The sequence below is a fragment of the Carassius auratus genome, chromosome 38 (assembly GCF_003368295.1).
Source record: "Carassius auratus strain Wakin chromosome 38, ASM336829v1, whole genome shotgun sequence".
Taxonomy (NCBI): Eukaryota; Metazoa; Chordata; class Actinopteri; order Cypriniformes; family Cyprinidae; genus Carassius; species Carassius auratus.
This window is the reverse complement of record NC_039280.1, coordinates 15798552-15924414: the sequence shown is the minus strand read 5'-3', so window position 1 is coordinate 15924414 and position 125863 is coordinate 15798552. Positions and strand designations below refer to the sequence as shown.

General features: G+C 38.1%; 2 protein-coding genes across 3 annotated transcripts; one reads left to right on the top strand and one right to left on the bottom strand.

Moving 5' to 3' along the window:
* Nucleotides 1–15020: 15020 nt before the first annotated feature.
* Nucleotides 15021–26632, bottom strand: LOC113057226 (suppressor of cytokine signaling 5-like). 2 transcript variants are annotated; one of them, XM_026224456.1, is made up of 2 exons: nt 25967–26632; nt 15021–21228 (listed from the first exon to the last, which is right to left on the bottom strand). In XM_026224456.1, the coding sequence occupies exons 1-2, from the start codon at nt 26044–26046 to the stop codon at nt 19518–19520; spliced, it is 1791 nt and encodes a 596-aa protein (XP_026080241.1). In that variant the 5' UTR covers nt 26047–26632; the 3' UTR covers nt 15021–19517. The 2 variants fall into 2 exon arrangements, with proteins under 2 accessions (XP_026080241.1, XP_026080240.1); XM_026224455.1 differs by having other exon boundaries at nt 15021–21226; nt 25958–26630.
* A 3619-nt stretch (nt 26633–30251) lies between these two features.
* On the top strand, nt 30252–124806 carry prkceb (protein kinase C, epsilon b). The gene is made up of 15 exons (XM_026224453.1): nt 30252–30599; nt 53753–53816; nt 82665–82827; nt 84555–84589; nt 84913–85001; nt 85519–85648; nt 86807–86949; nt 87129–87222; nt 89746–89936; nt 90575–90748; nt 106485–106639; nt 116092–116230; nt 117632–117820; nt 118530–118676; nt 122023–124806. The coding sequence occupies exons 1-15, from the start codon at nt 30252–30254 to the stop codon at nt 122167–122169; spliced, it is 2208 nt and encodes a 735-aa protein (XP_026080238.1). The 3' UTR covers nt 122170–124806.
* Nucleotides 124807–125863: the final 1057 nt, after the last annotated feature.

Genomic DNA, 125863 nt, shown 5'->3' with positions numbered 1-125863 from the left:
ATGAAGGATCAAATTGGTTCTGCTAGACCAGACTGAAGACCCTTACACAAAATAAGTTTATTCAAGTGTGCTGTTAATATACTTATTTTAAACAAAAAATAGCAAAGTATGCTTTTAGTTTATGTTTTATGCACTTCTTCAAAATGGGCTTCATGTACTACTAATAAATATACTTAAAATGACATTCAATTAAATTGACATTCCCGTAGCTCAATTGGTAGCGCACTGCCTTATCAAGTGCAAGGTTGGGGGTTTGATTCCCCGGGAACACATTACAGGTAAAAATTGATAGCCTGAATGCACTGTATAAGTCGCTTTGGATAAAAGCGTCTGCTAAATTTTTAATTTTTGATTTAAGTATACTTGTCATATACTTACAAAAAGTCTAAATATATTTGAGCTTTACTTGTGTTCCTACAATTCGTGTTTTCATTATTATACAGTAGAGGGCGCTGGCACACATCTTTTGTACAGAATTTCCAAAAAAAAACCACATGAAGAAAAAAGAAACAACAGATACTAACACATGTAGCACGATCATCTGACATGAAACAGCATCAAAACTGTAACGTTATGGAATAAAGGTGACCGATGAAGAGGTAATAATTACAGTCAAGCTTTGCGGTGTTGATCGACTCCATCTACGTTTTGATTATCATTCTGAATCCAATTCATAGCCTTTTTTTCAGCTTTTAGTTCAAAATGTTATTTCTTTATTTTTTATGAAACACATTAAAGTGTTTTTACAAAATATTCAGTATACCTAAAAGTTCACTTAATTGCAGTACAAACTACAAATACAGAGGTAAACTAGTTGTGCACTCAAGGTTGGCTACTTTTATATTTAAAGTATACTTAAAAGTATACTTTTATATAATAGAAAGTGGGCCAATTTAGTCCCAAGGAGTATTGAAACAGTACACTTACAAGTATACTACTAGAACCCTGATATATGTATACTTGTTGCTATATAAAGGATACTTAAAAATATACATGAACTTTACTTAAGTATACTTAGTAAAATAAACTTGAAGTATACTACTTTTTCGTAAGGGGAGCTCTGACAGACGGGATAAAAGTCAGTCAGGCCTCAGATTCAGAGACATGGCAAGTATGGGTGTCATTTTTGCCAAGGTGGGTGACTTAAGTGTTCCTGAGGGAGTCTAGAGTCAACCAGACCCGGACTGCCAGGATCTGCCTGTTCTTTTCCACAGATGAAACATGATTTATTCAAGGAGAAAAGAAAGTGAGTTGCATTCACATGCTGTTCACCTCAACATTAAATCTTCTATTCATCTGTCTCTCTGTCCGTCCGTCCATCTGTCTATTCACATATCTATCTATCTATCTATCTATCTATCTATCTATCTATCTATCTATCTATCTATCTATCTATCTATCTATCTATCTATCTATCTATCTATCTATCTATATCCATCCATCCGTCCGTCTGTCTGCTATCTATCTATCTATCTATCTTTCTATCTATCTATCTATCTATCTATCTATCTATCTATCTATCTATCTATCTATCTATCTATCTATATCCATCCATCCGTCCGTCTGTCTGCTATCTATCTATATCTATCTGTCTGCTATCTATCTATCTATCTATCTATCTATCTATCTATCTATCTATCTATCTATCTATCTATCTATCTATCTATCTATCTATCTGTCTGTCCGTCCGTCTGTCTGCTATCTATCTATATCTATCTATCTATCTATCTATCTATCTATCTATCTATCTATCTATCTATCTATCTATCTATCTATCTATCTATCTATCTGTCTGTCTGTCTGTCTGCTATCTATCTATCTATATCTATCTATCTATCTATCTGTCTGTCTGTCTGTCTGTCTGCTATCTATCTATCTATCTATCTATCTATCTATCTATCTATCTATCTATCTATCTATCTATCTATCTATCTATCCGTCCGTCCATCCTCCCGTCCGTCTGTCTATCGATCTAAATTTGGCTACTATCTTAAATATTCCTTATAATTTATTTTCTTATTTCTTTAAAAGTTGAAAGATAAAGATACTTACATGTAAATTCTAAACAATGAAAGCACACGTTAACGTTCTTATTTTTGTCATATATAACCATTGTGCTGTTTATACAGAGTAGAATTAGTAAGGCTTCTGCTGTACTAATGCCTAACGTCTATGGCTGCTGTTAAGCATTCAAGCCTTGTGTAAGAAAGAGCTGAAATGAAAAGGAAGCAGATGGGTGTGTATGAGCAGGCAGGGTCAGCCCAAGGGCCTGTTCCCAGAGCTGGAGAATCACAGGGACTTGCCAAACTCTGCAGACCCCCTGAACGCTGTGGTCAGCCTGCCCCCTAACACCCCCCCCCCCATCCCCCGCCCCCCCCAAAGGCCTTTGGGAATTTCCAAAAGTCTGAGGAATTCTGACTCAGACTAGTCCCGGTACAGAACTGGGAGGAGGTTCTGCCTGTGAGGCCCAGACTTTAACCACAACCATTCACTCACAAGCACAGACTTGCACATATACACAAATACACAAGCATACATGTGCATGTAACATTTTATTGATACTCAGAGAGGAACTTCTCTTTTCCCATTTTTCCTGTGGCTGAACTAAGAGTGACCTGGCTGGCTATCCTTCAGCCCCGATGGAAGGAATGTAACCCAACACTCTCTGCCCTGTCTTGGTGCCTTGCATGTCTGCATATGTGCGCGCACACAAACAACAGGGTGATGGAGAAACAGATTTACCTTTTTTCCATTTACTAAGGAAATAGCTACAATTTGAAAAGATATGAAAGAGTACATTATTTACCAAAAAATATATTAGCCATATACAAATGTAAATTACTTTTGACAAATATGTTTAAAATGGTGTCTAAAATATTGTTTCATTCCATCAACAATGGATTCCTATCATACCAATGTAACAAAATAAAATACACTATAATAATTGATCACTTGTTACAAAAACATCTGATCAAATATCAACAATATATATTTTGCTTATTTAAGTAATGCTATCAGCCAAACTTTACCCCTTAGTTGGCCCTTATGGTGTCTGCTATGTTAAAATCACTTGACCACTGAAATATCCAGTAGCCCCTCTGTAGAACACAAGATCCAGGGGTTGGATCCACATCTAGGGGGTGGAGATTGGTAGGTTTAGGTACATGTAAGGCGGGAGGAGTTATCTTGTGTTTATCTTGTGTTCTGCAGTTAGGACCATCTCTAAATATCACTCATTTTATATTGGTAATCCCCCCACCCCCCAATTTTCACACCCTTTGAGTTGGGGAATAAACTCCTCAAGGGAGACAAACATGCCTGGGAGAATAGGGTATTTCTACAATGATATTTGAAAACTGCCATTGGCCAGCAAAAAAATAAACAGAAAATGGCTTGTTAAATGCACTGGAGACTGAATGTTCTTAACTGATTACAGTTGTTTTTGTGGTTTGTGGAAATGTCATTTTCGTGCAGTCTCGCACACATGGTCTTCATGAAAGATGTCAGTACTCTGACATCAGACAGATATCTTTAAACTACTGGACAGATTTGTGTCGTGCCAACATATATCTCCTTGGTGACTCTCCCATTCGTTTGTATGAGAACACAGACTCGTGTGCAAGGTGAAAGAGAAAGTTTTATCAATGGAGACTCGTGTGATAACAAACAGGTTTATATCTATAAAGGAGAACTTTATTAGCCAATAAAAGCTGCTCCCTCTGCAGCTAGACAGGCAATTATCCAGCTGTCTGCGTTCCCCCTCCCACAAAGTATACACTTTTCTCTTGGAGGGAGAGGGAAAGCAGATGTATAGTCTGCTGAGGCTCGCTAGGGTTGTCCATATGCTTGTGTCTGGGGCATGAAATGCTGTAATTGAGTGGCATAGTGGAATTTTCACCCATCCCAGCGGTGCTGACCTCTCAGTTTATGTCTGTAGCTGTCTGGAGAGAGAGGAGAAACACAGGTGCTTCCACGGGATCTCAGATGGGACTGCACGAAACAGGATACCACCGTCGCTCACAGGCATTCAGACAACACCGCGGCAAATCTACCCTGCCAGACAAACTTGCCAACAATTCGCACACACACACCACGCCAGCTCCGGCTCATTTTCAGGAACTTTCCAAAACAGAAAAGGGGAGATAATTTTTTTTTTACTTGTGTAAAAAGCCCATTTCTTTAAACAAGCAATTTTTGTCCATACCACACACAATGGTTGAGTTACATATCAATGTTTTATATTTAGTGCAATGGTTTTGTAAAAAATCATTAGCAAAAATAATAAGCTCTGTCCCATTTCAGGGGCTGCATCCTTTGAAGGATGCATTCAAAAGCTACTGTGGCACGATAAATGCTGTCCCAATTCAAAGGTCACCCTCAAACTGCGGCGTTAAAATGCATGCTTTGTTTACCAGGCAATGAAGAATACAACGACTGGATCCTTCAAGACCAAAACTCACATTGTGGTTACCAGTTCTACTGTATAAACTGAGAGATGATCTCTCATTTTCTCATTTTGACAGTTTCCTCACATTGTGGGATGTACACTGCAGTTACTGTGCTACCACACACACAATTTTGCTGGATCTTCTTCATCCTAGTGGTCTTAGTGTTTATACTGCCACCTGTATGTGTGGATGAATGAAGCTTGATTATTAAATTGTTCTGGGTTACAGTAAAGCTGTTTATCTTTATCTTTGTACTGTATATTTAGTTTTTTCTTCTTATTCTGCAGAAAATAAACCTCCGTTTCTAACAAAGTTTCACAAATGTAGTGTTTTATGCTGGTGATGCTTCTGTTTCTGTCACAGCTCAACATGTCGGGTCTGTACAAACTAATCATGGATCATATGATTTCAGTTGTGTTTGAAAACTTGGTCCCAATTTGCTCACATTTTCTCCCAGTCTAGACATCTAATACGTTTTATAATATAGGTTCATAAAAATGCATTAAAACAATTTTGACAGGATTGGCAACCGATCAGGCTTTTTCTGGGCAATTAGTCAATCAGAACTTGTAAAAACGAGTAGTTGTGCAAGTCCTAGTTTTGCTTGTGATAGCATTTGTCCTTGCTCTGTGGGTCGTTGTAGGTTTGTTTCATCGCTCCATCAGGGACTGCTTGTTTGGACATTTTATTTTTTCATGCTGTGACTCAGATCATAGCCTGAAGCACGCACAAACACGACCACACACAAAACATATTCACATGCATAAACACACATAATATCAAACACTACTGGAAATGGCTTTCAAGAAGACCGAGCATGATGAAGACATGCCAAGAAAATCACAGGATGCATGTGTTACATTTGTTCACGCACAGACACGTAGCTCACAGAACGTGTGCAATTGTGTTTATTTCTCAGTGAAAACATTCCCAGTACACAAAGTTCATTTAAAGAACATAGGCCATAATTTCTTCCACCCTCAAAAGCCCTTGGTACATTAGAGTGAAATCAGCCCAGAGGACCAGGGTATGGCGTGACTGTCAGCCATTTTAAACTGCAGCCACAGCACAGCCCTCTGCGGTGAGTAAGAGTGTGTGTGATGTTTGTGTGTATGAGAGGGACAGAGAATGTGTCATTGTGGGTACTCATTGGTTGCAGGATTAATTAGAACAGCATCTTCATTTTTGTGCAAATCTCCCATCGTGCCAACCACCACAGCCGCACCCTCACAACTAAAGCAAGCAGCATTACAATCATACACACACACACACACACACACACACACACGTCAACTGTCTAATATTTCAAGAGTTCACACTTACATATAATTAGCTGAAGTTTTATAATGCATATTTGGCATGCTGTCCGGGGAAGGGGCTCCGAGCTCGGGAATGGCCCGAACCTAGAGTACCCCTGTATATAAAAGTGTAAAATGAACTCTAGTGAAGGAGATGGGGTGGAAGGGGGATGCTGATAAACCATCAATGGAGACAGGTAGGCTAATTCAGCTGTATTTATACCCTAAGTTTGATTATCTTAAGTGGTTCCACCTGTGCTAATTAGGCTAAGTATCTGACGTGCTCCCCCCGAACCTTGTTATGAAACTACATTTAATTACATCAGTCAAATTTAAAATATTTTCGATATTCAAAACAAATCATTTTAAAATAATTGTGTTTGAAAGACAAAAATCTTTCAAAGACATAGTAATTCATGGTAAAATAGTCTTCTGGGTACTAATTGGAATAAAAATGAATGTGTGAAATAATGTCCACAAAACTGGAAGACCGGAAAACTGGTCGGATATTTTAGAAAGGAACACTTGAATGATGACAAAGAAGAATTAGGAAGAATCAGACAGTTATAAATGATTACGATGTAATCATGGAATCAATAAAAGTAACTATAGTACATTTAAAGTGTAATACAATTAACTACAAGTACTTATTTTCTGTAGCCTGATTACATAATCCAAATGTCATTATGTTTATAATAAGCCTTTTTTTTCCAAATGAGAACAACAGGCCCTTTGTTTCAGGTTTTTGACAGTAGATTAGTGTAGCCAGACTTTCGAATTTCATCATAAAATCTAGTCCACATTGCAGCTTACTCCGGCCAAGAACCTCTTAGACAGGAAGAGGCAGTTTGTTTCCTTTTTACATGCCATTTAGGGGTTTATCCAAAATAGTTTACAGTCAGTAGTTGACTCATTTAAATAATTGCACACCTAGTTCACTTGCTATTAAGTGCCTCAAACAAACTCTGAACATTGTTAATGTCACTTGATTAGTCCCTCAAGCACATTGAATCAGTTTGGTAACTTGTAAGCACAACATACTGACCCGTTTCCAGACAGACTTTTACACCTCAACTGCTGGTACTTGCTACAGCTAGCCAAAAATATTTGCGCTGACGACTGTGCTTTCTGGATTCACGCGCTATATTAATCAGGTCAGTGACTGTAGCCCGTCTAACTAAGACTGCAATGTAGAGTCAGTTGTCTTAGTTGTAAGAAATAGTTGCAATTGTGAGATATGGTCACTTTGTTAAATGCAGTCAAATATTTTGAGATACAAAGTTGCAATTTAGAGAATTAAAGTCGCAATTGTGAGATATGGTCACTTTGTTAAATGTAGTCACGTATTTTTAGAAACAAAGCTGCAATTTGGAGAATTAAAGTTGGGATTGCGAGATATGGTCACTTTGAGAAATATGGTCACATATTTTGGGATATAAAGCTGCAATCACTCTGTGAGACCCAACACCACATGAAAAAATGCAGTATGGAGAGATAAAGAAACTATTCCAAGATTTAGTCATACTGTGAGACATGAAGTTGCAAATTTCTTAGAAATAAATCTCCAGTTGTGAGATATAAAGTTGCAATTATAATATATAGTCACACTGTGAGATAAAAAAGTCTAAATTTTAAGAAATAAAGTTGCAATCAGCTTCAGTAAAAATCTCTGCCACTACAATCCTCATATCAGTCCAGCTAAACAGTGTGTAAATAATAATGTAATTAAACAACTGAATATATTAAAGCTCTAGCTGTCAATGTCTACTACAGGAGTGTTTTGAAATAACAGAAAACTTACCAAATGATGTAATTCTGGGTTTGCTCTGATGTATTATAGATTTGAGTAGCAACCGTTACTAGGTAGCTGTTTGAGGACATGACTGTGGGCGCTGGTGCAGAGAACAACCATGCATGCAATTCTCAATGAACCAGAACTGAATTGGCAGCTTCTCTCTCCAACTCTCTCCCTCCCTCCCTCCCTCCCTTCATCTCTGTCTCTGCCACATTCTTCCAAATTCCTGTCGAACTTTGCCCTTTGCAGACTCATGCCAAGCCACAAGGAACCTATGGAGGCCATGACGTCATTCTGAAGTGAATGTGCAGAAAAAAAACCTAAAATAAAAAAAAGAAAGCAAGACTGTGGAATAATTATATAAAAGAGGGAGTGAATCAGGAAATAGCTCTTGGTTTGGGAAACACATAGAGCGAGAGGGAGTGCTGCCACAATTTAAATCAAAACAGGGTTTGAGAAAAAGCAGGGAGGAAATAATGTGAGATGGAAAGGCGAAAGAACAGCGGCAGCATAAGCAGTCAACTTTGATTGGAATCGGTTTCGTTTTTGGCTTCTCCTCATTGCGCCCCGTGCCTCCTCTCACTCGCACGCTACACGTTTACACGTTTTTAATGGGTGTCTTCCCAATCAGGCTTTTACTGCAGGAAATTTCAGTGCACCACATTGCGTGAGGCGACGAGGAGCTCCATTCTTGGCTGGGCTCTGCACCGTGCCAGGCTGCCTCGTGCTTGGTGAGGGGGATGGGGTTGTGGTGTGGGTCCCGTGCCAACATTACAGCTCTGCCGTTTTTTTTTCCCTTCTCTGACAATAGCGAGTGCGACCAAGCCACTGAAAAACCCAAAACAGCAGGGGCGAGCAGACACTTTTCTGGGCTCTAAAGTTGCTTTTATTTGCACCGTTGCTCTCCAGGTTCTTGAGGTTTTACAGCATCTTCAGCTTTTTTCTTCCTTTCGCTCGTTTCTGCCTTCTTCCTTTCACTCCCCCTTCTTATTTCTCATAGTTTGTTTTGTCAGATTTCCAGCACTCTATGTGAGGCCTTTCTTTTCACCCTTCTCTATCCCATCAGCCCCCTCTCTTTCCTTTTTTTTTTTTGCTGCTGCTGCTGCTGCTTTTTTTCCCCTCCATTCCACTCCCAAAACAGTGCTGTGGTCAAGCAGCGGTTGAATAGGAATAATATTTGCTGTACTTTGCCGCCTTCCTGGTCCTATTCTCCTCTAACAACGAGCCGTATTTTTAGCTGCATGCAGGGTTTGGTCATTTCCCGCGGCTGGTGTCTTATGACTTTGCAGTTTGACACTTTAAATGAGGTGCTCACGGTTATGTTGCTTGTCCAAATGATTGACAGGGGTTCATTTAGGCTTAGAACAGTAGCTGATGTGTAAGGCAAAGCTAGATTTGCGTTTAAAACTACTGTTCGTGTCTGGGGTTCGTGTTTGCAAGCAGATCCGGATGTAATATGCTTTGAAAAGAATTAATCACCATTACCAGGAAAGCATCCACCCATAACTCCAGAGAAGAACATAGAGGAAGAGGGGAACAACACTTTTACACAGATGCCTATCAGATCTGTGGAAAGTAGATAGGCTTTTCCAGTAAGTTTTAAAAGACAGTTCATCACATTAGATCTTTTTTGAATTATTTAATTCAGAGTTACGACAGACAGCGGCCCTCCAGAATAGTGGCCAAGTCTGGACAATTAATTTTTTTTGTCTTCTATCGACTCTTTCGCATTAAAAAGTTTATTCTAAGTTTATGCTGCATGAAAAAAGAAAGTCGCAAGTCACAAAACAATGTGTTGGAGAAGCCGCTAGACCACAGCGCCAAAACTAACAAATGCAATCGCAATTTTTAAAACAGACATGAAGAAGACAACAAAACATTTCAATAAGCTCATGAATGAATTTGCTGGTATGATCACAGCGCAGAGTCTAACTTAATCTGCAGTGTTTAAATCCAGGACCAGAACACTCTAAACAGCTTTATCCCCTCCGGGGGGAACTGAGATGGTGCAGTCCTGGACCCCCTTCAGCGCACTGGGAGATTTAAGAGCGGGATGAAAGGAACCTGGGCCACTCAGCGGTCACCACTCTCTGATTCATCTTTCTGGGAAAGAAAACCACAGAAGGCTCCCTCCTTCTTTAGAGCTACAATCTTACTGACAGGCCAATCAGGACAGCATAGAGAGACAGACTGAGGTCGAAACATACCCAAACTGAGTTTGTGAACAAAAACACTTCTGGCTAATTTTGAGTTTGTGCATAGTTGTGTTTAGGAATGTGTCAGACCAAAATTCATAATGCAGCACACGTGTACCTTGCATTCTTAGTGTTGCCACAAGAGGTGCTATAATGGACATTACTATACTGTAGACAGATTTCTCTTTCAGGTCAACAACTATGATGGCAACAGTTTGCAGTGGATGTGATGAATGTGCACATTTGAATCCTCCTGGGAAGTTGGGATTTATGAGTTGGGAGGTCGTAATTAACACATCAGGGACCTAATTCACATAACTGGATTTCCTTTCCTATTGAGGATGAGTGCCATACTTTTTCTGAACTGTATATAAATATTTGTGGCTGTTCTGGAGTTGATGTACTTGCAATCATTGCACTTAAATATAATAACTAGGATTTATAAAATTTTTGAGTGTACAGACATTTTATAAATCGTTAATTGGAACGTTTCGGAAACTGTTTCACATTTTGTTACATGCATATTTTATATATATATATATATATATATATATATATATATATATATATATATATATATATATATATATATATATATATATATATATATATATATATATTGAAATCCAGAATTTACATGAACCAAGCACCTATGCTATCTTTTCAAGAAGACTCTGTCTAGTTTCACTGGTATATATCAGATTTTAAAAAAATGCTTTGACACCTACCAAACGAACCAAGCTCTGACATCAAACAGACTTGGTTACAAAAAGCTCCAGTGTGATAGTGTTCTTACCCTCATTGCTCAAGTGTGCCTTTTAAAAACTGATACAGTCCAGAAGTCCTTGAGGTTTAATCTTGCATCCAATCCATTGCGGCTCGTGGAGCTGTTCCACATGATTTCAGATATTATGACATGCAGCCAATGGGGAATGAAATGCTAAACAAACATAAATTTTCATAAAGCCTTGTGATTTACAGTGTGATTTCACATGTTAATGAAAGCAGTAAAAATGACCTACCAAGGGTTTTTTGAATCACATAATTAAGCTGTGGCCAGAGCTGTAACATTTGATCAAAATTCGCTTTCTAAACACTATTACTTGGCACAGTGGATTCTCAGTATCTGGATTGAAAATCTAATAAGGGTGAAAACATCTCCTGCCAAGTCAAGGGCAAGTCATCTCCAAAACATAGTTAACAGTGGTCTAAACTGTGGCCATGAGAGCTTCATCTCAGAAACCACACGTTTCCATTTTAAGGTTTACAATAATCCATCTCCATACATATTTTTGCCACAAGGGCAGCTAAACTGTATTGCATGAACACGTTCAGCAGAGAGCCTACTAATCTTCTCAAACCTTTCCTCAAAATATATTTCACAGCTCTGTCACATGGCACACCACAGTTTCTTATGAAGTCAATTGATCAAAAACCAAAAGATTCTAGGCTACATGCATCTTGGGCTTAATTATTACCCATTTATATAAAAATGCATGAAGAGTAATGCAATTACATATCAACTGCTCTCAAATGGTTTTGCTTCAGGATGCATTGGACATCAAGTGGTGATATATCTCTAAGCCATTTGTGATGTAGTCTAGATCATATTTTCCTTTTGTTTATAGGTTTAATGCCCATGTTCCCATTGGCACTAACAGCATCTGATTCAACATAAGTTTCTGCACTGTATTTTATATTGAAACTGAAAAAAGTGTGTGAAATAACAGTAATTAAAAAGGATTTACTATTGTTAGTCAAAGGCAAGGGGTATTAGTGGGAGAGACATTCTCATTCTAGAGATCTGATTGGTAAATAGCCTGGACACGCCCACAAGTGCAAGATGAGTCATTCATAGTTTAGTCCACTTTCCCAAAAGAGAAAGACTGTAGATTTTGAATACATATCTATGCTAACAGATAAGACTAATTAAGTCAACTTTCAGGATGCGCGCATGGCTATTACGTATTAAAACAAAACAAAACAAAAATAATGTTTTTATTGTGGATGTGAACATGCATGGGGTCCAACTTATATTTAACCCACAATAATTATTTAAACTTCAAAACATACAGTCTGCAAAAACAATAGTTTCAAAACAATCCAGTTTCTAGAGTAGTAGAAGTAGAAGCTTTCTTTTTCGACAGGAGAGTTGAAATTAAATCTCTGCAAGTGAAGCCCCAGAGGGAGAAAGAGGGGAAGTGAAGGAGAGAGGGAGAGGCTGAAGAGGAAGGATTTTGTCAGGACTTCATAAACACGTACATAGAGTGGAATAACTATGCCAGGATTAAGACTGAGGAAAACTTTCCAGAGCTGGTTTGAGCCTTGCAGGCAAGCAAGAGAAAAAGAAAGAGAAACCAGAGTCCCCAGCCCTTGGGTTTACAGTAAGGCCAGCCAAACAACAATGATGCACTACAGTGAGAAGGTGGACACAACTGAAGTGGTGAAAGGGGGAGAAAGTGAGAAAGAATTTTTTTTGCATTTTGGATATTTTATCAAACCAAAGTATATTGATCTTGATTATAAGATCTGGGGGGAGGGTTAATACATTAGATTCAGCTTGAGGAAACTTTAGCGTGATTCACCTTGAGCTAAATTAAATACAGACCCTTGGTAGGACATATCCAGTATGAGTTATGGCAGAATGAGATAATGGAACAAAAAGATGGCAGATCATATCATTCCCTGGCCAGGTAAGAGTGCAAAATGACAAACGGTTGAAAAACTGGAAAAAGATGCAGGAAAAGAAGCAGGTATTGAATATTACTGAAAAGCAACAGATGTGGAAGGTTCTGCCAAAGGCAATAAAGTCAACTAAAGGTTAAAGACAACGTGAAATGCTACTCAAAGCCATTTTACAGTAACACTTTAGTTCAGGGACCAATACTCACTATTAACTTGCTGTATGCATATTATTGACTGTTTATTAGTACTTATAAAACTTATAAGTTATATTATAACTTGTATCAATACAGTCATAATTAATAGTCAGAACTGATCCCCATTCTAAAACATGACCCATTTTACTTCTGTAATCTGATTTAAAATATCCAATGTTAAAAGAATATTTGTGTGGGACTTGATTTTGAAAAAAATTTCAGTATTTGTTGTTCATTACTTATCTTGATGTAATGGCAGTGAGAGATCATTTCTGCCATATCTTGACATACAGCACAGACCAAAAGTTTGGACACACCTTCTCATTCAAAGAGTTTTCTTTATTTTCATGACTATGTAAATTGTAGAGTCACACTGAAGGCATCAAGGGCTATTTGACCAAGAAGGAGAGTGATGGGGTGCTGCTCCAGATGACCTGTCCTCCACAGTCACCGGACCTGAACCCAATCGAGATGGTTTAGGGGTGAGCTGGACCGCAGACAGAAGGCAAAAGGGCCAACAAGTGCTAAGCATCTCTCGGGGAACTCCTTCAAGACTGTTGAAGACCATTTCAGGTGACTACCTCTTGAAGCTCATCAAGAGAATGCCAAGAGTGTGCAAAGCAGTAATCAAAGCAAAAGCTGGCTACTTTGAAGAACATACAATATGACATATTTTCAGTTGCTTCACACTTTTTTGTTATGTATATAATTCCACATGTGTTCATTCATAGTTTTGATGCCTTCAGTGTGAATCTACAATTTTCATAGTCATGAAAATAAAGAAAACTCTTTGAATGAGAAGGTGTGTCCAAACTTTTGGTCTGTGCTGTATCTAATATGAAACAACAAAAAGTAGGGTATGTATTACTACATGTAAAAATAACACTTTTAAGACCCCAACCCAATCTTTGTTTTCACTTCCTTTGGGGTGAGGATCCCTAATTAGAGTGGACAGAAACATCATATAATTCACCCTGACAATACTGAGACACGTCATTGCTGGTGTGACCACTTTACTTATTACTGTATGTATGACGGGAACATGTTAATGAATAATTGTACACTGTATACGCCATATATGTGGTCATGTTTTTCCACACAGAGTTGACAGAGGGACAGTGGCAGTTGTGCATTTGACATGTTAAGTGAGGACTAAAACCGTGCCAAAAGGACTTAAGCACACCTCCCATTTCAAGCAGTTTAATCTTGGCAGAATATGGCAGAGTCGTCATATTTTCATGAGCTTGTGGCTAATCCGCTGTAGGCGAATTGAACAGTGATACTCGCTCCTCCAGATGAAAGTACGATAGTGATGGCTGTGTTTCTTGGCTCTGGTGGCCAGGTTGGCGTGCATAAAGCTGATTTAGGCCCTGCCCTTTCCTCCAGGACTTGACGGCTGCCTTCCACACTGGGTGTAAAATACTGTCTGGGGATGTATTTCTGGTATGAAATATGGATGGGAGCCTGTGCATGTGTATTTAGGCAGGGAGAGGTGAGAGAGAGGTCAGCGTTCACTTTGCCGCCACAGACTTGGAAGGCTTCCAGCGCAAAAGAGACAGCAGTTTTTTCTCCCTCTCTCATTCTGCTCTGCTTATAGATGATGTGCGGAGAAATGAGGCATTCACCTCCATTGACCGTATCGCGTTCACCAAAGAGGAGAAAATGAGAATAAACCGAGTCCGCCGGATAGAACTCGATCTGTGCACGCACTGTGCTATAAAGAGCAGAAATTGAGAAAGTGTTGTTTTCAAAGATCAGTTTTTATTGATGGTCCGGCAGTGTCTGAGCACTGAATCATGCCATTTTCAATAAAGTACACATAAATTGCCTGTCTTCTTCTGCTCAATCCTCTGCTCCAAAGGATACGATCAATTATTCACAAGCTTTGGGTGGGTAATGTGTAACTGATAACCTAGATGCTATTTATATTTCATTTCAAAAGGACAAATAATACGGCTGACCTCCAGGCTAAACTCAGTCCAGCTCATATGAAATTCTGTTATGATGGAATAAGATTTTGGTTACTGAAGTCAATATGAAACCACCTTTGTGTACCATTTTGCTTCTAAAATGTGAATGAAACAACAACTATACAGTACATAAATAGTAGGATGCGAATTCATTCAGCAGAATTGATTGGATAGTGAAATGTTTGTTTGTGGAGAAGTAGTTAAAAAATAAGCGGGCCTGGTGATGTCATTAATATGGAGAATCGTTTTAGAGGTTGATCCTGATTAGAATAATTGTATTTCTTCACAATGACATTCACTGCTGAACTGTGCACAAAAAGGTCAGTAACATACATTAGGGTCAACGTTGACTTTATGGTAAGCCTGGGAAAGAAAATATCACAAAGTGACAAATGAAGTATGAAACCAACAAAATGACCAGATGAAAGAAACCAATTCGTGATCATATCTATTTACTGCATGGAATACACTCAATATTTTATTAATAATATTAAGACAACAAAGCATTCACAAAGCACCAAGAGTGACATCTACAAGTGCATTGGCTGTAACAATGACAAGTTCTGCAAAGAATAAAACAACAGTCGAAGAAAATATTCAGAGGACAAACAAAACTAAAACTAAAACGTTACACATCTTTGTTTTCTAATAACACAGCTTTCATCCAGATATTAGTTTGTAAAATGAGTAGAAGATCGAAGGTAACAGAGAACAATATTTGGTGATATACTGTAGGATTAGAGATGGGTTAGTCTGTGGCAGCTGAGAAGGCTGTTGTGATTGGTCAGAATGTATAAGGCAGTCGAGGAGGCAGAATGCCAACCATTAGCCCCCATCATCGTCAAGCCCTGTCACCACAGTGCCCATATTCAAGCGTGCACATAGAGCATTAAAGTGACATAAAATTGCAACCATGGTTACATCACACTCAATGTGTATTAGAGATACAGTTTATGTAAAAATAAAAATTTGTTAAATGCAACTTTGCTTGCATAAAACTATTCAACTCCTTTCGCAACATATTTTGGCACCAAAGTCAAAAAGATCCGAGGCCTCATTTATAAAATCCATGTAAGTTCAGTTTTAATCCTAAAATCCATGGATTTGATCCTACGTAGGAACAACTTGGGATTTACAAAGGCTAAAACTGTCACAGAAGCGTTCTATTATGTAAATAAGTGAAAAGCTTGTTTGCAGATTTACATTTTCTGGAGATTTTTAAGTGTAAAATTTATAACTGACTTAATACGTAAATAAATGATATTTAGGAATATCAGAAATGTATTGCAGTGAATATGGACAGATGAAACTTAATGTTTAGGACTTTTATTTGCATTTTTCATAAATGAGGCCCCAGAGCTTTACACGTTGGCACTAAAGTACAGCTAAAAAGAGTTATGATCTAAATAGAAGGATTAGTAAGTTCAAGATCAATCGCTGTTCTGCCACAGTCTGTAAAATAAAGTCCACTCTTTAATAAATCTCAATATTTAACAAATATGGGTACATGAGTATGCGTGCATGTATCAAACTGTTTTTCCACTGGCTAGTTTGCAAGCAGGGTGTATTTGACATGGTCATGTGGTTAGTATGTGCTACGGTGGCTGACATAAGAAATTTCCCATGGGGAAAATGGGCAGAAAGAACATTAAACTCCTCCATATAGAGAAGCGGTTTCAAAATAACCATGAAAACAAAGACAAAGCATCCCCAGGCCATAAACACAAGACACAACTCATAGAAGTCTCAAAACAAGACTCCTCACTGTAATCTTTGTTGACTTTTGCAGTCCCACTGTTACCATTTTATTGGCATTATTTTGAATACAATAAACCAGGCCTGAGTTACTGGAGAACACTGTGTTGGATTAGTTTTGTGTGTTACTTCCCTCGTAATACTTTCTATTAACTAAATAACCACAGCCCCAATTCCTTGCAGCACTCAATTTTCCTCAATGGAGCACTGTGTGTGTGTTAGCTTCTTGCTAATGCTAACTTTAGCTAGTATCCAGACTAGATAAACAACATGCTCACTGCTTTCAGCACTACATATCCAAGAAAGAGGGTGATAAATGTGGTCAGACTGGGTAGGAAGAGGAAAAATTAGAGCAAAAAGTCCCTCTCGTCTATTTTCATAGCACCCATCAAGAAACACAGAGTGGTCCTTTTAGCAGGTGGTAAATTTAGAGGCTAGCACATTAAATTTAGCCTGTGATTAGTGCCTGTAAGGCAGGGCAGGGTGTAACTCTGCCAGGAGAGACTCGCTCACTGTTCAGTGGCCTACAAAGTCCCAAATGACTGCATAAGTATGCTTCAGTGTTAAAAAAAAAATAATAATAAAACTACAAAGAATTTGGCTAGGCTATCACTAAGCGTTCAACAGCACTCAAACCAGTACCCTTGAAAATGAAGCTTTGTCATAAATGCAACAGCTTAAATCATCTGAACTCATTCCTGAAACGGCAAAGAACTTTACGAATTTCTGCTGAATGCCTTCAGCATCGTTGAGATTTTGCTATAGGGGAAACATTTCCTTGGGTTAGCGTTATGTGCATTTCAAAAAAAAAAAAGTACGGTAGTACCAGTTTACAGTGATATCATAGAAGTACATGTTCTAAAAATATGACACTATGATGGAACATGTCCAAATCCCATGGGATTACCATGTTACCATATCTTAAAAACCATGGTACTTTTTTAAAACATTGAAAACAAAAAAAGGTCTACACATAATAGTTGTAAAATAAAAAACTTAAAAAAAAACTTTTTAAACCAGATTAAGCTGGTCTTCAATTGGTCTATCTGCCCTACCAGCCTAACCCAGGCAAATCAAATAAAACCAGGCTAGGTCTTTTTTGTTTTTGTTTTTTACACCACATGTATGGATCGAGGAGAGATAGTGAAACTGCCTGCTGTGACAAAGCGCTCCTATTTTGTCTGTAAATTCAATGAAAGGCGTATTATTCTCAAAGCTGAAGTCTTGAAAGCAGATGACATCATCTGACATTTATCACTACACAGTTGACATAACGTGAGCCTGTATACAGAGCATACAGTGTGCAGGTTGAAAGAAATTAAGATGGTTGTTTTGCGTATTTATTCAGGTCATTCAAGCGGGAAAAACGGAGTAAAAAAATGTCTAAAATTAACAAAATGACTTCCTTTCAGTGACAACCGAGGTGTATTTTAAAAGAGTTTAAATGTGGATTTAATTGCAGTTCAAATAAATGGCTTCAAAATGGGTGCGACTCTGCCAGACACTATGTTTAAGTCATTGAGCCCAATATAAATAATCAAAAGGCATAGTGGAAGATTTCTCATTCACAATAACAACCTAGAGATGCACACCTTTGGTCGCTGATAATCAAACACCCAAATACTGCAAATTGTACCAGTTTTACATATTATTATGCATGGTCTGAAATTTGCTTGGACCTTGAAAGTCTACCATTGCAATACTGAACATCTGATATTAAACATATTAGCGTGAATTTGTTTACTTTAATCATTTTTCATCTAAGACCGAGCACATCAAAAGTATAGAATTTTATAACTATATCTTTAAAGTGTTGAGGGAATCTCAATCCCTAGTGCACACAAAAATAGTAAAAGAAGCATAGCCGCATGCTTCATAATGAATACAAGTGCAACATTTCAAATGGAACCAATCACACTTTATAACATTACTAGACATCAATCCAGTAAACATTAAATATATACGCAGTGATGACATCTGTCTGGTTTCCAACAATATCTTATGGGACAACAATCTTGGGGGTATTTATACAAGTTTTAAAGGGGACTTTCTCTGTCCACTTTTGGCTGTTGCATTTTAAACAATATTAGCCTCGAGTACAAACCATGTGCACAGGCAATGTAAGATACACTTGACACTTACATAAACTTTGGGTGACTTATGTGAAGAATATGGGGGATAAACTGACATACTATGAATAAGGTCCAAAACAAACAAACAAAACAATCTGTTTATATTCATTAACTTTAGTCTATAAGTCATTGTGCGGAACACAAACAACAATTAAAGTGCCATATGTCATTTTAGACTGTCACTGATAAAAAATAGAAAATTGTAAAATAGATTGTTTAAAAGGATTATGCTGGGATGACACTACATGAGGGCCTAGTTTTAAATAATCTGTCCTCCCTATCACATCATTGTACACTGTGCTCCCTCCTCCTTGCAATTAGTTCATGTCTTTCATTTCTGTCTGCCTCGATTTTAAAAATAAAGCATGCTTAGTGCTGAGAGGTGCGTGTATCGAACTGTGATTTTGTCCATGTACACAAGGCTTAACAAGTGCTGCTTCAGGGAACTTGACACTTGTAGGAGGTCACTGTAAAGTATCTTGAAGGTATTGCTGATCGATTAGCCATGACTTAGCAAATAGGCATATGGTTTATGTGACTAGATATTTAACATCAAATTATTAGAAGTAGCAGATATTTCAGGTATGAAGACTTACAAGATTCCTTGAATATATTTTAATCAGTGGACTAAGATTCTGTTGATCCATTTGCCTGACAAAAGAGGCTGGTTAATGTGACAACACCCAGTTTTACTATTCAAAATAGTGTAAAACACTAGAAGACAGAATGAAAGGGGCATGCGGGCAGGATGGTGGAGATCCAAAGGATAAGTTCATTGGAAAAGATTAGAGAGAATAAGACCATCTCATTCCTGGCATGCTTGACACTTCAGCGTTTAAGCTAGCTTGACATAATGTACTGCACGGAAACATTTGTATGGATTCCATGTGTAGTATTAACAGGGAAAAAACTGCTGAAAGTTCATAACATCCTATGTTGCTGTGTATCTAAAGCCAGCTATGTGATGGATAATATGAGCCACATACTCCTCTGGCGGCAAAGCTCTTGCCCACAATCCTGCCTCTCTTGGGCGCAGAGCCAGACCTCATTTGACCTTGAGTGGTGGCTCTCTCTCTAGCCAGCGGACACGGACTTTCTGTTTGTAGTGATACTCCTTCAGGAAGTCCTGCATGGTTGGAGGCAGTGGCAGGGCACCAATGCCATCGTAGGTGGTGTGTCTGCAGATGGCAGCTCGTGCCAGATGCTGAAGGCTGAAAGGGAAAGTCCGGTGTAAGGGAGCAGTGAGCAGGGGCTCAAAGAACATACAGGCACTGGGGTCCTTATAGTGCTCCAGCAGGCCTGTTACTGTGGAAGAGTGGAAGACACAGGGGTCATGTGCATCAAAGCTAAAGTTGTGATTCCATTGTTCAATGCGAGCATGCAGTGAACGATTGTAACGTCGAAAGCTAACGGAAAACAAGTAGTCCTCCTGAGCAGAATCACGTAACAGGAAGGTGCCCTCTGGTCGTCCGTCCAGCAGTGCTTCTGCTTGGTACCGGTCCATCACCCCCCAATAACAAGGAAGAGCAGTTATGGCCTGTAGGTCGGGCACCAAACAATGAATATAGTCAATCTGCGTGTGGACCTTCCAAGGCCCTGGCTGTCTGGAGCAGTGAGTGTCCCCAGAAGCATGCCTCTGCTTGGGCCTCCGTGTCTGTAAGCAAAGAGTAGTTGAGTCCTCCTCAGAGTCACAGTCAACAGTGTGGGATGGCACTGCCATACTCGCTGCAACCTGTGGGGCAATCCCCGATAAGACCCCAGAAATAGAGGAGACTTTCCCCAGACTTCTGCCCTCACCAAGTCCTTCCGCAACACCAGGAGCCATCTTTGGTCCCAGTTTATATAGGGAAGAGTTTTGTGAAGTTGCTTCCAGCGTATGGATCTGTGCATTTGGAGGGGGATCCACTCCTTCCTCTATGCTAAGTCTACGCCGTTCACGCAGCCTCTCCTCCTCGTCCTCAGGGGATGGATGTGCCGAATCAAATGCATCTAAAAGAGCAGTTGAGGAATGAGGGCTTACTGGCGCCGTATGTTGCTTAATTAGGTGCCACTTGTTGGCCAGATCTGAACCGGGTGGGAAAGGGCATGTTTCGAGCATGAGTTCAGTAAGGTGGATCTTACGTTTGGAGGAGACCTGGCCTTTGGCTGACTGAGAGCGATGCTGTGTGGGGAGAGGAAGGCACAAGCCTACGGTTTCCCTAAGTCGTTGTCGTAGAGAACGGGTGCTAAGGCTGCGCCCACTGCTGCCAGCTCCTACAGAATCATTAATCTCTTGGATAGAGCTAACTCCATAGCGACGCTCCCTCCTAGCTGTACTTCCCCTTGAGCGCCCTGTTCGCCTGTCAGCCTCAAGTGAACTTTGTGTTTTAGTTGAGCAAGAATGCTTCTTTTTACCTCCCCAGGGAGCGTGGCGTGAGTAGGAGTCCCTACGGACAAGGGGACCCCTCCGTGCATCCTCACTCTCTTTGTCAATGGAGATTTCTACTATCTGGGGAATATCTGCCACACAGTTATGGGCTCTACGTCCTCCAGGAACCAATGGGAGTGGTGAGACGGTGCGTGAGGGTGTGAAAGACCTAGTTTCATAGGGTTCTGCATGTGTTCCCCTGCCCAAGTCCACAACACGGTGGACACAATCTAAATCCTGGCTACACAGATGGGACTCTGAGCCATCGTTGTGGAAGAGGGCTTGGCATCGACTCCTGAGGTTACCCCACATCTTGCTCACTTTCTCCATAGAATGGAGACAACAACCTATCAGGGAAACAAATAATTAGAGATTAAAATCTTTTTGTTGTTCATAAATCAGAGACTTGTGATTATCTTGGTGTATAATGGATAAGAAATGTTAGACCGGGGTCTCCAACCCTGCTCCTGAAGAGCTACTATCCACATATCAAACAAACCTGAAGCAACTAATCAGTGTGTTCACGGCTTCTTGATAAATCACAGATAGGTGTGCTGGATCATTGTTGTAACTGAAGTCTGCATGTCAGTAGATCTCCAGGAGTATGGTTGGAGATCCCTTTGTTAGATGTTTGTTAATTTTAGGGCGATGTTAAGGTGGTAGTTTGACAAAATGGAATGTGAAACAAAAAATGCTTGCATCTTTTTGGACACAAAGAGCATGTATATGTTGGTTGGGTGCAGGAGTGGTACAGTTAGCAGAGAGTTGTCAGGCAGACATGCATCTACACAAGGCCATGGCTATAAATGAACTGAGGGATCTGCTCCCAGCTGATCTGCTGGTATGTACTGTATTACTGAGCCAGTCTGGACCTGACCAAGAACTTTCACTGTCATGGCAGCAGACACACTCAAAATGCACAACAGAGAGGTAAAAAAGAATGGATAGGGGGAGCACAGACAGAGAACATGCAGACCGACAAGAAAAATTCTGTCTGAGGGGTGGTTTCTGTTCCCTTTTTCAGGAAGAAAAAGTGCTGATCTTGTTTAAAACACTGTGGTTGCACTGCACAAATTATGCTAAATTGAGGCCACCGGTAGATCAAGCTCAGATCACCCCATTATAAGAGAAGACCAAATGTATCATCTTCACAGAGCAAAATATATGGCTGACTAGTCTAATGCCAGGATAATACATATTATTTAAAAGGAGAACTTAATATTTGAACAGTCAATCTCATAAGCTTACAAAAAATCTTCCAGCAACTCCAAAAAGTTCTGGACAGGCTGGATTGTATGGGACATTATTCTCATATCCAAATCATACCAACACTCGTCGTTAGATGGAATGTAGCAACACAAAATGTATCAACAGGACAAATGCACAAAATAAAATAAAAAAGAAAATAAATCACAGAGCCTACAAAAGTTAATTAAAGCTATTGCGTATCATAATGTTTCAACATGTTTGATTTTTTGTAACATATCAAAGACAGCAAATTTAAACTATCTGGTACAAGCTAAGCCTTTCTGAAATAGTAAATTACTTGAAATATGCCAGGAAAGAGCAGCGAGATGTTATGCAGAGAGTTACATAATAAACACTGACACACTGAGATAGGGCTTTGGACTGAACCCATCCAATGATCTAGAGCTTCAAGCACCAATGCTCTAAGCCACCCAATTATCCAGTTTCATTCCAGCAACAATACTAAAGGTTTCATTAAATGTTTAAGTGCTGAGAAGTTGATCTTTGGCAAACACACATTAAATCAACATTTACACATTTACTGTAGCTGATTGCCAGCCAAAAAAACAACGTTGCACCTGCAGAGTAACATTCATATAACACTTCAAATATATGACATGATGAGACATGGAATCTTTTATTTTTTCACACGCTTTTTTTTTTTTTGCTCAATCTCCCCTTTCAGACTCCAAATAGATATCTAATGCACTGCAATATAACATGCATCAGCCTTGGGTTTTTTTTCCATGGGAGTTGGCATAATTTTTTCTTGACTATGCAAATCACTTTCACAAAAACAAACCGTTTTGGCTTCCAAGAATGAATGCTCAGAGCGGTTATTCTGTCCAAAATGTTCCTGGGACAACAAAGGTGAAGTAACTTTTTGAAGAACATTTCTGAGAATGAGTTTTTTCAACTTTTTTTTCATCATTTACTCACCCTCATGTTGTTTAATTTTCTTTCTCCGTATTTTTTTTTCTTTAGCATTACATCACTTGCTCACCGATGGATCATCTGCAGTGAATGGGTGCCATCAGAAACATATTTAAGACAGCTGATAAAAACATCACAATAATCCACAAGTAGTCCACATGACTATAGTCCATCAATTAACATCTTGTGAAATGAAAAGTTGCATATTTGTAAGAAATAATTCCACCAAGAACACATTTTTAACTTTAGACAGTAAATTCTGTCAAAACAGAAAAGTCATCTATCCATAATATTGCTTTCCCCAGTGAAAAAGTCATCTCGCCTGAATCAGGAGAAATATGCACAAATCAAGCACCATTTACATGCAAAAAGAGTCTAAACAAATATGTGGGTGGATTTTGATGTGAGAGGACAACAAGGGATGGACTTTTTTCACTGGTGAGGTGTTATGGATTATGGACTCTTGGCCGAAAAAAGAGGATTTAAAGTAAAAATGCCTTAATGATTGATTTCTTTCATACAAACAAGCCATTAATTGATGGACTGGAATTGTGTGAATTACTTGTGGATTATTGTGATGTTTTTATAATCAGTTTGGACTCCTATTCCTATAAACTACAGAGAATCCATTGATAAGCAAGTGATGGAATTTAATACATTTCTCCAAATCTGTTGGGATGAAAAAAACAAACTCACCTATATTTTGGATGGCCCGAGACCACAATTTTTTGGGGGTGAACTATTTACCCGTACAGCACCACTCACTGGCCTCCGTTACAGATACACTACAAGTCAATGCATCCTCAGCAAACAAATTGTTTTTTTCGTTCTTGCCATTCTTTCTGCTAATAAATGAGTGCAGAGATGAGACATAATGAGAACAGTTGGATAACTCTCACTTCTGTGACTGTGCATTTCTTGTGTAAGTTCTCTTCAGAAGCCTTTTCTTCAGACTCCTAATTAGACGGTCAAATAGGGACAGTTTGTCTTCTCTCAAAAACTGCTCTGATCCAACTTCTCTTGGAGGAGAAAATGCAGAAAAGCAAGAGAGTTCCCCAAAATTAACAAGGCCAGAGCTCAAGCACATGTCATTATCAGACCAGCAGTTTGGGATGTGAAACTCCTCGTGTAGCTCTCTTGCATAAAGGCACTTCAATTTGGCGGTGTAGGTCATGAGTATGTGGATGAAGTGCCATTGTGAATGAGTGTCATGAGCTCAGCAGCTCATCTACCTCTATCCTGTGTAGTGTGTACTTATTTTTTCACAAAAGGAGACTAAGGCATTCTAAAGAAGTGACTCATAAGCTTCTATTGATTATTTATGCTAATATTGCCTTGGAAATAATAAATCATACATGGATTTCTTGAATGCATTGCAATGTGTAGCAAGAGTTAGAAAAGATTGAGAAAAGAAAGAGTTTGAAACTACAGACATGACAACACAAATAAACAGTATAATAACAGAAAAAAATTAAGCGTTGCTGCAGAACTGTATTAATCAACACATGAAACTGACCAGTGACTTTAATTATCTTGCATAACTAAATGCAGTCCAACTTTGCTTCAAACTGAGAAAAAATTAGAAATGTACATGGTGCTAAAATTGTATGCTGAAAATGTAATAGGTAATCTTGCACATTTAAACTATTAAAATGCACAACATTTAAAATTTAAACTATTACAGTTTAGCAATAAAAATATATTATCAAAGCATAGATTATGTGTGTATTATGATCTGTTTATCCACTATAACGACCTTCTGAAGTAGCAGCTAAACTACACCTAAGTGCTTCACCCTAAAGAGAAAAATTGGACAAAGTTAGACTACCGCTGTTAAGCAGCCTCATATTAAACCCAGAAAATATCCTCTGCAATTTCTCTCAGTTCGACACGCCTATTCTCATGGGGTCCAGATGAGTGGCCTGGCTTTTGGACAGCATTAAGGGGCGGAAGTGTGTTTTCTTTCAAAAGGAGAAAAACAAAACGAAGGAAAAAAGTAAAGAATAGTTATTTGTGGAACATTACTTTCAGAGACAAAGACGTGGAATGACTTGGGGCAAGAGCGTATCCTGTGACGTAACCTTACCAACTTAAATATTCTGCGAATTCAGAGTGCCAAACAACTGGGCAATTGCACAATTTTAGGAAACAATGATGTAAAAACTCACATCACCCCCATTTCTGAGGTGAATACATGGAGAATCTGTACTTAAAATAATAATAATAAATGTCACAACAAGCATTTAAAATTATTGTAATAATGTGGGGAAAAGTAAAAAGTTTACACTTTCCCTCACGCATAATTTTCAACAATATCTTGATGGTGGACTAGACACGTTTTAACTAGCATAACTAGGACCAAAGTTATATCAATTAGCCGCAAACAACATGCAGCTGACAATGATAAGAAACTGAGCCGTTTGACTGCTACGAAGTAGATTCAGTAGCTTCGTTTGTTTGTATTTTTGTACGAAGAGGTCAGTGGAGAATATAATTGCAAAAGCTACAGTAATGTATAGCCTACTGTCTATCAGAGCATAACAGCAAAAATAGCGTCACAACGCTTATATCATTGAACACAGACAGATACTTAACACTCATATCAAACGTGTGCTATGTTTGTGGTGATTTTAATTTCAGGATTTTAAGTGACGAGCAGGTATCGAGTGAGTGAGCAACGTGGAAGGGAGAGAGAGAGAGAGACTCACACACTGGAGTCTTTTGGAATGTTACATTGTAACATTCGCAGAGGGGAAACATGCAAAAGCAGCGGTGACATCACTCGCGTTCCGTTACATTAAATCACGCATAAAAGCGGATAGAAATAACGCGTTAGAATACGCGAAGCACGGCGCATTGTAATGCAGAGCGCGGACACCGCAAACTGAAGTACTTACGCTTTTTTTTTTTTTTTGGTGAATATTACTTCGCAGCCGTCTTTTGTCTGAAGGCTTTTAAAGCTGTTAGACTCGCTACTGTCCCACATACGCTCAGCCCTGGCGAATAAAACACAGACGTGTTCGTTCCTGAGGTTGGATTTTTAAAAGCAGGAGAGCCGCTGAATCCCACATCCTTCTGGTCGGTTGGAATGGCAGCATAATCCAAGGCCAGATCTCCGATCCACCAAGCCCGTGCTTCTGCCTGACAAACCGAGCAAACGCGCGACGAAGAGGCCGATAGCGCGAGCTCGCAGGCGGGTTCAGACTGTAGGGAGACGCAGGAGGAGAACGCACTTCCGACGGATGGGGGAGTGACGAGCGTATGGCTAGCCAATGAGATCGCAGATCGAGAGAGCGTTGCCTCGGTTGCCACCCTGAAAACGTGGAGGCTCGAGATAATGCATGAGTGCCGCGGGATGAATGATTAATGATTATAGTCAATCAGGCAAAGTAGCCATCTGTTGCCTTTAACAGCTCAGTAGTGTGTGTTTGTGTATTGCTTATCAATGAGAGAGTGATCCATAATGTCATTAAATCTTAAAAAGGAAATGTTGGCAATATCACATACTAATTACCATATATATATATGCTGTCAAACGATTAATCGGGATTAATCGCATACAATACATAACATTACATAAGAGTTTGCATAATGTGTGTGTACTGTACATTTGTGTGTGTCTTTATATATACATAATAAATATTCACAGTACACACATATTATGTAAACAAACTCTTTTAACACACACCCACACACACAAATAAAAAATAAATGGCTTAAGCATTCAAAAGCAAAATATTTGTTCATATTTATTTTATCCAGTTATATCAATAAAAATTTTTTTAATAAATGTTTATAATAATAAAAACATGTTTAGATTATTATTTTCTAGAACAATGAATTATAATTTTATTATTATTATTATGCATCATCAATCAAGCTGCTTTTGTCAAAGTGTGTTCTTTAATTTTTTGCATATTCAGGATACATAAAATCATAAATGTATACATTAAAAAGAGTTTTTAAGCAATTATTCTTTTATTACACTTTTTTTTAATGTCATTTAATGGAATGCTGTTTAACTACAATTAATTTCAGATGTGTATGAAAAATAATAATATTAATTTTGCCAGGAAATTATCTAGTAATTTTATGGACATTTCTGTTGACCCTAAACAAATGTAATCAAATGCAAAATTCTAATACAGGTAAAAAACATCTGTAAAAATAAATATGGGAACTTATTTCATATTAATAGAATACATTGCGCCCTGTTTTTACATATTTTTTTCTTCTGTATAATCTGAGAGCAAATACTGTGTTTTATGAGACACTAAAAAAGTCTCATAAAGGGAAAAAATGCTCACCCATAAATGGGTGCCTATATGATTTATTAGAGAAGATACTGTGTTTGTAATGCACATATGGGGAATGTTATGAGTTATTTTTATTTTTTTACATATCCAGACTGATGCACAAAATTGAATGTGCCATGTTACATATGATTCTGGTCATGAGGTTTAAGTTTGTTCAGAACGGCCTTTCATGTGTCTATTTATGTTCAAACAAAGAAGCATTGTCCACAGAGGTCTGATTTCCACTATTGGCAGTTGCGGACAGTGATTTCTAATGCACTATGTGTATGAACATAGACGCTGGCATTTTGGGGGTGGAATGAAGTAAGCTTTAAGACCCTCAAAGAGCCCTAAGTGGCCGCTTCTATTCTTACAACACAGAGCCTACACACTCATAAACCCTGCACTATCAGTGTCTCAAAGGGGCATTCATTTTCCTCCTACTGGTGATGTCATCATTTGGAGCCACACCACATGCTAGACTCGTGTGAGGCCGTATAGTGCGAGCTAGAACATCTTCGACTAATGTCAACGCAGGCTGAGAATCAGCCTAAAGGGAAAGTCCTGATGTTGAAACAACATCACCATTCATTCTCCAGCAGACATCACTCATCTAATTATTGTGTCTGAAACAAAAGGACACACAGCTCAAAATGAAATGCATTAAACGGAGAAATCTGTTCTATGGGATTTAATGTATATGTGATGTAATTTTAATAGTAGATATTATCCCAGTATTATTCAACTTAATTTTGCACTTTAGTGATCCTGACCTATAATTGCGCTTACATTAATGACAATAAATTCATAAAAACAGTTCTTGGTCAACTTTCAGAGGGTCTCTGGTGCTTTTATCCATAGAGGGATATGCTCTACAATAATTAATATTTCTCCAGTGGCTCAGCCTTATTGGTCACTGCAAATCTAGAGATGTGAACTCAGCAAACATACTCATGGTTACATCATAAACCAAAATATGGAGGGTTATATTTTACCTGTTACCCGGAATCTTTCTGTATCTCTTTTATCTTTTTAAATTATACACTTGATACATTAAGCAGATTTGATAATGGGATTTGTATGTATGCTCATATAAAATTTACTTGAATTAACCTCATCAAGGGATCTTCTCTTTAAAAGATGCTAACAGTTCAGAAGACAAAGCAATATACTGCAGATTCAGTAACTGTCCACCCAATACTTCTTTAATGACACTGCCATCTACTGGATTTTTGTAACTCACTTAATGCGATTTTAATCTTAATCGTTATCATTAAAGTTGCTTAAATGTTACACACTGAGCTCCTCTATCCCATTTTATCTCCCCCCTGAGCAAAAGCTGTTTCCTAAATAAAATGTTCTACACTATGAAGCATCTCAAGAAAGGGGAACAGGGAAGCATTTGTAAAGCACGCTTAAGAAATGTATATGTGCTTTCATGACGCCATTGATCGCGCACTGACATTTAAATGAATGATGCAGCAGTAGGCAGCACACATTAGTTATAATTTCTTCGTTTGATCATCAAACGTCATCTATGGTGTAATAGAAATTCCATCCACGAGGTGGCGCTTTCGGCTGACTATTGATGTTGAGAAGGACCTCAACGTCACATTTTCAAGATCAAACTTGTCAAAGTGTTTCAAATTATTTTTATAATTATTTAATTATTATTTACCCATTTCAATGTAGAAGATACATAAAAAAATATATGCCTTCATTTAGTTATATTACCTCTTTTTTTGCTGCAGATACACACTGTAACCTAATATTAGTTCATCTTGGCTTTCATCCACTTAACTTGCTACAATAATTCAATTAAACAATACTGTATTTGCCTTTGTGAATTTTCAGAGTTTCAACTCAATCAGAAAATAAATGTGGTGGAGAAAAACGGCTAAATATTTGTTTTCCACTGCAGTTCTCACAGTGCATCACTGTAAACAACCTTATGCAAGAAGAGAATAACATCCATACATTGCTACTAAAATGGCAATCGAATGTAGGTGGATCATGTCATTTCAAACAATCATTAATGATACAAACAAGTAAAAACGACTGTGAATTAAGACACCTGCGGTCTACATACGGTCCGTCATGCATTGCATGACTTCAGCAGGGTGCATTATTCACACTTGGTATTCACACACACATACACACGTTCATCTTTACAGCCCTGTGGGTGATGCTTGACCAGAGCGCCGATTCCTCCGAAGCAGCGGTTCCAGCAGCAGGGCCGCTCCAGTGCAGCACTCACTCAGCCCTCTCCGCGCAACAACTGACGTGTTTTGCGCATTTCCTGGACCAGCCTTCAGACACACAAACACACTCACAGTCGGGAGAAAAAGAGGCAGGTCTGCAGGAAACTGAATACCGACGGACAAACGAGGATCCTGGAAAAAGCAAGTGAGTACGGAACCCGTAAACACTGGTTCTCCTGTCTGGGGCGAACCGAAAGACGCATTTGCGGAGATAACTTTCCTCCCAATGCGCGGAGGAGACACATCCAGCGCTCCAGTCAGACGAGGGAACGGGCTGCTCACCCTGAGGAGACCCAGCTTATATTTCTGGCGAATTCTGAGGTGAGGAATGCTGGTCGTATCGCTGTTGAAACACTGTTGCTGTCATTATTCAATCCAACTTGCATTGCTGACTGCCGACAGCGCCGTTTGGACAGCTTCAAGATCACATGCAGGTTGTCCGTAGGTCATAGCAATAGATTCCCTTTCTGTCAGGAGGACCTTCTACACTTTGCATGCTGATCCACGAGGACGAAGAAGAGCATTTACCGTTATTTCATAAACAATCACAAACCGGTCCACCGTGGCATACACTGGTTGAATAATTAACCAGGCTCTGAAGTGGAATATTGTTACTAAAGCTTTCAAAAGTGGCCATGGTGTTTTTTAACGGTCTGCTGAAGATCAAGATCTGCGAGGCTTTGGACCTGAAGCCCACAGCCTGGTCTCTGAGACACGCCGTCGGCCCCAAGACGCAAACCTTCCTGCTGGACACGTACATCGCCCTCAACGTAGATGATTTTCGCGTGGGGCAGACCTCGACCAAGCAGAAGACCAACAGTCCCGTCTGGCACGATGAGTTTGTGACCGAGGTGCACGACGGCCGCAGGATCGAGCTGTCGGTGTTTCACGACGCGCCGATTGGCTACGACGACTTTGTAGCCAACTGCACCATTCAGTTCGAGGAACTGCTGCAAAACGGCAGCAAACACTTCGAGGACTGGGTAATGTCTTTTTGTGGATATTTCATTGGGCGAATTATGGAGGGTGCCTCCAACCATGTTGGAAAATCCATTTTAATGGCAGCTGTGATTTGGAACATGGTTAAAGAATTGATAATTAACTGCAAACATATTCCAAAGCCAGCAGTACTAATTGGTAGTTGGTTTGTTGCTGGTCTAAACCAGTCTACTAGCTTACACTAGCAAATGACCAGTTAGTTACTGGCTTCCATGTTCCAAAACACTACCAACAGCTGGATGCTTCAGTGGAAGCGTGGATGGGGGGCTCTTAAGAGTGCTTATTGTTCATATAGGCTATTCAAGTGTATTTGCTTTTCAGTGTTGGTTAAAATTTCAGTAACATCAAAAGTTTCAAGTCAGATGAGGCATCACCTGTTGCCAAATATATGTTACCAAACAGAATTCGCATAATCCCGAGGAAGCAACCACTGTACACACCTTTTCATTGTTATCAGTATAGAACAATACGTTGATACTCAAGAAGATATAATATTTATCATAAATTTAAATAACAAACACGCTACCAAAAAAGGGTTTGTCTTAAAAAAAAAAAATGCTAGAAACTGTGTTAAGATATTTGTATTTGTGGCGCCAAATGACAGAATGAAAACAGAATGAAAACCTGTACAATTTTATTGCACTTGGCAAACAACTTAAATATTCAAAAGATGGTTACACCAAAATGAAAAGACATGTATGCGCCAGCAGCAGGTACTGTGTGTGCTTTCCTTTTTCTCTGATGCCACCTGCATCATTTCTGCAGCGAAGGCCTCAGATGAATGCTCAGATAACCCCTGTTGCATAGAGACGACGAAAGAGGTTGGCTGCCTGTCATAAATATTTCTGCAGCTGCCAAGAGCCATGCAGGCATCATTAATGCAGACATGTGATAATCTGATGCCAAATGGTCGGACAACTTGCATCTTTTAATCTGTTGATGTCAGGACGGTATTTGTACATCTGAAATTTTTGTCAGGTAATCTAACGTCTCAAAAGTACATGATAAAAATATGTTTAACATGACTGGCTAGCTAAAGATTAATGCAGAATTATATTTATTAGGACTTGTAGGATATCAAGTCTGAAATAAATTAATTGCAGCTATCATGACTAGTCATAGTCATCTAAAATCACACCATTATTATGGCTGTAATATACAACAGCAATTATAACGTTTACATCATTTTCATGTCATTTTACACCATTTTTAAACAGCTCATTTTCATGTGCTCTATTTCGAACAGCTCTCTATAATTCTTACTAAAGCTGCAACCAATGCTTTAAGCAAATCTGTTCTCCCATTAATTTACTTCCATATATAGGCTGTTAATCTTCAGTTTGTTGACACATGAAAAGTTGTGGGCTTCTCAGGTAGAGTTCGCAAAGTAAATTCTGCTTGCAGTTGTTAATGACAGTGCAAACAAGTAACCATGGGCTGGTTACACCAGTCTGAAGTTGAAACTTACACTAGATGGGGCTTACATGAGCACTAATTTACAACTTACACCTTTACTAGACATCAAAGCTAGGTTTCATAAAACCAAATTTATTTGAAAAATACTGTACATATATATGATATATAGGAATAGCGGTTGGAATTAAATGGCTGATCTAATGAATTAGACTGAGCTTATGTTTGGTGTGACTTAATTCCTAGACATACAGCATATGAGGATGTTGACATTTGTGCTCGTTATATTGAGCACAAAGAAAAAAATCATGTGATTAAATGATTTATTTGTGGCTCTTTAGCAAAACATTTCTTACAAATAAAATAAATGAATATCAAAGTGTGCTGTATTAGTATTTATTGATCATCCGTAATTAATTTTAGATATTGTAATATACATAATTAAAATGTACAGTATTTAAATGATTATTTAGATACTACTATAACTCTATACTTAACATTTGTAGGCTTTTATGACAAATTGCTGGATAAAAGCATCTACTAAAAGTCTTACTGAATGTAAATGTATATATTATGGTAATTTGATTCATTACCATTAAGAGTTACAGGTGGGGAAATATGCTTTAACAAACTCATATTAAGGTAAAAATGAAATGCTAAATTTATTAGGCTGCTCACTGGATCAATAAAGGTAAATGTCATATTAAATGATTACAAATTACTGCGCTGAGGTTTTATGACCTAGTTTTGCTTTAAAAGCAAACAATGCAACCAAATTTACCAGAGAAGTATTTACAAAAAAACTAGTAGCTGCTAAGCCCCTGCTGAGAATGTCCCATTTTAAGAAAGAACATATAAACGTTTGGTGCAACCCTACCCAAGCCTAGTGTCCTCAGGCCAGCTGGATTCCTGGCAGAGCGTGTCTGTGTGTGTCATAGTGACTATCTGTCAAGACATGCAAGTGCCTGATAGTGTACAAAAGGAAAAAGAGCATCAGTCTGTGGGACAGATGTGTGCAGAGGTAGGCTATAGCCGCGTTTCCACCGCAGGAACTTTACCCAGGAACTAGTGACTTTGGTCTGGTACTTGGTGTGTTTCCACCGCAGGAACCAGGAACTAAATAAAGTTCTGGGTAAAAAAAATGCCCCTCAGAAAGACCCTGCTGGCGAGGTGGTACTTTTTCAAAGTTCTGGAAATTTCGGGGCGGGACTTGGGCGCTTAACATCCTGATTGGTTGAGTTCACGCAGCATTGGTTGAGTTCAACCACCATTTATTCGGATCATTTTCAAAATATTACTGTTATTATGTCATGAAATGTAGTTTTAAAATTATTTCAGGCAAGAATGTAGTTGTTTAAAACTCAAATCTGTGGTTTATTTATAAAGACAGCGCCTATTTAAAAATGTGTTTCGCGGGTCTCGTAGAAATGAGCTCCTCGCGATCAGCGGGAGCTCAGTCCTCATGTATCCGCAGAGAGCAGCCTCAACTTGGCTAGACCTTCTGATATGCGCCGCTGGCTCTGATGCCTCTTCAGTGGTTAAACATAACATATAATTCGTTTTGGGTAAATTTAACAGGTAATCTTTAGTCTGTATTCAATTTATCTATATGTTAAAATGAAAATAAAAAAGTCAAATTGATAAAATATTTCGTTTCATTGTAATGGCTGTATATATACACATATCCCTGAACTAAGTACATGTCTGCAGCTGTTATTATGTTTAAATAAAAATGAAAAGAGGCAGTGGTATTTGATATCCCATTTAGTTTTATTGTAAATGTACAGAGAGGAAAATTGCAGTAGCCAAGGCGAGTTGACTGAAGTTATCAAGTACGCTGCTGTAAGCTTGAACTACAGAGGATGCAAGTCCAAAATCAGCGCACTTTGTATTGAGAAACACGCGCAGACCTACATCACCAGACTATTTTCTAATCTTCCCGGTACTTTACACCGCGGTGGAAACACAGAAAGCAACAAGTCTGGGGGGAAAAAAGTTCCTGGGAAATAAAGTTCTTGGTACAAATGTTCCGGGTAATTTCGGCGGAAACGCGGCATTTGTCTGGCTCACAGGCAGCGTTTGCGTAATTTAAAAGCAATTTGTGTTAAAGTGTGAGAAAGGTTGTAGAGGGGTTGGTCAGACTACGAGAATTACTCCGTCACCCATTTTCCCACGAACCCTTTACATGCACACAAACACACTCACACCTATATCAAAGGCAGCTCCTCTTCGGTCGTGCCTGCACTTGCACGTTGTAGGCTTATTTTGTTCTAAAGGGCATGTCAGTGTTATGTTGTTCATCCCAGGCAGCTCATTGCAGGAGCTTTTCATCTCCATTTGCTTTAACCGAGAGTTGCATGGTGGGGCCAGTTGGAGGTGTGAAGGCCGAGGTCTGCCGGCTGTGTAAACTTCAGAATAAGTTAGAAGTTGGGCTGATCCCACATGCCCCCCATGTCTGTCTGCACTGTCCTTTATCTGCCCTCAGTAGGGCTGTGAGCTGAGAACTGGTTGTTGTTTGTGATTTTCATGATGTTCAGTTCCATTAACAAGGTATACGTCCACTAATTCAGACATAACACTGTACTAAAACACAAAGACAGTGCATCCGTCTGCATTCAGTTTTGTAATGCATGCACCAACATGACGGAAAACATAAAACGAGGAGTCTTTAGGTGTTCACTTGGCTTTAGAAGAGCAACTTAAACTTTAAACCGTGTCTTCACCTGACACTTCAGAAAGTGGATCTGGCAGACATTATTTTTAATCTTTCTCGCAGCTCCAAGTATATTAGAGGACAGGGAAGTAGACTGTCAAACTTAGATTATTATTTTTTTTCCTTGAGAGAGATTAAATGGATAGAGCTTTACCCCTTAATCTTCCAGAGTCAGAAAAAATATTTTAGGAATATCAACCTGCCTAATAATTATGCACACACTGTAGTTGACCATGACCAGCTTAAACCAGCTCATAACCAGTTTATAACCAGTTTAGGACAAGCTTAAATCAGCTCAAACCAGCATCCATGCTTCAAAACAAACCAGCATATACAGTTTTTTTTCAACCGGGCAAGCTGTCAACTGTTCAAGACATTTGAGAGAATGGGTTTGGGGACTGGTGAAATATTAACATTACTTGAAATTTGTATTGTTGTGGTGTAACATAAAGAAAGGCAGGCTATATGTATGTAGCTGTCTGTAATTTTCTGCTAATCTGTGCCAGTTACAGAGGGATTGGGGTGAACAGATCCTCAACATCTTTGGCGCCTGTGCTCAATCAATATGAATCGTCATCATTGTTGCACATTCTCATTGGTTTGTCGGCGTGTGGTTGATTTCAGGAAAGCGAGGAAATGTACTGTTGCTGACAGTTCTCGATTACCAAAAACCACAGAGTATTTGATGCAAAACTAACTCGACCAAATCAAATGAAAAACATTGTCACTGTATATTTGCATGTTTTCTCAAACAAAGCAAATTAAAAAAAATATTCAAAGAAAGTACTTTGCATTTTTTGTAAAACTAATCAAAATGAAAATTACATGTGACATGTATGGCTCTGTCCCAAAGCACACCCTAAACCCTTGTGGTCTTTCTCTGAGTCCATACTCTCATGACATAACACCGCTTTGAAGTCTGCGGCGGAGCTCGCCTCAGTGCAGGATTGGCAGAAGTGCGCATCGAGGGCGCATAGCGGGTGCAAAGGTGGCGCTCGCAAGCTCCCTTCTGAAGGCTAAAATGACGAATGGGACACCCTATGGTCTCAAATGCGGCAGAGATTGTAGTCTGCCAGAAATGCCTAGATCTTGTCCTCATTTACAAGTTGGTGCATGTGATATGTGTGTTTTGGCTCTGATTGAGTTTCGTACAACATTGGAGTAGAAAATAAGCCTTTGAAGGACAATCCGTTTTACTTTCCTTTTACTTTTCATCATTCTCTCTCATCCATCCATCTTTGTTTCACTCTTTGATGTTGCAAGGCCAGGTGACTGAATGAATAAATGTCATAATCGATTGTAATGTCTTCGAAACAACATTTAAACTGAAATTCACTCCCAAAGGAGCTACAACAGTGGAGAGAAACAGCATCAAAAATTGTGGTAGTACTTCTGTGATTTTCTGAGTCCTTTTCTGAGTCCTTCTGATTTTTCCAAGTCCTCCAGTTGCTTTAGGTGAGAAACAATGCAATATTTAAACCATTTTAACAGTAAAATTGTGGTGCATGCCATTTGTCTGTCATACTCCAGTCCAGCAGGTGACAGAAATTCAACCTTTCCTGCGTTTCCTTTGTCTGCCATTAAATTTTTTTTTAAATCTTCTTTTATGTTCTGTGGAAGAAAGTTAGTCATACTTTGCCTTTGGGATAACTTGAGGGATTGTAAATGATGATAGAATTTACATTTTTGGGTGTTTTTTATTAACTAGTTGTTCAGTTATGTGCACTGCATACTTAATGCAAATTTACCAATTTATATTTGAGAAAATTTCCATCCCTTTAAGAACCTGTGTGTAAAAAACATTTAAGCACTCAAAAGTGACAAACATGTTAAGCTGCTGCGTGTTAGTGGTCTGAAAGTAAAGTACCAACACTTAACCCTTCGCCTGAACAGAGATTCATTCAGCTCAAAGGTTAACCCTTCATATACTCAACACCTAAAGGATACAAAGCTATTTACTGTTGATCATTCTCCAGTGTGAAGTATGGAGGTAAGATCTTTGCACAGTAATGTGTGTGAATCTTGCACTTGCTTGTATTCTGTATATTTTGATAGTGCCACTGAACCGCAATATTAACAGTTTCATTGTATCAACATATGACACACTTCACCTTTAATGGTTAGCATCCCACATATTATCCAATGGTTAACAGATGACAGTTAATTGTTGATTAGTCAAATGAGTAGCTTCAAGTAGAGAAGCATTCTTCTGTTTCTGCTCAGTTACACACGTACATGTTGTACTGTCAGTAATTGAGAGGTAATGGCTCACAATAAATTGGAGTGCAGTTCAGCTATCAACAAGATGGAGCTCTCTTTTCTCTATCAGACCTTCTCTTCCATTGTTTAGTAATGGGCTGTCATTATCAAGTTTAATTATGATTTGCAGTTTTCGTTACCCATTAACATCCATCTTAGATATCATTATTTGTCTTTATTTCTTTCTTTTGGCTTGTGGCAATAGTTATTCTCTCGTTTCCTTTGTCATTTGATTGGTTGCCTTGTTGAATCAGTACACCAATCAGCATCTCCGCAATGTCAACAAATGTTAACAACTACTCCGCTACAGCTTGAAAGCAACCACAAATTAACTTTTACACGGTCATTTATTTGCTCGTTTACTCATTAGTTTGTTTGTTAGATCATTTAGTTTGCTTGTTTATTCATTCAATCATTCAATGAATCATTAATACGTTTGTTCATTAATTTGTTAATTAATTAGTTTTTCATTTATTCATACATTTAGTATCACACATTTTTATTCATTTAGTTTGCTCATTTATTAATTATAATTAATTGAAAAATGTGTTTGTTTGTTTATTCGTTTATTTGTACATTCATTCACTAATTTTTTCATTCATTTAGTTTGTTCATTAATTTATTCTTTCCTTAGTTTAACTCTTATTAGTTTGTTCATTTATTAGTTTCTTCGCCCATTTGTTTGTTCGTAAATTTTTTCACTTATTAGTTTGTTCAACCATTAGTTTTTTCAATTATTAGTTTGTTCATCCATTCATTTACAATTTCTTAGTGTGTTCATTCATTTAATTAGCTTTTTTGTTAATTTATTTGTTTGTTAATTCATTTTTTTAATGGTTTGGTTCATACATTATTATTTTGTCGTTCATTCACTCATTAGTTTGTTCATTCATTAGTTCTTATGTTCATTCATTTTGTTCAAGTCATTAAGACGTTTTTTTTTTCATTTATTTGCTTGTTCATTCATCCATTCATTCAGCTGTCTGCTTATTCATATATTTGTTTTTTGTTGATTGACTTCGAAACAGCTTGGTTTGTGTTGCGAACTGAATAGTGTGTGAACTGTATGTAAACCTGTGGAGCGACACAGGAACGAGTGTAAATAATATCGCCACAGATATTGAAGACAGTGACACTCACTGAAGGATTGGATTTCCTGAAAGGTTAACCACACAGGATGGGCTCTCAGCTCCAGGATATGAAACTCTTAACATAAATAGATAGCCTCATATTGTATTGAATGGTTTTTTTGAATGGTTTGATTGAATCATGTGTTATGAAATTGCATTTAAATGTTAGCTTTGTCATGAAGCAGCTGGGATTCTGTGTTCTTCACTGGTTTGTTGCTGTGTGGGAAAGGGTCACTGGTGACTGGGCAGATTGTCTGTTGGTGTTGTGCAGCACTGGCAGACGTTTGTGTTCCACTTACCTTCTGACGCAGATCTGCAGAAAACAATAGTATCGCGGCTGCTTCTCAAAGCTCTTCTCACTTCCAGACAACACACACACCTTCTGCGACGACATCCATGCCCTCTGTCTTTGCCCTTAGTGTCTGTTTTAGGATGCTCTTGCTGCAGGAAATAGCAGCTATTAATCTGAGACTTTTTTTGTAACATGCAGACGTGACTCTAGGTGATTCAATTAATATTTGAAGGAATGATCTTGAACATGTAGTTGGATGTGTGATGTATGTGATTTTAACTGCCACGTAAATTATACCAAGGACGTTGCTAGTTTATTATATACTGTATATATTTAGTATATTTAATACCACTGTGTGCAAGTAAGATATTACTGATAATTGTGTCAATGAAGATTAGCGTATTCCATTTATTCTAACAATATTTTAACAGTCAAGTTGTTTGTCTGTTCTATCAGCTGTTATATCAGAACTAGCGATGCCAGATAAAGGATTTTAGATACACAAAGATCATATTTCCTCTTCTGAATGAGACACATTTGGAGCTGTTGTAAAAGAGCTGATATATAGATCAGTTTTTATTCTGGTTGTAAGGCTGCATTGTATCTGAGCCTTTGTCTCATGTTGGTGTCATGTGTAGATCCCGCAGCAGTGCTCTTGTATTTATATCCTCAAAATGCCACAGCACCAAGGTCATGATTGACAGACAGGACCAATATAAAAGCTGTCTGGATTGACAGGACCCTTTCTTAGCTTGACCTCGTTTCCCCGCGGGGCCTGACAGAGAAGCGGGCAGTAGTATCCTCACGGTGGCCCTGGAGGAAATGGTGGCCGGGGCACTGTCGGGCCGGAGCTAAAAATACCGGCGGTGCGTTTGAGTCACACGGTAGCCTGGGTTTCCTGTTTTCACTCTCCCATGTTTACTTCCCAGAGAGATAGAGGGGGGCAGAGAGAAGGGGGTGGGTGAGACTGGGGGACCTGATGCTTTCACTGATATCAAGACACATGTGATCGCTTAATGCTTCTGATTCCCACAGAATGGGGAATGTGTGGCAGAAGGCATTATGACATCATATAGTGCCTTGCGAAAGTATTCATACCTCTTTGTTTGTTAGGTTGTTGGTTTTTTCCACATCAATCTACACTCCATACACCATAATGGTAAAGCAAAAATATATATATATATTTACAAATTTATTGAAAATAAAAAACTTCAATGATTTCATTGCATAAGTATTCATACCCTTATCTGGGACAGCTGAAATTTAGCCCAGGAGCATTCATATTGCTTTACACTTCAAGTGAAGTTAACCTGTGGCAAATTCAAATAAATGGGTATGATTTGGAAAGGCACACATATCTTAATAATAGGTCTAACAGCTAATAATGCATATCAGAGCAAAATAACTGCCTGTAGAGCTCAGAAACAAGTTTGTGTCAAGTCACACATCTGGAGAAGAGTTCAGAAAAGCATTATGCTTCATTGAAGGTTCACAGTAGCATTTAGTCTATGTTACCCTTAATAGAATTAGTTTGAAACAACCAGGACTCTATATAGAGCTGACCTCCTGGCTACACTGAGCAATTGATGGAGAAGGGCTTTGGTTTGGTGACCAAGAACCTGATGGTCACTGTAGTTGACCTCTATGATCATATGTGGAGACAAACATCACTGCAGCACTCCACCGATCTGGGCTTTATGGTGGTGTGGTAAGACTTAAAGTCCACGTGAACCAGACGTTGCTGTCTACTTAATTTCATTGTAGTGACATATTTCCATCTGAATATTGACTAGAGGGCATGGTTTTATGTTTGTGCTCCTCCTCACTGTCGCTCACTCAGGCCATCCTTAAAAATATTCTTGTTTGCCGTAACCCGACTGACCCTGTCAATTTAGGACCGACTCAGATGTTTTTTTTGTTTAGTCTGACCGACTTGCCGGTTGGAAATTTGCGTTAAGGCCGACCAATTTTTTTTTAAATCTTCAAACAACTAATACTAAATTAATAATAATAATAATAATAAATAATAATAATAGTATTTTAAATGTAAAAGTATTGTAAATGTGTAAATTGCCTAGGCCTACATACAAGTGAAGGCTACGTTCTTTCTTTAAAAAAAAAACCCTGTGACGTCATCTACATTTACACGGATGTCACACTATGGCTTGTGCGTTCACTTCGTCTCCTCTCATTCACTGTCAGAGTCAACGGTTCGCGCTTGGTAATGATGGCTGCGGCTGCAGTAAACAAAATGTACGCGGTCACTGTTCACTGTTCATACGGGTTCGGGCACCATAATACATCTAAAAAATTCTTTCAAACAGCTCGACACCGCTTTAACTTGGCACGAAGTTCTGGAAAAACTGTGCCCATATCTTTTCCCATCCCTTCTCCCGTCTAGTCTAAAACTTCGAAAATCTATTGCATGAATCGATTGGACCAACAAACACAAGTTTCGAAAACGAAAATAGGAAATTGATTTTAAAGGCCTTCTCGGCGCACATCCAGTTATTATTTTTTTTACACGCGTCACACAGCAACTGCAGCTTCGGACACACACGCATATCAGCAAATAATAGTTCTGCACAATGTTTCTTTTTACAACAGAAATGTGAATTCTGCCGGTATTCAGACAGTCTTATGCATACAGATACAGATTCGGGCTAGGATCGCCTATGCGATTTTTTTTGTTGATGTTGAAATTTCTGATCGTAAACATAGCCATGTTGAAACCTGCAGTAAATGTTTTGCGTTAAGGCAGTCCACTCTGCTTATTGTTTTTCGAGAATGTTGCACTCCTGCTTGTCATTGTACACAAAACTTGACGCCAATAAATCATCAGAAATATTGGTCTTTACCAATAAATTGAATCTTTACATTCGTCCTGCCTGTTGTCCATGGATTTACCTGTATTTGGTGTTATTTGTCGTATAAAACGTATTTAGACATGCAAAATCGATTTTCAATAAAATCAATGACAAAGTGACAACCCAAGAAAGCAAAGTAAACGGTCTTTCATTTGTAGGTTGCATTGACACCTAGCGGTGGATGCAAGTAAAACAGTATAACAGTACCTCATTTTTTTAGAGCAGAAGTAAATGTCCAGATTTTGATTAAAGATTTTTTTGATAAAATATTATTTTCAGCAGAATAACTTGCACGGATTAATTGTTTACATCAAGACTAGCAATGCACGCTAGTAAAGTAAATAAAGTCAATTTTGATCGCATGTGGACTTTAATCCACTCTTCAGTGAAGATCTAGGAAAACTTTTGCAAAAGCTCTGCTAGTCCAGAGAATTCAGAACCTCAGACTGGACAGAAGGTTCACCTTCCAACAGGACAATGACCCTAAAAACACAGCAAGAGTTGGTTTTAGAAAACTCTGTGAATGTCTTTGAGTGGCCCAGTCAAATATTTCTGGAGAAACTTGAAAATGTGTGTCCGCCCCCATCCAAACTGACAGAGCTTGAGAAGTGAAGAGATGAGGAGAAGAATGGCAGATAATTGGCAAATCGCATCAAACAAAAAAGGCTTGAGGCTGTAAAGGTGCTACAGCAAAATATTTAGCTATGTAATACTTATGGAATACTTATGCAATGTACAATAAACAGGGTTTTTTTTTATTTGTACAAATTTATGAAGTTGTGACAATTCTGTTTTGGCTTTGCCATTATGGTGTATGGAAGTGTATATTGATTTTGGGAAAAAATAATTTAAAGCAGTTTAACAAAAGGCAGCAACATAACAAAACGTGAAAAAAATAAAGAGGTATGAATGCTTTCACAAGGCACTGTAATTAACAAACATTGCAGTAAAAATATAGCTGCTATCAAGGATATAATCTGTTTTGATAATTATTCTTTGGGCTTAAGAATAAAGTTTTGATGTGAACAGTGAACATTTGCTTAAATATGAACGCGTAGACTTTCAATGTGTCCTCCATTTGATAGCTTATGCAAACACAGGTACTTGACGCACACGCATTAAAAAGTTAATTCTCGTCCAGTGTCTAATGCTGTTTCTTTTAGGAAGTCAGTGATAAAGCGATACAAATTTCCTTGTAAATGTTTAAACTTGTGTGTTGTGTGTATCTCTTAACCTCCTCACAAATGCTGAAGTCAGTGCTGGCTAATAGTCAATGAATTCAAATTATGCTGCACTTTATGCATTTGCCCTCATCATTTTCTCTGTGTGCTGTATTTAAAATGATGTTTTACCTTGGCTACAGTCTTTTCTTCCTTTTTTCAATTAAATTTATATTAAATATTTGTTTTTATTTGTGCAATACTATGTCATCTAAAGTATTAGTATGTTTATTTTACACATGCATTTTTTAATCAATTTGTAAATTACTTCATATTTCTTAAATGTTAATTAAAACAAATAAAATTATATCGGCCATTGGGCACCCTGCTTTCCAAGATATTGGCATCTGCATCAGCTGTCAAAAAAATATATATATATATCGGTTGACTACTACAGTAGTGCTGGAATCTATTTTTGCAATGTCTCCTGTAATATGATGTTGCTGATGTTCTGTTCCTTCAGTTTCAAGGCAGACTGTAAAGTATGTGCATACTATGCTGATAATGAAATTGAAATCATGCAAACTGTAGGTTTAAAGAGATTACGCAGTCAAATTCCAAAAATTGAGGAGTACTCGTAATTAGATTATATTACATTTTAAAATGCTCATAATCGGATTTACAGTTCATTTTTATGACTTACATGATTACATATTCACAAAATGGCATCAAATTATTCTAAATGTATTGTTTCCCAAAAGGGATTCCCAAACTAAAATTTCATAAAATATCTTCAGTAGTGAACTTCTATAGTGGTCAGTGACAGACTAGAGGAATTGTGAGTTTTGTATTCTCATGTACTCCAATAGTAGGGCTTAAACGATTCGTCCGCATTATTGACAACAAATGTTTTTTTTAAGTTGAATAGTCATTTGATCTCATATGAGCTAATGTAAGGTCTTGCAATAACTCAGTTTGACCAGTGTAGCGCTGTAGTAATTTATCTTTCCCAGATACAGTCAAACTTAAGATTTATATATACATAGAGTATTGCTTGGAGCAAAAGAAGTTTGAAATACCTGAGCAGTGGTTTACTGTTAACATACATTTCAACGCTGTTAAGAGCAACATTTAGATGAATATGTAAATATGTTCTTCTCTATAACAAAATAAATGCAGTTAAGTTATGCTGTGATTATTACCTGCCAAGTGACGCAAACCTTGTACACCTCCAAAAAGATGCTCAATTGTCGATTCTGGGACAGATAGAACAGTGTGATGAGGGAGGAACAAGTTCTCTCAAGTTCACATTCCTTAAATAATGTGATCCCTACAGACTAAAAGTGAAGAAAGAAGGGAATGCTTAAGAAAAGTCCTTTTGTGTATGTGTGTGTACTCATAGTTTCTACATTGGTCAATTTCTAAGGGCAACATCTAATTGAAGCAGATGAACGAGAGGTGGTAGGTCATACAGTGGTCTCAAAAGCATGACTCGAGTTTACACTCATGTGATGTCTGACTTCGTTTGCGCTTTAAGTAAATTCACGCTAATGTAATAGTGTCTTGAAGGGATGCAGTATAAGAATGACCATTGATGCTTGACGCTCTTTCAGCAGTCAAAGTGTGCTGTCTGAACAATAATGAAGAGTCACAGGAGAGATGGAGAGACAAAATGCGTGCCAAAAATGCTTTTTAGTGTAAGTCTCTGATTTGAAATAGTGCTGTCACCACTTGAAATATCAGCTAATGCACATACCAAAGCTTTTAAACATGTTAACACACGCACACAAACCTTGTACAACAATAAACATTCTTGCGTAGAAAATGGCCTGCTGTGAGGAGTTTTTTTTTTTACCATTTTCTTGACATTTGATTTTTTTGTACAAGAAACAAACATTTTAAACTCAAATAATTAAACTAGCATAGCATATATAGCATTGCAATTGTTATTTGATTGTTAGTATAATTTTTTTCATTTTGTTCATTATAATTATGTTCAGTAAACATTTGTAATTTGTGTGTGTGTGTGTGTGTGTGTGTGTGTGTTATGGTAATGAGGGATTACAAAATGCTTATATAGTTCTCCCAAAAATAAAAATTTGCTGAAAATGTATTCACCTTGAGGTCATCGGTCATCAAAGCTGTAGACGAGTTTGTTTCTTCATGAGAACAGATTTGGAGAAATTTAGCATTACATCACTTGCTTACCATTGAATCCTCTGCAGTGAATGGGTGCCGTCAGAATGAGAGTCCAAACAGCTGATATAGCAGTGGAATAATGCAAATTTTTTCTGAAATAAACTAATCTACACCTGGAATGGCATGAGAGATTAAATAATACAATTCTTATTTTAAAAAATAAATAAATAATAATAATAAATCTTTTGATTTTAAGGTGATAAGGTGACATATGACTAATCATACTGTCACCGAAGGTTTAGTTAGACTAGTTTGCGAGAATGCAAAAGAGTGCGTATAAAAATGACGAGGCTCACAGTGGATATTACAAATGCATTTTATGCTGCAGAATAAAACATGAAAGTAGGAAAGTCTGTATGTGAAATACATGTTTATATCTTTAAAAAATCAATTGAAATCAGGACAATGGAACAGAAGTGTTTTAAGTGCTTACTGTTTCCAGATTTTGGCCTACAAATATATGTCATAGTATTTATATAGCATTATTTAAAGGGGGGGGGTGAAATGCTCGTTTTCACTCAATATCCTGTTAATCTTGAGTACATATAGAGTAGTACTGCATCCTTCATAACTCCAAAAAGTCTTTAGTTTTATTATATTCATAAGAGAAAGATGGTCTGTACCAATTTTTCCCGGAAAAACACGAGCGTCTGTAGGCGTGACGTGTGGGCGGAGCTAAAGAATCACGAGCGCGAGTAGGCTTTTGCGTTGAGAGCGTTTGGAAGCTGTGACATGACGTGAGGACAAAACCAACCAAAACAAACCATTGCTAACAGTCAGATTCAGCGTATGTTTATGATCCAGAGGCTGAAATTTAACAAGAGCAGCAGCAACAACAGCGGCTCTATGTGGTATGTACTGAAACTGTATATATATTTGCTGAGCGGTTTTGGAAAATGATTAAGTTCCACTTAGTCGTTTTTTTTTTTTTTTTAAGCTGTACATGTGGAAAGTGCAGTTTGATGACAACATTGCATGTTGTTTACTTGATGTGCTTACGCGCCGATAGCTAAGTTAACAACACAGAGATATTTGAAGCAGTTTTACTCACCGCCTACGGTTCCAACACACAATCGTGACCCTTTTTCGTTGGGACTGCATCATCCTTAAGAAATAAACGATGTGCAAATCCAGCGTCAAACTGGGCCTTGTTTGTAAAACAAGCATCTTCGAAATGCAGGGAACAAACAAAAACACTTGCACAACTCCGTTGATGCTCTGTAAAAATAAACTCCATCCACTGGTCCCTTAATGCTGTTTTTTCTTTGGTAATCTGTGCAGGGTTGTCTTGCCCTGGCAACCAAAAACACACTCCTTTTGTGACATTTCGCGACGCTCTCGCTCTGATCAGTGAATGTCTGTGCTCTCAGTGCTCTGCTATACGGGAGCGCGCGCTCTTCCGGCAGAAGTGCCTCAGGACCCATATAAGGAAATTCCGCTCCATCTAATGTCACACAGAGCCATACTCGAAAAAAACTTTCCGAATCTTGTGACAAACCGGAAGGAGTATTTTTGGTACAGAAATACTCCTTCAAACGTACAACTTAATTTTTGAAACTTTGTCCATGTTTAGCATGGGAATCCAACTCTTCAACAGTGTAAAAAACTCAGTATGCATGAAATAGCATTTCACCCCCCCTTTAAACAATGTAATATTAGTTATTTATTATTTGCAAATAATGTTCTGTTACAATTCTTGGCTAATTAGGATGGATTCATATTTATTACTTTCTTTCGTGCAGTATTTATTTAGTTTATTTTGTTTTCTACAGTTTGCAGACAGCATATACAGACGATCAGACGGATCAGACTGGCACAACTGCAACTGAACAATCTTTGTGGGCACCTGTACAAATTTCTGTGTCCATCTGTTAGCTATAGTGCACAGATTTGAGGACGGCCCAGTGGAAATAGACATTTCTCAATGCTCATTAGCAAATATGAGGATTTTTGAAAGTGGTACAGGAAAGAAAACCCATCAACACAGCACTTATGCTGCCTTCGCATCCTCTTGGGAAAATCTCACTTTTGTGATGTGCTTTCAAGCGATTTTGTTTGGAATAAAATGAATCAGTTGGGGAATGACATATTCACTTATACTGACAAAAACTGAAAGCTTTTGTAGCCCTAATGCAACAAAATGAAGAGCAAATGATGTGCATTAGGTGTGTAATCAATGCTTTATCTGGGTGTTTTATCATTTTCGCACTGCTACACAAGTATTCAGGAAATATTAGTAGTTTTGTCATACAAGCTTTTCATTAACCTTCTAAATTTTGTATGTAAGCTATTTAGATCTTCTTCATCAACCGTACATTTATATACATTTATTCCCTGAGCAGAATAACTTGGAAAGTCAACAGTCCCAGACTCAGTGTTCATGTTCGTTCATTTCATAATTAGTATTATTCATGTTTTGACAGCATTAAACGTGTTTATTACTCAAAAGAAATACAAATATTGCAGCTGTCTTTATGATCAATCATTAAAGGTCCTGAAACAAACACTGTGGACGTTTAGTTGCCGTGTAAATACATTTCGTATTTAGAGATTTGAAAATGAAAATATTTAGTTATCGCAGAGATATTATTCCTCTCTGTCCAGGTTTATGTGTGTACGGTACGGTTGAGGGATCTGGTGTGCATCACCCTTCACATGAACACACACTCCGCGAGCGGCTAAACACACTGTCATCCGAGAGATAAAACACAACATGGGCCTGTGTTCTGCCCAGACAGCTGTCCTCGCTCACCTGCGCTTTCTTTCTCTCTTCTCATCTGACATGTTCTTATTTTGCCAGTTCTTCCCTCACGTCATGTCTACACAGCAGTGTAGTTTGTTCGTTTGCAAAAATGAATAATTTGAATGTGCTTCCTGTCTTTCACTAGTCATTAAAAAAGATAGTCGTGCCCCAAAACCATTGAGCCAATATTGCTGTGGTATACATTTACAGTTTCTATATATATATATATATATATATATATATATATATATACTTAATCTTTAAGTGTGATTTTTTTTAATATGCAGGGAAGAGAGCAGGTCATGTACACGGTCAGAGGTTGAGTGTCTAGGGTCGAGGCCAAAGTGACCGTTTCTCTCTCTGTCTCAATGATTGACAGAGATGAAATAAACGTCCTCTTTTTTTCCTATTTTGACCATTATCCACACACATGTACAGACGCAAAAACAGAGTACTGTAATCACTTTTAGTGTACTTCAAATCCAAAAAAAAAACTACATAAAAAATTAGTACATTAAAAAAAAAATGTATATATATATATATATATATATATATATATATATATATATATATATAGTACCTGCAGGCTTAATATAAGGTCCAGTTCTTCTTACTATTAAAAACCACGAACTAATACTTTTGCCTCAATAAACAACTAATTTGATGCTTATTAATAGTTAGTAAGGCAGTTGTTACAGTTAGTTATTAGAAAGGATTAGAGATGTAGAATATGGTCATGCAGAATACGTGATTTATAAGTATTAAAAACAGCTGATATGTTATTAATAGGCAGGCTAGTAAGCAACTAGTGATAACCGGTCCCTTTACTATGTCACATGTTTTCAGTGATGAAGAGACAGCATACAATTTCCAGATACTAACTTTCACAGAAGAAAGTTTAATTGCCCGGATAATGCTTTTTCTGTTTTTCCTGTAATCTTTGTTCTCTAATTGTTCCATTTGAAGTTTCAGATTTTTACCGTTGAGGAAAATGTTATTACTCAAATGTGAAACTGTCTGTCTTGGATGTTTCTGCTAAAATTGTCAAACGTGAAATAAAATTGGGCAATTGTTGGCATACATCAGTAAAGCGCTACATAACTGGGGTCATTTCAGAATATTAGAAATGGGCTAAAACAAAAACAGGTAACCTCCAGTCAATAAAGCAAGGAGATAATTTTAAATTATTTTATAGATACACTTCTTTATTGGCATATGTGGTTCTGTGAAGAACCTTTAACATACAAGGAACCTTTTCATTGCACAAAAGTCTGTCTTGGATCTCAAAATGTCCACGCTTGCTTCTTATTTATGAGCAAGCCTGTAATTCTTTGACCTGCAGATGTCCCATTTACTCAGACCGATATAAATGCAAATATTTACTCTTCAGTACATGCGTGCACATAGGCACATATGTGCAAAAACGTCCACACATTATTTCCAGACTTAAACATTCATTTATCTCCTTTGTTGCTGTAGCCAGAGCTGCTATATTTGGCGTGTTGTCACACCTGGAAGAGTGAGAACATTCAGAGATCATTCTTGAGCGTGACATCACAGGAAGTGGGGGGAAGGGAGAAGGTCACAAGGTTATTCAGGATAACAAACATGTCATTATAGAAAGCATTCGACAGCCGATCCGTATTGCATAGCGACTCGTCTCTCCCACAGGCCCTCAGCGGGAAAACACTTTATTTCATCTTCTTGAAGTCTAGAAAAAACACACCTGTGCTCTCAGAGCCTGTGTCTGTTCGAATGTTTAGTATTAAATGTAAATGTGTTAAAATAAAGCAGTCTGAGTGTCTTGACCCCAGATTAGTAAATCAGTGCGTGAATGTTCTGACTGGAAAGCCTCCAGTGGATTTGAGGAAATCCTAATGCATTCATCCTCCATCATGCAGGGAGTGAATAAACCCCACAGCAGCCCCAGGGCTTACAAAGACACAGTATGCTTGAAAATGTTCAGTTTGATTTGAATATTCATCAATTCTGCAAACAGCTTTGGGTGGTTGATATGAAATACTTCTGGTAAACTGAAATGACCTGCGGTGTGACATTTATATACTCATAGGCAGAGGGTGAACCAACTCCAGGGTAAGACTAAAAGCTATTAAATACAAACATCATCTTTTAGGGAAGAACCAGACATGGGTGTCATGTAAAATCTGTTTTAATGGGACTAAATTTGTAGTTCATGTAATTACAATTTAATTAAAACATTCCCACGGTTATTCAAATGGCAATTTAGTGGCATTTCCCCCCAAGACCCCGGGACCAGCCTTAAGACCCGTTCACACCAACCACTATAACGATAAAGATAACGATAAAGATATAGTTCTCAATATTAAATAACAGCAGAGTCCACACCACAACTATAACAATAAAGGCACAGCGAAACGATATCGTTGGAATCACTTTCAGAACGATTTTTTTTTCTGATGAACGATAAAAACATTGCCAACCAATCAGAATCAGTCCCGCTGTAATGAGCTCGAGGATTTAAAGCAGCAGACGCGCGTCCGCTTAGAATACACAAACAATATCGTTCGCTGGTGTGGACGCTAATATCGTTATCTTTATAGTTATCGTTCTTGGTGTGAACGGGCCTTTACACATGCTCCGCCTATGTACTATACTCCTTTTAAAAGTACTTTAAGCAGTTTGATGATTGGAGTTTAATGTAAACTCAGTTTTATGTTCTCGTACTGTATGAAATCAGAAACCAAGGAATTTAATGTTTGTATGTTTAATTCATTTGTCACAACACAGAATTACTCAAAATAGTAGTTAAGACAGACTATTAAAAATGCAGAAAATACAGATATTTAGTTTTGTTTGGAGGTAACTACATTATTCAGAATCTTGTAAAAAAAAAGAAAAAAAAAAAGTTCATGAATCATATACTCTCATACCAAAGTAGAGTAAAAGGACTGATTGATAGATTGATTGTATGACTGATTCATTCATTCATTCATTCATTCATTCAGTGAACAGGCACAAATGACTTACAAATAGGGCTTGGTAATTTAGCAACCTTTTATTATCAAAAAAATATATATATATATAAAATAAATAAAAAAATACGTTTTTTTTTTTTTTTTTTTTGTGGTTTGCATAAAAAATTATCAAGTACTAAAGTACAGTACAATTTATTTAAAATAATCAAGGAATATTTTATTTTTGATTTATATGCATCAGTATAGCAGTGCAGTCATAAACAGCTATATTTAGTTGCATATTCTTTACTAAGATGTGATTGTTTTCGAGGGACTTTTCACTCAAGGAGTAGGTGCTAATAGGCTGGCACAGATGCACTTTATGATGAAAGAAAAGTTAAGAAATGAAATTAAGAAATTTGTAAAGAAATGAATTTGTTTTATTTAGCAAGGATGAATTAGATTACTCTAAAGTGACACTGTTACAAGATGTTTATATTTCAAATAAATCTAAATAAATAAATCCTATAAATCAAATAAATTCTTTGAACTTTCTGTGAATCAAAGAATCCTTGAAAAGAATGGTTTTGTCAATATATTAAGCATTTTAAACATTGATAATAAATAGAAATGTTTTTTGAGCAGCAAATCATCATATTAGAATGATTTCTGAAAGATCATGTGACACTGAAGACTGGAGTAATGATGCTGAAAATTCAGCTTGCACTTTTTGTAAATTGTTTAAATATTTAAAATTGTTGCACAGTATTACTGTGTTTACTGTATTGTGATCAAATAAATGCAGCCTTGGTGAGAATTAGAGACTTCTTGCAAAATATTTAACAAAAATGAACAACCCCAGACTTTTGATTTCTGTATTATGTACTATTTCTGAAGTATTCAGCTTAATAACTAACTTAGTGTTTTGTCTCATGAAATCTGATTTTCATGACAGTTTCTAGTGAATATGTGAGAATCTCAGCCATTGCAATTAACCGAACCTTGATACTGGCACTTTTGGTTTGGGTGTGTGAATTTTGCGTGTGTAAGAGTGAGTGGGCTTGCAAGCGGGTTTGTTTTTTTTTGCACTGGTGCATCCTGTGTAAAACCTGTGTTGACTGCACTAACGTGATACGACTCGTCTCTAACCCGACTCCCACACACATCCTTACTGTCTCTCTCTCTCTTTACTCTCATAGCATGTACAAATCTCTCCACTCATCCCCACATCCTCCCTCCATTTCCTGCTTTAATCTGGTTTTGATGGAACAGCCGTTATGCTGTCATTAGCTGCTGAGAGGAGAACTGGGCCTAATATCAGTCATTTCAGCCTCAGCACAAGCCTCACAGGACTCATGTTCACATTGAGACTGTGCTGTTTCCTCTGCTGGTGCCACATACTCAGCATTTATTCGGCTAATCTTGACCATGTGTGCTTGTTTATTTCCATAAGTAAGGCTTCCACAGGTGGTGCACAAACCTAAAAAAGCAGGAAAGCACACACACTTATTTAGTCAATGTGAATGTGAAGTATGCACGAGAGTGTCTTTTTCTTTCTTTTTTTTTCTTTTTTTGAGGGGACAGTAGCTTAAATATGCATATACATGCATACATATATACACTACAAATCAAGGTTTTTGAACAGTAAGATTTTTTATGTTTTTAAAGAAAGTCTGCATTTATTTGATCCAAAGTACAGCAAAAACAATAAATTGTGAAATATTTTTACTGTTTCAAATAACTGTTTTCTATTTGAATATATTTTATATTGAATTTTTAGCATTATTACCCCAGTCACATGATCCTTCAGAAATTATTCCGATTTGCTGCTCAGATATATTTAATATTATTATTATTATTTAGAAAACAGCTGAGTAGACACATTTATCTGAGATAGAAATCTTTTGTAACATTTAAATGTCTTTATTATCACTTTTGATCATAAAGACAAATCAGCGTATTAGAATGATTATTTGAAGCATCATGTGACACTGAAGACTGGAGTAATAATGCTGAAAATTTAGCATGAATTACAGCTTTGACATTTTGACAATATATTCTTTGATAATATATTCTTTTGTTCCACTGGAAAAAGTCAAACGGTTTTGAGCTTAAATTGAGGGTGGCAAATGATGACTGAATCTTTAGTAAAAAAAAAAAAAAATATATATATATATTTTCTTAGACAAGAAACAAATAAATAAAATACTTGATTGAAGTAAATTATTATTTTTTTAAATTATTTATTTATTTATATTTTATTTTCTTGCAAAGTGCAACTTTGCTCAGTAGGCATGTGAAATATTGAAATATTAATCAGATTATCTATAATGCATTTAAACACCAAAATGTTAGCCAGAACTAATGTTTTTGGTGAAATATATTTATGTACAACATATATACAACTTTATCAAGCACCATACAATTACTAATATTTTAGCCACTGTTTCTTTTTCTGTCAGTTTTACAAATCATTATTCAAAAACATATTTCAATGTAAATATAAATTATCATACAAAAGACATACCTAATAATAATAACAATAAAAAAACAATGTATTTAATTTAATGCTCATTACTGCTTTTTCATAGAATTGTAGAAAGCATGCATTAACTTGACTTTAAAAAAGGTTGCATTAAGAGCATTAAAGGGATACTCCACTGTGTATTCATATTAAACTATGTTTTTCCCTTAACTAAGACGAGTTGATACATACCTCTCTCATCTCAGTGCGTGCACTCAATCGCTTTGGCGCGCGGTGACATTTTGAAAGCACTTAGCTTAGCCTATTCATTCAATATGGGCCAAGCAGAGAAGCTACCAAACACCTCCACATTTTCCCTATTTAAATACAGTTACTCGCGTAGTGTAACTCGACCTAGGACGGTAGCACAAAACAAAACGTTGCGCTTTTCTAAGCATGTAAAATGGATAACTATATTGTGTGGCGGAATACCATGGCAAGTGCTTGTAAGCACTTCGTCTTGGCGCAGTAATATCTTCACTAGAGGGAGCGGGGGCCGGTGAGAGGATTTTTCACGAGTGAAGATATTACTGCGCCAAGACGAAGTGCTTACAAGCACTTGCCATGGTATTCCGTGTGTTACAGTCCTAGGTCGAGTTACACTAGGCGAGTAACTGTATTTAAATAGGAAAAACGTGGAGGTGTTTGGTAGTTTCTCTGCTTGGCCCATATTGAATGAATGGGCTAAGCTAAGTGCTTTCAAAGTGTCACCGCGCGCCAAATCGATTGAGTGCACACACTGAGACTAGAGAGGTATGTATCAACTCGTCTTAGGTAAGGGAAAAACATAGTTTAATATGAAAACATGGTGGAGTATCCCTTTAAGTACAGAAGCCAGTGAAGATTTTTAAGAATGTTCCCTTGCTCTGTTGCTAAAACTTTTGTTCGATGGTCCTTACAGATAGACTTGGAGCCAGAGGGAAAGGTTTATGTCATTATCGACTTGTCTGGATCATCCAGTGAAGGTAAGACAGTCTTGTTAACTTTGTGTGATCATATTACATGTCATTTAAAGATTGCATAAATCATGGCCCTTTGTAACCATTAGACTCTATATAAGATTTCTCCGAAATACAGATGTCTTGGATGCCTAATACAGTAAATACTCAGTTGATGTTTGAAATAAAAAGTTTTTATTGGTGACAGACACAATGAACACTCAATGCTAACATTGCTGTAGTTCTGCTACCATATGGCATTGCGTGAAATGCAGACAGACTTTGCAAGTCTCTGCAGCTGCTCTTTCTGGAAGTCATAAGAAGAGCTGCAACTTTCTGATCTTGATGTTGCCTCCAGTGTAGCTGTATACCGTATATTGATAAAAACGCCACTGTGGAGTACGATCATCGGACCCAGATCCTGCGTGTCCTTATTCCACCTAGATAACCTCCCAGAAGTGCCTCTCTCATTGACACTCCCTATGGCCCAACTCCCATCAGACCCCTGCCTTTCCTGGATACACATCAGAGATGGTCCAGTTCAAGAGCTCCTTCATCCTCTCGGCTCAATTCCTGCTCCTGGAGGCAGATCATATGATCACTTGTCTCTCGTGCTGATCTAGATGCTGCATATCAAACATCTCCTTGTTTCTACACAGATGTTATGTCTACACCATCAGTGGTGGAATGGCGCAGTTTGCCAAACGATTAGCCAGGAATTTCTCAAGGAGTATACTATACCTCCGAAAAGTGAGAAGAAATTATAATATATTGGGATGGAATATGTTGCGTTTTGGATATTGGTTTTGGAAGCCCACCAAGCATCTTAGCTAGCTTAGTGTGAGGAGGCTTAATAATAAATCTGAAGAGATTCATTCGTGTCAGTGGCAGTAGCTGCGGTGTTATGCAAGTGCCACAATATATTATCCAAGTTAACACTCTCGAGTTTGTGCTTGCTTAGAATTCAGTGTCAAGACGCAATACTGCGTCAAAACCAGTCTGAATTTTACCTGCTTAGACCCGCCTTCCCAGCTAACAGTTGTTCTGAGATCAGCCTTCTTAGAACATCCTTATGTTATTTTTACGTGATGAACATTCTAAGAATGCCTACAGCGTTTTTATAACCTAAACTGTTACCTGGGTCAGCCCTAGTATCAAGGTAAGTGCAGTGTAATGTAAATGCTTTTTATCCACCTCTGAGCTGTTCAGAAAGACTTCTGTGCCATTTTTATAGTGTAAATTTGGCAGTGGTTAAAAAATTCCCTTAATTTTTTTAATGGCATTAGATTAGCTACTACTCACACAGTGAAACCAACAGGAAAAAACAATAGTGCAGTGAAAAATCCACACACTCACACACACACACAAAACATTATGTAATATGGATGTTCATTACTGAAGAGTTTAATTTGTCAGAATACACAGCTTTTTTCAATGCCTTCTAAATGAGAAACATAATTTGACTACATTGGTGAGGTAAAATCAAAACATTGGTGTAAAAACAACTTGCCTATCACCGGTATGCTGATGATACCCAGATTTACCTAGCTTTATCTCCAAATGACTACAGCCCCATTGACTCCCTCTGCCAATGTATTGGTGAAATAGTTGGATGCCAGAACTTTCTTCAGTTAAACAAGTAGAAAAAAACTAAGGTTATTGCATCTGGAAACAAAGATGAAGTTTTAAAGGTGAATGCATACCTTGACTCTAGGGGTCTAACAACTAAAAATCAAGTCAGGAATCTTTGTGTGATTCTGGAGACAGACCTTAGTTTCAGTAGTCATGTCAAAGCAGTAACTAAATCAGCATACTATCATCTAAAAAAAACATTGCAAGAATTAGATGTTTTGTTTCCAGCCAAGACTTGGAGAAACTTGTTCATGCCTTTATCACCAGCAGGGTTGACTATTGTCTACTGCAGCTCATCCAGAACACTGCTGCCAGGATTCTGACTAGAACCAGAAAATCTGATCATATCACACCAGTCCTCAGGTCCTCACACTGGCTTCCAGTTACATTTAGGATTATATATTGCAGATATGTTCACTGAATATAAACTTAACAGAGCACTCACACCATTAGGATCGAGTCTGTTAGAAATACCAAGGGTTCACACAAAACAAGGGGAGTCCTCCTTTAGTTACTATGCTGCCCGCAGTTGGAATCAGCTTCCAGAAGAGATCAGATGTGCTAAAACACTAGTTACATTTAAATCTAGACACAAAACTCATCTGTTTAGCTGTGCATTTATTGAATGAACACTGTGCGAAGTCCGAACCGATTACATTGTATTTTACGTATTCACTGTATTTTATGTAAAATCATTTTCTATTTTTAACTGTTTTAAATTCATTCCATTTTTGGATTATTTTACTTTCTCTTATGTTAAGCACTTTAAATTACCATTGTGTATGAAATGTGCTATATAAATAAACTTATCTTGCCTTGCCTTGCCAATGGCTAACAGGCTCATGCTAACTAGCTAAACCAGCCTGCAACAAACAGAAACTCACTCAAAGCTGGTCTTATAAGAAAGGTGAACAAGCTTTTTGACATTTTGGTGGAACTCATTGTAAAACCTAAAGTATACTTTGAATTGTATGTGTTTGTGTACAGTTCAATGGATTAGAATTGAGAGCTACTGTAAATGCAATGCAACTCTGCATTAGCTGCAACTTTTCAGGAACAGGTCAGGAAGTTAGCGTTGGGTTTCTGTGTCACACTGTCACTGTTTCAGATGGTTTTAATTGGACACTCACTCATTTCACTCTCAGTACTGAGAAACAGTCTACATGATGATAGTTCATTGTGTTTAATCACCGTTTGCATCAGGAAGTGAATACTTAACATTTCCTTTGCATGAAAATTGGATGACTCATGAAAGAGTGGCAGAGAAGATGAGCTTATCAGCAGCTGCAAAACTGCAGTTAATTTTTCTGAGTCTGGTCTGATGTTATAGATATTGATTATAAGCCACAACAAATATTAAAGAAAAAACAGTCAGTGCATTTTCCCATTGCATCTGAACGTCATGGTTAATAGGCCTTTGAAGTGTGTTGTGCATCATGAGTTTTTCAGATGCTATTCTGCTGTCTGTTTTCCAGTGCTGTTTGCAAGTGTAAATCTGATCTGTGTATGCGTCAGCTCCAAATTGGCACTGGTTCTTCTGATCAAATGGGCAGGCGGCTTTGGCTGATTTTGGGTTTTGAGCCTAATGGTTTGAATTGATTTGTAATTACTAGTCCCAAGGCATCCATCGTGCTCAGCAGTACTGAAGTGAATAAAAGGTCAAACTGTGGGTCTAGTGCAAGGGTTTTTATAGCAGAGGAACCTGGGAGTCTGGCGCTCACATCAGAAACCCACAGGCTTGTAGATTTCGCCAAATATTACTGCACTTCCAGACCTGTTACACTTTGCAATAAAGGGTTCATGACATGGATATAAAAAAAAAAAAAAAAAAAAAAAAATACTCTGTTACTACCATAATCTCGGTTCCCTGAGAAACTCGATGAGTACTGCATCTTGCTATGACGCTATGAGAAAAAGCCTTTTTTCTCCTGAACTGAAGCCTTCTTTTCAATCACGCAGTAAAAAAAAAAAAAAAAAAAAAAAAAAACGAACAAACTGACAAAGCATGCCAAAGCCTGCCAGATTGGGAGGGGCATCTGGCTATATAAGTGGCCGTTCACCACAAGTAGACCAGAACCTACAGGTTATATGACCTTGTGAATGTGGAAAGCGAGGCCCAGTTGGCCACCTCACAGATATCCGCAATAGACAGACCGCTGGACCATGCCCAAAACTAGGCAATGCCTCTGGTGGAATGAGCCACTACTCCGATGGGACATTGAAAGCCCAAGGAAGAGTATGCTAACAAGAAAGCATCCATCTATAGAGTGATTGCTTCATAACCGGATGCCCTTTGTTGCGGTTACCGAAGATGACAAATAATTATTCCGACTGTCTATAAGAGGCGGAATGCTCAATATAAATTCTCAGAGCTCTGACAGGGCAGAGCAGAGATAACTCTCTGTCCTCTTTAGAAAGAGGAAGCACAGAGAGCATAATGACCTGTGCTCTGAATGGAGTGGAGTGTACTTTTGATACACAACCATGCCTTGGTGATGGAGAGCACATACAGGTCCCCTGTTCACTTTACTGATGCTAGTGCCATAAACAGAGCAGTCTTCAGCAAAAGTAACCGAATGTTGGTAAACTGTAGCGGTCCCTTCAAGGCCCTCAGCACAATGGTCAGATCCCATGAAGGGATGGTTGGGGGATGAGGCGGATTCAGTCTCCTGGCACCCCTTAGAAGCGTATAACCGTGCTGTCTATGCCCACAAATTGGCCTGCAATAGGGGCATGAGAGGCCGCTATAGCTGCCACATAGAGTTTGAGTTAGGATGGGGAGCATCTCGTATCCAGCAGCTCTTGCAGGAATGAAAACATCTCTGACAGATCAGAAGTATGAGGCTCTTTTGCAGCAGTTTAGGCACCAAGCGGGAAAAAATAGACCACTTTAGGACATAGAGACATCTTGTAGACAGGGCTCTAGCATCCGAAGTTGTGTTTAAGACTCGCTTTGGGAGGCTTAAAACTCCTGTCAAGTGGCCAGAGGTGTAGTGCCCACAGATTGGGTCGAAGTTGCCATATTGTCCCGTTCGCACGAGAGAGGAGATCTCGTCTCAATGGAATGGGTCAAGTGTCCATTACCATCAGCTGAGTCAGCTCTGATAGGACAGCTGGTTCATCCAGAGATGGGCCACCAGGGGAACCTTGTGTTTTTGTTTCCTAATTCAACTGATCATCTGTGGGATCAGGGCTATCGGGGGAAATGCATAAAGAAGGAGGATGGGCCAGTCATGGGCCAATCCATCCTTGGACTCTTTCAGAATCGCCGGATGGCAGCTAAAAAGGGAGCTTTGGCAGGCTTTATTGCCATAGCCTCATGCAACTCCACTGCCAAGCCATTGCTTAATTTTTTATACACTGCACGAACAAATAGCTGTGCAGTTTCACTGTGTTATTTAAAAAAAATCTTCAGTTAAGGAGAAAAAAGGCTTTTTCGCATTGCGTCTTATCAAGATGCAGTGCAAGTAAAGTATCGACAGGGAATCACTTATTGTCACACCTGGACTCATTTAGTGTGTTTTTGCCCCTGTGACCCAGTTTCTGTCTTCCGTGTTTGGTTTGATTAGCTTCCAGGTGTGTCTATTCTATTCCTCATGTGTTCCATGTCCCTGTTAATTTAGTAATTCCATCCACCTGTGTTTCCCCATTATCCTTTTGTACATAAGCCTTGTCCTTTCAGTTCTGTTTGATCGGGTCTCCTCACTTGATACTCACGAGCTACTTACGTGTGTCTTCCTCCGTGATCCATGTTTGGATAACTCCTATGTTAGATAATAAAACCTTATTTCGTTTATCCTCGGCTCCGTGTTCCTTCCGGCAGCGCAAACCGTGACAGAAGACCCGACCAAAAAAAAGAAAGTTTAAAACTGCGTGGTTTTCCCTCCGTTTTGCTTTCGTTTTTTCACAGTCTTTACTTTTCTTAGTTTCTATGGATCCCCTCTATCGTCCCGAATTCCTCATCCTCCTGCTGAAGCAGGAAGGACGTTCTCTCGAGGACCATACCAGACAGTTTCTTCAATTAGCTAATGCCACCAGCTACCCGGACCACGCGCTCTGCACCTTCTACAACACCAGCCTGAACTCCAAGTGCAGAGCGTTGTCGCCCGAAGATGGTCCTCGGGAGGATTTCGCCGCATTCGTGGAGTGGACTCTGGCGAGAAATGGCTCACCTTTCACCGTCTGCCCCATAGAGGATCTCGCCAGTCCCACTCCCGACCCAGAGACCAGCCAGCCACCACCCCGCCACACGGAGCCAGAGCCAACCGCAGCCGCAGAGCCCGAGCCATTCACCGACAGGGAGCCGGATCTCGAGAGCGCGACTGACCAGGTGTGTGAGCCGGCAACACCGTGCATCGTGGGAGTCCTCGTGGAGATCGAGGGCGTGGAGGAAAGCCCTGCCCACACTCCTGCGACTGAGGGTGAGCTGTATGCAGTCTCTGAAAGTCATATGGAGCAAGTTCTGGATCTGATGGACTGGTCTATGGAGGTAATCCCTAATATTCCTGTTTCTCCGCTGGTTCCGTCCAGCCCTGACTCCCCTGTATACCCTCTCAGTCTCCCACTCCTACCTCCTCCAGTCATTTCCTCTGCTCCATTTCCGCTGGTTCCGCCCAGCCCTGAGTTTTCTGTTTCTCCGCTGGTTCCGCCCAGCCCTGAATCTTCTGTGTCTCCGCTGGTTCCGCCCAGCCTTGAATCTTCTGTGTCTCCGCTGGTTCCGCCCAGCCCTGAATCTTCTGTGTCTCCACTGGTTCCACCCAGTCCTGAATCTTCTGTGTCTCCGCTGGTTCCGCCCAGCCCTGAACCTTCTGTGTCTCCGCTGGTTCCGCCCAGCCCTGAACCTTCTGTGTCTCCTGTATTCCCTCCCACCTCCTCCCAAACCTGCTGGTCCCTCTACTCCACTTTCGCTGGTTCCGTCCAGCCCTGATCCTCCTGTCCTTCCTCCCATCCTTCCTCTCTGTCCTCATCCTAGACCAGCCAGTTCCTCGCCATCCCTGCTGGTGCTAGTCAGTCCCGCAGCTCACCCTCAGTCCGCGCCATCGGGGCGCGATGGTTCGCCACTGGACTGCCAGTCTCCAGCTCTGCCTTGGCGCGTTAAGGCCCTGTCTCCGCCTCCAGCCTCCGAGCCCTGGACTCCTCCTCGGTCCTTCGACCCAGCGGCTCCGCCTTGGCTCTTAGCTCCCTCGTCTCCACCGTGGCCTGTCATCCCACCTGCTCCACCGGGCTCCCTCGTCCCTCCGGCTCCACCTTGGTCAGTCGTCGACCATCCGCCGCCTCGGGACTCCACTCCTCTGGTTCCACCTCGTCACTCCATCCCTCCGGCTCTGTCAGGCTCCTCCTTCCCTCCGGTTCCACCTCCATCCTCGGTCGCTCCGGCTCCACAGCGGTCTGCCAGGACCCCGCCTCCGCCTTGGTCGCCTGAGCCTTCTGCTCCACCTAGGCCCTCCGGATCCTCAACGTCACCCTGGCTCTGCGGCTGTGCTGCAACATCTTGGGCTCCTCACCCAACGGTGCAGTCTCTGCCTGTCGGCCCCCTGGTGTCGTTGACCCCTCCTTCACAATGGCTCCTCCCGCCGTCGACTCCACCTTGGATCTCCGTCCTGGCTGGTCTCTGGTGGACTATCTGGCTCCTCCTGCTCCTGTCTCCTCCCTGGCTCCTTCCTCCGTGGTCCCTGTCTGCTGGCCCCCTCCTGGGAGTCCGTCCTCCACCGGAACCTCCTCCCAAGTTCCCACCCACGCCTCCCTCGGTTGTTTCTACGGTGCGAGGACGCACCTACCGGGAGGGGGGAGTACTGTCACACCTGGACTCATTTAGTGTGTTTTTGCCCCTGTGACCCAGTTTCTGTCTTCCGTGTTTGGTTTGATTAGCTTCCAGGTGTGTCTATTCTATTCCTCATGTGTTCCATGTCCCTGTTAATTTAGTAATTCCATCCACCTGTGTTTCCCCATTATCCTTTTGTACATAAGCCTTGTCCTTTCAGTTCTGTTTGGTCGGGTCTCCTCACTTGATACTCACGAGCTACTTACGTGTGTCTTCCTCCGTGATCCATGTTTGGATAACTCCTATGTTAGATAATAAAACCTTATTTCGTTTATCCTCGGCTCCGTGTTCCTTCCGGCAGCGCAAACCGTGACACTTATATTAAACATAGAATGTTTAATTTATTAACAAAACGAATACACATACACCATGCTACAGGCCTAATATAAAAAAAAAAGAATATCTTACACAAAATTCAAATTAATTATAAAACATTCAAACATGATTAGCAAACATGTTGTAACCAAATAAATAAGGAATGTCATAAAAAAATAATCTTAGAAAAACGGCAAAAGCCAAAAGACCTTCCAAAGTCTAAAATATTTTTAAAGCAGGCAATTTTGTATTCCATTTCTAGGCTAAATCTTTCACTAAATTCTTGTCTTTCTCACTTCACTAGTAAGCTCGACTCTCCGCACGTGAGAAATAAAATCCGACTCATGCCGCTGATCTGAGATGCGACTCTTGTTCGGCACAAAAGTAAAAAAAAGAAAAAGATCATACTTTATGATAAAAATCAAATAAATTTTTCTGGCATTTATTTTATTTTTGCTGTATTGAATATGTTCAGAACCGTAACACCACTGAAACATATCGAACTGGACTGAACCGTGAATTTTGTGAATTGTTACACACAAATTATGTCACCATAATAGTATGAATGTACTGTAAGTGCACCATCAAATTTTTTTCTTGTATACTTTTTACTTGTACTGATTGACTTGATTAGCTAGCATATGTGTTGTATGATGCTTCAAAAATGTTTCTTTTTCTTTTTTCTTTGCCTTTATAGTGGAAGTTAAAGGTAACCAAGGTTGACATGTCTGTGTAAGACATCTAGCTCTGTTGCCAAAAATTAGCCCCAATACTTAAAATATACAGTCACTGTTTTTCCATACATGCAATTATAACTTGAAAATCATTATAAAGTAATCATAAAGACAAGTTATCTTAAAGAAGCTTTCACAGGAGCTGTAAGACTGCTAGTGCCTCTTTCTCACAAAACTTAACATCTCGCACAGTCTTATCATTGGTAGATTATAGAATAGATTATTTCAGTACAAGCATTTGAGTCAACTGCACTTCATGCAATATATCAAACCTTTAACCAGAGGGTAAAAAATAAAATCAACCTGCGGCAAGTTTAAGCATAGTTCATAGCAAAATTCTGAATGAAAACTGCTAGCTTGGCAAGCCTGATGGTAACCAAAACTGACTTGTTACCAATATTCTTGTTATCAACATTCTGAAAATCTTGTGTGTGTGTGTGGGCATGTTTTTGTGACATATCAGGACACAACTTTGTATAATGACATGGGTATGTTTATTACACTTTTTTGATATGAAAAGGCTTTTTCATTTGCTATAAATAGAACTTATTATATTAAAAACAATAAAGCCCTGCTCATAATAAAAATGTAACGCATTACTTTCCCTAAAAAGTAACATAATAAGTTACTTTTTTAGAGAGTAAAAACAACAACAAGTAAAAATGTAACTTATACATTGACACATAATTAAACAGTTTCTGGATGAAACTCTATATTTTGTTTTCTATCCAACACATGCTGTCTTTTCCTCATAACTTTGATTGTGAGTAATGCCTCTTTGTTTCTGATCTTTGTATGACTCTGTAAGTGTCTTTATACATGTTAAAAAATGATTTGATGAAACCTTTATTAAGTCAGTTGCCAGTTGAAGAAATTACTTTATTAATCTGCCTTTTTTAGAAGAACTTTAGGACACCTGGAATGTGTTTGAACAACTGTGTGGAGTGTTTGTGAATGTTTTTTGTCAAGCAAAGCAAGTGTGAACATGTAGAACATGTGAACATTTTTTTTTTTGAAGTGGCTTGCCAGCGTCTAAAAGTATATATGCATATCGACACGTTAGTGCTGTGGTTTTAAGTTTTTAGGTCATAGCCCCAAAATGGATTGTACGTCTGTTCTAATAGGGTCACAAACAGTGAAAAAACACTGAATGCAAAGAATAAAATGCTGCTAAACCTATAACCTTGCAGGGTTTGGAAAACAATATAAGTAGATACATGCTACCAATACACTACTTTTATGCAGCAAGGGTGCATTAAATGAATCAAAAGTAACAGTATATTTCTGTTATTATGAACTTTATATTCATCAAAAAAAAATCCTCAAAAAAAATGTATCACGGTTTCCACAAAATTATGAAGCAGTTCAACTGTTTTCATTGTTAATAAATAAATAAATAAATGTTTCTTGAGCATCAAATCATCCTGTTAGAATAATTTCTGAAGGATCAGGCGACACTGAAAACTGGAGTAAGGATGCTGGAAATTCAACTTTGCATCACAGGAATATATTACATTTTAAAATATATTCAAACTGAAAATATTTTAAATTGTATTCATTAAAAATATTACTAATTTAAATTGTAATAACATTTCCCAATACCACTATTTTTACTGAATTTTAATATACAGTATATAGGCATTTTTAAAGCACTTTTGTTAGTGTTTGTATGATAAAACTGTTGGTACTATATTTTATGTGCAGTGTAAAATCTGGGTCCTGAAGCACTACTACTAGTTAAGATGTTGAGTGTTAGCACTCGAGTAACAGTTGTTCTTTGAGTCGCTGGCCGGGAGTCACCCGAGCACAACCACTGAGACTCGGCAGCTGATGAATCAGTTATGACAGGAGGCAAAACAGTGAACAAAACCTAGTCTTCAGACTAATCCGTAATGTTGTAGAAGCTTTTGAAGATCACAGAGCTCTGGACTTGACACACACACACACACACACATGCGGAGTGGTGCTGTTCTGTTTGGCCGAGGGACACAGATTGAATTGGATTGGAGTATCATGGAGGTCATTAATGGGGTGATCCAGACTAGCTTAAGTATCTACCACAAATAGGGTAAATAGAGTCAAAGCTTTAGATTTAAAATATTTGGGCCTAGATTTAAGATTTATATATTTAAATTGCATATCAGATTTCCGTCCATTTGGGAAGGAGATGGAGATTAAACGTAATGTGATGCATATATGTTAAGAAACATTTTTGCACAAATTGGCATAGGTTATTATTAACTCTTTGCATTGGTTTGATTTTATTGCATTTATTCAAAAAGCCTGAAATCAGCATAAATCTATTCATTGTGAAAACAATACATTTTATTTAGGTAAAAACTATGTAAATGTTCATCCATCCATCTATCTATCTATTAGTTAAAAATAGGTTTATTTATGATAAATACATAAACCTGGATATTTTGTATTTTAAATCACATTTAGTATATTACAGAAATCATATCTGGTTTTTAGCTGTTTTATTTATGTATGACTGATAAAATGGCATCACTAAATTTATTAGGTTTAAACAGTGCAATCCAAGTCCATGGAAATAGGATGTGTGTGTGTGTGTGTGTGTGTTTGAAACCTTACAATAAAGTCCCATTTGTTAATGTAAATTAATACATTAACTAAAATTAATTAACAATAAGCAATACATTCAATACAGTACTTAACAATCAAAAATCTCTGTTAATGTCTGTTAAAAGCTAATTTATTGTTAGATTATTATCTCAAATTCATTCAATTATCTAATTTTTTTTATAATGTTTTAACAAATGTCAGTGTTGTAATACTGACTAAGATTATTTAAATGCTTTAGAAGTTTTTTTTCATTGTTAGTTCATGTTAACAAATGCAGTTAACCAATGCTAACAAATGGAATCTTATTGTAAAGTGTTAAAGGAAATTCATATTAAAAAATAACCAGGTTTCTCCAAACTCTATGGACTGAAACTGTATGAAAGAACAACCTTCAAGCAGCAGTTTTCCTCTGGGGAAAAAATATGAAACATCAAACGGAAAAATTAGAGAATAGTTGTTTCAGGAAACAGAAACTAAAGCAAAAAATATCCAAATGTCAGTGTTAAGACCGGATTTGTAGAGTTCCACAGAACAGCTCTGTGTGTGTTAAAGGAGGCTGGCTGGATGCCTTGCGTCAGTCCTGCTTAACATCAGTGATACACACACACGCACACACACACCGGGTACTGAGACACCCGACCAGAGACATGCTGGAGACATAAGAGCTAGTTAGGCACACAGGAGTCAGACAAAGACAGCAGCTCACAGTCCATCATGATGGTCTTTCAATCAGGTCATACCACAATGAAAAATAAAGCCATCACAGCTCTGAATCTGCCTGTACTCATTACTGCCTGGCAGCACTGCGTGCAACTGCGTAATAATGGATACTGCAGACAGTCATTTGCATTCAGTGCACACACAGCCCAAAATTAACACCCACCAAATGCTAGTAAAAACTGGCTGTTGATGTTACTCACCAGCTGGCTGGTAACTTTATTTGGAACGGCAATTTCACATCATTTTCAAACAATACAAACACTGAAACAACTGCCGTGATCCTGAATTCCTCTAAAGTCCTCTTGAAACGCAAAATAATGGTCAGATGTTTATATAGGATGCCTAAAGGTTTTTCTCCATGTGTTATGTAATATTCCCCACATGAAATCACTAAATATGAAATCACAATGTTCTATTGTCATGTTCATGAACATTAATCTGTGTTGCTATTTAAATAGTAGCCTATAGACTTATTTTATGTTGCATTGATTTCATGTCGCATTTTTACTGGCTGGTCAGTAAACGTTGGTCGTAGCAGCAAACACACTGCGCGATGATCACGCTGAATTCCTGACACTGTCAGAAAATGATCATAGGCTAGCTTTGGTCGCAGGACCGTGACAACAGACGTCTTTGAAACTCTCTCACTGTATGACATAGGAGCACCGATTAGGAGCCACGATCACAGAAATCATGATTGTTTTCACAATGCCAATCTTTTGTCTGGGACAGCCCAAAATCATGTAGCATGGCTCAGGTTTTAAAATAACACTGAGCAGATCGATTGGAGAATGGGTACTTTGATGTCATTGTCATTGTGATGTCACACCAATTGTTTGGGGTGTTCAGTCATTATAAATATACGTCATTTAACTCTACCAATCATGTTGTGAATGGAAGACTATGCCTTTAGCTTCAGTATCTTTATGTTCGCTGTCAAAAATTACAGTGTGAACGCTAAGCAGACCAACAGTGTTTATTTAGTTAAAGGGGGGGTGAAATGCTCGTTTTCACTCAATATCCTGTTAATCTTGAGTACATATAGAGTAGTACTGCACCCTTCATAAATACAAAAAGTCTTTAGTTTTATTATATTCATAAGAGAAAGATAGTCTGTACCGATTTTTCCCGGAAAAACACGACCGACTGGAGGCGTGACGTGTGGGCGGAGCTAAAGAATCACGAGCGCGAATAGGCTTTTGCGTTTAGAGCATGTGGAAGCTGTGACATTACCCAGAGCCGTTGAAAAACATATTAAAGGCTCTGACATTACCGTGAGGGAAAACCCATCATCCAAAACAAACCATGGCTAACAGTCAGATTCAGCCGTTTATTTATGATCCAGAGTCAGATCCAGAGGCTGACACTGAACGAGAGCAGCAGCAGCAACGACTCGCTCCGAGCGGGGCTCGAACCCGGGTCTCCGGCATGGGAGGGGACGCACTAACAAGGAGGCATAGATATTTGAAGCAGTTTTACTCACCGCCTGCGGTTCCAACACACGATCGTGACCCTTTTTCGTTGGGATTGCATCATCCTTAAGAAATAAACGATACGCAAATCCGTCGTCAAACTGGGCTTTGTTTGTAAAACAAGCATTTTCGAAATGCAGGGAACAAACACAAACACTTGCACAACTCCGTTGATGCTCTGTAAAAATAAACTCCATCCACTGGTCCCTTAATGCTGTTTCTCTTTTGGTAATCTGTGCAGGGTTGTCTTGCCCTGGCAACCAAAAACACACTTCTTTTGTGACATTTCGCGACGCTCTCGCTCTGATCAGTGAAGTCTGTTGTGCTCTCAGTGCTGTGCTATACGGGAGCGCGCGCTCTTCTTCTTCTCTAGTAAAGAGCGCGCGCTCTTCCAGCAGAAGTGCCCTCAGGACCCATATAAGGAAATTCCACTCCATCTAACGTCACACAGAGCCATACTCGAAAAAAACTTTCCGAAACTTGTGACAAACCGGAAGGAGTATTTTGGGAACAAAAATACTCTTCAAACGTACAACTTAATTTTTTAAACTTTGTCCATGTTTAGCATGGGAATCCAACTCTTTAACAGTGTAAAAAACTCAGTATGCATGAAATAGCATTTCACCCCCCCCCCCTTTAACAAAAATAACAGCAGCCTTAGATTTTGTTTTAGTCATAGTCTTTGGACTAAATTTTTTGTCGACTTTATATCACAAAACTTTTGTCAACTAAATCTACATTAGATTTAGTCAACTAATATCTGGAGAAAGCATCTGGATAATATCAATGATTAGACAAAGATTTAATGATTTGACACATAACATGCCTTTTTCTCAAAATTAAATAAAACCACTTCTCATAAAGAAACAAGTACATGATACTCTTTTGAAATACCAATGGTTATATAATGTGCATTCTTTATAACAACTTGCATACAACATGCTTCATTCTTTCAAGAAGACATATTATATATAAAAATTTAAATGAGATTAATCCTTATTAGGGATACTAAAGTGATTAATTCAAGAGCAGTGAGTGATTTTCTTGTTGATTCATAAACAATAAGGACACAGACAACAGAAATGATATTAATCTGCTGTCCCTTTAAACCTGTAACAACTCATCAGACAGGGAATCCATTTAGCAGGCTTTATTGAGAGACTCGAGGTCGTACAGGCGGGGATCAGGACCAGCAAACACAACAGTAGAGATAACCAGAATCGTCGTCAAACACAAGCAGAAGTTCAGAGGAAACAGGCAAGATTCAGAGTCCAATAAACAATCCAAGGTCAAGAGGCAGGCAGCAAAGGTTCAAGAGACGGTAAACAAAACAGTACTGGTAACAGGAAATCAAACACGGGAAATAACGCTTGGAAATGTTAGCCGGAGCAAAACAAGACTTCGCGTTTGGCTAATGGAGTTGTGCAGCTTATATATCCGTGCCAATGAGCTGCACCTGTAGGTGATCAGAGTAGGGGTGCGGGGATGATGGGTAGTGTAGTGCGAATCAGTATAGGTGAGTGTGAGAGTCAGTATTCCGGAGATGGAGCCCTCTGCTGGCCAGTAGAGGGAATCACGGGGTTCGTCTCCGTGACAGAGCCCCCTCCCTGCGAGCGACTCCTGGCGCGAGATGGTAGCCGACGTCGAGGTCTACCGCGTGGTCGTGGGGCCGGTTTCTCCGGATGTAACCGATGGAACTCCGTGATGAGGTTGGGGTCTAGTATGTTGTCAGCGTTGACCCAAGATTGTTCCTCTGGACCGTACCCCTCCCAGTCGACCAGATACTGCAGGATGCGTCCTCGACGCCTGGAGTTAAGAAGTTCTCGCACTTGGTAAGTCTCCTCAGTCTCGATCTGGACGGGCTGGGGACTCTGCTCACGGGACCTCCCCTCTCCCTCCTCTCCAGGGGCCACAGCGGGCTTGAGCAGAGATACATGAAAGGTGGGAGAGATGCGATAGGTGTCAGGTAATGCAAGACGGAATGAAACAGGAGTGATCTGATGTGTTATCTTGAAGGGGCCCACGTACCTTGGACTTAGTTTCTTGCAGGGTAGTCGGAGACGGAGATCTCGGGTAGAGAGCCACACCCATTGTCCGGGTTGGTATACAGGCCCAGGACGACGACGGTGGTCAGCATGTTCTTTTTGATGGCGGATGGCTCGTTGAAGGTGTACGTGAGCTTGATTCCAAGTCTCCTCACTGCGTTGCAACCAGTCCGTGACAGCGGGTACATCGGTGGGTTCCCCGGACCAGGGAAACATGGGTGGTTGATAGCCTAGGATGCACTTAAAGGGAGTTATACCAGTAGCTGGTTTGACCAGGGAGTTCTGTGCGTACTCAGCCCAAAGGAGGAACCGTGCCCAATCTTCTTGGTTGGAGCTACAGTATGATCTCAGGAACCGGGTGATTTCCTGATTGAGTCTTTCGACCTGGCCGTTGGATTGAGGATGGTAACCAGAGGTCAAGCTAACGTTTATATTGAGGGCTTGGAAGAAGGCTTTCCAGAGACGAGAGGTAAATTGGGGACCTCTATCGGAGACGATATCCTCCGGTAGTCCGTAGAGACAGAAGACCCAGTTACAGAGTAGTTCGGCAGTCTGTAGAGCAGTAGGCAATTTAGGTAGAGGAATAAGGCGACAGGCTTTGGAGAAACGATCAATTACAGTCAGAACAACAGTGTTACCCTGAGAGACAGGTAGATCGGTGATGAAGTCTATAGCCAGATGGGACCAGGGTCGTTGTGGGATGGGGAGTGGTTGAAGCAATCCGGCTGGCAATTGGCGGGGAGTCTTGTGTGCATTACAGGTTTGGCATTGTTGGATGAAAGTTATAGTGTCCCTGGGTAATGATTCCCACCAGAACCGGTTCTGAAGCAGGTGAATGGTAGCCGTGATACCTGGATGACCGGATGCGGGCAAGCAGTGTGTGTGGTTGAGAATTTGATCACGTAAGGTAGGTGGTACGTAAACTTTATCAGGAGGACAAGTTGCTGGAGGTGCGTGTTGAGAGTTGTGTTGTTGGATAAGCGTCATGATGTCCCATTGTACTGGTGCAATAACTACTTTGAAAGGGAGTATGGACTCTGGTTCGGATGGAATCTGTTCGTCTTCATGAATACGGGATAGCGCATCTGCCTTGGTGTTCTTGGAGCCTGGACGGTAGGTAACTGAGAAGTCGAATCGGGAGAAGAACAGTGACCATCTGGCCTGCCGTGGATTGAGGCGCTTGGCTGAGCGCAAATACTCAAGGTTTTTATGATCGGTTAGTACGGTGAAAGGAAGGTTGGCCCCCTCCAGCCAGTGTCTCCACTCTTCGAAGGCCGCTTTCATAGTGAGAAGTTCACGGTCTCCCACGTCGTAGTTACGTTCAGCAGCATTGAGTTTGCGGGAGTAAAAGGCACATGGGTGGAGTTTACCGGTAGAACCCTGGCGTTGGGAGAGAATAGCACCGATACCAGTGTTGGAGGCATCCACCTCGACGAGAAACTGGAGATATGGGTCAGGATGATGGAGTATGGGGGCGGTCACAAACCTTCTCTTTAGTTCCTGGAAAGCTTGAAAAGCAGCTTCAGCCCAGTGTAGCCGATGGGCTCCTTTCTTGACCAGAGACGTGAGGGGACTAACCACAGAGCTGAAGTTCCTGATGAAACGGCGATAGAAATTAGCAAACCCCAGAAAGCGTTGAAGCTCCTTTAGTGTCCTTGGTACTGACCACTTGAGAACGGCATTGACTTTGCTCTCATCCATGGCGACCCCCTCTGGGCTGATGACGTACCCCAGGAAGGTGGTGGAGGTGGTATGAAATTCACACTTCTCCGCCTTAGCATAGAGTTGATGTTCAATGAGTCTTTGCAGCACAGCTCTCACATGTTGGACATGTTCCTCCAGGGTATCTGAATAGATTAGGATATCGTCAATGTATATGATAACAGTTCTATTTAGCATGTCTCTGAAGATGTCATTGACAAAGGATTGGAAAACCGAAGGACTATTGACCAGTCCAAACGGCATCACCCGGTATTCGTAGTGCCCATTGGTGGTTGAGAAAGCTGTCTTCCACTCGTCCCCCTCCCTAATGCGGATGAGGTTGTATGCGCAGCGCAGATCCAATTTGGTGTAGTACTGTGCAGTACGTAACTGTTCTAAAGCAGAGGGCACCAGTGGTAGAGGATAGCGAAACTTTACTGTTATTTCGTTGAGTCCACGATAATCGATGCAAGGGCGCAGACCTCCATCCCTCTTGCGGACAAAGAAGAAGCCAGCTGAAGCAGGAGAGGTGGATGGACGTATGAACCCCTTCTCCAGCTCCTCCTTGATGTACTTGGCCATAGCTTCTGACTCGGGTAATGATAACGGGAATATTCGACCCCGGGGTGGTGATGAACCTGGAATGAGATCAATGGCACAATCATAGCTGCGATGTGGTGGTAATGTGTTTGCCTGTACCTTGCTGAAGGCGGTGACGAGATCGTGATACTCCTTGGGCAGATTGGAAATGCTGGTGGTCTCCGGGTCTAATGTGACAACTTGTACCGTCATGGGAGAGATGGTCGAGAGGCATGATTTCTGACACTGGGTGCTCCATCTAAGAATTTGTCCTTCTCTCCACGACACCTGAGGATCATGCAGTCTGAGCCAGGGCAATCCCAAAATAACAGGGGTGTTAGATACAGGGAGCACGTAGAACTGAATGGTTTCTTGGTGTAGCAGGCCGGTTAACATTTGGAGATCTTGGGTGCAGTGAGTGATCAACCCAGACCCCAAAGGGCGCCCATCTATTGTGGCTACAGACAGAGAATTAGTGCATGAAATTAAAGAGATGTTATTCCCTCTGGCAAATTCCTCAGAGATCAAATTCCCAGCTGCTCCTGAATCAAGTAAAGCAGTGGTGGCTATTTGAACCTTGTCGGTCTTGATTATCAGAGGGACTGACACACAGTTAGAAGGTAAACTCACCGAGTTCGGAGTGTAAGAAGAGCGGCGATTGGGACAAGTGATTCGTAGATGTCCCGGAGCGCCACAGTAGAGACAGAGTCGGTTAACCCTGCGGCGGTGACGTTCCTCCTCAGTCAGATGATAGGAGTTTATCTGCATGGGCTCCGTAGTTTCTACGGGGTCGCGTTACCGCAGCGGGGAAGAGGCGTGGAGCACTGACACGGCGAGAGCGTTGCAGGTTATCAATGGTTATAGTAAGTGAAATAAGATCACTCAGAGTTCTCCCTTCATCACGGCAAGCGAGTTCGGTTTGCAGTTCGTGATTAAGCCCCTTGCAAAACAATACCTTCAGCGTGTCACTCACCCATGACGTCTGAGCAGCCAAAGTGCGAAAGTTCAAGGCATATTCCGCTGCTGTTAATCCTCCCTGCGATAATTCAAGCAACCGCTCACCCGCTCCTTTCCCCTCTCGGGGGTGATCAAACACCTCACGGAAACGTATCAGAAAGTCAGTGAAAGTGGTGAACGCCGTTCCATCCTCGCGCCATACAGCCGTTATCCATTCCAAAGCTCTTCCCGTTAATAATGAACACACGAAGGCGATCCTACCAGCATCAGTGGTGTAAAGGGTGGGTTGTTGTTCAACGAACAGCGAGCACTGTAGTAAGAAGCCCTTACACTTGGTAGAGTCCCCGTCAAATTTCTCCGGGTAAGCCAGTCGAGGATTAACGTGAGTTGGCGTTCCTGCCATGTGGGAAGCGGTGACCGCTGCAGGTGGGGTTGACGTCACGGCAGGGCTGTGGAGGTTTTGAACAGCCTTTACCAGTTCCTCCGTGATGGAAGTGAGACGATTCAATTGATGTTGATTAGCAGCGATCTGATTTGCCTGGGCTGCCATGGTAGCACACAGATGATCGTAAGCCGCTGGATTCGGTTGTGGCGAAGTCTTCTGTAACAACTCATCAGACAGGGAATCCATTTAGCAGGCTTTATTGAGAGACTCGAGGTCGTACAGGCGGGGATCAGGACCAGCAAACACAACAGTAGAGATAACCAGAATCGTCGTCAAACACAAGCAGAAGTTCAGGGGAAACAGGCAAGATTCAGAGTCCAATAAACAATCCAAGGTCAAGAGGCAGGCAGCAAAGGTTCAAGAGACGGTAAACAAAACAGTACTGGTAACAGGAAATCAAACACGGGAAATAACGCTTGGAAATGTTAGCCGGAGCAAAACAAGACTTCGCGTTTGGCTAATGGAGTTGTGCAGCTTATATATCCGTGCCAATGAGCTGCACCTGTAGGTGATCAGAGTAGGGGTGCGGGGATGATGGGTAGTGTAGTGCGAATCAGTATAGGTGAGTGTGAGAGTCAGTATTCCGGAGATGGAGCCCTCTGCTGGCCAGTAGAGGGAATCACGGGGTTCGTCTCCGTGACAAAACCTGAATGCACACGGAATGTTGCTTGGGCAACTAAATTCAGTAATCGTGCACTGTTTGAGAGATGCTTTTCTGTCTGCGCTCAGAAAACCTGACTGAACATAGGGAATGTTTTGTGTACATGTAGTTTCATATGTTTGTGTAAATTTAAAGCGTTCAGCCTGATCCAATTAATGAATCATGAATCATAAAAATATTAGCATGCAGATACTCACTGACCTGCAGTGTTGTAGCCACAATATAAAATGCTTATTGCTGGTTTCATGGCCTGTAGATAGTCTTTTATGCTGGTAAAGGTTTGCCCACCATTGGCAAGTGTGGAAGATGCTTCATGCTGGATCCTCAGGGAATGTGTCTGCCTCTTTTATTCTTTGTTTCTGTATTGAATGTACTGTAAGAAAAACAGATATGTCCTTTTCTTTCTGCCAGCTCATGTTTAGGATTGAAAGTGCTGAGTCATTATGCATTCCAGATGTACACTGCAGTGTGTGTGTGTGTGTGTGTGTGTGTGCTATCTAATCTCTTTATGTAAAATCTGCTCCACCGCCGAACAGTCAGAGAGGGGGAATAAGCGTTCAATGGTCTTGATTTTGAAAAGGGATCTTTTGTACAAAAAAATCAGATGTGTCCTTTGAAAGAAGTGACAAGCGACTGAAATCATTGACAATGGGGAATTGACAGAAGACATAAAGAATAATAGTGTGCTTAGAGAGAAATAAAGCCTTTCTGACACCGTTTCTCTCATAGTACTCCAGCTGTCTGTTTTGGGTTTTAGATCGAGGGACTTAATAACATCTGTAGCATTCAGCAAGGGATGGATCACAGATTACTCACTTTCGATCAATTGAATGTGTCCTTAGTGGATATTTTATTATTATTATTATTGTACTTATCCCAAACTGAATTGTAGTGCATATACCTTAATGTTGATGAAATGAAACACATATTATCCCTCTCACGTATGTAGGGATATGCTGTTCTAATGTTGTGAATTATCTTTATTCTGTTCAGTTGGATTGACAGTTTTCCCGGATAGAGACTCTGAACCATTTAGAACTTAAATGGTTTGCCGTCATCCTGCTCTGGGTTTATATCCCTAAGCATCGGTCTTCATCCTGATATGTTTCAGTACTGGATTCATTTTTTATTTTATTTATTTGTCAGTTTTTGTTTGGGACTGTACACAGATCCAAATGTAGGCCTAGTGTACGAGGGTTTGCTGAGTATGCACACTTACTCCACCTGTGTTTATCTAAACCGGCATGTCTCTGACAGCTCACTAAAACACACACTCAGTCACGTGCCTCCCTGCTGTGTTTGTGTGTGTGTGTGTGTGTGTGCTGGCTTTGTTTTCTCTCTCCCGCTCTTATGTCACCTCTGTAGTGTCCTGTGGTTTGATGTCTTTATCTCACAGGGTCTTTCAGACGACTTTGAAGTTTACCTGCAGTCCATTAATCATACACACACATTCTCTGTCCCCTTTACCCTCTCACACATGCAGCTAGAAGTTGTAATTTAAAGAAATAGCTTGCCAAAAAAATAACATTTTGTCATTGTTTGTCGCTTGGGTCATTTGTCCTGTTGTTCTCACCCTATATTACTTTATTTTCTTAGTGAAATACACAAAATTAAATGTTATGCAGAATGGCTAAGCAATAAAAATGCATGGTAATTTTCACATTCAAACTCAAAAATCTGACACTGTATCCCTAATCTTCTGAAGTCATACAAGGGTTTTGTGTGAGAAACAGTCTGAAATTGAAGATATATACTTACAATTTTCTTCTTTACCAGTGCTCACAGATCACATTTTTGGGAAAACGATTTTATTCATTTTTCAACAGAAATGCATGGGTATGCAGCTTTATATATCAACTTCTCATCAGTTTCAATCGCTAATGTGAGTTTGGATGGGACTGTCTGTTGGTCCAAAATATGGAAGGAGGTCTGTGAGTGCAGAAAGGGCTTATAGGAATATATGCCTTAATGGTGCAGAAATCACTGCACTCTTCTGAACAACATCTGGAGCAATCAAGGCCAACCCAATATGCTTATGATGACATTTCTGCGAAATGAGATTACTTTGTTTTTGCATGTTGCATGCAACTTTTTCAAAGTGAAATGTTCAGTGAGTGGTGCTAAAAGTGTTCAGTTAAAAAAATTAAATGAAAGTGAATCTGGCAACATTTTCTTACACTGGTTATTGTACGTATCGTTCAGAAATGAAAAGACTTGGAAGTGGTGCTAATAAGTTGATGCCCTATTGCTTTGGAAAAATAAAAAACATACCACCTATTAGGGATAGTTCACCCAAAAATCAAAATGATGTCATTAATAACTCACCCTCATGTCTTTCCAAACCCGTAAGACCTCCATTTATCTTAAGAACACAGTTTAAGATATTTTAGATTTAGTCCGAGAGCTCTCAGTCCCTCCATTGAAACTGTGTGTACGGTATACTGTCCATGTCCAGAAAGGTAATAAAAACATCATCAAAGTAGTCCATGTGACATCAGAGGGTCAGTTAGAATTTTTTTTAAGCATTGAAAATACATTTCTGTCAGAATAAGTTATTAATTACATAATTTAACAAATTGGGCGTACTAACCCTTTAAGCATCGATATCGCGATATACGAATCCACGATAGTCACATCACAGGATGTGCGAGGTAGGCTGTCATAGTTGATCTGTTATTCATTAACCGTACGGGCAAGCTGCTCCCCGGCCCTTGACGAATGTGATTCACGGATTAATTGCACAACTTAACCATCATAGAGTGAAACTTTATCATTTGCATGTGTTTTAAGTCCTGTCAGTTTAACAGGGCAGAGAGCGAGAGAGATATCCCTCACGCATATTAATCAATTGACACGATGGTGTCGATGTTTAAATCATTTAAAATGAGAAGGTAAGTGTGCTCACCCCATTTTTGTTTGTAAGAAAAAAATTAGATATTCATATCGCAATATATATCGCAGAAAAATAAAATATTGTAATGTCATTTCTTCCCAATATCGTGCAGCCCTACCACCTATGCTAAACTCTACCCTAAACATAACCAAAAGTGTTAACAAAAGCAAACAAGGCATAAAAACGCATTTGATGAAGCAACCATAACATTTTAGTTTACTTCTACAAGTTCTACAGTGCTGTACCAGGTGAGCTAATGAGCAAGTTTACTTCATCAGAAAATCCATACATATGGAGTTGCCTATGTATTAGGTTACAAATCATGTACTATGTTAAAGGTGTTTTGATGTCATAAGATATGTGAGTATGTGGGACAGTAGAGGCATGTAGTTTTTCCCCAATGAGCCTGTGTTATATATCGATTATGAAATTGCATAAAGATATACTTAAGCCCTTCTTAAGTGGGTCAAAAAAACAAGTTCAACAATTGCATTAAATATGAATTTAAACTATAATATTTTTTTTTTACAATACATTACATTTTATATAATACATTTCATTGTAAATACCTTGCAATTTATTGTCCTAAAACCTTACCTTAAGTTCACTTAATTATTTTTTTTTAAAGTATGTTATTTCTGTAATCGGTGCTCTTTTTAAAAAGTATGCTAAAGCGTATTTCTTTTTAACAAGAGAATGTAAGGCCATCTTTAATCCCCAATGTGTGCATATCGTTACTGTCATATTGAACTAATTACCTTCATGCCAGATAACTAGTTAGCTAACCACCTGTCTTCTGCTCTTTAATACAACTCTTTTTACATCAATAGCTCTGTTTGTCATAGAAACTCACAAAACACTATGGAAGATGAGGTCAGAAAATATGAATCTCAGCTGTCCTTTACAAAACCATCATCTGACTGTATTTTATAATACTAGCCACTGCTCTTTTCAGAGCCACACGCCTAGGAAAACTTTACTGTCACACTGGCGTACCGGGAGCTGCGGCCAAGCATCAAAGCTAGAACAAATGTCATCAGTGTGCATCTGGATGGAGTATTTGTTTTGCCAGGAAACTCTCACTCGCCATCACTGTTGTCCTCAACACATTTTTATTGTTATGTTTTCATTTAAACAGAAAGTTAGTTACCATCTTGCAATAACTTAGATTTATTGGCATTAACTGATAACTTATAGTAAACATGCTAGAAGACCCCACTCAAATGCATTTATCACATGGATGAAACAAGAAATTTACAAGCATTGTAAAATGCATGTGCAGAGTTTAGCTGATGCAAAAAAACTGAATGATAAACTGATCAATTGAATCAGGTTTGAAACCTAAAAAAAAAAAAACCTTCCTAAAGAAATTACACATATGTTAAAGCATGGGTACTGTGTACAAAATCTTGAGTAAAAGTAAAACTTTTCCAGGTTTTATGTCCTTATTTAAAAAAGAAAAAAAGAAATACATTATTTACCTTCAAGCTATCTCAACGTTATCCAAATCTAGATTTTTTTTCTGTGGTAATATCATGTTTTTTGTTCTGTGGAAATACATGGGAGTGAGTAAATAATGACAGGGTCATTGTTTGTGTCACCTATCACTTTATATATATATATTTTTTTTAAATCTTAGCTTTTGAAATTGACTGATAAAATCAAGAGACAGAAGGGGATTTTCTTTTTACTGCACAAAGCAATCTGGTGATCTGCATGTTCTGACTATATAAGGCTGTAGTACAAACCAGATTTTAAACTACAGCCAATATCCTGAAACCTGTTATGTGAAATTGTTAAATGCAAAATTCAGGCAGAGGTGATTTTATAGCTGTTTGACACTTAAATACAGTTGTTTAAAGACTGATCACTGAGCGTGTTCACACTTGAGTAAATAATTTAAATTAAAACACATTGCTTTTGGTCAAAGACTCCAGTGAGCTGCTCTGATAAATGAGGGCACTCTCATTTGTGCCGGGCCTGCTGTCCTAATGTGCTGTCAAATGGGATGCTTTGCACCTGGGCTGAGCCCTACCTTCTTTATGTGTACATATGTGTGATTAGCAATTAATTATACATATTTTGGTTATGAGTGGAAATCAATTGTCTTTCCAAAGACTGGAGACATATTCCTGGCTAGAAGAAGAAGAATGGGTCAAGATCCACATTCAAATGACTAGAAATGAAATGAATGTGTCTTGTAATCCACTGACAGGTAGAGGGAGCTACACCTTCATGAGAACCTACATTGTTTTGTTGAAATGCCAAATGTTTTTGCAAAGTGTTTTCCTGTTTTCTTGAACTTTCTTGAACTTTGACCTTCAGATAAATGTATGGCACATACTAACTGCACACACACACACACACACATAAGGCTTACATACACATATATTCCATGTATACAAGTATTTCTTTAAGACAACATCAAAGTGCATTTGGCTTTTGAAATGCGACATAGTGTATGAAAAGTTAAAGTTGCATCGACATTTTGCACAGGCAAACAGGCAAAAGTCATATTTTCTTCATGAACTGTAAAAAGTCACATACGAACTATACAGTTTCAGCAGTTTGAACCACATTTCAGTACAGTGGATCCATTATAATTTCAGAACAGAATTCACTCTTGAGATGACTGACACTCTGGAAACCATTCTTTTTTTATTATAACATGCACTGATGAATCTGTACAATAAGAATAGGGAATTTTATTATAGGCATAATTGTTTACATTATTTTCTAAACCTGCACGCTGTTTTTTGTGTGTGTGATCAATGCAATTTCAGTTTATTAAGAAATAATTATTATTTTTTGTCTAATGCAAGTTTTCTAAGACAAAATGTTAACCTGAGGGAGGGCAATTAATAAAAAACAGGACCACAATTGATTTAAGTAGTTTAAAACAAAATACTAACTACTCCTACTGTCATTAATACTATTTATAAATAAATAAATTTAAAAAAGCCTCCGTAAATTCATTTTGGTCCATAAAATTCAGAAGAAGAAAAAATCTCAAGATCCTGATGTGACTGAATGATATTTGTGCTTTTATATATATATATATATATATATATATATATATATATATATATATATATATATATATATATATATATATATTGAAAAACATCAACATGCAGGTTTGGACATGATGGCGAATAAATGATGACAGAACATTATTTTAGGAGATGAAATGATATGATCTTAAATCTCAAGTCGTCTGGTGGCAGTAGTTAGTCTGTGATGGACTGTGGTTTGGTTAATGTGTGCCCGAGCTCTTCTCGCCCTCACTGAGTGTTAACGAGTGAGAGCTGATAAATGACAAGCCGTATCCTACTGAGATAGTATGGTGCATCGCATCTGTTTCTTCTCTCTCTCTCTCTCTCTCTCTCTGTCCCTCAGCTGGGAGGAGGATGTGGGTGATACATGAGAGCGACTCTCTTCAGTCTCCTGTGAGACTAGACAGACGCCACTGGTCCATTGTCCTTAGATGGTGATTAGAACACGACCAGCCTTGGAACCGCTGCACATATATTAATCATTTAGACTCAAACTCCCTGCAGAGTGCAGTATGATTGGCTAATATCCCTGTCAATGGGATAATGCACCTCTCACGCTCACAACAGGTTGGTAAATCAGTCTAAATGGGTCAGACTGCTGTAAATGGATAGGTTAATCACAGAGCACAGATAATATGTCTGAATTAACTTGAAATTACTGACGATCTCTGAGTGATCTGACTTTTAGAGAGCAATCGGCTGTTTTTTTCTTCTTCTGGATATTCTTGTTGACTAATGGTCTGAAAAGGTGACTTAAAGTGATAATTCGCCTATAAATGAAAATTCTGTCATTAATGAATCACCCTCCTGTCGTTCCAAACCCATAAGACACAAATTAAGATATCTTAGATGAAATCCGAGAGCTTTCTGACCTTCAGTGCTAATGAAATGTTCCAGAAAGGTAGGCAGGACATTGTTAAAATAGTCCATGTGACATCAGTGGTTAAACCTTAATTTTATTAAGCTACAAGGAAAAGAAAATATTTATACTCTTCCGTGTCAGTCTTCGAGGCACATTTACGAAGGTAACGCGACGCATGGTTATTGGAAGCAATACAAAAATAAACTTTAAGATTTGAAAATGTTACTATAATAATGCATGTTGTTCATGATTTTGATCGATTATTGTTTAGGCCTGTCCTCCTTCATCTTCTCTTCTAGCTATTTTTTGCTCTGCGCTTCGCAGTGCCGCCCAGTTCTGTTTCTTTTTCTGCTGATAAAATAGCAAGAGCTTTCAAAAAACATATACAATGGCTTTATTAATAACAGGAGATGACCGTTGGCCTGCCAGTTTGGCACAACTTGTGTTGTCGGAGGCCAGCCTCTCTCCTTCTCTTTCTCTCAGGCCTGAGAAGTGTGACTGCAGCAGAGAGATACACTGACATCAGGGAATACTCAGGAGTGATCACAGTTCTTATTCCCCACAGAGAGAAGGAAAAGAGTGCCGTTTCTCCCCTGTGGCCTTGTTTGCTTTCCTAGTGAGAGCATTTGATATTTCTTCAATATGGTGCCTTTGTCACAGTCGTGCCCCCCGGTTTATTGATCACTGCCTCTGCAAGGCCCCTCATAACACACAGACACATGTACACACACAGCTAATGGATTAGTTTGCTCAGAAATTAAATATTTTTATTTAATCTGACATAATGTGGTGAGAAAATAATAACAAAGTCATTTTTTGACGGTTCCCTTATACAAGGTCGGGCCTTCTCATGCGTGTAGAAGAGACAGGTGTTTTATCTAAGGACATGTAGTTGAGTGATATCAGGTAGTAGGGACATTTTCTGCACGCTGTTCTTTAGTTTTTGTTGTTTACTCGTTGTTTACTGACAAATACTGCGACATGGTTCTCTATATATGGTAACAAATCCTGTTTCACACAGGTATGTTTGTGATGATTAATAGTGTTTTCAGCATCTGTCGTCTCAATATGTGTGGATAAAAATTATTGTCATATTATATACACACAGAAGCTAAATGATATTAACCATAACCTTTCAAAGTAATAATAGTATTTATTTATTTTTTGGGGGGTGGGGGGTATTTATACATGTATACATGTTATGAAGTGCTGGACCTTATTTGTCAAAAATGGAAATGCTTGTGATGTTTTCAGAATCTGTCGTATTAATATGTGAGGACATGAACATATAAGAAATATGAGCATGATAAAACTCTATATTGTCATATTATATACACACAGAAACTCATGATATTCGTGGCAAAAGATAAAAGTTTGGTAAAAGAACTTCATTTTAAAACACATATATTTATGCGTGTTGTGAGGTGCAGCACCCTATTTGTCAAAAACAGAAATGTTTTGTTGTAAATTATATCTTAATTTAGTTACATTGCAAGAGAATGACTAAATATTCTTAACATTTCATCAGACAACATTTTGATGATAATTTTGTTCTTGGATCACTGAACACAGAATACAGAAAAAATAACTCAGAAAATACAGAATTTCAGAAAAAAATAACAATAATTTAATGGGGCCCAAAATTAAAAGGAAAGCATGTAATGAATGCTTTTCCCCCATTGTTGAGATAAAATTTACATTTTGTATTGCATATGAAATTTTTTTTTTTTTTACAAAAATATTTTGTCCATATCACCCAGTCTTACTTCATTGAATCATTAGTAACCATTAAAATAAGCTTATAGTTTTTTTTTTTTTACCTTAATTGACATGAACTAACAATGAACAATATTTAGAAAGCATTAATTATTTCTTAGTTGATGTTAATATCAGCATTTACTAATACGTTTTAATACATGCTGTAAAATATGTTCAGTTGGCTAATACTTTAACTAATATTAACAAAAGAGGTCTCCTTGTAAAGTGAGACTGAACCACTCTCTTAAAAGCACCATTTAGCCCCTGAATGAATGAATGAATTTGTGAGTGAATGAGTGCACAATGTTAAGTAATATTCTATTTAAATTCTATTCTTTAAAAAACTTGCCCCTTTTAGACATGCACTCAATTCATTTACTTGTTTTCTTAAAAACAAAACAAAAATTAGCTTGCTCTATTCTTTTTCTATTCTGTTTTATTTTTATTTATTATGTACAGCAATTGCATATTGCTCTTTTGTTGCTTTTGATTGCTTCTATAGTCCACATCTGTAAGTCGCTTTGAATAAAAGTGTCTGCCAAATTACTAAATGTAAATGTAAAGTAATGTAATATATTAAACAATGGTTGTAAACGTTGTCAAACTTCTGTTTGTGCATTCATGTGTGTTTTTTGCAGCAGGAAGCTGTGAGAATGAGGAGCGCGTGTTTCGTGAACGCATGCGTCCCAGGAAGAGGCAGGGGGCCGTCCGGAGGAGGGTGCATCAAGTCAACGGACATAAGTTCATGGCCACCTACCTGAGACAGCCCACCTACTGCTCGCACTGCCGCGACTTCATCTGGTGAGTCCCGCAGCGGCCGTCGGATGCTATTTGTACAGCTGCGTGTGTTGGTAAATCATAAGATATGTTGAGTTTTGACCTAACCAGTGTACATTATCCCTCCTCACGGGTGGTTTACCCTCAGTGGGCTGCGTTTACATGGTAACGACAGGAAAAGCCCTGGGGCTCAGAGCAACAATATGAGCGTATTGAGTGCGTCTGGCCTCCTCCACACCGCCATGCACAGGCACGCTGTGTCCCGCCTCTCTAGAGAACAGAGGAATATGACTGTTTTATAAGATAAGGTGCAGAGCTGATGTGTGGGACTGAAACTGAAAGACGAGCAGTGAATAACAACAACACCTCACAAAATCTACTTATTAAAGAATATTTCCTAAAAGTGTACTCACCCTCAGGCCATCCAAGATGTAGATGACTTAGTTTATTCACTTGAAAAGATTTGGAGAAATGTAGCACTGCATCACTTTACACCAGTAGTTTACACCTGGGCATCACATCACACCAGTAGATCCTCTGCAGTGAATGGGTGCCGTCAGAATGAGAGTAAAAACAGCTGCTAAAAACATCACAATGATCCACAAGTAATCCACACCACTCCAGTCCATCAGTCCATGTCTTGGGAAGTGAAAAGCTGTGTGTTTCAAAACAAATTAAACAAATCCAGCATTTTAAAACTGGCTGAAATATAAGTCCTCTGTCATTCACCGGTGAAAAAGCCGTCTCATCTGAATCATGAGAGAAATATGCACATAGCAAGCACCGTTTACAAAGTGGAAACAGTCCAAACTACTGTTCTAAACTAATATGTTGGTGGATTTTGATGTGAGAGGACAACATGGGGTGGACCTTTTCACTGGAGGAGGCATCGTTATGGATTCTATGATCATATTTTGGACAAAATACACAATTTCAAGTAAGAATTCCTTAATGATGAATTTGGAAACATGCAGCTTTTCGCTTCACAAGGTGTAATTGATGGACTTGAGTGGTGTGCATTACTTGCAGATGTGATGTTTTTATCAGCTGTTTGGACTCTCATTCTGACGGCACCCATTCACTGCAAAGGTTCCATTGCTGAGAAAGTGATGCAGTGCTATATTTCTCCAAATATTTTCAAATTAATAAACTAAGTCATCTACATCTTGGATGGCTGTTGTGCTGAAGAAACATCTTGGACGACCTGAGGGTGAGCATACTGTATTCCATTTTGCATAATCAAGTTGGAAACACTTTGTCAATAAAATGCAACTGCTAATGTTAACAGATACAACTTTTTAAAATTCTTAAAACGGTATTAGTGCATTTTGATATTAATGTTGATAATATCATGCTGATAATGCTGTAAAATTAAGGTTCATTGTAATACTACTGAATGTAGTTGGCTATATGTTAACAATTGGAAATATATTTAAAGTATTAGCATAATGTCCATAATGATAAAGAAGGCAGAGCACCTTTTTCAAGGTCACGTGCAAGCAAAAATGGGATGAAGCAAGCAAAGCTATTCATTAGATGACTAGTATCTTGAGATTGTCAGTTCAAAAGACAAACTATCCTTAGTGCAATATGTACCATGCTACAGTAAGTTTATGCATGGCTCTCTCTCTCTATCTCTCTCACACATTTGGTGACAAATCACAGTGTCTTCATATTTACACCACAGAGAGACTCTTTCCTCGTGTACAAAAACATACAGGAGATCTTATCTCTCTTGTTTCTCTTCACAGGGGTGTATTGGGAAAGCAAGGATATCAGTGCCAAGGTAGGCAAATACCATATTTCTCAATGTCAGATGTTTTGTCAAACAGACAATTTGTTAGCTCATAAAACATGTTAACTACTATAAATCTAAAGCAACAAAACACGTGATCATGTTGCACTTTTCCATACACCACCAGTTCAGAGCGAACACAGCCATTTAGCTAACATCACCATGATGACTCATGCACTATATTTCACCGATCAACGTTTTCTTCAAAGGTCTCTGTTTTCCACAGAATATCATAACATCATGCATGTGGGTATTCTGCGGAAATTAATGACAGAAGTTAAAGCTGATCTCATCTGCTTGTATCTGTTGATCAGTGTGCACCTGTGTAGTTCACAAACGCTGTCATGAGCTGATCATCACCAAATGTGCGGGTCTCAAGAAACAGGAGGATACCACAGAGGAGGTGAGAGGAACCTGTCGAAAACCACACATGAGGCCTCACTTTTATTATCTCACGTAACACCAATGAGAGTGAAATACATACTTTTGCTTAGCACAGATGTCTCCTCTAGAGTTTTAAACTGTGTACAAATTTGCAAATATGTCTTGATTGAAATGTCAGCAATTTCAGTATAAACTAAATATTTTTCATCAAATTTATCCTAGAGTTACAGGTGCTATCCACATAAGTTTTTTTTAATGTATTTTTCAATACTAAGAAATATCCATTAAATCTCCTGAGCTAAAGAGCAACACCTGCACAACAAATCATGCCTCTGTTGTGGAAAATTATACCACGATTTTACTGTTATAAACAAAATTATTATGTAGCCTTTATCACATTAATGTTAATACGCACAATTGTAAGTTAATAATATAATATATTTTATTTATTTTTTTACATTTTGCAGCCTCACTTGTTTTAAAATGCTTGTAAGTGCTGCATAAACGTCTTCCTGATCCTCTATCGCCCCCTGCAGGTGGGATCTCAGCGCTTCAGCGTCAATATTCCTCATAAATTCAGTATTCACAACTACAAAGTCCTGACGTTCTGCGACCACTGCGGCTCCTTACTGTGGGGCCTGCTGCGACAAGGGCTTCAGTGCAAAGGTGAGAGCGGCATTCTGGGAAATGTAGTTAAAGAGCTCTCCCAGGAAAAGCTGGAATATTAGGAAATAATTGATCATTTAATGGAATTTGCATAGAATTCTCTGTGAGGAGTGCACATTTTTCATTAAAATATTTTTGCAAGCTATATTTTTGAATGCTTGGGTAAAACTGCCCATTAGTCTTATGGTTTATTATTTAATCTATTAATTTAAAAAAAAATGGTAGTTGACATACAAATGAAAATATTCCCAGATATATAACACATTGTTGTTTTAATATAATTTGGATTTTATATTTTTCAGCAGTTTTTTTAAATTATTTTAAAAATTGGTTTTGTAATTCTTGTTTTAATTTTAATTTATATTTGTATTAAAATTGTAGTTGTAGTGTAGTGTGTTTTCATAATTTTTTTGTATTTCTTAAATAGTTTTTAATTTTTTTATTTCAATTTTAGTAGTTATTTATTTTAGTATAGCAGTCTTAAATGAAAATGGGAAATGTCATCTTGGCAATTATCTAAAATAAAATAAGTTAATATTAATTATATTATATTATATACTTTATTTCAGTTCTGTTCTTGTTTAAAAAAATTCTCCTTTTTTCATTTTTTATTTTCATATTTTTTTTATAGTTTATTTTTAGTTTTATTTAACTATAACATTCCTGCAGTAACCCTGAATCTTCCAAGTTACAAACCTAAAATTGTAGTTTTGTGTGTTTTCATAATTTTTTGTATTTCTTAAATAGTTTTTCATTTTTTTATTTCAATTTTAGTAGTTTTATTTATTTTAGTAAAGCAGTCTTAAATGAAAATGGGAAATGTCATCTTGGCAATTATCTAAAATAAAATAAGTTAATATAATATATTATATTATATTATATTATATTATATTATATTATATTATATTATATTATATTATATTATATTATATTATATTATATTATATACTTTATTTCAGTTCTGTTCTTGTTTAAAAATGTTCTCATTATTTCATTTTTTATTTTCATAATTTTTTTATAGTTTAGTTTTAGTTTTAGTTAACTATAACATCCCTGCTGTAACCCTGAATCTTCCAAGTTTCAAACCTACTCACATTGACATGCATTGAAATACACTGTAAGTTCTCATGCCCTCTCGCTTCATTTTTCTGTCCTCAGTTTGTAAGATGAATGTGCACAAGCGTTGTGAGAGTAATGTAGCTCCTAACTGTGGGGTGGACGCCCGGGGCATCGCTAAGGTGCTGTCTGACCTCGGAGTCACTCCAGATAAACTCTCCGGCAGCGTCCAGAGGAGAAAAAAGGTGAGACGGAGAAGTCAAAAGCCTCCTCCATGCAGCTGTAGATAATAGGAAATACACTCTGATGATTACTAATGACATAATGGCCTGCACAGCGAGCAGCACTTAGGTACCTGATTAGGCCTCCTGAAACATAATGATGATTGAATGCTGAAGATGATTTGTTCCTGTTTTTAACACAGATCTCTCAGGGCCCAGATGCGCAGCCCTTACCCATATCCCCACAGTCAGAAGAGGATCGATCCAAATCTGCTCCCACATCACCATGTGACCAGGGTAAACACACACTCGGAGCTCTGGATTAAATACATTATCGTGTCTTATATACAAGAGCTTTGTGTAGGAGACGATTGATTACCACATAGAAGTGATCAATTCTGTAATTTTACTCACCCTCATGTCATTCTAAACCTGTAAGACTGGCTTTCTTCTGCGAAACATAATCGATGACGTATAATGTTAGTTAGAAAACAGATTTGCTTCTCATAGACTTTCATTGCATCTTTGTCTAAAGAGTGGAAGTCAATGGGACCTGCAACAGTTTGGTTACTTAGATTCGTGACAATATCTGCTCTTGTGTTCAGCTGAACAAAGAATCTCAAACGGGTTTGGGATCACATGAGGGTGAGTAAATGATGACCGAATTATTAGTTTTGGTATGCTTTTAAAAATATAATGAACTTTATGTGGAAGTCTATGGAGTCTTTGTAGCAAAATGTGAAGGTTGTTTTTTTTTTTGTCATGCAGTGCCTTTTTTTGTTTATAAAATCAGCTATAAAAGAGACATAGTCTGTTTAAAAGCTACAACTTGTCTGTTATGATGTTTTATTTTAATTTTGGCACTTGGTAGCATATAATTCATTTCATTATACGGAAATGAACAGCTGGGATATTTGGCAAAAATTCTTCTTTTGTGTTCAGTGGATGAAAAATGTCATGGCTTGACAACCAGTGCTTTATAAATATGTGATTTCTGATTTGATATTCATCACATGGCTATATAACTTTGGACACAAAGTAGTTTTTTTCACACTAATTACTGGCTGTACATTATATCAAAAAAAATGTGCTAAGATTTTTTTTATGTTTTAAAGAAGTCAAGCAGCCAATGCTGTGTTGTAATTTTTATATGACAAAAAAAAAAAAACAGTAAAAAAATGTAACGTTGTTTAATATTATTACAGTTTTAAATAAGTGTTTATATTGTAATGTATTTTAAAATGTGATTTATTCCTGTGATGCAAAGCTGAATTTTCAGCAGCATTACTCCAGTCTTCAGTGTCACATCTTCAGAAATCATTCTAATATGATGATTTGCTGCTTTAAGAAACATCTCATATTATTAAAGGGGGGGTAAAATGCTAGTTTTCACTCAATATCCTGTTAATCTTGAGTACCTATAGAGTAGTACTGCATTCTTTATAACTCCAAAAAGTCTTTAGTTTTATTATATTCATAAGAGAAAGATGGTCTGTACCGATTTTTCCCGGAAAAACACGAGCGTCTGGAGGCGTGACGTGTGGGCGGAGCTAAAGAATCACGAGCGCGAATAGGCTTTTGTGTTGAGAGCATGTGGAAGCTGTGACATTACCGTGAGGGAAAAACCATCATCCAAAACAAACCATGGCTAACAGTCAGATTCAGCGTATATTTATGATCCAGAATCAGATCCAGAGGCTGAAATTTAACAAGAGCAGCATCAGCAACGACGTCTCTATGTGGTATGCACTGAAACTGTATATTTGCTTAGCGGGTTTGAAAAATGACTAAGTTCCACTTTATGTCGTCTTTTTTTTTTTTTTTTAAGCTGTACATGTGGAAAGTGCAGTTTGATGACAACATCACATGTTGTTTACTTGATGTGCTTACGCGCCGATAGCTAAGTTAACAACACAGAGATATTTGAAGCAGTTTTACTCACCGCCTGCGGTTCCAACACACGATCGTGACCCTTTTTCGTTGGGATTGCATCATCCTTAAGAAATAAACGATGTGCAATCCGAAATGCAGGGAACAAACACAAACACTTGCACAACTCCGTTGATACTCTGTAAAAATAAACTCCATCCACTGGTCCCTTAATGCTGTTTTTTCTTTGGTAATCTGTGCAGGGTTGTCTTGCCCTGGCAACCAAAAACACACTTCTTTTGTGACATTTCGCGACGCTCTCGCTCTGATCAGTGAATGTCTGTGCTCTCAGTGCTCTGCTATACGGGAGCGTGCGCTCTTCCGGCAGAAGTGCCCTCAGGACCCATATAAGGAAATTCAGCTCCATCTAACGTCACACAGAGCCATACTCGAAAAAAACTTTCCGAAACTTGTGACAAACCGGAAGTAGTATTTTTGGAACAAAAATACTCCTTCAAATGTACAACTTAATTTTTGAAACTTTGTCCATGTTTAGCATGGGAATCCAACTCTTTAACAGTGTAAAAAACTCAGTATGCATGAAATAGCATTTCACCCCCCCTTTAATAAAGTTGGAAACAGCTATGCTTCATGATATTTTTGTGTAAATATCCTTTAAGAAATAGAAAGCATCCAAAATAACAGCATTTATTTGAAATAGAAATTATTTAAAATATTATAAATGTCTTTATTGTCACTTTGGATCAATTTAATGCATAAATAAAAGCATAACGAAATCTTTAAAATTCTACATTATCTCATGCATTACAGGAAACTTTTTTTGTTTGTTTGTTTTGTTTATTGTAGAACTGAAGGAGGAGAAAAGTGTGACTCAGTATGGGTTCTCGTAGTGTGTAATGTGATTTTTACTTCTTGTTTTGTGATCTGCAGATATAAAGGACCTGGAGAACATCAGAAAGGCTCTTTCGTTTGACCATCGCGGTGAGGAGCTGCAGCCAGCCTCGTCCTCCTCTCTGACCGAGGCCAGAGAGAACGGAGAGGTGAAGACGCCCCGAACCAAAAGGATGACGCTGGAAGACTTCTCCTTCATCAAAGTGCTCGGGAAAGGCAGCTTTGGCAAGGTGTGAGGTTTCTGTCCTCTATTTTCTGCATTAAAGGGATAGTTCACCAAAAAAAAAAGAAAGTTCTGTCATTAATTACTCATCGAACGACGTGAGGGTGAGTAATTAATGACATGATTTTTCATTTTGTGTCCTTCCAAGGGTGAGAAACTATCCCTTTAAACACCAGTTTTGTTTCCTGTGTGAATATAGTTTGTTTTCTTCAAGAATCGGCTTAAAACATCTCTTCCATCTGTATTCGACCCTCTAACTTTAACACTCACTATTCTAATTCTATTCTTTAAAAAATCTAACTACCTTTCTAATCTTTTTGTATTCTATTTTCTTTTCATTTATTATGCAGTTGTATATGTATGTGTGTGTTTGTGTAAAGACCTCTAACTAGCTTGCTCTATTCTTTTATTTTTTTATTCTATCTGTTTTCTTTTTATTTATTATATTAGTTAAAATCCCATGCTACGTGTACTGTGTTAACCTAACTGAGACTTGTTATAGTACTTATATATCATTGCTCTTTTTGTTGTTTTTGATTGCATCCACTGTCTTCATCTGTATGTCGCTTTGGATAAAAGCGTCTGCTAAATGAATAAATGTAATGTTAATGTAATGTAATAAAGGCCCGGTTGTCTTCTGTGCAGGTGATGCTGGCAGAGTTAAGAGGCACTGATGAGGTTTATGCGGTCAAAGTGTTGAAGAAAGACGTCATCCTGCAGGACGATGATGTGGACTGCACTATGACTGAGAAACGCATTCTAGGACTGGCTAGAAAACACCCTTACCTGACCCAACTATACTGCTGCTTTCAGACCAAGGTCAGAGACCGCATTTCTTCTCTAGCGTCAGCTCATCCTCATTACAAACTTGGAAACAATGAGCAAAATTAACAACGAAGGCAGTCACTACAGTACATACCAATATAGTCTGCCTATTTAGAAATGATGTATTGCAGAATGCCACTAGATGGAGCTGTAATATTACATGATGTCAGGTGTTCAGAAAGCAACCCTTACATTGCAGCTTTGATGCTCATTTGTACGGTTTTGGGAAACCTGACAGCAGTTTAGCTCATTATCTGAAGATGGCAAGATTGTGGCTTAGGAAATAACCAAAAAAAAACAAAACAAAAAAAAACAGCTCAATCAATAAGGGATGAATTTTAAACATTTAGGCTTAAAATTTTACATTTTGATAGGTTTACAGCTAACAAGGCTTCTAATTAAAAATGAAAACCATCCATAAAAACAGAAATTTTCCTTTATTGAAATGAGAACAAAACAATAAATCTAAAGCAAACTGATAAAATTAGCTGCTGTCAATTTGTGCATTGAAATTTAATATGAATAAAATAAATAAATATTTATTGATGTATTAGCATTTCTTCTTGTTATTAGAAGAACTATAAAAAAACTCTTTAACCTAAAATAACTGACAGAAATAAAATAAGATCAAATACACTAAATAAAAAATGCAATATAATCATTAAAAATCCCAATCTTCAAATAAATAAATATAAATATTTTGTATAGTCAGGTTTCCAGCTAAAATACTTTTAATTAAAATGAAAACCGAAATATGTTCCTATATTGAAATGAGAATAATGCAACAAAAAATTAAACAAACTGCTTAAAATTCTGTTATAATTTTGCCTTGATATAAATTGAAATAAAATGTATGAATTAAGATGAATACATATTTATTGATGTACTCCCATTTCTTCTTATCAGAAGATCTATAAAAAGCACTTTAACTTGCATGTACTTCGATTTTCTCGAATGACCTAAAATAAAATTAAAATTAAATAAAACCATAATTATAATCACGAAAAAATGTCAAACATACAATATTTAAATAAAAATAAATGTAAAAGAATTGATGTACCAAATAAAACCAGAGTAGTTAAATAAAAACACACAGATAAAAGAATAAAACCCAACAACTAAAAAGTTATAATAATGTAACTCTTAAAAAAAATGTGTTATGTAATTTTACTGAATATAATAGAAACATGTTGTTCTTATTAAGAGCTGGGCTCTATTTCCTGATTTTCAAATGATTTTCAAGTCAGGAAAAGTCTTTCTGAACATTTTTAATGCTTAAAAATACATTTATACAATTATGTTTAGCTCTGACACGTTTATGTAATTATTGTTCTTTGTGATAATAAGTGTTCTACAATGTTGACTTTTACAAATCTCTATCCAATATCTAGTTACAGTGATTTATTGATCAAAATGTGTGTGAACCCATTTCATAAGATACATCCGTCTCAGTCACTTATGTATTATAGATGGTAAATGAATTATTTATTGCAGTGACTCGTCAAACTCTCAATGTTGTTATCCATTCTGCAAACTGTTACTGGATCAGCCGAACCCTGCAGCTGATCACAAACACACACACACACACACACACACACACACACACTTTGTCAGGCTGTCTGTTCCCTGACACAGAAGGGCAAGCACCTGTTTGAAGGGAACATTTCTTTTATGGTCTATAATAAGCCCACATCAGATAAAGCCTCCGCATTAGGTCACCATTCTAACTCTCGTTCGCTCTCTCTCGGTCTGCTGCTGTGGTAATTGTTTTAGATAGAGCCGACTGTTTGAGAATAGCAGTCCCGGCCAGGCCTAACCTCACATGAACATCGTGTTTATTTTCCTCCACTAAAACCTGGACTCAGCCATCATGACGGCATCCTCCACTCCTCTAATTTATTTACTTCTGCAGTTTCCCCAAACAAGTGAAGAGAACATTGTGTCCTTTACTGCGAACACGAGTGGGAGGAGATGGGGAAGAGGAAGGAAAAGCCAGAGTGGAGGATGAAAGAAGGTAGAGAGGGTGGAGAAGGACAAGATGACCTCTGAAAGCCCTTAGCAGGGATGAGCAGTGACCCAAAGTGACATTGAGGAATAGTCACCGTTATTTAATCGCTTTATAGGGCGAGTGGAGCGGTGACACATCGGCTGGATTCGTAATAACAGATACATGACAAAAAATACTCAAGTAAAACGAAAACTGAAAATATATACAAATGAAACGGATTCAAAATGTTAAATGCTAGTGTATCAGTTATACTAAAATGAACACACAATACTAAAATATAACTGGACTGAGAAGCTTTCACGCTTTTTGCTCCAGGTGGTCGATCTATTATTTTAAAAGTCAAAAGCATATACTTTAATAATGACTTGGCTTTAACATTTCCAACCTTTACCCTTCAAGTAAGAAAAAGAAAATGAAAACAGAAAGATAGAAAAACAGCTCTTTATATACTGTTTAGGATAGATTGTCCGAATGAAATCTGTAATTAAAATGTAACATTGAAACAATAATAATGGCAAAAAAATTATGGAACGGCAAAAATGTAAGCAAAAAGTAATTGTTAACTATTTAATTTGACAAAAATTTAGCTTAATTTGTGTTTTTGTTTGAACATCGTGTAGAGCTAATCCACTTTTATGTGAATGACTCAAAACCTTAGAGTTGTGAGATTAAAGCCTTTCCACATCTACATGTGACAACTAACTCCTGTCCAGCTTATTTTAAGAGCAGGTGAGGCCATATGAATGATGATATTTGGTATCATGTTATTTAAATTCATTACTGTAATCATAAACACTTTGGTACATTACACAGAGCAAGTCATTTTACCATTTACTGCACTTTGCTCTAGTCATTTACTGTACCTATATTATACTCATTTACTAAGCAAAAGTAGACCTACAGTATATAGGAAATGCAGTGTTTTAACCCTGCTTGTAAAAATATAATAATTGTCATTTTTATCTGTAAACTTTTCGAACTGGAGTTTGTTTTGGAGAGATTTGTTCTTGTGTTTGTTTTGCAGCAGAAGAAGGTGATTGCCATTAGCCTTTCATAATGTGCTTCTGATGCTTATCGAGCCTGATGTGTATTCCATATGCTGTTTGTTTTCTTTTCTACTCTCCCTCACACACACACACACACACACACTTACTTCTTGCTTTGGCCCACTTGAACCAAATATTTGACATTACAATGTTTTGCTTATAGCATATAATGACTAATACAGCGACGTCCTTGTATATGTTAAATATATAAGGAAATTCTCTTAAATGTGAGGAAAATTCAACAAAGAAACTAAATCTAAGTCAGAGAGCTTTGGTCTGAAGTGTACATTTATAGCCCTAATGATCGCAGATTATGCGATTTGATTTACCCGCAGATTTGGTTTTGGACCCAGATTACACACTTGCGGTCTGCAGCGTTTTGCGTATAATCAGATCTTGAACTGAATGAATGCAGGTGTGTGTTCCTTTCTTTTTCTTTCATTTTTTTCTTGTTTACTCTCATCAGGTCTTTGTTGCCTCACACGTAGCATGGCAGGCTGACCTCTTGTTGACATGCTCCGTTTCTCGCTCAATTTCGTGTTCCCTCAATGCCTAATTTGCCATCAGGCACTGCTGAGGACGCCCTTGCCTGGTCTTGCTCGGCCCCTCTCTCTTAGAAACAGGGGTCCTGCGCTGATCCCCGCTCATGTAACCCTCTGATAGACTTTCCCCATAGATACTCTTTAACCCATCGCTTCCAGTGAAATTATTTAATGTGTACAGTGTATCGAACCAAGTAAAAGAGTGCAATAAAATTAACTACTAGTAAAGTAAAGCCTGTTTAAATCTATAGCATATTTAATTACAGTGCTTTTATGTAAGCATTATATACTATTGTTTAAAAGTTTGGGGTTGATAAGATGTTTTAATGTTTTTGAACAAAGTCTGCATTTATTTGACTAAAAGGACAGTAAAAGCACAATTCAAGATACCCGGTTTTCTATTTGAATATATTTTAATTACTTAATTACAATACTCCAGTCTGCTCATGCAACATTTCTTATTATTATCAGTGTTGAAACAGTTGTGTTGTGCCTAACTTATACCTTAAAAATAGATTAAAAGATGATTTGATGATAGAAAGGTCAAAAGAACAGCATTTATTTGAAATATGATTAGTTTGTAGGATTATAAATGTCTTCACTGTCACTTTTGATCCATTTATGGCAGTCTTTATAGGTAAAACTATTATCTTATAGAAATGGCATTTGAATAAATTTAAATAAAATGTAAATTGATATATAATGTGTCCATAAATCAGGATTTTAGATTAAAATTATGTATTTAATGTTTTTTATGCTCTTTCACAAATACACAAATTAAAAAAATTCACAAGTTATAAATAAATCAGTTAAAATATTTAAATTATTGTTAGCAAGAAAATTCTTAACAAAAACTGTCAAAGCTCAATTTAAATATTTCAGAGATACAGAAACTCCCAACATTACTACACTTTATACACTATATATATACAAACACACACACACACACACACACACACACGCACACACACACACACACACTCACCTAAAGGATTATTAGGAACACCTGTTCAATTTCTCATTAATGCAATTATCTAATCAACCAATCACATGGCGGTTGGTTCAATGCATTTAGGGGTGTGGTCCTGGTCAAGACGATCTCCTGAACTCCAAACTGAATGTCAGAAAGGGAAAGAAAGGTGATTTAAGCAATTTTGAGCGTGGCACGGTTGTTGGTAGTATTTCACAATCTGCTCAGTTACTGGGATTTTCACTCACAATAATTTCTAGTTTACAAAGAATGGTGTGAAAAGGGAAAAACATCCATTATGCGGTAGTCCTGTGGGCGAAAATGCCTTGTTGATGCTAGAGGTCAGAGGAGAATGGGCCGACTGATTCAAGCTGATAGAAGATCAACTTTGACTGAAATAACCACTCGTTACAACCGAGGTATGCAGCAAAGCATTTGTGAAGCCACCACACACACAACCTTGAGGCAGATGGGCTACAACAGCAGAAGACCCCACCGGGTACCACTCATCTCCACTACAAATAGGAAATAGAGGCTACAATTTGCACGTGTTCACCAAAGTTGGACAGTTGAAGACTGGAAAAATGTTGCCTGGTCTGATGAGTCTGGATTTCTGTTGAGACATTCAGATGGTAGAGTCAGAATTTGGAGTAAACAGAATGGGAACATGGATCCATCATGCCTTGTTACCACTGGGCAGGCTGGTGATGGTGGTGTAATGGTGTGGGGGATGTTTTCTTGGCACACTTTAGTCCCCTTAGTGTCAATTAGTCATTGTTTAAATGCCATGGCCTACCTGAGCATTGTTTCTGACCATGTCCATCCCTTTATGACCACCATGTACCCATCCTCCGATGGCTACTTCCAGCAGGATAATGCTCCATGTCACAAAGCTCGAATCATTTCAAATTGGTTTCTTGAACATGACAATGAGTTCACTGTACTAAAATGGCCCCCACAGTCACCAGATCTCAACCCAGTAGAGCATCTTTGGGATGTGGTGGAACGGGAGCTTCGTGCCCTGGATGTGCATCCCACAAATCTCCATCAACTGTAAGATGCTATCCGATCAATATGGGCCAACATTTCTAAAGAATGCTTTCAGCACCTTGTTGAATCAATACCACGCAGAATTAAGGCAGTTCTGAAGGCGAAAGGGGGTCAAACACAGTATTAGTATGGTGTTCCTAATAATCCTTTAGGTGAGTGTGTATATATATATATATACGTAAGTATGTGGCTTTCTCCCGTCACAATGTGTTTAAATCTTCAGGATACAGTAAAAGTTCTCAAAAAATTTCCTAAAACTTGTAGCAACACTGAGGTCACCATGAGCTCAATTTCCAGGGAACACACGTACTAATAAATGCATAACATAAATACAAGTCACCTTATTTGATAAAAATGGCAGCCGAAAGCATAAATGTTAATGCCTTATTTCTGAAGTGAAGGCATGACATGAGCAGAAAGTTTGTTCCTTCTAATGAACTAGAGTTTTATCATGATTTTCAGACAGCAGTCAGCTTCAGGATCACAGTACAGCTCTCAGAAATTCCAATATTGTTTATAATGAAATAATTTTCCCGCTGCTTTTTTGGACGATGTTCTCAAAGTCCTTTATGAACACTTGTTCCAATCTGCTTAATTTATACTCCCACACTTAACTTCTTAACCGAGGTCGTGGAATGACATTTCTTCCTGTCTTTGGCTCATCTCTGCTCTTGGACAGCAGGTTGGAGCATTCCCAGATGTCTTGGCCAAGATCCCTCACATTTATGTTCTGTAGTCGCTCCATTAATCGCAGTCAGATTGAGCCGTTCACTTTGTGACATCTGTGTAGGCAGCTGTACCTGTCTTCTTCAACTGAAGAAGACATAGCACAGATACATGCTTTGATTTACACTCCTTAAAGGGATAGTTCACCCAAAAATAAAAATTCTGTCATCATTCCAAGCTTGTATGAGTTTTTTCTTCCGTTGAACACAAAAGAAGATATTTTGAAGAATGTTGGGAACTGTTGATGGTAGCCGTTCTTATAGAAAAAAAAAATACTATGGAAGTCAATGGCTGTTTGGTTACCAGCATTCTTCAAAATATCTTATTTTGTGCTGAACAGAAGAAGAAAAAATCACACAAGTTCAAAACAAGTGGAGGGTGGTTCAATGATGACAGAGTTTTCCTTTTTGGGTGAACTATCTCTTTCAATCTCCATTTATAAGTGAGAAGTGACCCTGTTAATGGTTCAAATCCGAAATGTGTTTGGTTTTCAGTGCCCTTAATGGAATATTATTGAGTGATAAATGGATTTTGTACATTAGTTTGTTTTTTGTTCTTTCTCATAGCAATAAGGAGGAATTTATTCTTGCGGAATATAATTAAACGTGCAACTGCAGCTTGTTCTCACAAGCAAAAAAAAATGTATAATAAAAACAGGTTTTTGTTTTTTTCACAAACTAGACTGAATTCCTAGATGATGACTTCTATATGCGGAGAGAGATTTGTCTTTGTTAAGTCGTCACTGGGAGCTTTACAAAGTGAAGAAAGAAGAGAGGTAGTTTGCAGTGGATGTGGTTTGTATGTGATGACAGATTTTAAATAGGTTTTGCAGTTGACAAGTATTAGTGTAAAAAAAAAAAAAAAAAAAAAAGATAGGGGAAGATTTCCCCTAAAGAACAGTGTGCAATCTTTTACATTGTAAGATATTAAATGTAAGTTTTTAATGAGCATGATGATAATGCATTAGCAAATTAGTTATTAGAAACATTTGCTAATTAAGTTATCATAACACAAAACGTAACATTACTTCCTGCCTGTGGCAAACTGGAATGCATATTACCAATTGTTTCAACTTTTGCATTGAACTTATTTTGCAGAACGTGCACTTAAGTCTACAGTGTGCATACCTAAGAAAGTACTAGGTAGGGTATGGTAAATATGGTAAATGGGTTAAGGTTAAGTTTATAGGTAGGTTCAGGGTTAGCTAGTTATTACCATAGTAAAAATTATTCAGAGTAAATATCGTAATAAATATAATGAGTAAAAAGTAAAGTGCTGTAAAATAAATTGCTACCTATATTTTTGTTTTATTAATGTGAAATACTAAATCAACTGTTCTATTTAAAATTGTGTTTTGACAATTTAGTTGAATAAGTAAATAACTGATGGGAGATTTAAATGTATATTGTATGTACATTATATGAACATTTAGTACATTATAAATAGTACATTTATATGTACATTTACGAATAGTAACACTCGTTCCCTTTCAGTCGGTCACTCTCGACGCCACGTTGGTGACCGAAAAATATGGGATATCGCTTCGATAGACCAATCTACTTCGAGTGTAAACTAAACTAACCAATGCACATTGGCGTGCAATTATTGCATCCAACTGCCGCTGATCACTGCGTGAGTATAAGAGGGCAGCAGGTGCAATGCATACCAGCTTTTCGCTTCGGAGCCGAATGTTAGTATCTCAACTGTCCTGACACAGACTCAACTGTGTCTGCTGTGAACTACGAGTTCAGCACGCTCTCGGATGCTTCGTGTTTTGGCGAGACGGCGCTTCAGCGGCGGTCGTTCCTTTGTCGAGTGGATTGCACACTTCAGGTTGCACTACCCCTGTCATGTTGCAAGCGGCCAATTCCCCTGTGCGCCTCAGCACTAAAAGAGCATTTCCTAAAGAGCAAATTTCTCTAAAAGCTATGCTTTCCCGGGCCGCCGAAAGGGTAGGGCTCGAGTGGAATCCCCCACCGCGTCCCGAGCCCTTGCGGCTGGATGATTGGTTTCTCGGGTTGGCACCCCACCCCAGTGCATGACGAGCTCACCAAGTCATGGATGGCACCAAGTCGCTGCTTCTTTTCTCGGTATGGAGTTGGATTCGGTCGAACAGACAGCATGCCTCACAGAGGAACGTGCGCGGTCGGTGCTAGCCTGCTTGAATACGTTCAAGAGCAGGACAGCGGTCCCACTGAAACTCTTTCAGAGGCTCCTGGGGCATATGGCGGCCTCGGTGGCACTTACACCGCTCGGCCTATTACATTTGAGACCGCTCCAGCACTGGCTTTATGGCCAAGTCCCGAGGTGGGCGTGGAAGCGCGGCACTCACCGGGTCCAAGTTACACCGGCCTGTCGCCAAACCCTCACTCCGTGGTAAGATCTTGCATTTCTCTGACCAGGGGTGCCCCTAGAGCAGATCTCCAGGCATGCTGTGGTTTACACGGATGCCTCCACCACCGCCTGGGGGGCCACGTACAACGGCCATGCAGTCTCAGGGGTTTGGACGGGCCCGCAGCTGCAGTGGCACATCAGTTGCCTAGAGTTGTTAGCAACGCACCTTGCCTTGAACCGTCTCAAAGGTCTCTTATGAGGCAAGCCTGTGCTGGTCCGATTGGACAACACTGCGACTGTTGCGTACATCAACCGCCAAGGTAGTCTGCACTCTCGTCACAACTCGCCCGCCACCTCCTCCTTTGGAGTCAGAAGGTTCTGAGGTCACTTCGTGCCGTTCACATTCCAGGCCTGCTGAGTCGTACAGCCGATGAGCTGTCTCGAGCAATGCTTCTGGGAGAATGGCGACTCCATCCCCTGACGGTCCAGCTGATTTGGAGCCGGTTCAGAGCTGCTCAGGTAGACCTGTTTGCTGCTCCAGAGACCTCTCACTGCCAGGTTTTCTACTCCCTGACCGAGGGAACTCTCGGCACGGACGCAATGGCACACAGCTGGCCGCGGGACCTACGCAAGTATGCGTTTACCCCAGTGAGCCTTCTCGCACAGACATTGTGCAAAGTCCGGGAGGACGAGGAGCAAGTCTTGCTAGTAGCGCCATATTGGCCTACTCTTAATATCATTGGATATTAAGTTGGACTATGCAGAGGCCTTTGAATCAAAATGGTTTTAAAATATTCTGCTTTAAAATATACCTCAGAAAAATCTATAGAATTAAATAATTTTTTACTTTTTTTATTGTACATTTTGCTTATCAGCAATTACAGGAAAGTGCCTCACTTTAATCCTGTCAGACACAAAGCAGGGCACCACAACAGGAAAAAAGACATTTCCTCAAGCATGTGTGTTAAGAAAAGGCAGCATATTACCTCCTACTGTGGATTTAAGTTTGTAACGTTTATGTGCATCGTTTTACATATTCAGTTTTTACGTCCTGCTGTAAGGCAGATGGATGAAATCTAATGTTTGTTTTAGAAGAAACTATAATTTCATGACTTCTTATCATAACAAAACATACCCAGCTCATGTTTAGCTGCATTTACAGTACAGAAGGTGTATAAATATCCCATTGTTATCATATTTGTGTAGTATCAGGTTGCATCCGTGTAAGGAGGACAGCAGAATGCTTCATGCCATTCACTTATCAGGTACTCGCTTAGCCCTGTGTTGTGTTTTTCACCACCCTCCGCTGCACTTAATAGGCTTTTCTCCGTATAAACATTCCTCACAGAACTGAATGTTCTCACACACAGCGTTTTATATAAAACATAGCGGCATGCTCAAACCTGAAAAAGCATCCGAATGGGCCAATTAAGAGCATTATGATGGACAGAGAGAGCAACACGGCTTCAGCATACAGTATAAGCTGTGGAAAGACTGTGTTGTTCTGAGAGAGACATTCCTGCTGTAATGACAAGCATCATGAAATGAAGAGCGACAGCTTCTTGGCATGAGGAGTGTGTGTTAAAAGTCTCTGGTAGCAGTGTGTTGATTTACTACTTCACATGAGTTCGCTGCTTCTCTTGAACTAAGTCAGTTCGACACGGTCTAGACCGACTCTATTTTTCAAAATAAAGTGTTTATTATATTTCTAGCATTTCCTGCAATATTTATTGCACTCCAAAGTTTTGCCAGCTGTGAATGATGAAGATATTGATCTAAACTGCAGGACTACTTATGTTACAAACTTACTTTATTGTTATTAAAGGGGGGTGAAATGCTCGTTTTCACTCAATATCCTGTTAATCTTGAGTACATATAGAGTAGTACTGCATCCTTCATAAATCCAAAAAGTCTTTAGTTTTATTATATTCATAAGAGAAAGATAGTCTGTACCGATTTTTCCCGGAAAAACACGACCGGCTGGAGGCGTGACGTGTGGGCGGAGCTAAAGAATCACGAGCGCGAGTAAGCTTTTGCGTTGAGAGCATTTGGAAGCTGTGACATTACCGTGAGGGAAAACCCATCATCCAAAACAAACCATGACTTAGAGTCAGATTCAGCCGTTTATTTATGATCCAGAATCAGATCCAGAGGCTGATACTGAACGAGAGCAGCAGCAGCAACGACTCGCTCCGAGCGGGGCTCGAACCCGGGTCTCCGGCATGGGAGGGGACGCACTAACAAGGAGGCAGAGATATTTGAAGCAGTTTTACTCACCGCCTGCGGTTCCAACACACGATCGTGACCCTTTTTCCTTGGGATTGTATCATCCTTAAGAAATAAACGACACGCAAATCCGTCGTCAAACTGGGCCTTGTGAACAAGCATCTTCGAAATGCAGGGAACAAACACAAACACTTGCACAACTCCGTTGATGCTCTGTAAAAATAAACTCCATCCACTGGTCCCTTAATGCTGTTTTTTTTTGGTAATCTGTGCAGGGTTGTCTTGCCCTGGCAACCAAAAACACACTCCTTTTGTGACATTTCGCGACGCTCTCGCTCTGATCAGTGAAGTCTGTTGTGTTCTCAGTGCTGTGCTATACGGGAGCACGCGCTCTTCCAGCAGAAGTGCCTCAGGACCCATATAAGGAAATTCCGCTCCATCTAACGTCACACAGAGCCATACTCGAAAAAAACTTTCCGAAACTTGTGACAAACCGGAAGGAGTATTTTGGGAACAAAAATACTCCTTCAAACTTACAACTTAACTTTTGAAACTTTGTCCATGTTTAGCATGGGAATCCAACTCTTTAACAGTGTAAAAAACTCAGTATGCATGAAATAGCATTTCACCCCCCCTTTAAAGGGCCAATATTTACCACCAAAATTCATTTTTTTACTTTACAAGAAAAAAACTAAAAAATTAAAAATTGAAGTGAATTCTAAATTATTGATTTGAGCTAGAACTAAAATTAAGATGGAATACAAAAGTAATTGTTAATAATCTTAGATGTTCGTTTAGGAGGATGTAAGTTTAGGAGGGTTTTCAGAGCTAATCTGAGTTTTATTCATAAAGAAATATAATGCATATTTATTAAGCAGCAAATCAGCATATTAAAATGATTTCTTAAAGCTGCGGTAGGTAACTTTTGACGCTCTAGCGGTTAATAAACAGAACTGCTTGCATCTTGCGGAAGAACATCGTAGCCGGAACTACTTTTCTCTGTTTATGTCTATGAAGAATCACAAAGGTACTGGGTTACTCCGCTGCGGTACCCCCGAAGCAATCTAAAATAGTCCGAATATAAACACTTATTATAGGTGCACCCTAGTGATTCAGGACAAGCTAAAAACACGGTTTGGAAAATGGATTTATGGTGTACTCGCTTATTATATAAATTTTTCTACATTTTGAACACAAACAAAAGTTACGGACCGCAGCTCTGATTGGTTGTTTCTTAACCAGGAGCGGATTAATTTCTGCAAATGGCAATAGGAGCACTGGGAGGAGCCAGAGGAGCTTGATTTTTTCACAGATTATCTGTCTCATATTCTACTGTCAGGACATAATGACAGGTTTAACAAATATGTAAAAATATAAATTTTTATAAAAGTTACCTACTGCAGCTTTAAGGATCATGTGACACTGAAGACTGAAGAAATGATGCTGAAACGTGTGGAAAAGTATTTTCAAATCTAAATTGTTGTTTTAAATTGTAGTAATTTTTCTCAGTGTTACTGTTTACTGTAAACTTAAAAATCATTATTCTGTGGAGTGTATGATACAATGGGCCCCATCATACACCCGGCGCAATGCGACGCAAGGCACAGCGCAAGTGTGTTTCCTAGTTTCAGTCCAGCGGCGTTCGCATTTTTCCGTCCAGCACCACATCGTTTAATTAGAAAATGCATTTGCGCCCATTTGTGGGGCCATGGGCGTGCTGGTCTAAAAAAGAGGTGTGTTCAGGCGTATGCTGGCATTTTAAGGAGCTGAAAATAGACTGCGCCATAGACCAACTCAAACCTGGTCTAAAGTCAATGGCGCAATATTTATTTTTTTGTTATTTAAAAAGTGTGTTGGTAGGAAATGCGCCTCTGGGCGGGCCCACAGTGCGCGTTGACTTTGCTTTTTACACACAGGGATGCACATCACACAAACATGCCAAATATTAAAAACAAAAGGATTACAGTGTAAAAGAATATTATTGTGTAGGCTACATAAATATAAAATGTAATGATGGATAGTCATTGCGTGTATTAGAAATAGACTACCTATTTGCAATTCAGCCTATTACTACTTATAATGATGAATGAAATTGGCTAATTAATTGAACAATTGTGCCAATTCACACACATATATATTTAGTGACTCATCGCGCGGAGCTTTGGTGGATTCCTGCTTGTCCCATAGATGATCTACTCGCGCGCTTTAACTTTGCGCACGGCCAGATTGGTTTCTTCTCTTGAGAAGCTTTCAGCTTTTGTGCCAACAAATCCCGCCATGTAAATAGCGATCCGCCATGGCGCGAGCGCATCTCGCTCTTGAGGGGAATGGGAGATGAGACTCTGATTGGTGTATTGAAAGTTACATTCCAAAAATGCCGCCTGGCGCACGGACCATATTTTAATATTAAATATTAATATTTTATATTAAAATAGCAAAAGTGGATTTGGACATGTCCTGAGTGCACCTGCACCCTGCACTTTACACTTTGTGTTTAGATCGTTAAAATAGGGCCCTATGTTTGTCTGTAGTGAATTTTTATTTTTATTTTTAATTAAACTGGAATCAAGTGAAAAAGCGTTAGATTGAGGATTTTGCTACATTTAAAATAAGTATTAATTAATTAAATTTACACAAAGTGTTATTCTGAAAAACATTTGATCAGATCAGAATAGCATGCAAATTAGAAACAGGTTTATTAGTAGTCTTAGATTTCTGAACCCCTTGTACTTGGTTCTTATAAGCCATAGGACTAGGATAAACATTCCTTATTAATGTCCAGGGCCACACACACAGTACACTCTGTACTGAAATTATAATTATTTCCTGTTGCTATCAGCCTAACAAAGCTGCTCATTTGTTAAGCTAGTGTAGAGTGTGGTAATCTCCCTGTGGGGAACAACAATTAGCATGAAGAAAAGTGGGGCAAAACTTATTTATTTATTGTTATTTTTATTTAAGCATGTAGAAGAATGCTCTTTAATGGAATGTTCATCAATCATTCCTAACACAACAAATCCACATGCATTGCCTCTAGGAGATGCATAAAAATGAAAGCAATATGTATTCTAAAACCAGCTCAAAATATCAAACATTTCTGATATCCTCAAACAGTAAGGAATCATAGAAGCTAAACATCAGAGTCTGTGACAGTCACACACAATGAGATTTTCTATGAAATGTCAACTCAAATCTGCAGACAGGCTCTTGTCCAGACTGTAAATCAGGGCAAAAATTTGAGCAAATTGTGGTTTATTCCAGCTTTAGCTGCCCTTTAACGCTCATTCATATGTAGCGCAGATATGAAAGCCGGCTGATACACTCTGTTAAACCGGCTTGTTGGGTCTTGGTTGTTATCTGTCAATCGGGCCTTTTCTCTTGCACGGCGCGGGGACGCCAGTATCTGTACATTTCTAATTAGAGGCAGGAAATGTTTATTGGCATTTGATTGGGTGGGCCTTTGCTGTGACTCTGGGCACATTTTAAACAAACTATTTTAGCATCCTGTTTAAATTCGCTTTCATAGCAAAAGGACATGCAGGGCAGACTGGCCCACAATTACATAAGACATTCGATTACTCTAAAATCATGATTTCAATTAAAAAATATCAGCATATCAGTCATATCACCAAAGTGAGGCCTGCAACGGCTGAAAATATCACCTACACTTCTCTTCTGATCAGTCTGAGGGAAGAAACAGGTAGCAAGGAATTTAGGATATGACAATAAAAGGAAATATTTTTCATTCCAAAAAATATCCTTGTGAAATATATTGTGAAATAACCTCCTGTTTATTTTGTAGTTTTTTTTATTTTTTATGTTCAGATGGCAAACAATATATAAAAGCATCCTTTTCAATTTTTATGTATTGTATGTATTTTGTTTTATTTTATTTTTATTTTTTTTGCAGAAAGATGCAAATCAGGTTCTTCTCCTTGAGTATGCGCATTCAGGTTTAAGCATATTTCCTCAGGATAACTAGGACATGAGTCACATAGCTGGACTGGCAGTTTGTGTGGGTTTGATATACATCTTGATTCTTTGAAATGATGTGCATGACCCACTGAAGATAATGAGATATATTCTATTCAGCCGTACAGTGCAACGGGTTCATGTTTTCTGAAAATGGCTGCTGGATACTTCTCTCATTGACTCTGAACTCTCCAACATTTATATTCTATTCTGCAGCCATGTCTTTTAACCCCAGTTGTGGTTAATAGTTGGATTTCTTAAACGCTCAAAAAAATAATTTTCATTTGAAAGTGCATTCCCCTATGTCTGAATCATTTAGGGCTGAAAAATGAGAAACATTCTTTAAAAAAGAAAAAGAAAACTAATGATGTTCATGACTTTTTATGGTTCTGTTAAAGGTTCATGTTGGATCACTGTTTTAAAATGTAAATGGAACAAATGTCTCTTAAGTCCATCCAAAAATAAATAAAAATTGAAGCTAAAGCTGGTTCTGTGATTAGCAAGTGTCCATTACCTGCTTTCAAATGGAGCGGCATTTACTACACAGAGCCATAGTTCCCTGACAAGCTACGCAATATCGCATTATAATCGCAGATGAATTGCATTCGGTTATGAACGCGATATTGCGTAGCTTGTCAGTGAACTACTGCTCTGGGTAGTAAATGCCGCTCCATTTGAAAGCAGGGGATGGACATTTACTGCTAATCACAGAACCGGCTTTACTGACGTTTATGAAATCATGCGATTAATCGTGCAGCCCTTACCGGCAATGAGAAATTAGAAATTGTTCAAATTAGACAATTTGCATTTATTGAGTCAAATAATGAACCTGTTTCCTCTTGTTTCTTCACTTTAGGACCGCTTGTTCTTCGTCATGGAATACGTGAATGGCGGAGACCTGATGTTCCAGATTCAGCGTTCACGCAAATTCGATGAAGCTCGTTCCCGGTTTTATGCTGCTGAAGTGACCTCAGCCCTCATGTTCCTGCACCAAAATGGGGTCATTTACAGGTAAATTCATTGCGAGGCAACTGACCGCTGAAAAAGGTCAAAGGGTCGAACAACATTCAGGCAGTGTTTGGTTACTAACCATAAACTTCTCCTGTTTGTCTCTCTGATAGACATAGCATCATTGTTAAGTAACCAAAAGAATGGAACACCTCAGCCAAAATATCATTGTAACGAACAAAAGATACCTTCCAAATTTAGTGAAATTTTCGCCTGATCATTTTTGGATGGAAAATTAGCCATCCGTTCCAAGTGTTTGCTCAAGTTTAATTCGGACTCCAGATCATTTATTTTCTCAGAGGGCTGTCACGCAATCCTGAACAGATTAGGTCTGGAGCGAATCAAATGGAGTCTGTATCACATGAACTGGCTCTGGCATGGTACGTTGTATCTTCAGGGGCTATTTTGCCTAGAGACAGGGGCCCTTGTCTGCCTTGTTTACCTCAGGTTGTTTACTTTGATGAGCTATGTGCAATGATTTATTCGTTCCCAGACAGTTTTTTTACCTTCTCAATTGTGTGTCATTAACCACACACAACGGGCAGTGCTTCTGGGGCTGGAAGGCCAGGCTTTCCTTGGGATCATTTATATCCGTCACTGTTTTTTTTTGTGTGTGTATGTGTTTGCGTGGAATCCATCTTAACTGTCCAAAAATATAATAAATTTGCAGTATTATAAATTATAGCAGTATTTTGTAATGCTGGAGTCCTATACATGGTTTTACCGTGGAATTGCATGAATGATATCAACACACACACACACACACACACACAAAAGCTGCATATAAAATGCATGTAAGCAGATGTTATTTTTGGACAATATGCAACATTTGTAAAATCTGCAAAATGAGGCCTGAATCACAGATTATGATAAAGATTTCAGTTTAAAATCATATGCATGACGCCAGCTCTAAAAAATAAAGCTGCATATAAACAACATGCAAAAATATAAAGCTTTTGGAAATCGTAATACAGATTAATTTGTCATTCCAGTATAAAATGTGATTCAACACAATACGGTGCAATGAAAAAAATATGATGCTATGCAATTGTATATAGCACAAATAGTTCACTTTAATTTCTTTGGTTCCTTATAATTATTTGGTGGAAGATGCTGCCATGTTAATCTATATTCTATGTGACTCTCAGAACATGCCTCGGTTTCCGTATTGTTGTGATACTTCATATTCACATAGCAGCAGTGGTGATGAGAGAATGCGCTTGACAAACAATTGAGAGAGGAGAAATCAATCTACTTATAAATGTTAGAAACTATGTATTGCAATACAAATTCAACTTGTATCAGATGCACACACTTTTAAATTGATGCATTGTTTTGTTAACTTTTATGCAATGCACCAATGCAAATCGGTGAATCTTACCATCCCTAGTCTGCATGTTCAAAAAAAATATGAAAATCTGTTGTTTTTGGACAGTATGAAAAGGACAACTGAATCTGTGATATTGTTTTAATGCAGAATAACAATAAAATTACAAGATGCATCTGTTAAATGACAAATAAATCTGTAATACAAATTCATATCATTTAATTTTAAAATCATATGCATGATATCAGCACTGCAAATCTATGTTTTTGGACAGTTTCACAAAAAATGACAAGTCAAAAATATAAAATGATAAATATATATATTAATACATATTCATTTGTTAGTCCACTATAAAAATGTATGCATGACGAAAGAACTACAAAATAAAGTTGCAAGTAAACAATATGCAAACCTAAAATAACCGATGTTATTTTTAACAAGTTGAATCTGTAAAATGGCAAATATAATACAGATTCATTTGTTATTTTGCTGTAAAATCATGCATGCATGATGCCAGCAGTACAAAATAAAGCTTCATGTAAACAACATGCAAACATGAGAAATATTTGAAAAGTATGACTTCAAAATTACAAATGTAATACAGATTCATTTGTCATTTAACAAGTTCAGCTTGTCACTTTGTCACTGGTTCAATAGAATATTGTGCTGGTAGCTCAAGTCATCATAACCTCTTCTTCCCGTCGCCCCTCTGGCCCTCATTGAACCCAGCGACCTGTGAGTTTCCTCACCCACCCATTCTCTGGGCCTGGTCCTGAGCTCTTTCTTGGTCTCAGACAGGAAGAATCTCATTTGGAGTTTAATGTTGTATTGAATTAAATCCATCTCCTCCCCAAACCGGCCTTCCTGAGCCCAGACTTTCAGAGACTGAAGGGAAATGGGGGTTCTTATGAAAGTAAGACACTTAAGGCAAATAGGTCAAGCAAAGGTCCAGTGGTTCAAATTACTCTGAGTTTATTATTTTCCCCTTTAAAATGAACAATAATCTATGCTGTTAGCTACTCTAGCGACTCCTGCACGGTGTCATTGGTATGTACAACAAAAATAAACCATTGGCTACACAAGCTTTATTTGAATTGCAAGGTACAAGAAACCAAAACATTAATTACAACATGGAACTTGCTAACATTACAATCTAATACTTGTGCTTTATTTCCTTTTTGGTTATGTTTTATCACATTTAGAGCGCCAAATGCTTCTCTGAAAAAAAAAAAAAACAAAGAAAAAAAACCAAAGCATTCATTCACTCCTTGACCAGGTTTTATTTAAGAACACATTGTTGGATGACTGCCATGACATCCATTCACATCTCTTACCCACCTCACAGTCGTCTGTCCCCTTGTTTACGGTGTCGACTGCTGACATGACATTTATTTGGCAAGAAACTGGACAGGATGTGATTTGGTCAATATGAATGGCTTATTGTGTGTTATAAGAATAGCAGCCCAAACATACATGAATTTCCATTCATACAGCTCAAATCCAGCTCCGGCGCCAGTTTTGTCGATTACCTGATGGTGACGACCAGACCATGACACACTGGACTAGTGCTTTGCCATCACTGAAGGTCATTTCATGCAAAGCATGCCGGGAGAATGACTGTTTAGAGGATTGATCAGATTGATTGATCTTATCTGGCTCTGACTTTGCTCTGGCCCAGCACAGGAAAAAACAAAGGAAGCATAAATTGTGAAGGTACTTCATATAGGAGATGGCATTCGCAAAATAATATTGTGTCCTGGACACCAATTTCCCACTAGAGATGTAAAAACATTTCAATCATCTGTCTGCGTGTGTATGTATGTATGTTTGAGTTCAGAGTTTGTTGGGAAACTTGTCACACATCTTAGCTACAGTCTAAGGAATTAAAAATCAAATTATGCATGTGTTATTTAACTAGAAATATTTTACTAATAATGTTTTTTATCTAATTCAAAAGCATATATATATATATATATATATTTTTTTTTTTTTTTTTTTTTTTTGTGTGTGTGTGTGAAAATAGAATTTCAATATTTTTTATTATTATTATTATTTTATTTGACTCAGTAAAACCACACTGTCAAGATTTTATCTCAAGTTTTGAACTCAAAGTACAGTGTTTATGACACAGGTCAGGGCAAGTGGTCATATTTTGCTATAATTACATTTTTTTTCTTCTGTAAAACTTAGCCTATTGTTAACATATCGACTGTTTATTAGTACTTCTAAAGCACATCTTCTTCATGACTTTATTCTACATCCTTAATCTTACCTAATACCTAAACTTAACCACTACCTTAATAACTATTAACAATCAGCAAATTAGGAGTATACTGAGGCAAAAGTCCTAGTTAATGGTTTATTAATGGTGAGAATTGGACCTTAATATAAAGTGTCACCTTTTTTCTTATAATTTTAATTGACAAAAACAATGGTTTGATATTGTGCATGTTACTCATAATTTATTTATATACAGGAAAGTTTAGGGTTGGTAAGCTTTTCTTAATGTTTTTAAAGGGGTCATATGATGAGATTTCAGTTTTTCCTTTTTCTTTGGAGTGTTACATGTTCTTGGTGCATAAAGAAGATCTGTAAAGTTGCAAAGACTAAAGTCTCAAATGCAAAAATATATTCTTTATAAAAGTTAAGACTTGTCCACACCCCCTAAAACGGCTCGTTTAAAAACACACCCACATGTCTACGTCACTAGGTGGGGTGATTGGCATAAACTCCGCCCAGATGTTCACGCAAAGAAAGAAGCCGTACCTTTAATTCTCATTGTAGTATTGTTGTCACATGCTTGAGGTATTCGGCCAATCACAACGCACTGGACAGCTGGCCAATCAGAGCACACCTTGCTTTTCAGACCAAAGAGCCTTGTAAAAATCGACACGTTTCAGAAGTCAGGGCATAAAGGAGAAATAATAACGTACAGTATGTGGTATGCGTTTTTTTTTATCACACTGTATGTGTTTTTTGAACCTTAAACTGCATAAACATATTTAATTACACCAAATACCCCAAATAATGTTCTTTTTAGCAGCATATGACCCTTTTAAAAGTTTCTTCTGCTCACCAAGGCTGTATTATTTGATTAAAATACAGCAAAACAGTAATATTCTAAAATTTTAAATCACTGTATTCGATTTGATGTACTTTAAAATGCAAGTTAATGCAAACCTGAATTTTTAGCATCATTATTCCAGTGTTCATTGCCGATTTTAGTGTTCTAATTCTAATTCTTTTTTTTTTTGCTTAATATTTTTGTGGGAACTGTTTTTTTGTTGTTGTTGTTGTTGTTGTTGTTGTTGTTTTTCAGTGTACAAATTTTTTTCAAAGATTTGAAGGTCTAAGCACTGTGGTAAAACATGTGACATTAACCCAGCTCACCCCTAAATCTGACCCCCCTGCAAAAAGCGAGCCAAGAGCCATCGTCATCGCAGCCTCAAGCAAGGCACTTAACTTTAGGTTGCACCAGTAATAAGATTAAGCAGAGCTCTACCACGAAATCATGTGAAACACCGGGTAATAAATAAAGATCCCAATGTATCCTCCCTTCAGCTTTTGGTCTCAATCTGAATTCTATTTTTTTGTGTTTTTTTTTTAAGGGGAAAGCCCTACACTGAAGGAAACCTGCATGTCGAAACGCAACCAGTGTGTTAACGCTTTTGCATGCAAACGCATGGCAGAACAACATTTCTCCCCCATGAGAACTAATTTTACCTCTCTGTGACCTGCTGCACATACCAAGACCTAAAAAAAAAACTGAATTCAGAACATTCTAGAACAAAATGTGCAGGGGCAGCTTTCTTCTCCCTATCAGGGAAGGACATGGTGGCAGTTTTGACTGAAACCGCAGAGGCTTGATCTGGTTAAAGATGACATGTTTGAGCTTGATTTCCCTGCTGTAGATTGCAATTGGCTGCTTTGGTTGTTTGTTCGTACTCGGTGCTCTAAAAATAGATGGTAAGAGCAGGTGGCATAGATGTGGCTCCTCTGCTTGATTACCCATCTTTTGTTGACCTATGGTTCTTGAGGGATTTTGTTACGGTGTATGGGAGTGTTAGGGACACAAAAGCACTGGGACCTGTGAAGGAACAACGTGTGCTGGTAGTTATTGTAGTTTTTCCACACCTTGTGCGAGATCTGTTTGTCAGAGGGATGTGCTCTTTGTGACCTTTCACCTAAAAAGCAGCATGATACCATTGAGGTGCTTTTCACTTCCATACAATAAGCATCCTTGTGATCCTCTTTCTGTAAGAGTTAATTGATATGTATTAACCCTAGAGCACATTCAGAGAAAAAATAGGCTCTTACTTTAGTAAACAAGGTCCTCTGTGTGCTAAGTATGGACTAAGAGGCTCGCTTACAGCCCATATAATTACTAATCACTGTAACCCTGTATGCAAGTTGTGTTTTGCACAATGATTGGCTCATTTTTTTTCCCCTGGCCGTTCACTTATATGAGCAGAGAAACCGCAATCTTGTTTCTGGGGCACTGCTCTGAAGGTGGTTTGGGAAACTAGTTGCTGCGTACATTAGTTATAAAGAGTCTTTTATTTTCTTCTCTATTATGCATGAATATTAATTCGATCATGTGGATGTTGCTTGGTAACCTTCCAGGAGTGTCTGACTAAATTAGTATTCATGAGCAAAGTGCTCACCTTGGGAGGGAAGGTAAATGACTATTATCTGAGAAGATATACTGAACTCAGAGCATCAGTTATATAACATCTAATAGAGCATTAGTTCAAATACATCCACGTATTTTCTCAGTGTCTGCTTGTGTAAAATGTTTGTGCATGCATTTGTGTAAATTGTAATGTTAAAGGCCTTGTATAAAAAATATTTTGCCGTGCTCCATAACATTTAAAGTTTAAAGAGTAAGGGTGGTGCTAAACTAATATTTTAGCACAAATCTTATCTGAACAGTTATGTAAATAAAGCAGTGCGTGTATATATCTACAGTGTGTGTATATATATATATATATATATATATATATATATATATATATATATATATATATATATATATATATATATGCACAGTGTATTAATACTGATTTGATATTTTAAATATTTGATATATGATCATATGAAATATATGCTTTTTAATAGATATATTAATATTAAACGTTTATGAATTATCATTCATGTTACTTTGACATTTCTAACATTATAATAAAGTGTACGTCATGTCCTTCCTTTGTGTGTTGTAAAGGATTATCTTCTTGTCCTTTTAAAAAAAAAAAACATATTCTAGCCGATTTTTTTTTTTTAGCAGAGAGGTTGCTTTGTACGTAATGGAAAAAAATCACTCCTCAAGATTCACTTAAAAACACAGGAAATGCACTAAATTGAGTCTTTGCCATCTCTCCCCCTCTCTCTGAATGTCTTTCTCCGGCTCTGTCTTGTTGTTCTGTCTTGTTGTGTTTCTACTATGTTAGTACTTTCCTCCAAAAGAAAGGCGCTCTAGTGAAACCTAATACAATAGTTAATCTCATCCTTTTGTGATTTTACAGCTCATGCCACTTTCTAAAGCTTTTAATGCTCTTTTTACATTTTTCTTTCATCTTCATTCAAACAGCCTTTCGCTGAAAACATGTTTTTCTACTTAATTAATTTACTATTTCAAAAGCACCTTTTCAAATGTATTGTTGCTTTTAGGTTTCCATTCCACCTATACAAAACACACACACACACACACACACACATATATATATATATGTGTGTATATATAAACTACAATTATAGATGAATACATTTTGATATAATTTTGATTAATTTGTTTATTAAAAGTAAGTATGGATCAGAATTGAGAAATGTGTTTTTTTTTTATGAAGAGCATTATTCTGATATTTTCTGATATTATGTGGATATTATCTTGAATCTCAGAAGACTGAAGCTTCACCTCACAGTCTCAGAGAGTCACAGTGTAACTCTGGAAAAAAACAAAGAGTATGTTACTTAACATCCTGGAAAATAAAAGCAAAAGCGAGAGCAGCGTTCACCATTTAAGCACTTCAAAGAGGACAGATAAGGCCAGTGTAGCAAAGTCACATCATCTATATCAACAAATGAAGCTCGCCGGATGAATTAAGCTCTCTTTCTTGGGAAAGAGAGGAAGGGGCGACGTGTGTGTAGACAACTGTAGGATTTAGACAGGAATGGATAAAGGGGGAAAAGAGAGACAGAAATAAGAGACAGATGGAGAGATGGACAATTCTGGAACATCTTGTGATGTAGAAGCGCATGTGGGTATAGAGGACAATACACAGCAACTTTCCACCTCTTTCTCTTTGTGAACCTATACTGAAGGTCAAACACACCTACGCTCTCGGTGTAAGACTTTCTCACATTTGAATAATGACTAATAACTCAAGTGGAAATTTGGATATGATGTAGTTCATCTTTAAAACTAATTTATTTAGGCTTCATTTTGGCTTCTCAATCAAGAAGTGGGTCACAAATTTGGGAAGCAGGCCTCTCATCTTTCTAGCATTCGTTACAAGTGATTTTCCACACTTCTGCATGCAAAGAGTGATTTAAGACTCTTGGTGGGGAAAGACAGAGGAATGAAGCCCCTTGCGCCAGCTTACAGACCAACGGGAACGTGCCGAGCACCAGGGTGCCTTTCTCAAAAGGAACAGTTGCGTAAGGATCCAACGCTCCCCTCCCTTTTCAGAGAGGATGGTTTTATGAAAACACCTTTGACTGAATGACATCCCGCGAAGTGATGTTGACATTCTTGTTGCAATCAACCATCAAACCCCAATCCGACTGGTTTCTTCCAACTCCTTGTTGTCTTTCATCAGGGGCACCTTATCATCTCACGCTCTCCTTTTCTTTATTCTTTCGCTCTCTTTCTCTCTCTCTTCTGCTGTACAGTGAGTTTATATCTTATGTATCCTAATAAGGATGCTCAAATCCTACTGCACTGATACCAAGTCTAGCTTGACATTTACTTACACTGGAATTGTTTTTGTTGTTGTTGTTGTTGTTTGTTTTACTAAAACTTGCAGCTTTACTTAATTACGACTATATGCATGTCAGTAATACTATGGACAATTTATATTTTACTTAAGTAAAAAAGTAAAGTAATATTTAAACATATGGATTTATTCAAGTATTAAATAAATAATAAAGAAAATTATGAAACTCAAACAAGAATTATTTTAAGTTAAGTTAAGTTTTAAAAGATTACGATTTTTTGCTAATTGTAATTTAGATATTTTGCATCTTTCCTGGATTCAAAATATGTAACATATGTTACTCTTACAGATTAATAAATTCAACTTGATGGAAATTTGTCATGCAACCAAAATGAATGAATCTTAAAAACAGAATGAAATATATTACTCAATTAAAAGTTTTTTATTTTTATGGTTTTATAACATCTTTTAACTATTATATTGCAATGAATGTTTCTTTTTACACTGCCTTTATCAATATGATTTAACAATAAATATTAGACAGACTTGTTTTCAAAATGTCACATAACTATTAAATTTAAGTTTTAATGATTTCAGGTGCAAGAGTGTTATGAAACTTGTCAGAACATTGAAAAAAAACACAGGTTTGACAGGTTGATTCATATTTCTACAGTTTCATACAGATTGTGTGAAGTTAATGTGTCTTGACTTGACTCGCTGTGTAAGAAAAAATTATGAAAAAAAATGTTATTTAGGATCTTATCTTGAATAATATTAAATATGGAAACTTTTTTAACTTTCACAAGGTTTTTTTTGTCTTTATAATTTAATTGAAATGAATTACATATTTTACTGTAATGTTTGGTGTCACCGGTCATTCTTGAGCATCCAGCTAATATCAGACATATGAGTGTCAGTAAATGATTCACCTGCTGTGTTGCAGTGTTAAGTGTTGCTTAATATTTAAACAGAGACTTCCAGAATCTAGGTCATGCATCATTTATTTTAGGATGCTTAAGATGGCAAGATGATTTATCTCTTCTAAAGTTCAATTAAGGGTTAGAGGATCCAAACAAATTACATAAAGTCAAAAAAGGGGGGGGGGGAAACACTGTAAGTGTGTCATTAGAAAATGATGCATGCTACACGTAGGTTAATGTTGCTGTATTTTGATTTGCTTTGAATTTTCTTTGCAGGGATTTAAAGCTAGACAACATTCTGCTGGACGCAGAGGGTCACTGTAAGCTGGCAGACTTTGGCATGTGTAAGGAGGGAATCCTGGAATGCATCACAACCACAACATTCTGTGGCACACCAGATTACATTGCCCCAGAGGTACAGTATTTCACACTCTTACACACACACAGACGCACAGTCATGGTCTCTTTTCTACTGTTTGGTTCCCATTAAAGCTATGAAACATTATCATATTTGGTCACACTTCATTTTAAAGTCCATATCTCACTATAGACTATGAATTTAGCCTCAATAAATTCCTAATTACTGCATATTGATACTGTAGTTAGTAGGGCAGTTCTTAGGTTTAGGTATGAGGTGGATTAAGAGATCTAAAATATGGTCATGCAGAATAAGGCATTAATATGTGCTTTATAAGTACTAATAAACAACCATGACAATAATAATAATGATATGCATACTAATAAACAACTAGATAATATTTTATATTTTATCTAATATTAACTAGATAATTATTTTGATATTTTTGTTAATTTACTGATGCATATATTCTTGAAAAATCTGATATTTGAGCCTGTCCTCCAACAAAAAACGACCATATAGGTCGTTTGTGCAAGCATTTATTATGACCTTTACGTTTTAAAGTTAAAAATAATGACAGTATCGCGTTCCTTCTGTCGTTATGAATTGACGTATAACGCCATTACCAATCAAAACGCACGTTTATTTAAATGCAATGTGTGGGGCTTTTACACCGATCTCACAGTATTTCCTACATATTTTACTACTGGAGGTGGCTTATTCGTTCGAATGACCACACCTAACTCCACCCCTAAACCTAACCCTCACAGAAATCATGCTAAATCATGATTTATTGAGCATATACATTTTCGTGCACGTCTGTTCCCTGGGATCGAACCCATGATAGCATGATTACATATCAAGGTATAACGCAATAATCTACTAACTGAGCTACACCAAACACAAACCAGAGGGCAAATAAAAGAGTACAAAACATTAATATGAAAACGACTCTTTTGCCGATAGGGGCACAATTGTAGTATACGCTCTGATTGGTCGTATTTCAGGGATTTGGGCAAACGACCTATACAAGCGTATTGTAGCGCAAAATTATTCTCACGTAATTGATATATTTGAATTAATATTGCACTTTACTTTAGAATGGTTTTACAGACAGTCGTTACAAATAGAGATGTTTGTTTCATGAATGTTTTCCGATTTTAGTTTTTCATTATCTTCAAGGCTAGCTTTTGTTTACAGTAAGAAAAATGCCCATCATTCATAAAGTTTAACATCTAGCAGTTTTTTATGAAAAGCCTGACATATAAAATATTAGCCTGAAAACTCTAAGTCTTTCAAATTTTATAACAATATAACAGTTATTCTAACATTTACTTTATAAAAATCAGTAGAGATTTCACAGCAAAGTGCTTTCATTTGAGTCTGATGAGGACATGATCATATATATTCAATTATTCTGTGTCAAACGTTAGTTTTATGGAGCTTTGTGGTTGGCAGATCCTGCAGGAGCTGGAGTACGGCGCGTCGGTGGACTGGTGGGCTCTAGGTGTGCTGATGTACGAGATGATGGCTGGTCAGCCTCCTTTCGAAGCGGATAATGAGGACGACCTTTTTGAGTCTATTCTCCATGATGACGTCTTATATCCCGTGTGGCTCAGCAAAGAGGCCGTCAGCATTCTTAAAGCGGTACGTGTCTGGGTTTCCTCAAACATTTTGCCTGCTGATTATTACAAAAGACATGGGTGTACCACCTCTTAACCTTTCCTCTTGCTACTGTCTGCTTGCTCTCACACTCTTCTTGAAAGATTAGTGAAGTAACAGAAGAGCAAAAGGCGGTGACAGCTCAGAAAAACGACACTCCTTGTGGGAAAAGAACAGATTGTTTGTGTTCACTGCTGGAGTTTTGGGTTGTGTAATCTCAGAGGTCTCGTTTCAGGATGCATGGGTTCCTCCTCTTTTAACTGTTCAAATCGGTTAAGTGCATATGACAAAAAGAGCTGAGGAACATTTTATTGCTCAGAAGCATGGGTCATGTTTCATTTATATATGTAGCCATAGTGTGTGTGTGTACAGTGTTTTTTATGTGTCGCCTTTTTCTTTCACATGTCCAAGATTTACTTTGGCTGTCCTTTGCCCGTTTGCAAAACTTTGTGGGAAAGGCAGGCTGTTTGTGTTGGATGTTATCGTGTCACACTGCGATCTTTCTCACTGGCACTGTGGTCACATGACCTGTGGTCATCTCAGGTCATCCTTCCACAGGATGCAGTCTTATATTGTGCATACATCATCAATGACCATCTTAACTCAACGTAATGCATATAGACATGCTCTGGTTAACAAACCATCAGGATTATGCTTCTCTAATCTTTTCTTCCCTCTTCACTCCATTGATTAGTTCATGACGAAGAGCCCTAGTAAGCGGCTGGGTTGCGTAGAATCCCAAGGACTAGATGAAGCCATTAAAGTGCATCCATTCTTCAAAGAGATTGATTGGGTTCTTCTGGAACAGAGGAAGATCAAGCCGCCTTTCAAACCACGGATTGTGAGTATTATAATGTGTGGGATACTGTGGATAGTCGCTCTGTTACAAAACCTAGTGCGCTGCCTGTGTAGACAGCATTTAAAGCATTGTGGGCGTAAGAGGCGATGTGGATAGCATGGCTATTTTGCCTTTTAAGACCATCCTATGTGCATTTATACTTTCTACAGAAGTCAATCTCAGAAATGCACAGCAGCATGAAAAAAGCAAGATACTGTATATGATGAGTCACTCAGTATCGATAAATATCACTAAAGACAGTGTTTTTTAAAACGGGGAAATCATTTGAGCTCATGTAAAATTCACAATTGCTTCGATTTCTATTGAAATTACTGGATTTTTCCCAAAAAAGTTTGCTAAACAACAGTAAGGCAGCTCACCGGGTTTTGCAACAGAGCCATTATGTGTATATGAATAACACTTATCAGGCATGACATAATACATTTGTCAAAATACTGCTGCAATGCAATGCAATAAAATAATAATATAATAGTCCATTAGAATGTATGTAATGTTTAATAGAGTGCAACAGTTGGATTCCCAAAGTAAAACTCCTATATATTTTCTTCATGGCAAATTGGTTTTGAATGATAATGTGTAAATCTTTGAAAACAGACATTTCTTTTTATAACCATGTTCAACTGCGAAATTCCTGGTGAAAAACGACATTACCCATGATTCTTGAGAGAAATCTCCACCAATCAGAGAATTATGGAAAACACGGTTTAACATTCACTCACCCACACCCATTAAGCATGGCAAATGATGTAGAATTTACCTATGTTCATAAACTGCTAAATCATTTGTATGCCGTGGGGAAAATATTTTTTGATCCCCTGCTGATTTTGTAGCAGGGGATCAAAGGCCACTCCATGACCTTAATGCACTTTTTCCCAAGCCTTCTCTGAATCTTTTAGATGTTCTTTGGCAAACTTTAAACAAGCCTGTACATGTGGACCTTTTGGGTGCATCAGGATAACACTTTGCGGCATAGTGTTTTACCAATGGTTTGCTTTGTGACTGTGGTCCCAACTTCCTTAAGATCATTAACAAGCTCCTCCTGTGTAGTTCGGGGCTGATACCTCACCTTTCTCATGATCATCCTCACCCCATGAAGTGTGATCTTGCATGGACTGAGGCCAATTGATAGTTGTTTTTTATTTCTTCCATTTCTGAATAATGGCACCAACAGTTGTTTCCTTCTCACCAAGATTCTTGCTGATGCTCTTGTAGCCCATTCCAGCCTTGTGCAGATCTACAATTTTGTCTCTGACATCCTTTGACAGCTCTTTGATCTTGTTCTTTTGGTCTTTGGACAGCTCTTGGTGGTGGGAGAGGCTGGAAGACATAGATTGTGTGGACAGGTGTCTGATACACCTAATAAGCTGACATTAGGAGTAACTTCTTAAAGTGACAGGACTAATCTGGGTCCTTTTTTTTCTGGATTGGTTGATATTCTGTCTATCTGTTAAAATAAACCATAAAAATTACAGACCCTTAATTTTTTTATAAGTGGGAAAACAGCAGGGGATCAAATAAATATGTTCCCCACTGTAAAAGACATATTTTGCAATATACTTAAAATATATTGTTTATGTATTGTTTATAACACCTATAAAAAATATTTCTTCATAGTGTTTAATTTATTTCATTTGCAGTGATTCTTGGGATTGTATTGCTTATAGTCCCTTATTAGAGCCGTTATGTACACATATGTCGTGTCTTTGTCAGTTTTGTCCAATTTTCAAATACGTTTTAGCTTCAAATCAAAAGTTTTTAATGTGATAATTCACCTGGTTGGTTTGGTTCATTGTTTATTATGTAGAACAAAATTTTATCAAATTGAAAAAAAAAAAATCCATATTCAAAACACCATATAAACTTCATAAACATTATGTTATGTCAAGTAGGATTTTGGACCAATAAGATTTCACTGTGGGCGGGACCTAGTGAGTGAGACGCCAGGTTCCACTGATGGACTAATTAGGCTTATAGATTAAATTCAGAATATATTTTTTGAAGAAATAGGATATACCGTTTGACACCTTATCATATTGTGTCTGGTTACAGCACAGTTTAACTCTGTATATTGGCTGTCTCATTTCAGACATAAGCACTGGTCTTTCCAAATGCAGTTATCAAGAACATTACATTGCTCCAGCCCTCATGGTTCTTTGAAGTGTGTGTGTCACACTTCTGTTTTTGGTAGTGTGAACAGAGGGATATCTGAGATGCTCTTGGACTCTCAGCACACATCAGACGCTGTACTTTGAGACAGAGATGCATGCTGGCTGCTGTAAGTGTGTGTGGAATGCCTCTCAGATAGTGTGAGAAGGCCCCTGCCTGTCCGCCCCATTCTCACGCCTGCTCACGAGGCTGATGAGAGCCCTTAGAGGGTGAGAGGTTGGGAAACATGCACCAATATGAGGCAGATTAAACAGCTATATATATAAATTGTTTGTTTTGAGTTTGCTTTGTTATTTTTGTGTGTGGGGGGGGGTGTATTTTGTTAAAGCCTGTTTTGTTTTGTTTTGTTTCCAATATGGAAAAGTGATAACAAGCAAAAAATTATATAATATATATAGAATTTTGAGCATACATATATATATATATATATATATATATATATATATATATATATATATATATATATATATATATATATATGCTCAGAATTCAACTCTGAGAGAACTTTTGATTTTCTGAGTAGCATTCTATAACAAATTTCAGGAAGACTTAAGACTCTTCAAATCCAAACAATAATGAGAGCATTGGTCTTTATGCGTGTTTATTAAAACAAAAACATTATATAGCAATGAATTGGTTAAAGACATCCATCTAGTTCATGTTCACATAGAAAAAAAAAAAAAAAACAGCATAGGCGGACACAAAACACTCTCTGTGTGAATGGCCACTTATTCACATGACACAGCAGTAGCTGAATTTTCTAATTTATCTCTCAGAAAGAAGTCTTTTGTTTCGATTGTTAGTAGGTGAATATCCACTTCATCCAGCGCTGTTTGTTCTCGGTTTCCTTAAAAATCTTGATACTCTCTATTTTACTGACTGACAGTCTGCTTCAATGAGAGAGTGTGAATTGATTCAGTTTTTTTTGAAAGACTGTTGTACTGGAAAGAAAGAACCGACTCAAAAGTATGATTAATTCACAAATTATTGGCATGGCTTGTTCAGTCGACAGAAATAAGCGCTTTTTTTGTTTGCTGGAAAAGCATTTTTTAGGTTAGACAGAGTGTTTATGGAATGTACAGGGTTTGGATGTATATGTGTTTTTGTGATTTATTTTTCTGAAATTGCTCATTTAGCACACTTTCCCTTTCTCCATCCTCAGAAAACCAAAAGGGACGTCAACAATTTTGACCAGGACTTCACCCGCGAGGAGCCGGTGCTCACCCCGGTGGAAGACGCCATTATCAAGCAGATCAACCAGGACGAGTTCAAGGGCTTCTCTTACTTCAGTGAAGAGACCCTGTCCTAATACTAAAACCTCTGTCTCCTGGGCTGTACTTGGTGCAGTCGTGCACTGCAAATGCTGTGAACGCCCATGAGATGATCGTAGACCATCATTTACCAAGAATTCGATGCTTTAATTTAAAAGTAGAAAGTTAGGCATTATAATTTTTCCTGCTGAACCCCAAAAAAAACATATGTGCATGCACAGATACTCACAGATTTGCACCATCTTTATTTGATGTATGTATAACACATAAGGGAGCTCGTGTGACATCACTAAAGCGGCTGGATAGAGATCTTTAGAAGGCCATTTCATGTTTCATTCCTTCTCCCATCATGCAGTGTAACAGTGGTACATCTGGAGTCAACCCATTTACACTAGTACCGTTTTGAAATGCAAAAACCAAATGTAAAGAACAAGTGATTGTATTGCAGATGTGATGCATAGATGTGATGCGTGTGAATTGGGAGTTTTAAACACTCTGCATTAGGATCTGATCACATGATGGTCTGATAGGCAGAGACAGTGACTGGACGGTACTGGGAAAGACTCAGAACTGCCTTTCCAATCGAAACAGCAGTGTTGACATATACGCAAGTCACCAAAACAAGTGTTGTGTGTGTGTGTCTGTATACTGGAGGGTAAGGTTACACAAGTACCCTCTGTAGTGTTTTGTTGTGTGTGTGGTTTTTTCATTATATTACTGGATTGTTTCGTTGCTAGGATGTTGAAATGATTGGTTTCTCTACAATGCAACAAGACCTATGATTATGAACGGGACAGGACAGTAGCCAATCACTTCTCTACAGTCTACAGTACGTACAAGTCCTGATTACCTTCATCATTAGCCTGTGAACTTTGAGAATAGACTAATCATCTACTGCATGGTAATGCCTACAATATTCTTGTGTATTATTAGATTATGAGAAACTGTTATGTGCAATATTCTCTCTGTGTGTATGTCTGTCTGTGTGTGTGTGTTTAGCATTTTCTGTTCTTTTGTCTCTCTCCATCTCATCTTCAATGTGTCTGATTTCCACTGTCTGTTTTGGTTGGTAACCGTTTGGTCGTCAGGTCATGCCATATGCAGCACACGTCTTTTATTTCAGCTGCTACAGCCTCTGAATTTCATGTTTCATGTAGTTAGAAAAGACACAAAATATTGGGCTTCTGTGGCAAAAAAAAAAAGTCATAGAAAATGCATAGAGATGATCTTCCATTCTATATACAGCACAACTCAAATACCCTAGAATTTCTCCTAATATGTTAGCTGTAAAGCTATGAAAGCTTGTGATGCAAGCAAGACATTTATCAAAGAAATACAATCAGCTCATTACATTATGAACATAAGAAATAATGAACGCATTTGTAATAAATTCAAATTTTTTTCAACTCTTGCCAACATCAGGTTTAAAAGTGAACATGAAATTGAAATTATTGAAATTATTGCCTGCTTTTGTTTTGTCTGCCTTAAAAAAAAGCCTTTGAAGCAACTCTTTCTTTCTTGTGATGTCACCCTTTGCATCCAAACTTTTCACAATTCAATCAGTTCTTGTGGCATAATACTTATTTTGCGTTTTATGTTTCGTCTAATAGTATATCAGATCCCCAAAGTGAAAGTTGGTTTTGAACAGCGTCTCATGTTGACTTTGAGACCTTCACTCATTTCATGTCCATTTTACAGATCTGATACTTCATTTTGAGTTTTTGCATCATTTACATTTTGTTTGTTTGGTTGTTTTTCTCAAAGCATGTCTGCCCTTATTTGTGCCCTTCTGATCTGGCATCTTTCGGCTTGGATGGAGTCCACTAACAGAAACTCTCACAGCTACACCTGCCAGACACCTCTGTCCTAATGCAAACTTTTGGACATCATGAGTAACTCTGTTTTTAAATGACTCTACATAGGAAACACATTGACATGTTCAAGCAGAAGATGGAAGCACCTCTTTGGTTAAACGTGAATCTGTGTCTCACAAAGGAATACTTATTTGTACATACAGAGGTACAGTGCATATAAATATAAATTATATATGTGTTTTATGTCACTGTAAGAATCATAAATGTGTATGTATTTCTTTTTTATTTTATTGTGCAAGTTTTTTTTTTTTTTTCATTGCCATTAGTCACTGTCGTGTCATTATTTGCATTTTACTGTGTGCCAAATGTACTGTTCTCAAAGGATGTGAATGTGCTTTTTTTTTTTGGTTTGTAACCTATTAAATAAGATGTCAGAAATAAACCAAATAGTTTGAAGTCCAAATCAATCTCCAAATGCACAGTACTGTAGCTGAGACCAAGTGTTTTAAGAGTCTGTATTTGTGCCGAATGCTGGAGAAGACGGGTGGTTGATTGTCATAGGCTATGAATATATGAACTGTATAATAATGACCCACGCAAATAGTTAAGCATGAGAGAAATTAGTGTGTGAACTTTGGTTAAAAATAAGGGTCATCATGACCAAAACAAAGAGTGAAGGATTAGTGCTGTCACATGTGACCTTCTATTCTAGATGGAGGCTATAGATGTCCAAGGACATGAGGAAATGCATATGCTTGTCATTTTGGGAATGCTCAGAACTTTTTATAAACTGAATAATCTGAGTGCATAGTTCAATGAGGTGAAAGTTATATTGTGCTTTATTTTCATAATAAATGAATGATTGAGGATACTACAAACAGTTGTTTAAGACATTAATATATAGTACACCACACAGTGGTGGGACAAATTATTAGAACAGTAGTATGTTCACCAGCTAAAAAAAAATGATTTTAAGTCAATTATTTATATCTTTGACTGTAGTGTGTCAGTATATCAGTTAACATTTTCAAACATTAATTTTGACATCAATTGTAATAATCCAGTGAGATTTATAGCAGCCAGTGCTCCACACAGATATCTGATCTCACCATCATCAGTCTGTCTGAGATAACATGAAGAAACAGAACAAACTGAGACAGACTCAATCCTGAAGAACTGTGGCTACATCTCCAAGAGGCTTCAAGAAAATACTGTTAAACGTTTTAGGCGCTTTTGTAAAATGCGGTAAAATAAGGATGCTGTTAAAAATAATTTCATAAATAAATTTGCTTTATTAACTAACTTCACATTCAAATCAACATTTGGTGTGACCATCCTTCGTGTTTAAAGCAGCTTTTGCCCTCAGTGCACTTGAGCATAGATTCTCAGGAAGCTTTGCAGTTATGTTTTCCAGAGTAACATAACGGATAATGGTTTTCTATTTGAATATATATTAAAATATAATTTATTCCTGTGATGCAAAGCTGTATTTTCAGCATCATTACTCCAGTCTTAGGTGAATAATAAGCAGTATTCTGCAGTGTGTGTATGATAGCATAAATATGTGAATAGAGAGCAGATGGCATTTAAAATAAAAATTACATACATTAACACCCTGTTCTGGAAAAGAAAACACCAAAAAAAACAATCATTTAAAAATGAACCTATTCATGTTTTCTATTCTAATTATTTTCATATGTTCTTCTCACCAAGTGAAAACAAATTAAGAAAGATGTTTTCGAAGCTACATATGTTGTGTGTTGTATAAATAAGAAGTTCTCTAAAATAGCAATGCTGTTACAATAAGTATTAAAATAGCCAACAGAAAAATACTATAAAACCATTTTGCTTCTCAGGAAAGCCATAGATTGTCCTTAATTAACTTATAATGTACCAAAGACTCTTAAATTTTAGGCTG

Coding starts and splice junctions, on each gene's coding strand:
- LOC113057226 (XM_026224456.1), bottom strand. CDS start 26,046: ATGTGGGACAGTAGCGAGTCTAACAGCTTTAAAAGCCTTCAGACAAAA. Junction 21,229..25,966: donor GTAATATTCACCAAAAAAAA/AAAAAAAGCGTA, acceptor TGTTTCCCTGAT/AGGTTGTTGTCTCCATTCTA.
- prkceb (XM_026224453.1), top strand. CDS start 30,252: ATGGTGTTTTTTAACGGTCTGCTGAAGATCAAGATCTGCGAGGCTTTG. Junction 82,828..84,554: donor CACTGCCGCGACTTCATCTG/GTGAGTCCCGCA, acceptor TTCTCTTCACAG/GGGTGTATTGGGAAAGCAAG. Junction 106,640..116,091: donor CAAAATGGGGTCATTTACAG/GTAAATTCATTG, acceptor TTTTCTTTGCAG/GGATTTAAAGCTAGACAACA.